The sequence below is a fragment of the Mobula hypostoma genome, chromosome 19 (assembly GCF_963921235.1).
Source record: "Mobula hypostoma chromosome 19, sMobHyp1.1, whole genome shotgun sequence".
Lineage (NCBI taxonomy): Eukaryota > Metazoa > Chordata > Chondrichthyes > Myliobatiformes > Myliobatidae > Mobula > Mobula hypostoma.
In genome coordinates this window covers 55,887,382-56,031,560 of record NC_086115.1, presented here as the reverse complement: position 1 = coordinate 56,031,560, position 144,179 = coordinate 55,887,382, and the positions used below count along the sequence as shown (strand labels likewise).

Sequence of the window (144,179 nt, the reverse complement as noted above, 5' to 3'; positions counted from 1 at the left end):
TTTAATACTTGTATTCATTTTTTCCTATTATGGATCATATTGTACTTCTACCACAAAGACAACAAATTTCTCGACATATTCTGGTGATATGAAACCAGATTCTGGTTCTGCTCTGAACCTGATTCTTGAGCCTCAGTGACAAGCAATATTCGATCCTGCCATTGCACTTATCCACCACCGGGTGGGGTTTGTAAAACTCAAGAAAGCTGTTTCGTCATCACTAAAGTAATGTGCTTTCCATTTTAATTTCTAAACTGCAAAAGATTTGCATCTGTGTAAATTAAGCTGAGAGCCCTGTTTGTTGAGGGACCAGCTTGGTTCTCAAAATTGGAGGTTCTAAATAGATTAAGCTGCTTCTTTATTAATTTTGACTGATGTGACATTTGGTGATTTTTGCAACTTTACATGAGCAAATTATATGACGAAAACAAACTTCAGAATATCAGAATGAATCAGTTCTGTGCATGATATTCTGAAAGCTGTTTTTCCTCTTTTCTGCACGGCATGAAGTCACTTGGTTCAACAGAGGGCGCTGTGATTGGGCTTTTAAGGTGGTGTTGAACTTCCGTGCCTCACTCTGGGAGCAGTGGTAGTGTGGTTCAACTGGAAGAAAATCAATTCCATAAATCGGAACTACATTGGGAGGTTGGAAACTAAGTGGTGAGAATGTTGATGTTTATTGTCCATCTCTAGTTGCATCTGAGCTGAAAGTATTTAAGAGCCAAAGACATTCTGTTTGAAGTCACATATACAATGAGCCATGTTGGGTAAGGACTGTACATTTCCATCCACTAAATAAGTGTATGCTGATTTCATGGCTGATGTTACAGAACCTATATATTTCTTTAAATCTGTTAATTTACTTAAATGGTTAAATTTACATTTCTGAGTTACCATCATAGGATTCTAGCTCATCTCTGGATTAATATATCAGTATTCCTGCTGCTAGTCCAGCAACTTAAGAGCACTACAGCGCAGAAGCAAGCCTTTTGGCCCATCTAGTCCATGCTGAACTGTTATTCTGCCTAGTTCCATCATCTGACACGTGGACAATAGCCCTCCACATCCCTCTTACTTGTTGTGGCTATCCAAACCTCCCTTAAATGTTGTAATTCAGCCCTCATCCATCATTTGCGCTGGCAGCTCATTCCACACTGTCACCACCCTCTGAGTGAAGGAGTTCTTCCCGCCCCCCCCCCCAACCCCAGGTTCCCCTTAATTATTTCACCCTTCACCCTTAATCTATGACCTCTAGTTCTCGTCTCATCCAACATCAACCCAGCCTTGATGTTCTCATGGTGAATTGCTGGGACAAAAATCAGGGTGAATGATGGCAAAAACTTATTCCTAAATAACAAAGAAAATGTGGTGATGAAGTCCAAGAGAGAGTTAAAATTAATGCCAAGCTATGCTGTATTTCCAGACTTGGTTCCAATGATAACTACTGACACAGTCACATCAATGAAGATGCATTTATCAATAGCTTAACATATTATACAAATTGAATGGAAAAAAAAATTTGAAGAATATAAAATATTTGAAAAAAATAGCTGAAGAGCAAGAGATAATAATTATATCTATAAATATAAATAAATATGATAAATTACTAAGGAACTATATACTTCATTGTCGCCAAAAAATTGATACATGTGGTTAACTTTACTCTTTCTCCTCAAGCATCTGAACATGGTTTGATCTGAAACCAAGAAATGCCTGAACAAAAAGAAATCAATATTGCACACGTCAGCCTTTAATTAACACTTTTCATTGTAAGTCACTAAACCACAGATGAGAAATGATGAGGGTAGCATGGGGCTCCCTTTATTATCGATTATGATTCTATTAATGCCTTTTCACCTCTGTCCAAAAATCCCTTCCAGACCAATGCAACTAAAGTCTGGGGTAGAAAATCATCTCTTGCTGTGAGCACTATAAAGTGCACAAACATTGATTTCCTTTTGTAATGCCCACTTCATTCCAAGTTTCCATGCTGACAGTATCCAGCACTCAAGCACCCATCTAGGAATAGTGGCCAAAGATAAATTTCACTGAAATTTTTTTAGGCTTAAGTTAAATCCATCTGATACAAGTTTTAGTATTTTCATCCACTTTCCTGGAACTTATGGATTAAAGTGATCCATAACAGGGGAAAAAAAACAGCTTTTAAAATGCATTAATGTGACTATTAGAGATAGATAAGCAGTGAAAATCACTTTTTGGTATACTCAGCAAAATATCAGATTTTTTTGATAACTTGTAAGTGAACAAGGAAATCACTATAGGGCAAATATAATATCTATGACTGACTCTTAGTGCGGTGAGACAGATGCTCTAATTATTATCAGTTTTCATTCTCAAAGTCTTGTATACAGTTGTTCTCAGCAGATTGTCCATCTTTTAACTGAGATTAGTTGTTAGTCTTGGACCCCCAGTACAAACTGGACTAGTGTATAAATGAAGACAAAGCATTTTGACTAACAAAATAAAAAGTTGTTTTTATTCACTAACATTTACGACAGCCTGAGTATGTGCTGATAATGGATTGAGTAAAAATGCTCTTTGACGTTTTCAATGTATCATACGTCCAGCTATCTCATCCCCTGCTTCCTGAAGCATCACAGTTAGGTCTCATCTAGCCCTGGGTGTTATGCATACCAAGACATTGAACACCTTTATTTATTTATTGAGATACAGTGAATAAGTCCTTTGAGCAATGCTGCCCATAAATCCCTCAATTTAATCCTAGCCTAATCACTGGACAATGTACAATAAACAATTTATTTGTACCTACCAGCCAATACATCTTTGTATTGTGGGAGGAAACCTGAGCACCCAGAGGAAACCCGAGCACCCGGAGGAAACCCACATGGTCACAGAGAGAACATGAAAACTTCTTGCAGGCAATGGAGAGAACTGAACCCTGGTCACATGCACAGTGCTTTACAGTACTAGCCATTACGCTACCACCATCTGTCTTAACACCGGCATGCTTCACACAATTAACGTACCCCTGAACTCATGATCCATTCATGTCCTGCTCCTTCCTAAATATATTTAGGATCTGCTCGACATCCCCTTTCCTTTCCACACAAAGCCCCTCCACACTCAGGGCCTTGTTACTGAAGCTGGAGTCACCTAAAGGGCACAGCTCAAAGTCACGTGTAGACTTGGACAGTGGTAGGTGCCAGCAAATTCTTCAAAAGCAGCAAAAAACCAATCCCCTGTTTTATCAATTAACAGGGGGGTTGGGGTTGGTTCTGAGATTGTCCGAGGAAATTCTCAGTTCGTGAGTTGTGTTCAGGACTAACAAAGCAAAGTGGGTGATGTTGAGGCTCTATAAGGTATTCGTGAGAACACACTTGGAGTATTGTGTGCAATTTTGGGCTCCTTATTTTAGAAAGGATATACTGACATTGGAGAGGGTTCAGAGAAGATTCACGAGAATGATTCCAGGAATGAAAGGGTTACTGTATGAAGAACATCTGGCAGCTCTTGGGCTGTATTCCCTGGAGTTCAGGAGAATGAGGGGGGAATCTCATAGAAACATTCCAAATGTTAAAAGGCCTGGGCAGATTAGATATGGCAAAGTTATTTCCTGTGGTAGATGAGTCTAGGACAAGAGGGCACTACTTCAGAATTGAAGGATGTCCATTTAGAACAGAACTGTGGAGAAATTTCCATAGTCAGAGGGTGGTAAATCTGTGGAATTTGTTGCTAGAAGTGGCTGTGGAGACCAAATCATTGGGTGCATTTAAGGCAGAGATAGATAGGTTCTTGATTAGCCAGGGCATCAAAGGGTATGGGGAGAAGGCAGGGGAGTTGGGATGACTGGAAGGATTGGATCAGCCCATGATTGAATAGCAGAGCAGACTCAATGGACCGAATGGCCTACTTCTGCTCCTATATCTTATGGTCTATGGAAAGGCAGCTGCCGCAGTGGAAATACACGAATAGATTTTGTAGCGAGGAGGACAGGCCCCAGGGTCCGAACAATCCCTTTGGTAGGTTACTCTAAATATCTATATACATAATATTCACATTTTCTATATTCTCACAGCTCTCAGTATGAAAATGCTTCTCCTACTGTCTATACTAAATCTATTAAATTCCTTTTTTATATGGTGAATTAATTTATCCACTGGTTATTAAAAGGCTCTTCCGGAGGTTATTATCTGAACTGGTTGATTCAAAACAAACAACTTAATGACCATCATTATTTCCTAGAGCATAAACTTATCTGTAAACACAGCCAGTTCCTAGACCAGGGGTTTCCAACCTGGCTGGTCTCAGTGAACTGAGGAAGTAGTTCCATTATATTGAGGAAGCCGTCACTTCCTCAAGGACAACTACTGCACAAGCCTAATAAATCAGTGCTGTCTGACTTACTGACTATTCCCATCATCGTATATGTGAAACAAATATTGATCTTGTACCGACGCCTATCAGAATTACAATTATTATCACTGACCTTTCTGATATGAAATTTGTTGTTTTGCAGTGACAGTATAGTAGAAAGTCATAAAACTGCTATAACTTGTAAATATAAATTAATAATGCAAAAAAGGATTGACGCATGGACCATTCAAAAATCAGAATGCGGAGGGGAAGGACCCGTTTTTGAATCATTTCATGTGAGTCCTGACACTCCTGTACCTCCTCCCAGATGGCAGAAATAAGAAGAGGGCATGGGCTAGATGGTGATGGTTGTTAGTGATGGGTGCTATCTCCTAGAGAAATTCCCTCTTGAAGATGTCCACAATGTGTGTGTAGAATAGTACGTGTGATGGAACCAACTGGATCTATAACCCTCTATAGCCCCTTGAGATCTTGTGCAATGAAGCCTCCATAGCAGACTACAATGCAACCAGTCAGAATGCTCTCTACCATACATCTATAGAAATAGTTAGTCTTTGGTGATGTATTCCTCAAACTCTGAGTGAAACAGAGCCACTGGAATGCCTTCTTCAATGTGTCAGGCCTAGGATAGACCCTCTGAAATTCTGACGCCCAGGAACCTGCAACTTTTCACCTTTTCCACCATAGACTCCACAATGAGGACTGGTGTTTGTTCTTCTGACTTCAGCTTCCTGATGTCCCCAGTCAATTCCTTGGTCTTGCTGATGTTGAGCGCAAGGTTGCTGTTATAGCCCCTATGCTATAAGTGAATAAACTGAAAGGAACAGAATACATTGCCCCTCTGTAAGATAACAGTTAGTGGATTGACTGGAGGTTCCCTGTAATTGCATTTAGGTATTAAACATGGTGACACATTGTAAATATTTTATACTTATATTGGTTTGAACAAAAATCTTGGGGTAACTTGTAGTTCTACTTAACTAGGTAACTGAGTGAGGTTACCCAGGGTTCTATTGTCCTTTAATATAGGTTATAAAAAAGTAAAGTTCCTCCCCGTTCCTTGCTTGGCGCGTTGGGCGGCAACCTTGCCATTTCTTTACTGCTTGTCTGTTTTACGAGGCTGAGTTGCTAGCTTAATGCTCAATCCAGCATAGAAAGTGTACAAGGAGCCGGCTGGATTTGAACCCAGTTCTCCTTGTTCTGAGGTCCAGGTGTGGGTACCACTGCACCACTGGCACAGACTTACTATGGGTTAATACCCTGTTATTCTGCATTTCCAGGACTGATCATGTGCATGCATGATCAAGAACCTTTTTATAAATATTTTTCTTTTTTCTTGGAAGTTCTAGCATCTGATGTTTTTCATTTATCAGATTTGATTTATTTTACCATGCATTTCGTTTTTAAGTTTAGTCTGTTTATCCCCAGATGAGATTCTGACATTTCTGGAGACATGGTAGACCTCATGAATTCTGTGAAATGTTATACTTTTTTTCTTCATCTCAGCCTCCCAAATATAATTCATATTGGATTGGTTCTCATCCACAATTAGATTGGAGGTAAAAGACCCAATCTTTAACACAGGCACCACTTACTCTTGCCCACACTGGATCAGAGTAGGTGGATCCCCAATCAGCCTCTACAGCTGCCTGAGGTCCCACCAACGGTCTACTTCTTAGGACAGGGGTTCCCAAAGTGGGGTCCACAGACCCCTCAGTTAATGGTAAGCCTCCATGGCGTAATAAAGGTTGGGAGCCCCCTGCCCTGATTCGACAGATCGCATTACTATTACTACTGCAGAATCTCAGGTGATTAGATATGAGCTTATGCGAATTTTTAAAATATCCAATTTGTAATTCAAGTAATTAACTTTCTGACAGTAACTTCCCCTCTATGTGGAAAATTACCCTTCTCATTTTTTCTCAAACTTTCATGATATTAAACTTAACAAGCTTTGGCATCTTAAGAGGAGTCACATTTACTGAAAGTGAAAGTCTGGCTTAGAAGACAATGAGTTATTCAGGTTTGGCATGAGATAAGAGAGCAAGTTCTGCAGCAGAATAATATTGGCAGAATTAAGATGATAATGAGCTACCAATCAAAGTATTTCAATGACTACAAGCTCAAAATCTCTCTGGATTGTGATTAGACTTTGTGTACTGGAGGCTTACAGCAGTTCAAGAGGGTAGCTTTACCCCGAATTTCTCAAGGGCGACTAGAATGGGTTATAAAAGAATATAGAATATGCTATGTAGAATAGTGATGTACAGGAACAGGCCCTTCAGCCCGTCTTGACTGTGCCAGCCATGATGCCAAATTAAACAGCCTGCACATGGTCTCTATTCTTCTGTTCCAGCCTATTCATGTTCCTGTTGTATCTGCTTCCAACACTGCACCTGCCAGCATCTTCCAGGAACCCCCCCCCCCCACCGCCCCCATTCTCAGTAGAAAAGAACTTGCCTCACAAATCTCCTTAAAAATTTCCCCCCTCACTCGAAGGCTATTCCCTCCAGTATTTGACTTTCTACCCGGGGAAAAAACCCCTCTTTCCCCTTCTGTTCTGGCTTAGTGGCAATGTCAGCTTCCCAAAAAATGGATACACTTTAAAAATACTTGGAAAGGGAACTTCTGGTCTATTGCCCAGCTACCTGACCTCAACAAATTAATTTTGTAAAAATATACAAAATTATGCAGTTTGTGTATTGTGCAAATATGAATTTGAATAAATGTATTAATACTATTTATAATCATTTTATAATCCTACTCGAGCACTCGCATCTTCTTCTGCTGGTCTCTTAAATTTAAACAATGCCCCTCAAAAGATAATTGGCAGGACAGCATTTATGAACTAAGCTCCTAAACTGTGGAATTCAATAACCGAAACTATAAAGGATGCAGACTCAGATGACACTTTGAAACACCAGCTCAAAGCCTATTTATTTAACCTTGCTTTTAACTAACATCCTTTTTTTATTTCTTGTTTGTACTTGTATTCCATTGTAAATCACTTTGAACCATATCATCTGCATGAAAAGTGCTCCATAAATAAAGTTATCATTATATTTATTTTTTATTAGCTCAAGCTGGTTTTAAAAAAACAGGAGATATGGGCATAGCTAAGCACACTAATTTCTCAGTTGCTAGGAAATTTTGGACTATTTTAGTGGTGTTTAGTATTGTGGCTTTCTGGAGATTTACATAAATATCGCTGTGAAGTGCTGTTGTGTAGTGACTTTGGGATGATACCATTTGTTGATATTACTGTTTAGACAATTATTATTATTAGTTTGAATTTACCGTTGCTAGGTCTTCACATTAGTAAATCACTGATGATTAGTTATAGGCCCATGCAACCAATAAGACTTCCTTTTTTTTCAGTCTTATTAAATTTGAAACTGCAAGAAAAACCCCCCACATAAGGAGAAGCCACAAACCTTCCTTTTTGTTGACAGTTCCCTTTTAGTAGATGTGTCTTAGAATCATTGTTTCTTCCACAACCAAAACTGTGTTTTTACTTTATTTTAGTTAGATTGCAATCCCAAAACTGCTAGATGCAAATTCTGGTCAGCAATCCGAGAAAGGATGGAAATGTTTATCAGGTGAATGACATCAAAGAGTGAAGACATTCGTAATGAGGCCGCACACAAATGGAAGTAAATGTTAGCAGGAAAGGAGTCAAATATTGACGCGATGTTGACAGCCTTGTATACTGGGTTGTCCCATTTAACAAAATAATGGAGAATTTACAGTGCCAACAAAGTTCAAAGTAAATTTATTATCGAAGTGACATACATATACTATATACAACCCTGAGGTTTATTTTCTTGTGGGCATACTCAATAAATCCACATCATAATAATAACCATAACAGAATCAATGAAAGACCGCACCAGTGTGCGAAGGACAGCAAACTGCATAAATACAAAAAGAAAGAATAATAATAAATATCGAGAACATGAGATGAAGAGTCTTTGAAAGTGAATCTATTGGTTGTGGGAACATTTCAATGTTGGGGCAAGTGAACATTTCAATGATGGAGCACGTCCTGGGTGCAGGGGGTTCCTGATGATAGATGCAGAGGTTGTAAAAAGTTATGAGTTTGAAACATAACCAGAGGTCAAATGAGATGATTATCTACCATATAGTTGTTCTGAAAGTTGTGTCTTGACTTGATATTGATGTATATCTGGATCACACGATTTGAGATGTAACATGTGTGGACTACTGCATGATCATTAATCTAGTAAGTTATTCCAATTAATATAAACTGCTTAACACTTAAGATATAAAAGATCTATTCCCTTCAAAAAAAATCAAAGGAGTTTCAGCCAGTACAGAACGTTAGTGGAGTACATGTATAGCGCCCAGTATCATTGGAGGGGTTCCGACAGAGTTTGAGTCACATGTGGCTGAGCAAAGCAAACACAGAATTGGCTAGAAGCTCTGCTCTTGTTCTGATGAGAATCATTCAGCCCAAGTTTCAAAGATTCAAAGTATATTTATTATCAAAGTTGTGTGCAGTATACAACCCTGAGATTCCGTCCTCCCACAGACACCTCTGTCTAATACCAGAGGGCATACATTGAAGGTGAGGGGGGACATGTTCAAAGGGGATGTAAGGGGTAAGTTTTTTACTCAGAGTTGTGGATGACTGGAATGCACTGTGTGGTATGGTGGTAGAGGCAAATACATTAGAGGCTGTTAAGACACGTTTGGTTAGGTATATGGATGTAAGGAAGATGGAGGGATTGGGACATGGTGTGGGCAGGAAGGATTAGTGCTGGGTGTTTTTGATTTGTTTTTTGGCTAGTTCGGACAAACGGCCTGTTCCTGTGCTGTCCTGTTCTATGTTCTATACCTTTAATAAAAAAAAAACCCATGGAAGCTGTTCAAAGAAAAACATCAACTGCCCTTCCTTCACATGCAAAAGAAAAACAAATCACACAAATGACAACAAAAAAAAAGTGAAAACCACAAAATCGAAAGAGTCCAGGCATATCTCAGTTCCCCTCAGTGTTCGTTATCTGCAGGCCACCCCAATCAAAATAGGAACAGAAATAGGAGTGACCAGAAACATACCCCAATGCGAAGTACTGAGTCCAATCCACAAAGTGCAGACCCATTCTCCAACAACATCAAGGGAGAGAGAGACGGTCCGAGCACAGGACCTTCCTGTGAGGGTGGGAGGGGGACTGTCACACGCAGACACCATCCTGTGGCATCAGTGCTTGAGAGGCTAGTGGACGGAGCTAGTACAGAGTTTGAAGGTTTAAAACATTTGAACACGGTGTTAAAAACAAGAATGGCCAGCTAAGGAGTGGCAGCAATATAGTTTCTCACAGAGTGTAAATGACTGCTGTAAAAAAAAATAGAAGGGGGGCTTAAATAACCGTGAGGAATGCATTTTAAATACCAGTTATACCACTGGCGGCAAAGAAAAGTATAAAAGAGCAGTCCCAAAATGGAAGATTTATAAAAGGATATCAGTATAAATATTGACACAGCTGCAGGCTGCTCAAGAAATTTAGGAAGGTGTCATTAGCCATTTTTTGACCCAGGTTCAGAGTGTACTCTAGTGAGAGTTTGGGGGTACCAGGACAAATGGAATATTCAGTGCTTTCTCATGGGATAATGCCTCGTGAATATAGAACGTTGAAATGTTATGTCAATAAACTGGCTCTGCTTGAAAGAGATTGGTTGAAAGAGTTGTGAATAATTAGGAAGATTGGAACCATGTAAGGAGTCAAACACTTTCATGAAAAGACAAATCTCATATATACGTAGAATGCAAGCTGATCTACTCAAAACCCATTACCTCACAGACTGAAAAAGGTCAACGAATTTGTAGCCAAGGCTCTGCTGAGCTTTTCAAATAGTCATTATTGCAATAGTCCATTATATAATGTAGGAGCCATGTATTCTGTATTTATGGTAACTAGTCACATCAGTGGGGGTGTGGTAAAAGCAAAGGGGATAAATTACATATCCATGCTTATTTTATGGCCGTTTGTAGCTTGGGAATGCAGAGGGCATATCTTTGCTGACTGCTGGGATAACACTCAACACAAATACAAAATTCATAAGGATACAAGTAAATAATACGAATCACATTACATTTAAATAACAGTAATATGATCACAGTATCCCATATTCCAAATCAATCATGTAGAAGAAAAAGATTGAATTATGAAATAAAATAAAATAATGCAAACACGATGAAATCTGCAGATGCTGGAATTTCAAGCAACACACACAAAAAATGCTGATGAATGCAGCAGGCCAGGCAGCATCTATAGGAAGAGGTACAGTCGATGTTTCGGGCCAAGACCCAGTCCTGACGAAGGGTACTGGCCCGAAACGTCAACTGTACCTCTTCCTATAGATGCTGCCTGGCCTGCAGCATTCACCAGCAATTTTTATGTAAAATAAAATAATTGTATTTTATTTAAAAACAATCTACCCCCACTACCAAAATGAGCTGGTTGGTTTAAAAAAAAGAGAAGAAAAATACCTTACCATATGATATTATAATATTAATGGTTCAGACCAATACTTTAATAACAATTCAAAGATTATGAAAATAATTCAGAAAGGGTCCCCATAACATTAGAAAATCATGTTTAGAATCAGAAATCGAACAAAGAATCTTCTCTAGATCAAGGCACAACATAACGTCAGATAGCCATTGAACATGAGTGGGTGGGGTGGCCTCCTTCCACTTGAGCAAGGTCGCCCTCCTGGCCATAAGGGACATAAAGGCCAATACCCACAAATTAGATGGCATCAGTTTTGTAGCACTATCCTCAACAATACCAAACAAGGCAGTCAAAGGATTGGGCTTAAAGCTGACATTGAAAAGTACAGAAAAAGTTTGAAATACATCTTTCCAAAATTTTTCAAGGCTCGGACGAGTCCAAAACATATGAATTAGTGTGGCCACTCCATTAGTACATCTATCATAGGAAGGGAAAATATCTGCGTAGAAACAAAACACTCAATAATGCTTAATTCTACTTTTGCTAATTGCTAATAAAGGATCAAAATAGGGAGTTTGACTCTTTGGAGCACTCACTGGAGCTTTGTGAGTGTGTGCCTTCAGGCTTCTGTACCTCCATCCTGATGGCAACAGCATGTCCTGGGTGATGTGGATCCTTAATGGTGGGCACAGCTTTTTTGAGGCATAGTTCCTTGAGGTTGTCCTGGATACTCTCTGTTGTTCTATGACTATCTTCATTTAACAGAATCACTCTTGCAACTTTTCCTCATTGTCTGTCCTTCACAGATGTCACGTACCTTTCAATATGCAGGTCCTGAACATAAGAACATAAGAAATAGGAGCAAGAGTCGGTCATCTGGCTCATCGAGCCTGCTCTGCCATTCAATAAGATCACGGCTGATCTGGCCATGGACTCATCTCCACCTACCTGCCCTTTCTCCATAACCCTTAATTCCCCTACTATGCAAAAATCTATCCAACCTTATCTTAAATATATTTACTGAGATAGCTTCCACTGCTTCATTGGGCAGAGAATTCCACAGATTCATCATCTTCTGGGAAAAGCAGTTCCTCTTCATCTCTGTCCTAAATTTACTCTCCTAAATCTTGAGGCTTTGTACCCCAGTTCCAGTCTCATCTATCAGTGGAAACAACTTTCCTGCCCTTTTCATAATTTTATATATTTCTATAAGATCTCCTCCCATTCTTCTGAATTCTAGTGAGTACAGTCCTAGGTGACTCAATCTCTCCTCATAGTTTAGCCCCTCATCTCTGGAATCAACCTGGTGATCCTCCTCTGCACTGCCTCCAAAGCCAGCATATCCTTCCTCAAGTCAGGAGACCAGAACTGCACACAGTACTCCAGGTGTGGCCTCACCAGTACCCTGTACAGTTGCAGCATACCCTCCCTGCTCTTAAATTCAATCCCTCTAGCAACGAAGGACAACATTCCATTTGCCTTCTTGATAGCCTACTGTACCTGAAAACCAGCCTTTTGTGATTCATGCACAAGCACTCCCAAGTCCCTCTGCACAACAGCATGCTGCAACTTCTTACCATTCAAATAATAATCTGCTCTTTCATTTTCCTTTCCAAAGTGGATGACTTCGCATTTACCAACCTTGTACTCCATCTGCCAGACCCTTGTCCACTCACTTAACCTATCTATATCTCTCTGCAGACTCTCTGTATCTTCTGCACAATTTGCTTTTCCACTCAATTTAGTATCATCAGCAAACTTAGATACACTACACTCTGTCCTCTCTTCCAGATTGTTAATGTATTTCATGAACAGTTGTGGGCCCAGCACCGACCCCTGCGGCACCCCACTCACCACTGATTGCCAACCCGAGTAACACCATGTATCCCAACTCTCTGCTTTCTATTAGTTATCCAATCCTCTATTCACACTAGTACATCACTCCCAATTCTATACATCCTTATCTGATGGATAAGTCTTCTTATGCAGCACCTTATCGAACGCCTTCTGGAAATCCAAATAAATAACATCCATCTGTTCCCTCTATCCACTTCGTTCCTTATATCCTCTAAGAACTCAAACAGGAGCTGCCTTTGCTGAATCCATGTTGTGTTTGCCTGATTGATCCATTTCTTTCCAGATGCCTTGTTATTCCTTCTTTAATGATAGTTTCAAGCATTTTCCCAACTACTGATGTTAAACTAACTGGCCTGTAGTTACATGCCTTTTGCCTATACCCTTTTTGAATAGTGGCGTGACATTCGCCATTTTCCAATCTGCCGGGACCTGCCCAGAGTCCAGAGAATTTTGGTAAATTATCACCAAAGCCTTGACTACAACTTCTGCCATTCTGATCAAAGTCATCCTGCAGTTATATCTCTGTGATATTCATTGAGTCATAATAATTTACTCCTGTTACCCTCTCGATACATTTGAAACACAAACTAAGAATTAAGGGACACCCTTTTATTCTCTGACCATAAGATTATCAGATATAGGAGCAGACTTAGACCTTTTGTCCCATCGAGCCTGCTCTGCCATTTCATCATGGCTGATCCATTTTCCCTTTCAGCCCAATCTCCTGCCTTCTCCCTGTCCCTGTATCCTTCGTGCTTTGACCAATCAAGAATCAATCAACCTTTGCCTTAAATGTACCCAATGACTTGGCCTCCGCGGCTGCCTTCCACAGATTCACCACTCTGAAATCTAAGATGAGGAGGAATTATGTCAGATAGAGGAAAATTGGAATATTGGATTACTATTGTCACACGCAGTATGTTTTGCGTACCGACCCATATAGATTATTTCATTGCAACAGTGTATTGAGGTAGTACAAGCTTGAACAATAGCAGAATGAAGACTAAAGTGTTTCAGTTACAGGGGAAATGCAGTGCAGGTCGACAATATGGGGTAAGGCCATAGCAAGGTAAATTGTGAGGACAAGATATTCTACTATCATTTGCTAGTCTCAGAATAGTGGGATGGAGGCTGTCCTTCAGCCTGGTGGGACATGCTTTCAGGCTTCAGTATCCTTTGCCTGATGGGAGGTGTGAAGGGGGGGGGAAGAAAAGAATGCCCAGGATGGGTGGGGTCTTTGATTATGTTTGACAGATTACTGAGGCAGCGAGGAGTGTAGGCAGAGTCCATGCAGAGGAGGCTGTTTTCTGTGATGTGCTGAGCTTATTCCATAACTCTGCGGTAAGTTTGTGGAATTTTTTTTGTTGCCACTGGAAGCCAAGTCATTGGATGTATTTACGACAAAGATTAGCAGATTTTTGATTGGTAATGTGGTTAAGGGCTATAGGGAGAAGGCAGGAGAATGGGGTTAAAAAGAAATCAGCCACGATCGAATGGTGGAACAGATTCAATGGGCCAAATGGCCTAATACTGCTCCTATATATAACGTTCTTATTAACTTGTTTTGAATGTTACAGGCATTCAGATGCAAAGCCTTTTTGTGTGTTTTTTGTCCTATATTTTGTAACCTCTAGTCTTATTTACTGAACTCCATGCAGAACATTTAAAAGGCCTTCAGTAAGGCCACATAAGAAGATATTAAACAAATTTTGAGCATATTCAGTTGGGAAAGAATTGGGGTTTTGTAAATTACTGTCATTACTGTTGATAACTGGTTAAGAAATGGAAAACGGAGAGTTAGATTAAACAAACACTTTTCGGGTGTGGCCTCCAAGAGGCCACAACCTTGTCATGGTTTGGAGGCTTGTTTGTCTCCAAGACCCGGACAGCTATGTTGGCTGGCATCAGGGCCTTTTGCTTCGGCTCTTGGTAGGGTCGCTCATGCCAAACAGGTCAAAGGGTAGAGGCCAGACTAAGAGTGATCCACCAGTCCTCCAGATTCAGGGGTTCAGCTCAGAGCTAACAACCCTGACTGGTAAAACAAAACTGTTATGGAAACAGCAATGAAGAATCCTTCTACAACTGAGTGTGACAGTATTCCTGAGTCTCCACCCAGGAATGCATGACCGACAGTAGTGAAAACTGACAGGAAGCTACTGACATGATGAAGAAAGCCCAGAACACCATTAGAGATGCAGGACCTTCATAGCTGCCCTAAAAGCCAGCAGCATAATGGGCAGTAGGTAAGTTTCAGGCATGGAGGCTGGAACTATTCGGGTGCTGCAAGATCAGTGTGGGACGCCAGCTCTTCATGATCTGTACCAATAATTTCGATGAGAGAATCAAGAGTCCTAAATCCAAGTTTGCTTATAATAAAAACCTGAGTGATAAGTTTTAAGGAGGATGCAAAGAGACTTCAAGGAAATGCAGATACGTATAAAGGCTCCATGAACGTGCTGCTACAGGGCAGGTGGAAAATAATGCATTTAGCTATTTTGGTAGCAAAAAATAGAAAAGTAGTTTTTTTAAACTGATACACAATAGCGTTAGAGCAGGGGTTCCCAAACTGGAGTCCATGGGCCCCTTAATGGTATTGGTTCATGACATAGAAAGGGTGGGACCGTGGTGTTAGAGGGACCCAAATACCTATACACCGCCCCTCCCATTGTTGACAATGAGCTTGCAAGTACCACATTTCAGAAGGAAACATGCACAAGAGATCATGGTTTTGAGGGAAGTGAGTTAACAGTGAAGGCTGGTTAACAAATAAGAAACAGAGTCAAAATATTGGTTCTGTTTCAAAGTTCAAAGTAAGTTTATTATCAAAGTTCATATATGTCACCATATACAACCCTGGGAGTCATTTTCTTGTGGACATAAATCTAAGGACCATAGACTAGAAACTTGTAACTAGTGGAACGAGTGACCAAGAAATGGTTTCACCCAATTTTACTTTGTTGCTGGAAATAGCATGAAATATTTCTCAATACTAAATTCGATACTCTGAATTAAATAATAAAAAACTACCAGAGCTGTAACTTAATAGGGTCATAATTGGGTGTACTTGGAAGGAGTTTCAGTACTGACATAGTTAATTTAGATTTAACATTCAATCTCCATAATACACAAAGCCTATTATAGTTATGATCTCCGACCCATACATCTCGAAACAAAAGTGCAAGTTAACAACTTGTTGTAGGCCTACTAAAAGAATGGTGTCTTTAATAGATCATTTTTCAATTAGAAGCAATGTATGTTGACAGATATTTTTGAAATCCCAAAGCACTAGATGTTATTTTCTGAGGGTCTTGCATAAACCTTATGCTGATAAAATCAGATGAGGAAAGCGGCCAGTGAGTGAGTGGGCCAGTGAAGGAGTGGAGCTTTGAGGCTTTGACTCGAGAGGCTTGGACGAGAAGAGGTGGAGGACGAGCTTGTTCCCAGTTAGGCTTTACAATACTTCCTGAGACGGTGATGTGCCTCTCATGTGAGATGTGGCAGTCTTGGGGGAAATCCCCTCTCCCGCAGAGTCACATCTGCCAGAAGTGCATGCGGCTGGGCGATCTGGAAGACTATGTAAGGAATATGGAGCAGCAGCTGGATGACCTTCGACTCATAAGGGAGAATGAGGCAGTCATAGATGAGAGCTACAGGGAGGTAGTCACACTGAGGCTGCCAGAAGCAGGTCGTTGGGTAACAGTCAGAGGGGGGAAAGCGAAGGTGAGCAGACAGGTAGTGCAGAGCACCCCTGTAGCCATTCCCCTGAATAATAAGTTTACCACCCTGGATACTGTTGGTGGGGACAAGCGACCAGGTGTGAGCCACGGTGGCAGGGCCTCTGGCACTGAGTCTGACCCGGTGGTGCAGAGGTGTGGGACGGAGAAGAGGAGAGCTGTCGTCACTGGAGACTCTATAGTCAGAGGAGCAGACAGGAGATTTTGTGGACGTGAGAAGGACACCCGCATGGTTTGTTGCTTCCCAGGTGCCAGGGTCCGGGATGTCTCTGAGCGGGTGCACAACATCCTGGTACGAGCGGGAAGCAACCAGAAGTCGTGATACATGTTGGCACCAACGACATGGGCAGGAAGAGGGATGAGGTCCTGAAGTGTGAGTTTCGGGAACTAGGCAGAAGGCTGAAGAACAGGACCTCAAGGGTGGCGTTCTCAGGATTGCTGCCAGTGCTATGTGATGGTGATGGTAAGAATTGGAGAAGATGGCAGTTGAATGCGTGGCTGAGGAGTTGGTGCAGGGAGCAGGGATTTAGATTTTTGGATCATTGGGATCTCTTCTGGGGAAGGTGGGACCTGTACAGATTGGATGGGTTGCACCTGAACTCGAAGGGGAGCAATATCCTTGCAGGTAGGTTTGCTAGCATGGTTCAGGAGGGTTTAAACTAATTTGCAAGGGGGATGGGACCCAGAGCGAGAGAGCAGTGAAAGAAGTGCATGGAGTAAAGCCAGATCTAACATATAGAGAGGCTTTGAGGAAAGAGAAGCAGAATAAAGGGTGTAAAGGTAGAAGGGTGAAGTGTGTGTACCTCAATGCAAGAAGCATCAAGAACAAAGGTGATGAACTGAGAGCTTGGATACATACATGGAATAACGACATAGTGGCCATTACAGAGACTTGGCTGGCACCAGGGCAGGAATGGATTCTCAATATTCCTGGATTTCAGTGCTTTAAAAGGGATAGAGAGGGGGAAAAAGGGGAGGAGGTGTGGGATTACTGGTCAGGGATACTATTACAGCTACAGAAAGGGTAGGTAATGTAGCAGGATCCTCTTTTGAGTCAGTATGGTTGGAAGTCAGGAACAGGAAGGGAGCAGTTACTCTACTGGGGGTATTCTATAGGCCCCCTGGTAGCAGCAGAGATACCGAGGAGCAGATTGGGAGGCAGATTTTGGAAAGGTGCAAAAATAACAGGGTTGTTATCATGGGTGACTTTAACTTCCCTAATATTGATTGGCACCTGATTAGTTCCAAGGGTTTGGACGGGGCAGAGTGTTGTTAAGTGTGTCCAGGACGGATTCCTGTCACAGTATGTTGACAGGCCGACTAGGGGGAATGCCATACTAGATCTAGTATTAGGTAATGAACCGGGTCAGGTCACAGATCTCTCAGTGAGTGAGCATCTGTGGGACAGTGACAACCACTCCCTGGCCTTCAGTATTATCATGGAAAAGGATAGAATCAGAGAGGACAGGAAAATTTTTAATTGGGGAAGGGCAAATTATGAGGCTATAAGGCTAGAACTTGCGGGTGTGAATTGGGATGATGTTTTTGCAGGGAAATGTGCTATGGACATGTAGTTGATGTTTAGAGATCTCTTGCAGGATGTTAGGGATAAATATGTCCCAGTGAGGAAGATAAAGAATGGTAGGGTGAAGGAACCATGGGTGACAAGTGAGGTGGAAAATCTGGTCAGGTGGAAGAAGGCAGCATACATGAGGTTTAGGAAGCAAGGATCAGGTGGGTCTATTGAGGAATATAGGGTAGCAAGAAAGGAACTTAAGAAGGGGCTGAGAAGAGCAAGAAGGGGGCATGAGAAGGCCTTGGTGAGTAGGGTAAAGGTAAACCCCAAGGCATTCTTCAATTATGTGAAGAACAAAATGATAACAGGAGTGAAGGTAGGACCGATTAGAGATAAAGGTGGGAAGATGTGTCTGGAGGCTGTGGAAGTAAGCGAGGTCCTCAATGAATACTTTTCGATATTCACCAATGAGAGGGAACTTGATGACGGTGAGGACAATATGAGTGAGGTTGATGTTCTGAAGCATGTTGATATTAAGGGAGAGGAGGTGTTGGAGTTGTTAAAATATATTAGGACGGATAAGTCCCCAGGGCCTGACGGAATATTCCCCAGGCTGCTCCACGAGGCGAGGGAAGAGATTGCTGAGCCTCTGGCGAGGATCCTTATGTCCTCGTCTATAGGAATGGTACCGGAGGATTGGAGGGAGATGAATGTTGTCCCCTTGTTCAAAAAAGTTAGTAGGGATAATCCGGGTAATTATAGACCAGTGAGCCTTGTGACTGTGGTGGGAAAGCTGTTGGAAAAGATTCTTAGAGATAGGATCTATGGGCATTTAGAGAATCATGGTCTGATCAAGGACAGTCAGCATGGCTTTGTGAAGGGCAGATCGTGTCTAACAAGCTTGACAGAGTTCTTTGAGGAGGTGACCAGGCATATAGATGAGGGTAGTGCAGTGGATGTGATCTGTATGGATTTTAGTAAGGCATTTGACAAGGTTCCACATGGTAGGCTTATTCAGAAAGTTAGAAGGTATGGGATCCAGGGAAGTTTGGCCAGATGGATTCAGAATTGGCTTGCCTGCAGAAGGCAGAGGGTGGTGGTGGAGGGAGTACATTCGGATTGGAGGATTGTGACTAGTGGTGTCCCACAAGGATCTGTTCTGGGACCTCTACTTTTCGTGATTTTTATTAATGACCTGGATGTGGGGGTGGAAGGGTGGGTTGGCAAGTTTGCGGACGACACAAAGGTTGGTGGTGTTGTAGACAGTGTAGAGGATTGTCAAAGATTGCAGAGAGACATTGATAGGATGCAGAAGCGGGCTGAGAAGTGGCAGATGGAGTTCATCCCGGCGAAGTGTGAGGTGATACACTTTGAAAGGACAAACTCCAAGACAGAGTACAAAGTAAATGGCAGGATACTTGGTAGTGTGGAGGAGCAGAGGGATCTGGGAGGTACATGTCCACAGATCCCTGAAAGTTGCCTCACAGGTAGATAGGGTAGTTAAGAAAGCTTATGGGGTGTTAGCTTTCATAAGTCGAGGGATAGAGTTTAAGAGACGTGATGTAATGATGCAGCTCTAAAAAACTCTGGTTAGGCCACACTTGGAGTACTGTGTCCAGTTCTGGTCACCTCACTATAGGAAGGATGTGGAAGCATTGGAAAGGGTACAGAGGAGATTTACTAGGATGCTGCCTGGTTTAGAGAGTATGCATTATGATCAGAGATTAAGGGAGCTAAGGCTTTACTCTTTGGAGAGAAGGAGGATGAGAGGAGACATGATAGAGGTGTACAAGATAATAAGAGGAATAGATAGAGTGGATAGCCAGCCCCTCTTCCCCAGGGCACCACTGCTCAATACAAGAGGACATGGCTTTAAGGTATGGGGTGGGAAGTTCAAGGGGAATATTAGAGGAAAGTTTTTTACTCAGAGATTGGTTGGTGTGTGGAATGCACTGCCTGAGTCAGTGGTGGAGGCAGATACACTAGTGAAGTTTAAGAGACTACTAGACAGGTATATGGAGGAATTTAAGGTGGGGGGGTTATATAGGAGGCAGGGTTTGAAGGTCAGCACAACATTGTGGGCTGAAGGGCCTGTACTGTGCTGTACTGTTCTATTCTAGTTTTTATTGAGGTTGGAAGCTGTTTAGAAGGTAAATATCAAGCTTCTGTGAAACAAGTTTAAACACCTTCATTAAATTAATCCATAAGACCTGAGTGTCACTGGCATAGTCAACAGCATTTCCATGCCTGGTATCCATGGTAACAAGCCAATTTATCAAATCGTGGACTGATCTAACCCAATACTTCATAAAGCAGTAATGAAAGTGGGACATAACGTAAATAGGAAGTAAGGGTGACTGGTATCCTTCCTCAAAACAGAGTAACAAGTACCTCTGGTAGATGGTGCTGTTTAAGCACACAATTATATTAAAAGTTTTAAGCGATATATTTTACATCCTATTGCAACTCAACTCTGTGCCACGTAGCAGTACAGCTTTGTTACTGGTTATTAAGGAAATATATTCAGTGAGCATTCACTTGCAGATGTCGAGAAAGAAGCTAAAAGACAGCTCATGCTTTGTTAATGTAATCCAAAGAACATTCATATCCTGTCCCACAAAAATTATTTGAAATATAGTTCATGCTCCGTCTAGTAAAATGATTCATGTGCTATTACACCAAATTAGTCTGTGATGTGGTTTGGTCTCTTTCTGCTGAGGCAGCCTGAAACATGACTACCATTTTGTTTTCTCAAAGTGGATTAAAGCATACTGAGCATTTTCACACACCAGTGGACCAAAGACACACAATGGCTTGAGAAGACCCTCCATTTGTCGGGTTCCACCATGAATGTCGTGTCCTAGCTGTCTACATGTTATACGAGCCAGGGCAGTACGACATGGAGAGCAAGCGGTTGCCAATGTATCAGGCTTGGCCTCTCTACCCAGCTAATCAATCCAAGGGAAGGGTGGAGACTGATAGAGTTTGGCACCAGTAGCATTGCAGGAGATGCCGGTCGGTGTTGAACTCGACATTGGCCTGTCTGAGGCACTCCAAATTTTCCCTCGGGGTTATTTCCAAGGTCTTTCCCATGAATGCAAGGCAGTGGAGGTTGAGATCAGAGTTTTCCTTCTCCTAAATGACCTGTTATCCACAGCTAACCAGCTTCATTTGCAAACAGCGACTGGTTTTAAGGCGCCAGTCTAACTTTGCCCCTTCTCCTGTCAGTAAAAATGCTTCCACTGGCATTAGTAGCTAAGCCACAAATGAAGACCCAGAGCTGGACTTGGTTGTCAGAGCATTTGAGATGCATGCTATTGGGAGCATATAATTGGTCATGGGAGCTTGTCCCCATTACCTCATCCCGCTGTAACAACCTTAAGGAACCACAAATAACTTAGCGTAAGTTTAATAAATATATTTCAATTTGGCATGCTGTCCCAAAAAAATGAAATGTCTAATTAGGGTTATGTGGTAAATGGCATACATTGGAATTACCAAAAAAACCATTGGGCACCTTTCTTAAAATAATGTACACATACATTTGTGTTATAGAATTGCAGAAGTCTAGGGTGCTGAGGAAAACCAGTTGCAGATATAGGTGGTGAAAGATTGGATGGAGTTTAACCTGGCCAAATGACAAGTGATGCCCTTTGGGAGATCAAATGTAGAGGGGCAGTTTGTTCGCTCACTCTGTGCCGTGTTGTAGGCGATCATGATTTTTCTATGACCATGATTGTTCTAGGCAAATATTTCTACAGAACTGGTTTACCATTGCCTTCCTCTGTGCAGAGTCTTTACAAGACAGGTAACCCCATCCATTATCAATACTCTTCAGACATTGTCTGCCTGGTGTCAGTGGTCACATAACCAGGACCTGTTATATGCACCAGCTGCTCATACGACCATCCACTGCCTGCTTCAATGGCTTCACGTGACGCTGATCAAGTGGCTAAACAGGTACTACAGCTCGCAGTCACAGGGAGAACAAGCAATCTCCATAGAGACAGTGGCAGGAACCGAACCCGGGCCGCTGGTACCATCAAGCTTTGTACTAACCACTATGCTACCGCATGCATGTTGGTTGATCATGCAAACGACATGTGATAAATATGAGGGGTGATTGATAAGTTCGCGGCCTAAGGTAGAAGGAGTCAATTTTAGAAAACCTACCACATTTATTTTTCAACATAGTCCCCTCCTACATGTACACACTTAGTCGAGCGGTCGTGGAGTATACGGATCTTGGACCTCCAGAAAATGTCCACAGCAGGGGTGATTGATAAGTTTGTGGCCTAGCGTAGAAGGAGATGAGTTATTAACTTCAAACTTTCTGCGTAATCACTCAAAGAGTTGAACTGCATGTGCATGTAACGAGAGCTGTATAACTCATCTCCTTCTACCTTAGGCTACGAAGGGTCTCGGCCTGAAACGTCAACTGTACCTCTTCCTAGAGATGCTGCCTGGCCTGCTGCGTTCACCAGCAACTATGATGTGTGTTGCAAGAAACCATAGCCCATTGGCTTGGGTAGAAGGGTTGAGATACTGTGAATGCCCGCATGAAAATGAATCTTAGGGTAACATATGGTGGCGTATACATACTTCAGGGGTGGCAGGGTGGAGATAGATCTCCACCAAAGGAGGTGTAAGGGGCTCCTTCCCTCCGCCAGCCTGCAGGCCTCCCTTGGGCAAGGTGTAGCATCTGTTTAGCCTTCCCCCACCCCACCAGATCAGCGTCTTGTGAAGCCATGGGAGCAGGTGGTGGATGGTCATATGAGCAGCTGGTACATACCACAATTTAGGAACACAGAAACATAGAAAACCTACAGCACAATACAGGACCTTCGGCCCACAATGCTGTGCCGAACATGTACTTACTTTAGAAATTACCTAGAGTTACCCATAGTCCTCCTCAATTTGAATAAGAATTGCTAACAAATAATTTAAAACATTCAAATAAAGTTTAATAGCGCCAGTAATGCAATCGCTGATGCCAGGCTGACAATCTCTGAAAATTATTGATAATGGCTGGGGTCACCCTTCTTGTAAAGACACTGCCCAGTAGAAGGCAATGACAAACCGCTTCTGTAGAAAAATTTGCCAAGAACAATCATGGTGATGGACAGACCACGACTGCCCACATCAGACGACACGGCTCATAATGATGATGAGGACACCACCGGCCGTGGTCTTTCAACAATTAACACCGAAATGGATCAACTTATCTAAAGGAAACCCAAGTGAAAATTTATTCTTGTCTATTATTTGTGGGATCTTGCTGTGTGCACGGTGACGGCTGCATTTGCCTCAGTAACATCAATTATCACATTTGAAAGCACTTAGTTGCCTGTTAGGCATTTTGAGACATTTGGAGATTAGTTATAAAAACCTCCATAACTGCAATTTTTTCAAGCTTAGATGCTTGGCTATAGATAGCCGTGTTTGAGAACATCCCTATAATTTCAGTTCTTTCCCTAATTGGGATTGTGACTCACAATCCAATCAGTTACAATGACTACATTTTACAAGCAAGTTGCACCTACCTAATTTACTTATTAATGAGCAGGGTTCATTGTATCTTTTAATGAAGCAGTTGACAAACTGGCAGCATTCCCAAAGTGTGTGTTTAAAATTCCCTGCAAGCTGTAATGGATAAATATTCAATTATACCAGATGAGGGAAGGAGTAAGAAAAAGCAAAATTTGTGTCTGAAATCTTTATCATTGTCAATTATGTCTTACATATAAGGCAATAACATCTGTAAAAATGAAATCTGAACCTTATTTAAGTAAAATATCAGTTTCAGCTTCTGAAGCGGGTTTTGCAGGACTGTGCAAACACAGACAGTTGGCACAGGCACTTCATTCTGCACCATATCTTCAATGAAAGACAGCTTCTGGCTTGAGCTCAAAACCTTCCACCGTTACATAGTTGGAAAGTTTTCCCCGGTGCTTAACAAAGACCCAGACAAGAATTCTAAACACAACTGTCTGCAAACTTGAAGTTAAGATGGGGAGCTTTTATTCAGTCATGTAAAACCTTGATTACAATTATTAACACAGGAGCAACTCGAGAAATAGTCCAAATAACTTAAAATTCATGAAAGATGAGAAAGAAAATTAGGAACTTTTGGTATTTTTGTTTATTTATTTAATTAATTGAGATACAATGTCCTTTCCAGTCCGTCAAGCTGCGCCACCCAGCAACACCCAAATTAATCCTAGCCTAATCACAGACAATTTACAATGGCCAATTAACCTAACAACCAGCAGGTCCTCAGACTGTGGGAGTAAACAGAAGCACCCAAAGGAAACCCACATTGTCACAGTGAGAACGTACAAACTCCTTACAGCCAGTGGCAGGAATTGAAGCCACATCGCCTGTACTGCAGAGTGTTGTACTAACCACTATGCTGCAGTATGCTAGGCACTGAGAGATGTCTGAAGTTATAAGGAGACAAATTGATTTGTTAATGTCATAGACATCAGTCTAATTATTGCTCATCCTCTTCAATGAACAAACCTTGTAAATGTCTGTGGGGTTAAATTAGATCATTTGTAAAGAGGCATAAATATATTGATTCATAATTAACACATGCCTGTTCCAATGTTGGGAGCACGTTCTGCTTCCTCGCTAATTGTGTGATCATTATGTGCAGCCACTTAAAGCTAGTCTATACTTTTAAAGAGAATTACTCTTCCTTTGTACTTCTTTATCTTTTGGACGTGCTAGAACATTAACAGAGATTGGTATGAAGCAAATGTAAGAAAGGAGAGTCAGAGAGAGCGAAAGTATAGATTATTTTCTCATTCATAGTACTACAGGTAGAGTACCCCTTATCTGAAATGCTTGGTGCTGGAAGTATTTTGGATTTTTTTCAGAATTTGGAATATATAATGAGGCAGTTTGGAACCGCCATCATTTCTGACTCTGAATTTATGTGCTACTGGTAAGCAGTATTTGGCTTACACTTGTTCATCACACATATATACTTAACAGTAAAAAATATTACATACCATTAATAAAATGAAAATAGGATGTGTGCAGGGTAACAGAGGCACAGCAGCATCGGGAGAATACCTGAATCAGCCGTTGAACAACGACAAACAACATCAGGCCTTCAGTCTCCACATAAGGTGCTGTGTTTTGATTAAAAGGCTACAGTGCACTGTATTTGTATTTTACTTTTTTTTAGGTCTTATGTAAGGTATAAAAACAAACAGCATCATGGACTTGTTCTGGCTGCTAGATTTTCGTGATCAGCAGACATCTTAAAAAATTAATGCTGTGCTTGTTCTTAATTTTCTGCAATCGGCTTGCTGAGGATTCACAATTACCTTCAATTTTCAGTTTGTGTGAGATAGGTCTTTGCTTGTTTCATGATCAGCATACTGTTAAGCGGCATATGTTCACTCTGAGACTGACAATTCATGATCAAGATCTTCATTTTTCGTTTTATGCAGTTTTTCTATTGTTATTAACTTCTGTTCATTACATATGTGACGTCACTTCTCAGAACTCTCCGCGATACACAGAGACCTGAGCATTTGCCTGGGAACCTTCTGGAATTTTTCATTTGTGATGTCATGTCAGCGCTTAAAGAGTTTGTATTTCGGTAGGTTTTGGATTTTGGAATTTTGATTAAGGGATACTCAGCCTATAGTTCAAATTCTGGAATTCCACTTAAAAGTTATTATTATGACTGGTCAAGTCAATATGAATTTATGAAAGTGAAATCATCTTTGAGAAATCTTTTAGGTTTAACTATCAGAACCAATTAAAGTGATGTATTACATTTTTTTTGAAGTTTTGCTATAGGTGTCACAGAAAAGGTTATTAAACAAAATTAAACACGAAGTATAGGGAGTGAGCTACCAGCTTGCACTAACGACTGGATAGTTGTCAGAAATGGTTCATTTTCAACTTGGGAGGCATTGGCAAGTGTAGATACTGCCTCTCCGTTGCTCTACAATCTGTATGAATGATTTGAATGAGGGGTCAAATATAACACTGGACAACACATTTTTTCAGAAGTGTTGCTTCCACAGATTTTTTTTCTTGGCTTATGATAGACTGCTTGAAGCTGAACATAAATATAATTTCAGACTACTTGTATTACGTAGGAATTTGGAGAAACAAGAAATTAACTTTTATTGAATATAATGCATTTAATTGCATAATGGCGCTGACACTTCACAGTAGTTCAACTAAGCTAGTAATATTTTGTTAATGATTTTTGTTTTTACTCAGTGTCTGGGGCTTTTCAATTAAGTGTCCAACAATAATAAGCCAGCTTAATAGATTCCAGTTGCCCTGAAACTATTTCTCCATGATCGCAATGTCCTGGTGAAACCTTTCCACATGTTCGCCAGTCACAGTCACAAGATTTTTAAGGAAGTCTAAGTGGGAATGCGGAAAATGAATCTTTAGTAACATGCTGCATTTCATAGTTTTGTATGCTTGAAGCATGTTGTCAACCAGCTGCAAGTAGATTGGAGCTTTGTAGTAACCAAGAAAATTTTCAACAACTTCCTTGACGCAACACACATCAAAGTTGCTGGTGAATGTAGCAGGCCAGGCAGCATCTCTAGGAAGAGGTACAGTCGACGTTTCAGGCCGAGACCCTTCGTCAGGACTTCCTTGACAAGTTCCTTGAATGCCTTTCATGCAATTTTCTCCAGTCTCATTAGAAGTTCTTGAAATTGCATGTCATTGATGACCTGTTTGATTTGTGGACCAACAAAAATACCTTCCTTAATCTTGGCATCAGTTATTCTGACTAGAATTATGAATTGAAATAACAAATATAGGTGATTTTTTTTAAAAGTGTTGCATGATAGGGAAATTTCACGGTGATTTTCATGATCAACAGTCCAAAATCCATAAGATACATCCAAAAGTATTCCAGAAGCAAAATCTTTCTTGTCTAATGTAAAGTACCGTTTGTTGATGATACAAAGCCATGTAGATTTGAAGAAGATGCAGGCAATTTAAATAACCTTTTGTGAAGGGAGAGCACGAGGCAGATGGAATATAATACATAAAAATATGAGGTCATCCATTTTAACAGAATATATTATGGCGAGAGATTGAAAAGTGTTGGCAGTCACAAATGAAGAGATCATCCATTGATCAGAGTGATGGAAAGAAATTTCTTCAGCCAAAGGGAAGAGAATCTTTGGAATTATTTATTTAAGAAGATTGAGGAGGCTCAGTTGCTAAGTATGTTCAATATAGGGATCAATAGATTAAGATAATATAAGGGAAATTAGTGAATGCAGGGAACAACTTTGACACTGAACATTGGAGCTGACATAAGGGTATAATTAGTCCACTCTAACCCATACCACGTTCTTACACAGGATGCCAGGGCATTCAGTGCTCGGTCGTAGTATCATGTCCTGCAACTGAGGGCCTGTTTGAAATTCTAGAGATGGGTTGGATCAAGTATCAAAAACTTATGGGTCCTGAGGGCACGGGTTGGATCTGCGAGTACAGTCACTGTGCTTGATTCCGGTGGGGATCTGTGTCCTTAGGGATCAACTGTCTCTGGGATTACAGTCACTGTGTTTGATTCCGGTGGGGATCTGTATCCTTAGAGATTGGATTGTGTCTGGGATTACGAAGACTGTGTTTGATTCTAGTGAGGATCTGTGTCCTTAGGGATCGGGTTGTGTCTAGGATTATGGTGACTGTGCTTGATTCTGGTGGGAATTTTGTATTCATGTTGAACCATTTTCCACTATGCACTGCATTGCCAATGGTCCCATACCAGCAATAACTTGAAGGAAAAGAATCACATTCCTTGGCAATGCATCACAAATGTGATTTGGTGACCTCACCATGTCAGTGGCTCTCATTGCACCATGAAAATCCTTAGTGAATTGTTCCAGCACTTTGACTACTGCTTGCTGGCAAGAGGGAATAAATATAATTGGCTTCATATGAATCATTAAAATGGCAAATGGAAATTTTCTTAATACTTTATAACTTCCACTGTAAGAACCTATAGGAAAATGGGAATACGCACAGGGAGTTTGACAACCGCTGCCACTGTAGTCGTTGACGTTCTCAAATATCCCATTTGGCAGCTTTCAATGGGACCATCTTTACTTCCATTCACAAGTCTCATAGTTCAGAGGGGGATACTGCCCCCTGCGTGACTTGTGAATAATGCCTCTATAAGATGTTGTAAAGATTTGTAGCTTGGGTTGAGGATGTTGTTGTTGAGAGGCTGGCCAAGCTGGTTTGTTAGCTTGCAGATGTTTTATGACGATGTTGCCTAGCTGGGTAACGGAACGCCTGCAAGCTAACAAGCCAGCTCGGCGAGCCGCTCAACAGCAATAATGCCTCCTGTTGAGAGTTTTGTTCTTCTTCCCTGATCCAGCAGCTTAGATCTCCTCGCTTTATTAGACCATAAGACCATATGACAAAGGAGCAGAAGTAGGCCATTCGGCCCATCGAGTCTGCTCCGCCATTTTATCATGAGCTAATCCATTTTATCCTATTTAGTCCCACTGCCCCGCCTTCTCACCATAACCTTTGATGCCCTGGCTACTCAGATACCTATCAATCTCTGCCTTAAATACACCCAATGACTTGGCCTCCACTGCTGCCCGAGGCAACAAATTCCATAGATTCACCACCCACTGATTAAAAAAATTTCTTCGCATTTCTGTTCTGAAAGGGCGCCCTTCAATCCTTAAGTCATGCCCTCTCGTACTAGACTCCCCCATCATGGGAAACAACTTTGCCACATCCACTCTGTCCATGCTTTTTCTGTGAGGTCTTCCCTCATTCTTCTAAACTCCAAGGAATACAGTCCAAGAGTGGACAAACGTTCCTCATATGTTAACCCTCTCATTCCCAGAATCATTTTAGTGAATCTTCTCTGTACCCTCTCCAACGTCAGCACATCCTTTCTTAAATAAGGAGACCAAAACAGCCCACAGTACTCCAAGTGAGGTCTCACCAGCGCCTTATAGAGCCTCAACATCACATCCCTGCTCCTATACTCTATTCCTCTAGAAATGAATGCCAACATTGCATTCGCCTTCTTCACTGCTGACTCAACCTGGAGGTTAACTTTAAGGGTATCCTGTATGAGGACTCCCAAGTCCCGTTGCATCTCAGAACTTTGAGTTCTTTCCCCATTTAAATAATAGTCTGCCCGTTTATTTTTTCTGCCAAAGTGCATAACCATACACTTTCCAACATTGTACTTCATTTGCCACTTCTCTGCCCATTCTTCCAATCTATCCAAGTCTCTCTGCAGACTCTCCGTTTCCTCAGCACTACCGGCCCCTCCACCTATCTTCGTATCGTCAGCAAACTTAGCCACAAAGCCATCTATTCCATAATCCAAATCATTGATGTATAATGTAAAAAGAAGCGGCCCCAACACTGACCCCTGTGGAACACCACTGGTAACCGGCAGCCAACCAGAATAGGATCCCTTTATTCCCACTCTCTGTTTCCTGCCAATCAGCCAACGCTCTATCCACGTATGTAACTTTCCTGTAATTCCATGGGCTCTTATCTTGTTAAGTAGCCTCATGTGTGGCACCTTGTCAAAGGCCTTCTGAAAATCCAAATATACAACATCCACTGCATCTCACTTGTCTAGCCTACTGGTAATTTCCTGAAAAAATTGTAATAGGTTTGTCAGGCAGGATTTTCCTTTAAGGAATCCATGCCGAGTTCTGCCTGTCTTTTCATATGCCTCCAGGTACTCTGTAACCTCATCCTTAACAATCGACTCCAACAACTTCCCAACCACCGACGTCAAGCTAACAGGTCTATAATTTCCTTTTTGCTTCCTTGCCCCCTTCTTAAATATCGGAGTGGCATTTGCAATCTTCCAGTCTTCCAGAACCATGCCAGAATCTATCAACTTTTGAAAAATCATCACTAATGCCTCCGCAATCTCCACAGCTACTTCCTTCAGAACACGAGGGTGCATTCCATCTGGTCCAGGAGATTTATCTACCTTTAGACTATTCAGCTTCCTGAGTACTTTCTCTGTCATAATTGTGACTGCGCACACTTCTCGTCCCTGCCACCCTTGGTGTCCGGTATACTGCTGATGTCTTCCTCAGTGAAGACTGATGCAAAATACTCGTTCAGTTCCTCTGCCATCTCATCTTCCATTACAATTTCTCCAGCATCATTTTCTATCGGTCCTATATCTACTCTCACCTGCCTTTTACTCTTTATATACTTGAAAAAGCTTTTAGTATCCTCTTTGATATTATTTGCTAGCTTCCCTTCATAGTTAATCTTTTCTCTCTTAATGACCTTCTTGGTTACCTTTTGCAAGGTTTTAAAAACTTCCCAATCCTCTGTCTTCCCACTAATTTTTGCTTCCTTGTATGCCCTCTCCTTTGCTTTAACTTTGGCTTTGACTTCTCTTGTCAACCATGGTTGCATCCTTTTTCATCTCAAAAATTTCTTCTTTTTTGGAATATACCTGTCTTGCACATTCCTCATTTCTCGCATAAACTCCAGCCACTGCTGCTTTGCTGTTTTTCCCGCCAGTGTCTCTTTCCAGTCAACTTTGACCAGTTCCTCTCTCATGCCACTGTAATTTCCTTTACTCCACTTAAATACCAACACATCAGATTTCGGCTTCTCTTTTTCTAATTTCACAGTGAACTCAATCATGTTATGATCACTACCTCCTAAGGGTTCCTTCACCTCAATCTCTCCAATCACCTCCGGTTCATTACACAATACCCAATCCAGTACAGCCGATCCCCTAGTGGGCTCAACAACAAGCTGTTCTAAAAAGCCATCTCGCAGACATTCTACAAATTCTCTCTCTTGAGATCCAGTGCCGACCTGATTTTTCCAATCTACTCGCATGTTAAAATCCCCCACAATTATCATAACACTGCCCTTCTGACAAGCCTTTTCTATTTCCAGTTGTAGTTTGTAGTCCACATCCCTGCAGCTGTTTGGAGGCCTATAAATAACTGCCATCAGTGTCCTTTTAACCCTGCAACTTCTTAGCTCAACCCATAAAGATTCTGCACCTTCCGATCCTATATCACCTCTTTCTAATGATTTAATATCATTTCTTACCAATAAAGCCACGCCTCCCCCTCTGCCTACCTTCCTATCCTTCCGATACACCGTGCATCCTTGGATGTTCAGCTCCCAGAGACATGCATCCTTTAGCCAGGTCTCAGTGATGGCCACAATATCATACCTGCCAATCTGTAGCTGTACAACAAGATCATCCACCTTATTCCTTATGCTGCGTGCATTTAAGTACAACACCTTAAGATCAGTATTTGATACTTTTTGATTTGATTTCACTGCAACTTTATTGCACTGCAACTCATCCCAATGGCTACAAATTTGCCCCATCACCTGCCTGTCTTTCCTGACATCTTTACTGCTCACTATCTTAAATTTATTTCTGTTTTCCCCTTCCTCCGCTCTATCATTCCAGTTCCCATCCCCTTGCCAAATTAGTTTAAACCCTCCCTAACATCTCTATTAAACTTTCCCGCCAGGATATTGGTCCCCTTCGGGTTCAGGTGTAACCTGTCCTTTTTGAACAGGTCATACTTCCCCCAGAAGAGATCCCAATTATCCAAGAATCTGAAGCCCTGCCCCCTACACCAGTCTCTCAGCCACGCATTCATCTGCCTGATCCGACTACTCTTGCCCTCGCTAGCACGTGGCACAGGTAGCAATCCCGAGATTACTACCCTGGAGGTCCTGCTTCTCAGCTTCCTTCTTAACTCCTGGAAATCTCTCTTCAGGACCTCCTCCTTTGTCCTATCTATGTCATTGGTACCAACATGTACCAAGACAACTGGCTGCTCACCCTCCCCCTTTAGAATATTCAGGACCCGATCGGAGACATCCCGTACCCTGGCACCTGGGAGGCAACACACCATGCGGGTATCTCTGTCAGGCTCACAGAATCTCCTGTCTTGTGCTCCCCCTTTCCTTCAGGAGCAATTTCCACCAACACACCCATTCTCCAGAGTGACTGCTTTGATCAGAAGCCTTTAAGTCAGGTCAGAATTCCCTTGCATTGCAAATCTCTGAATCGGTAATCTTCAGCAGCTTTAAATTTCATGTTCTCAAAATACTTGCACACTCATTTAACAGATAGTTATTGCATCACGGCTTCTAGTAAGATGGCGGTGCCTTTGGACGCAGTGGCTTCTACTGGAGCAAGCAAAGGTGTTATTTTTTTAAATATAGGTTTTACGATTGCAAGACCTTGCTGTACATTAAAAACATGAAAGTAGTGCAGGTCTACCCCATCAGTGAGCTGGCAGAGAAACTGAAGGAGCTGGACTTGGTTCCGATCGTGCTGCTGCCTGCGTCAGAGGGGAGTCAGTGCACAACGGCCGTGTGTAGTGGAGTAGTGAGGATCATCTGAGCAGTCTTTCGAAGCTACAGAAGGTCATACAGCCCCCCACCCCCGCCGCTCACCAATGCTGCAAGTCTGATTCACTGACTTATGAGTGAACGGCGGGGGCGGGTGGTGGGTGAGCTGCGTGGCCTCACGCCACAGTGTTGCCTGTTTGTAGCTGCCTAAGGAGGAAGTGTTGGAGCCAGTGCACTCCACCAGAGGTGGTGTGGGATGGCATCCACGCTGGTGTCGGTGCTGCCTTCCAGTGTTCGCTTGGCAGAAGACAAGATGAATTGTGTTCATCCGCAGACTGTTGCAACGTTCACGGACTCTGGGACTTGGACTATATTTTTTGTGTGCGACTGTGTTTTACTGTTGTCTTATATGTGCTATGTGTGCTTTGTGCTGTGTATGAATGTTGGTATTGTGTTTTGCATCTTGGCCATGGAATAACGCTGTTCCGTTTGGCTGTGTTCATGTATGGCTGAATGAAAATTAAACCTGAACTTGATTCAGAGTGTGAAAGTGACAGAAGGAATGAATGCTTAGTTAATGAGCTGTCAGTATTTTGCTCTACATACATCCTGTCACCACTTTTATCAGAGTTCCTTGATGCCAATTTTATGTCAAGGGCATTCTCTCTCACTTCATCTCTGGAACTCAGCTATTTGGTTTGAATGCTCCTGCCATAATCTAAGTATGGTGTTTGTGAATAGGAGTAAATGTAAGTTGATTGCACTGTGAACAATATCTTCTACACTTTACTGATGTTTAAGAAGAAATTAATTAGACCATACAACTATAAGACATTGGAGCAGAATTAGGCCATTCAGCCCATCAAGTTTGTTCTACCATTCCACCATGTCTGTTCTCAGATCCCACTCAAAACCATACACCTGCCTTTCTGGGAAAAATAAGGAAGGTGCAGGACATATGTATCCCAAAAATGAAGAAATACTCAAATGGAAAAAAGAGTACAACCATGGCTAACAAGGGCATACAACAAAGCAAAAATTAGTGGGAAGATAGAGGATTGGGAAGTTTTTAAAAACCTACAGAGAGCAACTAAAAAAATCATGGGAAGGGAAAAGATGAAATATGAAAGCAAGCTAGCAAATAATATCAAGTATGTTAAAAGTAAAAGAGAAATGAGAGTGAATATGGGACCACTGGAAAAAAAGGCAGAAGCAAAAACAGGGGACAAGGAGATGCCTGGTGCACTAAATGAGTATTTTGCGTCACTCTTCACTGTGGAAGACACTAGCATTGTGTGAAGGAAGAGAAGTAGGTGCAGTTAGTATTATAAGAGAGAAGGTGCTCAAAAAGCTGAAAGACCTAAAGGTACATCAGAATCAGGTTTATTACCACCAAAATGTGATGTGTAATTTGTTAATTTAGCAGCAGCAGTTCAATGCCGTACATAATCTAGCAGAGGGAGAAGAAAATAATAATAATAACAGCAAATAAAATAGGTCACCCAGCCAGATGAACTGTACCCTAGGGTTCTGAAAGTGGTAGCGCTAGAGATTGTGGTGGCATTATAAACTATCTTTCAAAAATCATTGAACTCTGGCATGGTGCCAGAGGACCGGAAAATTGCAGATGTCACTCCATTCTTTAAGAAAGGAGGAAGGCAGCAGAAAGGAAATTATAGACCGGTTAGCCTGACCTCAGTGGTTGGGAAGATGATGGAGTCAGTTGTTAAGGATGAGGTGATGGAGTACTTGGTGATATAGGATAAGATAGTACAAAGTCAGCATGGATTCCTTCAGGGAAAATCCTGCCTGACGAATCTGTTGGAATTCTTTGAGGAGATTACCAGTAGGTTAGATAAAGGGGATGCAGTGGATGTTGTATATTTGGACTTTCAGAAGGCCTTTGACAAAGTGCCACATATGAGGCTGCTTATCAAGTTAAGAGCCCATGCTATTACAGGAAAGTTACTAACATGGTTAGAGCATTGGCTGATTGGTAGGAGGCAGTGAATGGGAGTAAAAGGGTCCTATTCTGGTTGGCTGCCAGTGACTAGTGAGGTTCCGCAGCGGTCGGTGTTGGGACAGCTTCTTTTTATACTGTATATAAATGATTTAGATGGCTTTGTTGCCAAGTTTGCAGATGATACGAAGGAGGGGAAGGCAGTGTTGAGGAACAGGTAGGATGCAGAAGAACTTAGAGAGATTAGAAGAATCCATCTGCGTGAGATGACGGGACTTTCGAGAAACTTAGAGAATTTTTTTTCCGTGCCCATGGTCTGATCTTTATCAAATTATGGTATTGCTTTGCAATGTTGTAACTATGTTATAGTTATGTGGTTTTTGTCAGATTGCCTAATTCTGCTCCTATGTCCTATGGTCTAAGTACCCTGAAATTTCATCCTTAATAATAGACTCCAACACTTTCCTGACCACTGAGGTTAGACTAACTGGCCTATAATTTCCTTTCTTTTGCCTTCCTCCCTTCCTAAAGAGTGGAGTGACATTTGCAATCTTTCATTCCTCTGGGACCATGCCAGAATCAAGTGATTCTTGAAAGATCATAATCAATCCATCTGTCATCTCTTCAGCAACCTCTCCCAGGACTCTGGGATGTAGTCCATCTGGTCCAGGTGACTTATCCACCTTAAGACCTTTGATTTTGCCCTGCACTCTTTCCTTTGTAATAGCAATGGCACTCATTCCTACTCCCTAACACTCACGGACCTCTGGCACACTGCTAGTGTCTTCCACTGTGAAGACAGATGCAATGTACTCATTAAGTTCATCTGCCATTTCTTTGTCCCTCATTACCACCTCACCAACATCATTTTCCAATGATCCAATATCAACTCAACTCCCTTTTACTCTTCATATAACTGAAAAAAATCGTATTCTGCCTTTATATTATTGGCTAATCTGCCTTCATATTTCATCTTATAACTTTTTTAGTTGCCTTTTGTTGGATCTTAGAAGCTTCCCAATCATCCAACTTCCTATTCACTTTTGCTACCTTATATGCCCTTTCCTGGGCTTTTATACACTCCTTAACTTCCCTTGTCAGCCAGTTGCCTACCCCTGCCATTTGAGAACTACTTCTGAGGGACATACCTATCCTGCACCTTGTGAACTATTCCCAGAAACTTCGGCCATCTCTGCTCTGCCGTTACCCCCCTAGTATCCTCCTCCAATCCACCTGGGCAAAATCCTATTTCATGCCTCTGTAATTCCCTTTATTCCATTGTGTTACTGTTACATGTGACTTATGCTTCTCCCTTTCAAGTTACAGTATGAATTCAATCATATTATGATCTCTCTCTACTAAGGGTTCCTTTACATTAAGCTCCCTAATGAGATCTGGGTTATTACACAACATTCAATCTAAGATAGCCTTTCCCTAAGTAGGCTCAAGCATATTCTATTCTAAAAAGCCAGCTCGTAGGGATTCAACAAACTCCCTCTCTTATGATCTGACTTAGCGACACCCCCCCCTCCCCGATCAGGGTCACGTGAAGCACGGGAGCAGGTGGTGGATGGTTGTATGAGCAGCTGTTGCATATCACAAATCCTGGTTACGTGACCACTGACACAAGTCAGACAATCTCTGAAGAGTATTGATAATGGCTGGGATCACCCATCTTGTAAAGACGCGGCCTAGAAGAAGGTGATGGTAAACCACTTCCTGCAGAAAAATTTGCCAAGAACAACCATGGTCAAAAACCATGATCGCCTACGTCATACGACACAGCATATAATGACGGTGATCATGACCTTGCCTCTGCCATTGTTGATAACGGGGACACTATGAGCCTTCTCCTCTTTTTAGGTGTTTAATTGTCCAATCACCATTTACTAAAAGATCTGGTAGAACTATGGAGCTTTGACAAGAACAGTCAGAATAAGGAACAGCTTAGGCCATTGGGCTTCTGAACTCCCTGCCGCATCGTATTCGCAGTGTCACCGGTTAAGTTGTTCTGTACCCTATAATATTTAATTTATGCACTTTACTTTGTTTATCTATGCATAATTAATTTGTAGATTTAATTCTTACTTTCCACGTTGTTGTGTGTTATGTGTACTACTGTGCTTTACACCCTAGTCTGGAGAAACATTGCCTCATTTGGTGTTATTCAGGTACATGTCTATAGTTAAATGTCAATAAACTTGACTTGATCTGATAAAGTACTTACTAACATATAATTTCATTGTCTAGTTTTATTGGCAAAGCAAAAAAACAGTCTGTAAAGCTACGCACCCACACAGCAGACTAGTGCATTTCCTTTAAACCAAATACATTATATTGTGTACATCCATTTTCAGACTATCATTATCTTCAAGATGGAAAAAGAAACTTCCAAACTCACTCTATGTGGATGTAATTAGGCACTTCCATTTATCCAAATATAAACATAATTTTCATCAGCAAAGTAAAATTGAATACCCAAATAAAACAATACAAGACTTATATACAAATTAGTCACACAACTGGCAAATATCAATGTAAACACAGTATCAAAACACGTTCAATTTAACACAAAATAATCTATTTTTTAAAGACCTCCTGAATTCAGTTTTTGAAAATCTTATGCTAATATCAAGCAACAAGCAGGAGTTGACACACACTTTTATTTGCTGAACTATTCCCGAAGCTGCAGTTGTGGTAAGTCGATAAAAAATATATTTGGAAACTTATCTGTAAAGCCTAGCGGTAAAGTTAAGTCACCACCAAACTGTATGCCATTTAATGGTTGGTGTAGGTTTATACTTACAGTTCTTGCAGACTGAGATCCTGATCTCAGCCAGGACTATCAAGTCTAAAATAGGCACTTCTGAAGAGATCTGAGGATGAATTGATCACTGGGTGCATCACCCAGCAGTTCAGTAGAAAGTGACGTTGATAAATGCCCAATGACAAAGTGACTACCTACTCCCTCAATGGGGAGTTGGCCATGGAGCACCAGCTTACAGAGCAAATTCTCGGCTTTTTATTAAGAATTCATTACCTAAATCTGAATGCCTCTTGTCCTGGTTGGCAAAAGGAAACTTCGCAGTAATGAATTCTAAGTCAACAAATTAGCAATAAGAGCATCTTAACATCCATTTAAAACCGACTGTTGGATCTTCTCAGAATAAATAAGCTAGCTACGTATTCCCAGAAGTCTTTATGAATGCCGAACATGATGATAATGTTAACTCTTTCAGAATGGCAGCATTTCCTATTTCTACCACACACCAATATATATATTGGGCATTGGGTTTCATGTATCTGCTACCTTCCTGGAATTAACCCACTGGAATTGTTTTATGCACCATTTTATGGGTCTATATGAAAGCTCTCAAAGTAGTTCTCAGTGTTTTATGTCAGTGGAGTTTGGGTGTTGTTACTGAAAGCATTCCAAAGTACTGAGCAGGTAATATCGGCTGTTTCTCTACAGCCTGTTAACAATGAATACTGAAACAGAATATTCTGCACTAAAGTTGCAGCAGAGGCAAACATAATTGGTATTGAGGCAATGCTGAATCAACCATGTAAACATCTGAGGATTATTCCCAAAATAAATACTTCAACCTCCTTGAACTCACCAAAAAGGAACAAGATGACATCAATAGTTCATAAATAAGCCAAAGCAAATCTTGATAACTGCTACACAGCAGTAACGGACATTATCATTGTTGTTTAAGTTGGAGTGCAACTATTCACAAAGCAACTAATATTTTCTAAGTGCAGAGCCTGGCAGAAATGCAGCAGAAAGCAAAGGAAGGCTTCTTTGAAAGCCTTGACCACTGATGATTATTTATGATAAGAACACAGATGAATTTTCAATACTCATTTTAGCCTTGCTGTAAGCATCACTGGAAAACACAAGCATATACTATATGTGACCTGAGAATTTTATTATTTTTCCACTGAGATTGGTGAAATAGCTGTTGTTTCAGTGGATAGTGGTGGTATCCAGAAGTTATTTTAAATATTCTAACTCTTAGAAAAAGATTTTTTGCTCCATTCTTTTGATGTATGAAATTAGTTTGTTTGGGAAACTGCACAGAAAGGAGGATGTTCAGACCAGGAATCCATTTCAGCTCCTAGTGGAGAAAAGTGCCATTGTCCTATAAACTTGTGCTTTCGGTGATTTTACTTGCATTAGCAAAGGATGCTTCATTCTAACACCAATATCAAAGGTAGGCATAGAACTGTGAATGGAAAGCAGATCTCTCAAGATTTTATCATCTAAGAAAGTACTTTATATATCAATTCAAGGCCACAAAGTTGCAGTGTTTTCAGTATTGTGCTAAAGTTTTAGGTATATATATATATAATATAAAACTAGGGTGCCCAACACTTTTGCACAGTACTGTAGTAATTTTATGTATTGCACTGTATTGCTGCCACAAAAAAAAACAAATTTCGTAACATATGCAAGTGATGATATCAGGTCTCTGCTGTGGACTGAGATGGGAAGGAAGCAGGGAGAGGGGAATCACAGTTGGGGAAAGGGAAAGGAAGAGGGGAGGGAGCGGGAAGCACCAGAGAGACATTCTGTAGTGATCAATAAACCAATTATTCAGAATCAAATGACTTTGCCTGGTGTCTCAGGGCTGGGTGTGTCTGCACCCGTGCCAACCCCGTCCCTGGCACTCCTTCTCTGCCACCTGTCCCACACCCCTCCCGTGGCACTCCACCCTAACCATCCTCAACATCCTTTGCTCCAATGTCCCTTACAAACTTGCTCCCTGCTCCATGTTGGGAAATACAGTACTGTGCTAAAGGTTAGGCACCCTAGTTATGCCTCAGACTTTTGCCCGCTACTGTATGTCAATTCACCATTTCCGCACACTTGAAGATCTGGGTCCCCAGCATTCATGATTTTTAGTAATACTTTGGAGTACATAAAATGCAGTACTGCAGGGGATGGATTATGGCACAATCACACAGAAGTCATATTTATGAATAGATATAATTTTGTCAGCCTTTTATGCAGTTACTAATCTTACAAAGCCCATTAAACAAGTTCAAAGTAAGAATCAAAGGCAGGGAGTTCATTGACTACACCAGGTGACCATTTAGTTCCTTACGGGCAACTAAAATAAATCATTCTCTCTGTAATTAGAATGCATACAAAAAAAGGGAAATAAAATTGCAAGATAATTACTCGAATATCAACACCCAGAGTTCACAGTAAAATAACAGACCAAGAAAGTTAATGAAGATTTAACAGATTTCCAAGGAAATGTTGTGCTTTGATGTTGCCCTGCATTACTGGCTTGGTTAGATATGCAAGGATACTAAATGTAATCTTCACAATGATTACTGTAAAATACAGCCTGTCCTCATTGGTAAACTCAACTCTCAATTGTATCTTTTAATCATAAATCTCCTCTTTTTGTGCTCTACTTCTTTATAGAAACTCCAAGAGGACCACAGGCTTGTCGATAGGTTTGGAGGCTTGTGTGCCTCAATGACTCGGAGAGCTCTGTTGGCTGGAGTCAGGGCTTTAAGCTTTGGCACTTGGTGGGTCACCCATACCAAACAAGCCAGACTGAGAGAGGTCCAGTGGTCCTCCAGGTTCGAAGGTTCAGCTCAGGACTAACAACCATGACTGGGAAAAGAAAATAGTTACGGAAACAGCAGTGTAGGGTCCTTCTACGTCTTATTATGACGGCATTCCTGGGATTTGTGTGACCAACAGTAGTGAAAACTGTGAGGAAGCTATTGACACGATGAAGGAATCCCTGAACACCGCCAGAAAGGGAGGACCTTCATTGCTGCCCTAAATGCCAACGGCGTACTGGGCAGCAAGCTCATTCTATATAGAAAGTGACAAAAGCATACACCTTGTCATAACAAGCACTGAAATAAAGGTATGGCGCACTTCCAATGGAAGTGCTAAACACCAATAGACAGGAAGGTACCAGTAGTGTATGCATTTATAATTAATATTGTGTGTTTGGCTCACAGCCTACCATGCTGTCCAGTTTAATACAGGGCCTGCTGATTGAAGAACACAAACAAATTGCAAACAGTACAGATTTTCTGAATTACTTTTTGTTTTAAGTAGTTCCCAATTCAAAAATGTGTAACGGACTAAATTAATAATTAAAACTATTATCTTCATTTGTAATACTCAAACTTAAATGGATTCCAGCAAGAGACGGGAACAACAGTGTAAGGCAGGTGGAAATCATGGCCTATTATACAGCAAATTAAAATCACAATAGTCGGCTTTTCTCATCAGTGAGGTTGTGGGAAAATGTCCGCTCACCCATCCCAAAGCTGTAATGTAAATGTCATTGTTATCAGCTCTGGTTCTGAAGTTGTGTTGGCTTGCATCCCGGCCGAGAATACTCAACCCCATCAGAAACAGACCAAACGCATCCCCTTCTTCAGCGCAGCCAACTTCTAGCTAAATGGGCATCATTACGGTCCATTAGCGAATAAAGCAAAGAAAGCACACAGTTGCCATGGAGCTATTCCGGATTTTCTGTTATCGGTTGTAAATCCTGGATGCTCTTTTCGGGACTGATTCATCAGCCTCTGAAGAGTTCATTTGACTTTCTTCTTGCAGCTTCATTTGTTGACATAAGTCAGATTTTAGGAAACGATTATAACTGTCATACTTCATGAGAGTAAATATCTGAAAGACAAAACATACAGTACATCAATCAATGTGATTATCAAGCAGGACTCAATCTCCTATGTCAGAGATTCCCAACCTGGGGTCCACGGACCCTTCGGTTAATGGTAGGGGTCCATGACATAAAAAGGTTGGGAACCCCTGTCCTATGGTATTGTCTTACTAAATTGAAAACTGCTAAGAAAAGCTCATTTTAAATTATAAAACAATAATTATTCCAGAATCCTTTTAATCAAAGCACTATAAACAATTTTAGAAAAAAAATTAGAACCATATTTGTTTCTAAGATCCATACCCTGGACATGCCCTCTTCTCATTGCTACCATCAAGGAGGAGATACAGAAGCCTGAAGACGCACACTCAGTGATTCAGGAACAGCTTCTTCCCCTCCGCCATCAGATTTCTGAATGGACATTGAACCCATGAACACAACCTCAGTATTTTTCCTCTCTCTTTCCACTACTTCTTTAATTATATAATTTATTTATATTTACTGTAATTTATAGTTTTTATTATGTATTGCTGCTGCAGAACAACAAATTTCACAACATATGCCTGATTCTGATCCTCTACACAAAACTAGAGCAGAAGCAAAAATAAAAAGTAGTCTAAATTTTGTTTTGACTCAGTAGTTTCCCAAGATTCAGGGAATATAACACATAACAAATAAATTCACATAAATCTGAGCTTTTTGCATAATAAGGCTTCTCACTCCAAAGATAATACTTAGCTTATGTTCATTCCTTCTACTCAACAGAAAACAGTCAATCTACACTTTTGTTTCCTATTTGCACTTAATATTCAAACAATTCTAGACAAGTACAGTATTAGACCAGAAAAAATTTACACAATTCCTTTATGTTAAAAGGCAAACTCCACAGGATTTTTTTTTTTTACACATTTGGATCTCTAGTTCTTAAATAATGATGGTAAAAAGTACATAGCTTCAAAATCCAGTAAGATTTTGTTTGCTACAGAACAGCCAAAGTAGAATGGTGTAAAGCAAAGATTCAAAGGTGATGCATTGTCTCTACTCTCAGGCCTGTTCGGGCTGAATATTCTGGTCTTTATTTTGATTTGTTTCCAGGATCTATGTTGTATTTTTTAAAATTTATTGGTGCTTGGCAAAATGGTTGAATTCAATCAACGTGATGTGCTAACTGTTGGTGTTCATGAAATAACAACTGTCATGGGCTGATATGATGTCTGTGCACCAGTAATGCAAACTTCATGGTGAAACTGGTTCATGAATTGAGGTTTAAAAACAGAAAGGGATGGAACACTCAGCAGATCAGTTAATCTTTTAGTTTAAAGGATCCCACCCTGGGGCCACAGACTCCCTTCCTTAATGGTATTGATCCATGGCATAAAAATGGTTGGGAAGCCTTGTTTTGGGTGAAGGGTCCTTTATCAGACTCATTCTGGAGCTGAAACATCACTTGTTTCTCTTTCCACAGATGCTGACGGATGTACTAAATTTTCCAGCATTTTCTGCTTTTATTTCAGATTTACAGTATCTCCATTTTTTAAATATATATTTTTTTTCTGCTATGTTGGGGTATTCGTATAAGGGACCCCTTCCATTTCTTAGACTTGCTTAAAAAGTTTAGCAACTCTGTTCTTTTATTCAAAGTTGCATGGTCATTGAAGTCTGCCAGGAAGTGACTGTAGCACTGACAGTGATCCATAATACCTCATTTATTTGTTTTCACTAAATCAGCTAGCTCTGTGGTTGAACATAGGAGACAATTTACGGAACTTCTGCTATGTGTCAAAGCCACTGTAAGAAAACCGTTCTCACTGAGGTAAATTGACATTTTCTTTCATGTGATCATGTACAGTGTGGTTTTTATCTTGTTCCAGTTCCACCCATGCTGTTCTTCCTCTAAGATTCTCCTCTCTACCTTCACCTCAGTAAGCAATGCATTCCATGTACAAATGATAAGTAATTAAATGTGCATTTTGAAAGCCATGCAAATATTTCTAAAAGAAAAATGTTAGAATTAGTTTACTTTCCATTTTCTATCAGTAGTAATTAATACAAAAAATACCTTTTTCCCAGATTTGGCTGTTGGGTTTAACCAGTTGTCAAATAAATTCAAACCAAGAAGTACTTTTCATTTTAGTGTTCCAAGTGTCATGTAGCAGTAGTGGAGCTAACTGGAAAAACATGATTCAAGCATTTGGAAATTTCCGATAAACATGTTTTAAGTTCCAAAGTATGCTTGGCTCTGACTAGTCTACAGTTATGTTGCCGTATTTATGTTCTATATTTTGGGATGCATAGTATATATAAAAGTAACTACTAGCTTTAAAAATTTGACTTAGATACTTATCTTTCCTCTGGTGATTTCAGGATATCTCTCTCTAGCTTGCAGTGAAAGAAGTAATTTATGTATCAGAACTGATAAATGCTAGAAATGCAGAACTCAATTTATACTCAGTAAGGTCCTGTCACTAACAATGCAAAGGGCAGATCATCTGATTTTTAAGTATTACAAAAATATCAGCCAGTATGTCAGGACAACAACTCCATTATTGTTATAAAAAGGGCCTTTTTGGGCCTCTTATCCAAAAAAGGATATGCTGGCATTGGAGAGGGTCTAGAGGAGGTTCACAAGAATAATTCCAGGAATTAAAGGGTTAACATAAAAGGAGTGTTTGATGGCTCTGGGCCTTTACTCACTGGAGTTTAGAAAAATGAGTGGCCGGTCTCACTGAAACCTATCGGATATTGGAAGGCCTAGATAGAGTGGATGTGGAGAGGATGTTTCCTATAGTGGGGAGAGTCACAGGGAGTCACAGAGAGACCACAGGGCACAGCCTCAGAATAGAGGGCTGTCCATTTAAAACAGAGATGAGAAAGAATTTCTTAAGGCAGAGAGGGAATCTGTGGAGTTCATTGCCACAGGCAGTTTTGAGGGCTAAATCATTGGGAATATTTAAAGCAGAGGTTGATAGATTCTTGATTAGTCAGGTTACAGGGAGAAGGCATGTGAAATGAGTTGACTGGGATAATAAATCAACCATGTTGGAATGGCAGAGAAGACTCCATGGGCCAACTGGCACAATTATCTTCCTAAGCCTTATGGTCTTATAGGAACTCTAAAGAGAGAGCAGAAGTATCAGATTAATATCTTGTTGAAAGGGTTACCACAGTGATTAGTGAAGGATTCCATCAGTTTTTCACTAAGGTAAAAGCTTAACACATGTTCATGCCTCTTGTGAGATGTTATTCCAGCCTTCTGATATTAAAGACAAACAATCAAAAGATTATTAATTCCATAATCATGAATTATAAATAAAATCCTTGAAGAATTCCCCATACCACAATAGTTCTGCCTCCACCTTAAATTTCTCCAGTGGTCTAGATTCTGCTAACTTGTCCCTGGTTGAAATTCTCCCACAAGCGAAAACCTCTCAATGTCTAGCCTCCCTCTCAAGCCTCCTCAGGATCTTATGTGTTTCAATATGTGGCTTCTCATAGTTCTAACTCCAAAGAGCACAGAGTCAAACACTTTAGCCTCTCTTGATAGCAGAACTCTCCCAAACCAGGAGTTAGCCTGGCGAATTTCCCTTTGACTACCTGCAATGTCCTTTTTCTAGATAACAGGATCAAAATTGGCCACAATACTCCAGACATGGCCTCACCAACACCCTGTATAATTCTAACAAAACCTCCCTATTTTACCATTACTCTCAGTAAGTATTAAGATTTTTTTTAAAACACAAAAGAAACATACAAAAGCTGGAAATCAAAAGGAAATGCTAGAAATACCCAGCAGGTCAGTCAGCATCTGTGAGGAGAGAAAGAAAGTCAAGAAACACAGTAAACAGGTTGAGGGCCGTCAATTTGAAATATTAATTCTGTTTTATATTTTTCTCCCTCTCCACAGATGTTATCTGACTTGAAATTTCAGCCTTTTTTGTTTGCTTGCTTCGTAGTCTCCTCCAAGCCTACAGCACAGAAACTTTTGCAGTCTGTAAAATAATTTAGTGAAAGAGAATTACAGAATTTTTCTATCCATTTTTATCTTGTTTTAGAGGTGCTTGCTGAGGGAAATAAAATATAACATTGAAGTGGAGGCATGAACACTCAACATAAAATGTAGTACATTGTTTGCACGGAATTAAGATGTGTGTATTTTTCAGCTGAGTGCAGTAAAAAGAGAAATTCATTTAAAATCATTGGCATCTATCTATATTGTGACCAAACTATAACTTTAGATTGATGTTTATGCTGAACTCTAGGAGCAAAACTTGGACGTCTATATAAAGATAGGCACCTAAGATTCAAGATGGCTCTGAGGAACCACAATGGCATGTTGCGGGCAGCTCAAAAAACTTCTAAATATACTTCTGAGTTATTCTCACTGCAATCTGAAACCTGTAATTTGCTTTAAGCATCGAACTTTTGAACTGTCTTCATGATCGGGCAATTTTACGATCTTCTGAAGGACTCTGCAGACCTAACTCTTAAGCGTGCAAATAAAGCATGTTTAAGCAGACAACGGTACATCACCGTGGCTTGAAGAGAAGGAGGAGGGGAGGAATTTAAGCCAGGCAGTAACAGCAAATAATGGAAGTTCCTCTACCCAACATTTTGTTGGCAAATGTACAGCCGCTGGAGAACAAGTCTGAGGACCAAAGGGCAAGATTGCTGTATCAGAGGGAAATGAAGAATTGCTGCATTCTGTGTTTCACAGAAACATGGCTCACTCTGGACATGCTGGATACACTGATGAAACCCGAAGGCTCTGTGTTTCACATTTAGAATCTCTATGGTGCTCAGATGAGGCAATTTTGTTGCACTCTTCTTCCCCTGACCTGGAACATCTGATGAGTAAGTGCTGACCATTCTACTTACCAAGAGACTTCTCCTCCATGATCCTGACCACACATACTGCCAAAAGCCAATGTTAATTAGGCACTCAAAATATTGAATGCTGCCGTCACCAAACAAGAAACAGTCTACCCCGACACATTTCAAATCATAGTTGAGGACCTCAATCGGTTTTGAAGAAATCTCTGCACAAATATCATCAGCATATAACCTGCAGCATCAGGGGTCCCAACACACTCAACCTCTGCTGTGATATGATAATGATGCCTACCATTCAACGTCGTCTAAGCATGTCAGGAAATCTGATCATTTAGCTGTCCTTCTCCTACCTGCATACGGGTAGAGGCTAAAGAACAGGGCTCCAGAGATGTTCCCTTTTGCATATTGTGCGTGTGTGTTTTGTAAATTCTATTGTATTCCTTTGTTTGTGTGTTCCTGCATAAAGATGAAACTTTGATACTAATTTTGATAATAAATTTGAACTTTGAAACAGACAAATCATCTTTGTGCTTTTTCTATTTGCAAATTGTTGACATTGATCAAATTTAGAAGTGTTTACAGGCTGCATGACTGATCCTCTTCAAATGACAAACAAATAACTGAAAGGGTTAATGCTGATCTATAAATTATCTACAGCTGTAGATATCTTGTCTTCATTTCTAACACTAACTACATTGGTCTCTAAAAATGCCTTCAATGCAACAGAAACTGGGAAACAATCAGCCATTGAGAAAAATAAACATCATAACTTACCTGTTCTTGTAGTTTCTGAAACATGAAGGGATGAGGATGTGCAAGCATACTCTCGGTGAGACGAGATTGACCCTCCACATTTACCTGTGTTGCTGCCTTACTGCACAGAAAGGTTTTATAGATCTGCTGTGCCTTGCCATGAAGCTTCAATAAACAAATAAAAAAGCATTTGAGGAATTCATTTATGAATATTATACTTGAATTAATTTATAAATATTACACAATGTTCAAATTGATGGGTGAATATTATGGAGTACAATGTTTTAAATATTGGCGATATTAATGCATGATACCAATTTTATGGTAATTGCAACAAAGCTTATATCTTTGTTCTGGTTCTATATATGCAGCTTTGTCAAATATACAGTAGTACTGAGCAAAAATCTTAGGCACATACAGTGCTTATAAAAAGTATTCACCTCCCCTTGGAAGTTTTCATGTTTTATTGTTTTACAACGTTGAATCGCGATGGGTTTAATTTGGCTTTCTTGACACTGATTAACAGAAAAAGACTCTTTCTTGTCAAAGTGATCTAAATTAATTGCAAATATAAAACTCAAAATAATTCCATAAGTATACACCCCCCCTTTAATATGACACACCAAGTCATCACTGGTGCAGCCAATTGGTTTTAGAAGTCACAGAATTAGTTAAATGGACATCTGTTTTTGGAGACTTGTGTGCAGTCAAGGTGTTTCAATTGATTGTAATAAAAATACATCTGTATCTGGAAGGTCCAACTGCCGGTGAGTCAGTATCCTGGCAAGAAACTACACCATGAAGATAAAAGAACACTCCAAGCAACTCCGCGAAAAAGTTATTGAAAAGCGTAACACAGGAGATGGATACAAAAAAATTTCCAAGTCACTGAATATCCCTCGGGGTACTGTTAAGTCAATCATCAAAAATGGAAAGAATATGGCACAGCTGTAAATCTGCCTAGAGCTGGACAGCCTCAAAAACGGGAGTGACTGTGCAAGAAGGGGATTATTAAGGGAGGCCACCAAGAGACCCATGACAACTCTGGAGGAGCTACAAGCTTCAGCAGCAGAGATGGGAAAGATTCGCATACAGCAACTGTTGCCCGGGTGCTTCACCAGTCACAGCTTTATGGGAGAGTGGCAAAGAGAAAGCCACTGTTGAAAAAATTCACATGAAATCTCACCTAGAGTTTGCCAGAAAGCATGTGGGAGACTCTGAAGTCAGCTAGAAGGTACTATGGTCTGATGAAACCAAAATTGAGCTTTTTGACCGTCAGACTAGATCCTGCAGCACTACAGCAGGCCCTGGAAGGTTTGTGAAGGTAGAGAGTAAAATTAGTGCAGCAAAATACAAGGATATCCTGGAAGAAAACCTGATGCAGTCTGCAAGAGAACTGTGACTTGGGAGAAGATTTGTTTTCCAGCAAGACAATGACCCCAAGCATAAATCCAAAGCTACATAGGAATGGCTTAAAAACAACAAAGTTAATGCCTTGGAGTGGCCAAGTCAGAGTCCAGACATCAATCTAATTGTGAATTTGTGGCAACTTGAAAAAGGCTGTTCACTCATGATCCCCATGCAATCTGACAGAGCTTGAGCAGTTTTGTAAAGAGGAATGGGGAAAAATTGCAGTGTCCAGAAGTGCAAATCTGATAGAGACCTATCCACACAGACTCAAGGCTGTAATTGCTGCCAAAGGTGTGTCTACTAAATACTGACTTGAAGGAGGGTGAATAGTTATGGAATCAATTATTTTATGTTTTATATTTGTAATTAATTTAGATCACTTTGTAGAGATCTGTTTTCACTTTGACACGAAAGAGCCTTTTTCTGTTGATCAGTGTCAAAAAAAGACAACTTAAATTCAATGTGATTTAATGTTGTAAAACAATAAAACATGAAAACTTCCGGGGGGGGGGGGGGGAGAAGGTGAATACTTTTTATAGGCACTGTATATATAGCTAGGATGCCTAAGACTTGCACAATACTATATATGTCTTTCCAGTTACCAAATAACACTTAATACCACTGAGCTAATACAAAGCTAAGTACTCTTATTTCTGTTTCCTGTCTTAACCAACATACAGTACAATGCAAAAGTTTTAGACACCCTAGCTATACGTATATGTGCCTAAGACTTTTGCACAGTACTGTATTTGTCAACGTGAAGCAGAGAGCGAGTTTGTAAATCTGGCAGGAGCAAAGGATGTTGGGAACGGTGAGGATGGAGCCCTCCAGGAGGGGTGTGGGAAAGGTGACAGAGAAGGAGTGTCGAGGGTTGGGGTGGGATACACACAGCCCTGAGACACCAGGCAAGGTCATTTGATTCCAAACAATTGGTTTATTGATCATGTCTCTCTGGTGTTTCCCATTCCTTTCCCTTTTCCCAACCACGATTCCCCTCTACCTGCCACTCTCAGTCCACAATAGAAACCCAGATCAGAATCAGATTTATCATCACTCACATATGTCATGAAATCTGTTTTATTGTGTGGTAGCAATACAGTGCAATATCACATTACTGTGCAAAAGTCTTGGGTACATATATTTAGCTAGGGTGTCTGAGACTTTTGCACTGTACTGTATGTTGGTTAAAATAGGAAGGTGGTTGGGAAACAGAAATAAGAGTACTTAGCAACATACATCAAAGTATTCAGCATCTGCAGAATTCCTGTTGTTAAGAGTACTTGGCTTTGTATTAGCTCAGTGGTATTAGGTGTTACTTGGTAACTGGAAAGACATATATAGTATTGCGCACAAGTCTTAGGCATTCTAGTTACATACGGGACCTTTTCAGAATGGCAGGCGGTGACTAGTGGGGTACCGCAAGGCTCAGTGCTGGGATCCCAGTTGTTTACAATATATATTAATGACTTGGATGAGGGAATTAAATGCAGCATCTCCAAGTTTGCGGATGACACGAAGCTGGGTGGCAGTGTTAGCAGTGAAGAAGATGCTAAGAGGATGCAGGGTGACTTGGATAGGTTGGGTGAGTGGGCAAACTCACGGCAGATGCAATTTAATGTGGATAAATGTGAAGTTATCCACTTTGGTGGCAAAAATAGGAAAACAGATTATTATCTGAATGGTGGCCGATTAGGAAAAGGGGAGGTGCAACGAGACCTGGGTGTCATTATACACCAGTCATTGAAAGTGGGCATGCAGGTACAGCAGGCGGTGAAAAAGGCGAATGGTATGCTGGCATTTATAGCAAGAGGATTCGAGTACAGGAGCAGGGAGGTACTACTGCAGTTGTACAAGGCCTTGGTGAGACCACACCTGGAGTATTGTGTGCAGTTTTGGTCCCCTAATCTGAGGAAAGACATCTTTGCCATAGAGGGAATACAAAGAAGGTTCACCAGATTGATTCCTGGGATGGCAGGACTTTCATATGAAGAGAGACTGGATGAACTGGGCTTGTACTCGTTGGAATTTAGAAGATTGAGGGGGGATCTGATTGAAACGTATAAGATCCTAAAGGGATTGGACAGGCTAGATGCAGGAAGATTATTCCCGATGTTGGGGAAGTCCAGAACGAGGGGTCACAGTTTGAGGATAGAGGGGAAGCCTTTTGGGACCGAGATTAGGAAAAACTTCTTCACACAGAGAGTGGTGAATCTGTGGAATTCTCTGCCACAGCAAACTGTTGAGGCCGGTTCATTGGCTATGTTTAAGAGGGAGTTAGATATGGCCCTTGTGGCTACAGGGGTCAGGGGGTATGGAGGGAAGGCTGGGGCGGGGTTCTGAGTTGGATGATCAGCCATGATCATAATAAATGGCGGTGCAGGCTCGAAGGGCCGAATGGCCTACTCCTGCACTTATTTTCTATGTTTCTATGTTTCTATATTATCTGTGCCCGAGACATTTGCACAGGGCTACTGTATCAAATTCAGTACAAGACAGTACAAATGTAATAATTCAGTCTCCAATACCAAAGTACATAAACTTTGAGTTGAACCACTGATGCCTAATAATTATTTTAGAATTACTAAATGAATTAAGTTGAAGGAAAAAGCTATATGATAAGAAGCTTATGTAAAAACACAAATATCTCGAAATTGAGCCAATTTGGGCATCTTTTATGTGCTGATGGCAGGCAAAAGACATCTTGCATTTATCACCTCTTGCTAATAATTACTTCTGGGTTGATCAGTACCTATTGGCAAATTGGACTAGATGTTTCTGGGTATGATTCACCCTAGCACACTGATTTCAGCGCAGCCTCAACCACATAGCTAATCATCCCATTGGACACAGTTACATATCCTCCACTTTCAGCAAAAACTTGAACTTCTGGGGGAGATACAGAACATCTAAAAAACAGGAGCATGTTGTCACGGACTTGGACAATACTCAGAAGTCCTGCACTATCATATCAATGTCCCACATATAGCATAGCCCAGTTCCCAACTAAATGTTAGCTGATTCACTGGGTTCCCTTCCCCAGATGCAATCTTTTAAAAAAAAAAATGAAACCTGTGACCTGCATGCAGCATAGTTAATGCATTGATCAGTTCAGAGTTTGCAATGCTCACGACAAAGGTTTTGGCATTGTTGTGGACAGCGAGCAAGGTTGTTCAAGGCTATAGAAAGGAATAGATAGTAAATTGGCAGAGTTCCAGCAGACAGAATTTAATCCTATCAAGCGCAAAGTGATGCAGTTTGGGAACTCAAATAGGGATAGGACATATGCAGTAAGCACATGCAGGGAGGGTTCAAAGGAATGTTAATGACTTGCGGACCATGTGGTTCAAGCTCGTAGATCCCTGATCGTGTCAATTCAAGAAGAAGGAAAGATTCAAGACATTGAATGTTATTTCCAGTACACAAGTGTAAAAGAGAACAAAATAATTGTTACTCCAGATCCGATGCAGCACAAATATTAACATTAAGATAAAGAACACAACTGTTTGTTCATTATGAGCCGTGTCGTATGACGTGGACAATCATTATCTTTCAATGACACAATTGTCCTGGGCAAATTTTTCACAGGAAGCGGCTTGCCATTGCCTTCTTCTGAGCAGTGTCATTACAAGACGGGTGACCCCAGCCATTATCAATACCCTTCAGAGGGTGTCTGCCTGGCATCAGTGGTCGCATAACCAGGACTTGTGATATGCACCAGCCGCTCATACAACCATCCACCACCTGCTCCCATCACTTGACCCTGATTAGGGGGCTAAGCAGGTGCTACACCTTGCCCAAGGGAGACCTTCAGGCTAGTGGAGGGAAGGAGCACCTTACACTTCCCTTGCGAGAGATGCAACTTCATCCCTCTACCCAAAAGAACACAATACTAAAGGAAAAAAACACAATAAATATAAATACATAAGATAGCTTAAGTACATAGATTATTTGCATGTCCATAAAGTGAAGCTACACACAGGAGTGTCTGTATATAACGTGACTCTGACAGGAAATGATAAAGCAATGGTGGTTGGGGGTGTGGACTGTGGGTTAATGGGTGGAGGTTTTCATCAGCCTTACTGCTGGTGGAATTAACTGTTTTTGAGCCTGGTGGTCCTGGTGTAGCTACTACACCAATCAATACAGCTACATAGGATGTTGAAGAGGATAAATGGAATACTTGCCTTCATAGGCTGGGGTATAGAATATAAAAGTTGGGGAGTCATATCGTAACTTTACAAAACACTAATTAAGCTACATGAGTATTGTGTAGTTGTGGACACCTCGTTGAAGGTTGTGATTGCGTTGGACGGGTTTTAGAGAAGGTTCACCGAGACGTTGCCTGTATTGGAAGACTTCTGTTATAGTGAGAGATTGGATGGGCCAGGTTTGTACTCTCTGGAGCAGAGGAGGCCACGGGATAACCTAAAAGAGATGTATAAAATTGTGAGAGGCTTAGACAGCATGGACAGTCAGGATCTTTTTCTCATGGTAGAGGTGTCAAAAACAAAAGAACATGGGTTTAAGGTGAGAGGAAAGCATTTTCAAGGGGATCTGAAGATTTTTTTTTAGATACACAGGGCGCACTGGCCTCCAGCGATGCATTGTGTCTTGTATGCAGTTTGTTTTGTAAGAACATCACTTCCTGTGTGTAAGCTGTTCACTTACATCATTTCCTGTGGGTTAATTTGGATTCAATTTGAAGCACATGGTGGAAAGACATCTATCTCCATACTCTCTTTATTTGCCCTTAAAGCAGCAATATCTGTAAGTTTTTGTTAAACATAGAAACATACAGCACAGTACAGGCCCTTCAGCCCACAACACTGTGCTGAACATGTACTTACTTTAGAAATTACCTACGGTTACCCATAGCCCTCTATTTTCCTAAGCTCCATGTACCTATCCGGGAGTCTCTTAAAAGAACCTATTGTACCAATTAATATTGGTAAATATTTAATAGATACATATTGAAAGAAATATTATGTTTATCATTATTAAGTATCATTGCACCATGAGTTTATTCTTGTTGACATGTCACGTTTGTGGAATGTTGGCGTGTGTATTAACTTGGTTAACACGGATCGTGAAAATCATCAGAAGTATTAGTATATTCAGGCAAGTGCCAATTCTGTATTGAATTTAGTATGTATTATACTTAACTCTCTGCAGTTTCACTCATTAAAGACCTTGAAAGTAGCTTCCGTCTCAGGTGATTTTTGAGAAGGCGTTTAACTCACTGCATAGCTTTGTACATACACACTGTGAGGGCAGTAAACAGGGATTTGGTGGTATTTGGATTGCACTGCCATAGGAGCTGATGGAATATGGCACAATCACACCACTTAAGAGGCATTTAGTCAGTCACTTGAATAGGCAAGGACTAGAACAGGGGTTCCCAACTTCTTTTATGCCATGGACCAATACCATTATGCAAGGGGTCCATAGGCCCCAGGTTGGGAACCCCTGGGATAGAAGGGTACAGACATCGTGGGCAAATGAGACTGGCAGAAAGGTCAGCGTGGATGTGTTGTACATCTCTATGACCACTCACAACACACATATTGAGAAGCAAGGGTCCACCTGACACATTGAAGAACATGTATTCTCCTCTCCTACAGCACAACACCTTCCTTTGGCTATTTTGTGCTTACCCTGAAGAGAATTTGTTAAGTGATGACTCACTTCCCTCTGGTCAGCCTCATGATGACTTGAGAGATGCAACCTCTGAATAGAAATGCTAACAGGAACTGCTATTATCCCATTTTGGTGATGTATATGTGTGTGCTTGACAGACCCAAGCAGACTGTCAAAGTCATTTGGCAGAATGCCACATCATCATAACTCACAAAGCGGCACCAAGACCTCACGTGACTGGTGGCTGGAAGACCACCCACCATAACGCGCCTCCCCCGATCAGATCCTTCAGTAAGTCCCAGCACATACACAGTATAATGTGTAGCACATGTTCAGCACATCAGCAGGGTGTAAACTCCAACGTCTAGGCAGATTGTTTCGAAAGACATGTTCAAGCATTCAAATGTAAATTTAGAATTGCCAGATAAGCAGTTGGAATTGGATCACACGCTTTAATATCAGGAAAACAACAGGAGGCATTGCATTTTTTTGGTGGAGTGGTTTGTTATTCAGATGACCTAACGAGTGAAAGTTGTGACATATTTTAAATTAATTACAATAGAATGATCAACAGGACAGCCGTCTGATTCAGGAATGCAATACATGGATTAGGTCAAAACTAGTAAAATAAAATTAGATGTCATGAAGTTCTTCACATATAAAATCATCTGTACTATACTTTATCTTAGATAGACACATGTATGAAAGGAAAATGGAGGGAAGGTTTAGACTGATGGTGGAGTAGGTTAAAATGGGGGCCAAAGCGTCTCCATTGTGCTACACCACTCTCTGTTCTATGTTTCACGCACTGCTGCTGCAAAGCAACAGATTTCACATCACACAAGTTAGTGATAATAAATCTGTTTTTGATCAACTCATAACCCTGGCTTCTAGAAGATAAAATAAAAGAAAATACTAGGACTAATTTCAAATCTTTATGCACAAGTCTAGGAATAAGTGGTAAAACACCCCAAATCATCTTCTATTCCCAATCTTAACATTATTATTTGCAATAATTGAAGCTTAGAATCCTCTTCTGGTCTTACTAAACCTTTCAACGATATAATCATTTTGAGCAAGTAAAGTGCAAGCAGTAAGTATGAAGAGGCATGCTTCAATTTAATCAGCATCAACATTAAGCATTCTCAAATTTTGTAAAGGATGACCAATTTTGTATGGAATTGTACGACTAAGAGTCATTATTATTCTCTTCCTATGATAATTCCTAATTCCATCTTAAACATTGGGTGGCGGGGTGGAGATACGTCGCCACCAAAGGATGTGTAAGGTGCTTCTTCCTGCCACTAGCCTGCAGGTCACCCTTGGGCAAGATGTAGCACCTGCTTTACCCCACCACCCCTGATCAGGGTCACGTGAAGTCATGAGAGCAGGTGGCGGATGGTCGTACAAGCAGCTGGTGCATATCACAAGTCCTGGTTATGTAACCACTGACACCAGACAGACAATCTCTGAAGAGTATTGATAATGGCTGGGGTCACCTGTCTTGTAAAGACACTGCCCAGAGGAAGGCAATGGCAAACTGCTTCTGTGGAAAAGTTTGCCAAAAACAGTCATGGTCATGAGACCACGATCGCCCACGTCATACGACACGGTACATAATGATGACGATCATAATCAATAGAACAGCAGGTACATAATCTACCATTAGCACAATCAAGGGCTAAATACTTACCAGCTTCTCATCTTGAATTTTCTTGAATTCTTCACATGCTAACCAGAACAAAACATTTTCTTCACTAAATTCTCGTCTTAGAAAATCCTATGAATAAAAGAAGAAAGATAACTCTCACACTAATCAGAGGCAATACAGTGTTAACATTAGGAATTTGCTATTAATGAATTTGTATCTGTGCCCCCCGGTCCTGGCGTTTCAGTCATTAGAACCCTGTTTTATAAACTACATTTAAAGCCTTCATGTTTCCAAACACTATTAGAGGATATTTCTAAATTCCTTCTCAGTTAAGAAGAAAACAATATAATTTTTCTCCAAGTAGGTAAAAATATCATTTCCCTAACACTGAAATAAACCTCCCTGTTTGTGCTCCAAAGCCCTGGCTGCATCTTTAAGGGCAGCCAAGGTCAACGTTGAGTTCATCAAGTACTTCAGAATCAGAATCAGGTTTATCATCACCAGCATGTGTCGTGAAATTTTTTAACTTAGCAGCAGCAGTTCAATGCAATACATAACAGAAGAAAAAAATAATTATTATTAATAATTAAGTAAATCAATTACAGTATATTATACCAAATAGATCGATAATCATGCAAAAAACAGAAATAATATATATTTAAAAAGTAAGGTATTGTTCAAGGGTTCAACGTCCATCCAGGAATCCAGGTACGCAACATTCACAAGAATAAAATAAATAAAGCGAAATTATAGAAGTACCACAATTCTTATGTTTGTTTATTCAGGTTTTTTTTATACAAGGAATTTCTTTAGCCAGAGAGTGGTGAATCTGTGGAATTCATTGCCACAGGTGGCTGTGAGGCCAAGTCATTTGGTATACTTAAGGCAGAGGTAGATAGATTCTTGATTAGTCAGGGCGTAAAGGGATACAGAGAGAAGGCAGGAGATTGGAGCTGAGAGGGAAAGTGGATCAGCCATGATGAAATAGCAGAGCAGACTCGATGGGCCAAATGGCCTAATTCTGGCCCTATAATCTTATATTTATTTATTTACTGAGATACAGGACAGAATGGGCCCTTCTGGCCCCTTGAGCCACGCCACCCAGCAATCCCCCGATTTAATCCTAGCCTAATCAAAAGTCAATTTACAATGACCAATTAATCTCCCAACCCGTACATCTTTGAACTGTGGGAGGAAACCGGAGCACCAGGAGGAAACCCACATAGTCACAGGGAAAGCGTACAAACTCCTTACAAGCAGCGGTGGGAATTGAACCCGGGTCACTGGTACTATATTGCGTTGTGCTAACCACTACACTATGTAACTGATGACCAATCACCATTGCCCATCAGGGTTTGCTATGCCAAACTGGGGCAAGTTAAATCAAGAAGTTTCTTTTATTAAAACACCTTGCTTATAGAAGGAATCAACAATTTGCTGTAGGGATTGCTTTTCTGTATATTCAGGAATATGCCAATGTTTCTGGCATAGGAAAGGATTGCATACTAATATAGTCAGTTGACTATCAGCCATCCCACAGCAGTTAGGAGGTTATAGGTGGTTATACCATTTGTACAAAATACAGTATGTTTCAATTTCACTCTGATTGTTTCATACTGATGGTGGTCCAGCTGTTTCTGAATATGTACTCTACGTCTCATTCATCTGGTGTAGTTGCATCGGCTGTTGGTCGATTATAGTACGAATCCAACAGGAAGTACATATATTTAGCTAAGGTGCTTAAGACGGTCGTACTAGGCTGAGAGCTGTAGCACTTGTCGAGCGTGCTCTGAATTGGACTACTGCTAAGTGATAATTCTTTCTATATAATAATTTTGGTATAACTTGACCACATTGGGCACCAGCTGTGATGGTATTGGGCTGGCTGACTTTGAAGTTCTAGTCTCAAATGAAGACCTTAAGCACCATCTGATATAGATAGCTACAGGCATCCTCACTAAAGGAAGGTTATACTGTAATATCCAATGTTCAAAGACTAGTTCTCTTCTCTGTTTATCCTTCACTGTGAGTTTAACTGCCAATACCTACTATTCAAGTGGTGGGTCCCCTCTCCCTACCAAAGAGGAGATACTTCCAGCTAACAAAGTAGGTTAAACACAGTTCATTTATTTTCAGTGATATACATTTAAACCCAAACAACATTCTTAACACACAATTAAAACTCAGAGGACTTCTATCTTATAAAAGACTTCTGAATAGCAAACCATTCCTAAAACACAAAGGACTCCAAAATTAAAACACAGGTACAATTCCTATACGCTAAAAAGACATACCCACGAGCCGCAAACAATCAAGTCATCTGAATGGATTCCAATTCATCCTGTGTTTCTGTCATTCTTCTTGACATTCCTGGACCATTCCTAAAAAGCCTGAACTGCCCTCTAAATTTATACTATCTTTTTGCCATTTGGATGACTTCACATACATGATATTTTTTTCAGTTACCTTTCAACACAAGAGACCTAAAAGATTCTGGAGACAGCGTTCCCAGCTACCCACAATGAATGCAGTTAAGCTGACTCCCTGATCAGCTAAATAACCGATAGTCAAGCCATATTGTGTTCTGCTAAAGACTGCTGCAACATTCATGGGCTCAGGAATTTGGACTATATTTTTATGAGTGTATTTTACTATCTTAACTTATATGTGCTATACGTTTCTTGTGCTGTGTATGACTGTTGGTTCTATGTTTTTGTATCTTGGCCTCTGAGTAATGCTGTTTCATCTATGGCTGAATGACAATTGAACTTGAAATGATGGGCTGCCTGCTTCCTTGAACTAAACATCTTAGCCAGCATTGCTTATTTTGAAACAATCCAAATTAAATAAACCATTTTGTTGTACTGCATCTTCTGAACAGTTAGACCAGGTACAGTGGTGCTAGCAAGGCTGTTATAGACTGTACTTGTTTGCCAAGCTGCCTTCTCAATTTCAAGCTGATGACATTAATGTTAAGAACTGAAGACTGAAAATGGGAGAAGGAAGGAGGGATAATAATATCAAATATCTGAGGAAGAATGGACAATAATGTGGAGGTATCAATGGAAGTGTATCAGTTCACAGAAATGGAGGGAGCTAGGGCTTTTCTCTTTGGAGAGAAGGAGGATGAGAGGAGACATGACAGAGGTGTACAAGATATTAAGAGGAATAGATAGAGTGGATAGCCAGCGCCTCTTCCCCAGGGCACCACTGCTCAATACAAGAGGACATGGCTTTAAGATAAGGGGTGGGAAGTTCAAGGGGGATATTAGAGGAAAGTTTTTTACTCAGAGAGTGGTTGGTGTGTGGAATGCACTGACTGAGTCAGTGGTGGAGGCAGATACACTAGTGAAATTTAAGAGACTACTAGACAGATATATGGAGGAATTTAAGGTGGGGGTTTATATGGGAGGCAGGGTTTGAAGGTCAGCACAACATTGTGGGCCGAAGGGCCTGTAATGTGCTATACTATTCTATATTCTATGAGTTCAGGTGGAAAAACTTGATAAGATATTTTATTACACCCTCTCAGAAATCCCATTATGATAGTAACCTCCCTGTTTTATTGGAGAAATTGTGGAAATCAAAATGCAAACTATTATCATATTTTCTGGGAATGCTCTGTTATCAAAGACAATTGGAGTGGGATACACAATGCCCTACAAGACATCTTTAAATGTGAAATACCCTTAGAAAGTAAGACCATATATTTTGGGTATATACCTCAAGAACAGTTGAAAAGAGATAAATATTTAATGAATATACTGCTGGTGGCTGGTAAAAAGACCCTTACCAGGAAATGGTTATCACAGAAGAGCCCAACTTTAAATGTATGGATGAAAATTACAATGGACATTTACAAAATGGAGAAGATAACAGAATCTGTTAATCATAAGTTGGAACAATTTGATTCATACTGGGAAAGATGGTTTAACTACATAACACCTCATAGGCCTGATTTCATTCTCACAAGTCAGTGAATATGTTGTAAAAAAAAATCACTTCCTACTTTGTACATAGTTTTCTTCTTTTGATTGTTCTTTCTTTCCTCCCCTTTAGTGTATACCTCAGATAAATATTAAATGGAGATTTGTGACAAATATGACTATATAATATATATGTACAGTATCTGAAATACATCTAATGGAAAGTTTTGTTTGATGATGAACTTCAATAAAAAAATTACAAAAAGAAAACCGAAGACTGGCTCCCGTTTATGACAAGAAGTGAAACAATGAATAGGAGTTGGAAATTGAACTTATTCAAAAACAACTGTTTGATCTTTACAAGTGTCATCTGCTGTGTTTAGAAAGCAGAGCTTAGCAAAAAAAAAAGACTCCTGGCCCAAAGACAGCGAATATCCATCTCAACGGATGTACCTAATTAAGTGGCCACTGAGTGTACATGCAGAAAATCTCTGGATTCACTTTACTGGTGGCCGCGTTCTCATTCTAATACTGCAAATTTAGCCTCACTCCCTTCCTTTATCACTTCTCCCTATTTACATATTCATCCTGATTCTTCCACATTGGGATAATATCTGACACTAATCCTTTTTACCTGCATTGCACCTCTCTGAAAGTGTTTCTGCATCTGGCAATTGACAATGGGTGAATCCATACCAATGCATTTGTAAAACTGTTGCAACTTTTGAGATCCAATGATAGAATGTGGTCCCAACATTCTACCCCAAACCTGAGAGAAACAAGATTCAACAGAAGCTTACAGTCTTCTCTTAGATTAGAAACATAGAAAACATACAGCACAGTACAGGCCCTTCGGCCCACAATGCTGTGCCGAACATGTCCTTACCTTAGAAATTACCTAGGGTTACCCATAGCCCTCTGTTTTTTTGAGCTCCATGTACCTGTCTAGGAGTCTCTTAAAAGACCCTATCGTATCCGCCTCCACCACTGTCGCTGGCAGCCCATTCCACGCACTCACCACACTCTGCATAAAAAAACTTACCCCTAACATCTCCTCTGTACCTACTTCCAAGCACCTTAAAACTGTGTCCTCTCGTGCTAGCCAATTCAGCCCTGGGAAAAAGCCTCTGACTATCCACATGATCAATGCCTCCCAACATCTTATACACCTCTATCAAGCCACCTCTCATCCTCCATCACTCCAAGGAAAAAAGGCCGATTCACTCAACCTATTCTCAATAAGGCATGCTCCCCAATCCAGGCAACATCCTTGTAAATCTCCTCTGCACCCTTTCTATGGTTTCCATATCCTTCCTGTAGTGAGGCGACCAGAAATGAGCACAGTACTCCAAGTGGGGTCTCACTAGGGTCCTATATAGCTGCAACATCACCTCTCGGCTCTTAAACTCAATCCCACGATTGATGAAGGCCAATGCACTGTATGCCTTCTTAACCACAGAGTCAACCTGCACAGCTGCTTTGAGTGTGCTATGGACTCGGACCCCAAGATCCCTCTGATCCTTCACACTGCCAAGAGTCTTACCATAAATACTATATTCTGACATCATATTTGATCTACCAAAATGAACCACCTCACACTTATCTGGGTTGAACTCCATCTGCCACTTCTCAGCCCAGTTTTGCATCCTATCAATGTCCCACTCAAACCTCTGACAGCCCTCCACACTATCCACACCTCCAACCTTTGTGTCATCAGCAAACTTACTAACCCATCCCTCTAACTCCTCAACCAGGTCATTTATAAAAATCATGAAGAGTACGGTTCCCAGAACAGATCCCTGAGGCACACCACTGGTCACCAACCTCCATGCAGAATATGACCCATCTAAAACCACCCTTTGCCTTCTGTGGACAAGCGAGTTCTGGATCCACAAAGCAATGTTCCCTTGGATCCCATGCCTCCTCACTTTCTCAATAAGCCTTGCATGGGGTATCTTGTCAAATGTCTTGCTGAAATCCATATATACTACATCTACTGCTCTACCTTCATCAATGGGTTTAGTCACGTCTTCAAAAAATTCATTCAAGCTCCTAAGGCACAACCTGCCTTTGACAAAGCCATGCTGACTATTCCTAATCAAATTAATGCCTCTCCAAATGTTCATAAATCCTGCCTCTCAGGATCTTCTCCATCAACTTACCAACCACGGAAATAAACCATTTAACTTGAATTACCAGATTCTAATTTATTTAACTTGAATTACTAGATATTGAGATTTTTTTTAAACTAAGAAGTGCCCACTTCCTCATTTCAATGTTATATTTGCAATTTTTGGTTGCTTCAGTAATAATAACAAATTTCAGATATGGTTCATATCAATTTTATTCTAAACTGTTGGTAATTTGGGTTTGCAAAGTTCTTGACAGATTTATGAGGGGTGTAGACAGGGTAAATGCAAGCAGGCTTTTTCCATTGAGGTTGTATTGGACTACAACTAGAGGCCATGGGTAAAGGGTGAAGGAGTATGAAGAAAGGTCAGCTCCAATATTTATCGGGAGGGAAAACAGAGACGTAGACTAGTACCATGAGAAAACAGGCCTCTTGGCCCAAATCATCCATGCCAACCACAAAACCCACCAGATTAGTCCTATTTGCCTGCATTTGGTCCTCATATCTCCCTAACTTCTTCTAACCATCTACTTACCTAAATGTCTTTTCAATCTTATTAATGCACCTGCCCTAACCACTTTTTTTCTGGCAGCTCTTTCTATATAGACAACAGCCTCCGCATAAAAATAACTTTTCCCTCAGGTGCCTTTTAAATCTTAAACACATGCCCTCCAGTTTCTAGTTCCCCTTCCTTGGGACAAAGACTATGCACCTATGGCGGGGTGGAGATACGGCCCTCCTTCCTTCCACTAGCCTGCAGGTCACCCTTGGGGAAGGTGTAGCACCTGCCTAGCCCCCCAATCAGGGTCACGTGAAGCCATCGGAGCAGACAGTGGATGGCCGTTTGAGCAGCTGGCGCATATCACAAGTCCTGCTTATACAAACACTGACGCATAACAATCAGGCAGGCAATCTCTGAGGTGATTGATAATGGCTGGGGTCATGCATCTTGTAAAGACACGGCCCAGAAGAAGGCAATGACAGACCACTTCTATAGAAAAATTTGCCAAGAACAATCATGGTCATGGAAAGACCACGATCGCCCATGTCATATGACACGGCTCATAACAAACAAACGATCAATGCAGCACCCTATTATTGTCCCCCATGATTTTTATTACCCTCTCAATATCCTCCCCCTGTTCCACAGCACTCCCCTGGGCCCAACCAGGTGCTCAAGTTCCGGCAGCATCTTCGTAAAGTTTCTCTGGACTGTTTTCAGTTTAATGATGTCTGTCCTCTAACAGGGCGACCATAATTACCCCTCATGAGTTAGGCCAGTATTCCAACTGCAGCCTCACCAACGTCTTGTACAGCTACAACAGCAGGCCCCAAATCCTATACTTCACGCCCTGACAGAAGAAGGCCAGCGTGCCAATGCTTTCTTCAGCAGAATAAGCAGAAGGACAGGATGCACCCTGTCCTTGAGCTGAGGTGTGGCTAGCTGCATTTGTGTATAAAGAAGTGACTATGTTGTCAGTTTTTGGAGGCTATTACCAAGGCTTGTGCAGTCTTCCTTGCTGCAAGTAAAATAAATGTGTTTATGATTGATCCATTCTGAGTTAATTGTTGTTTATTATAAAATGTAGCAAAAAGGTGCTTGACACGGCTACCTGTGACATCATGTTCAGCAAATTATATAGTTGAACTCCTAAGTGACATGACCATTCACTGCAATAGTCTACCATGATTTGGCTTCCCAAAATGCACCTTGCACTTATTGGAAGCCATATGCCAGTCTTCAGCCTACTTGCCTGGCTGATCTAAGGCTGAATGATCTGACAAGGCAAAGGCGCATTCTGCAAAACTCCATTTTTTAAAATTCATTTCCCACTGAAGGGGCCATAATTGGGGATGTAAAAGCTTTTCGTGAAAGCCGAGGCAAAAGCCTTTGCTCCTTCCAGCTCACAAAGCAAGTATCTTGTGGAGCTGCTCGCTCCCACTAGCTTTTCATTGCCAAGTTTCTTGTCTTTTGTAATGAAATTTCACTAATCCTGCATTGGTTTAAATGAGGGTGCCAAGGTATCTGGCATAAAAATCATAAAAACCACAGCAAGCCATTGTCAGTTGGGCTAGGATCTCATTCCACGCAATTTGATCTCCAAACTTCCCAGCCCCAACGGGTAAATACTAAGACTAAACCGACTAAAAGCCAACAATCTTTAAGACTTACCCTTCAGACTTCTATAATTTGTAAATCGGAAGCATAGATAATTTAATTATAAATACAGGAACCAAAGAATCATATCTGCGCAAAATTATATATCAGAATCAGAATCCTTTATTATCACCAAGTATGTGGACACACACAGGGAATTTGACGCCGGTTTCCCTGAGCTCTCGCTGTACAGAATCAAAAAACAAACAAAACAATAGTGCAAATAATTGTGAACTATGTACAATGAGGTATACTTGTATGTGTACAGGTGGACTTGGTTTATAATAGACTAAAATTCAAGTGTTCATAAGACTGATGGCATATGGAAAGAAACTGTTCTTGTACCTACTTGTCCTGGCATACAGTGATCTAAAGCGCCCACCAGAGGGAAGGAGTTGGAACAGGTGATGTCCAGGGTGTGATGGGTCTACAATGATGCTGCCTGCTCGCTTCCTGACTCTAGATGAATATAAGTCCCGGATCGAGGGCAGCTTCACACCAATAATCCTTTCCGGAGCCCGGACAGTTCTTTGGAGTCTATTCTTGTCTTGTTTGGTAGCTGATCCAAACCAGACAGTGATGGACAAATAGAGAACAGACTGGATTATTCCTGAATAGAATTGAATCAACAGATCCTGAGGCAGGTTGTACTTCCTGAGTTGACGTAGGAAATACAACCTACTATTTTAGAACAAAGAACATTGCAGCATAGTACAGGCCCTTCAGCCAGACTTTTCACCTACTCTTAGATTAATCTAATCCTTCTCCCCTACATAGCCCTCCATTGTTCTATCATCCCTGTGTCTATTGAAAAGTTTCTTAAATGCCCCTAATGTATCTACCTCTACCACCACCCCTGGCTGGGTGTTCCACATACCCACCACTCTGTAAAAATAACTTAGCTCTGACATCATCCCAACACTTTCATCCAATCACCTTATATATTTCCCTTCCTATTAGCTATTTCTGCCCTGAGAATGTCCTGCTACACACTCAATCTATGTCTCTCATCATCTTATACAACTCTATCAAGTTATCTCTATCCTCCTTGGCTCCAAAGAGAAAAGCCCTAGTTCTCCTCTGCACCTTCTCTAAAGCTTCCACATCCTTCCTACAATGAGGTGACCAGAAATGAACACAATATTCCAAGTGTGGTACTGCCAGAGTTTATAGAGCCGCAACACTACCTCATGGCTCTTGAACTCAATCTCCTAACTAAAGGCGGCCAACACACCATGTGCCTTATCAACATGAAATGCAACTTTGAGGGATCTATGGATGTGAACCTCATGATCTCTCGGTTTATCCACACTGCTAAGAATGCCATTAACCTTGTATTCCGCCTTCAAATTCAATGATCCAAATTGAAACACTTCACAGTTTTCTAGGTTGAACTCCATCTGCCACTTCTCAGCCCAGCTGTGCATCCTGTCAACGTTCCTTAAAATTAATGATAATTTTGAGGAACATGTAAGAGATAAGGTCAAAGCTTAAAGTACATTCATTATCAAAGTATGGGTGCCTTCAAAACAGCCCTGAAATTCATCTTCTCCACAGACGGTCATGAAACAAAGAAGAATCATGGAACTAACCCGTTCAAAGAAAAACTTCAAACATCAAACCCCACCACTCCCCCACATGCAAATGACAACAAAAAAATAAGCAAAAAAAAAGCATAAAATACAAAAGGCATATTTCAGTATGGTTCAATGTTCATTATCTGCAGGCTACTGCAATTCAAAAAAAAATCCCCCAGAAGTAGTAACAAAAAGGAGTGACCGTAACTAGAACACATCATAAAAACTGAATTAGAGTCCAAGTCTACAACCTGTGTCAATTAAGCCTTAGTACAGCCTCATCCAGCGAAAGCATCAATCAAAGGAGAAAGAAATCACTCGAATGCAAGGACTTTCCAATGTCAAGTAGGTACATTTACGCATTGGAACATGAAAATGCCATTAAAATATACCAAGACAAATAACTGATGACACTTAGTCACTATCTAAATGACTGCAGAAAGTGAAGCAGTGACTCATGCACTTGATGTAACGCTAAGAACAAGTAACAGCCACAGGAGTGGTTGTAGTACCACAGATTTGCTTCATTTTGTTAACTTCCTGACGCCTCAGTATGTTGGCCTACTGCGCGCTCAGAAAGAAGCATTCTTTTTCTTGTGTGTGAAATGCAGGATTTATTTTTGTGGACTAGCTGCAACAGGATATAAAAAGGCACAGGGGCTGACAGGAGAAAAGTTCTTGTTATGCTACTTTGTTCACCGCAAGCATCAGTTGTGTTTCACACATGCCAACGTAGTCATGTTGAGTTTTCATTTCAAGTGAAAGGAAATATTTCTTAAGCAAAATTCCCATTCATCAGATCAACGTGCAACAACTGAAAGGATTATCCATGCAGAGCAAGATCCTCATTAACTGTGTTCAACATTAATCCATAACTCTTTGAAGGTGGATATATTAGAATCTGAGAAACAATTGTGCTTTTCGCCCATAGTTTTCAAAATTACTGCCCTCAGGAATTGTCTGCTATTATAAAACACAGCCCCAAAAAGAGCTCCATTTATACCCTAACTTGTAAAATAAAAAGAAGTCACATGCTTTTGGGAGAATTCTGTGGCCAGTGTCAAATATAGAGTACAACAGTGGAGATTAATTAGGCAAACAACTTATGCAAACAGCAAGTTATGAATAAAAATAGCATGGCAGCGGCTATATCTCATTAGGAGTTTGAGGAGATTCAGTACATCACCAAAAACACCGGAAAATTTCTACAGATGTACTATGAAGAGCATTCTAACTAGCTGCATCACCATCTGGTATGGGAGGGGTCACACACAGGATCAAACTAAGCTGCAGAGAGTTGTAAACTTAGTCAGCACCATCATGGGAACTAGCCTCTGTAGTATCCAGGACATCTTCAAGGAGCGATGCCTCAAAAAGGCGGCATCCATCATTAAGAACCACCATCACACAAGACATGCCCTCTTCTCATTGCTACCATCAGGAAGGAGGTACAGAAGCCTGAAGGTACACACTCAACGATTCAGATACAGCTTCTTCACCTCAACTATCCAATTTCTGAATGGACATTGAACCCATAAACGCCACCTCAGTAGTTTATTTATTTCTAATTTTACACTACTTATTTAATTTAACTATTTAATATATATATCTTTACTGTAATTCTAGATTTTCAGCATCTGCAGATTTTCTGGTACTGTAATTCGTGTTTTTTTCTCTGTTATTATGTATTGTGTTTTGCTGCTGCCACAAAGTCAGCAAATTTCACGACCTATCTGCCAGTGATACGAAACCTGATTCTGACAACTGGCATGTACATAAGGCTTCTCATGCTTCAGATCACTGAATCAAATTAAGTACTGTAGATGCATCTTCACTGGAGAAATGCAGCAAATGAAGCAACCATTTTGTGCTCAGCAAGCCCGCGTGAGCACCAACATTTTAATAATCAGTTTATCGGTGTACTTGAAATGTTAATTGAGGGATAAATATGAAGTAGTAGTCTGGATACCTCCTCATACCGTTTGCAGTGGTATCTTCCTGAGATGGCAGAGAGTCTATTCAAACTAGCAATTGACACCAGCATAGCATTTACAGTACTTTACTGAAATATCAGTAACATTTGCACACAAGGCTTTGGAGCGGGACTATAATCTCCAAACTCAGAGGGAAAATATGATCAACTTGGGCTTTACAATCTGGGATAAAGGCTCACTTAAGCAAACTTTACACTAATACACAGTTTTTCCCCACTAGTGAAAAAGGTCAATTCTATCATCATCCTATTTGCTGCTGACACTTCCTGCACCAGATTCCTCAGTTAGATCAATGGTACCACTCTACAATAATTGTTATAAATAATCATCTAATAATCCACTAGAAAACAGTTTGAAAATCTAAATTTTAAAAAAACTCAATGACTAAAGTTAATCTCAGTAAAAAGTGATTATGAAGTTGCCAAACTGGTGCAGAGTCCAACTGGTCCAATTTGGAAAGGAAATTTGCTCTTCCTGTCTGGTAGAACTCACTTAACTCCAATTCATAACAACTCTTCATTACCCTTTAAAGTTGTAATAAACTTCTTAGGCCAAGAGAAACGCACAATAAAAACTAGTTTAATCCACAAATAGAAAAACAACAGAAATTTGGCTAAACTAATTCTGAATCCAAACTACCGAATCACTATGCATCCCATGCATCTTAATCATTTGTGTTGAACTACCATGAAAGGCTTTTGTCAAATGCCTCACTAAACGATTCAGGAACAGCTTCTTCCCTTCTGCCATCTAATTTCTGAATGAACATTGAACCCATAAACACCACCTCACTACTTTTTTATTTCTATTTTATATTTTGCACTACTTATTTAATTTAACTAGTATATATACACACACACACACTTAAAAGTCATGCTTTTTCCTCTATTACCATGTATTGCATTGTAATAGAGAAACAAATTTCACATTATATGCTGGTGATATTAAAAATCAAAAGGACTGTTGAGACAGGCAACATCCTGTGAACTCCTATTATCTGCTTAATTGTTGTTCATTTTACTTTAGGGACACCTGAAATTTTCAATATAAATTCAGCATTTTTCTCCAGGTTCATTGAACGTTAAATTCATATGAACATTCATAAATCAATGTTTTCAGTATCGGAGTTGAGATATTAAGTTGAAGTTGGATGAGATGTGGGTGAGGCCATATTTGGAGTACTGTATACAATGCTGATCACCTACCTACCCGAAAAATATCAATACAATTGAAAGACTACAGATAAAATATACAAGGATGTTGCCGGGACGTGAGTTATAGGGAAAGGCTGAATAGGTGAAGACTTTTTTCCCCCCTGGAGCGAAAGGAAAATGAGGGGAAATTTGATAGTGGTATATAAAATTATGAGGCGTATAGATAGGGCAAATGCAAGCAGGCTTTTGCTACTGACGTTGGAGGTTATAGGTTAAGGGAGAAAGGCAAAATATTTTAGAGGAACCTAAAGGAGAACCTCACGCAGAGGGTGGTGAGAATGTGGAATGAACTGCCAGTGGAATTGGTGGACGCAAGTTCACTTTCAAAACTTGAGAGGTTTGGATGGGAGGGTTACGAGGGCTATGACCCAGGTGCAAGTCAATGGCACTAGGAAGAATAACGATTTGGTTTGCACTAGACAGGTCAGGGGCCTGTTTCTGTGCTGTAGTGCTCCATGACTCTAAATTTATAACTTGGCATAATACCAGAAGCTTGTTCACAACCATGTTAAATTGCAATTCTGTACAATTTGAAGAAACAATTCTCTATTAATCACCAAAATATTCTGCAAGTGCACTACAAAGAACAGAAATGTGCCCATGGTCACATCAAGCTTAAACTTCCAATCCTGAGTACATCAGAAAGACCAGCAAACCATGAAGAGAAAGGACAGAAAGGAAAATAAAGCAAAGATACTGAAAAACAGGGAAATGAAAGGAATAAAATGGAAATATAATACAAGCACATAAAAAAACACATTTTTGCATAGGATTTAATCCTATCGAAAGCATTCATTGATTCAGTACAAATTAAAAACAACCTTAACAGATCAATTTAACAAATGTAAAACAGACAAACCCTAAAAAGTTTTACTCCTTCTGGATCTTCAAGGAGATTCTCTAGAGAAATAGCCCATTTTGAGAATCCAGATGTATTCGGCTGGCTACAACCAGCAGGGACATCATTATCATGTATTTCTGTAAAACAAAAGAACACAAAGCTGTACAATGAATATTACTATGGCAAAATACTGAGAAATTATGTCCTTATTTTTGTATTTGCACAGTTTGTTGTCTTTTGCACTCTGGTTGAACGCCCAAATTTGTGCAGTTCTTCATTTATTCTATTATGGTTATCATTCTATTATAGACTTATTGAGTATGCCCACAAGAAAATGAATCCCTGGGTTATATATGGTGATATTTATGTACTTTGATAATAGTCATAGTCATAGTTTATTGATCCTGGGGGAAATTGGTCTTTGTTACAGTTGCACCATAAATAATTAAATAGTAATAAAACCATAAATAATTAAATATCAATATGTAAACTATGCCAGGAAATAAGTCCAGGACCAGCCTATTGGCTCAGGGTGTCTGACCCTCCAAGGGAGGAGTTGTAAAGTTTGATGGCCACAGGCAGGAATGACTTCCTATGACGCTCAGTGTTGCATCTCGGTGGAATGAGTCTCTGGCTGAATGTACTCCTGTGCCCAACCAGTACATTATGTAGTGGATGGGACACATTGTCCAAGATGGCATGCAACTTGGACAGCATCCTCTTTTCAGACACCACCGTCAGAGAGTCACTTTGAACTTTTGACGTGCTAAAATAATGAATTAACTTTGAACTTTTAACGTGCTAAAATTATCATGGTAACACCCATCTAGAGCCAGGGTACATCCCGTCTCCAGGGGAAAAGTGCTTGGGAGAGATCTGAAGGGGAAAAATCCTAATATAACATCCGTCTTCCTTATCATCTGGTCCTTCTCATGTGCCTATCCCAAGCAGATCAGTACAGCTCTCTTGATCACTTCTGTCATAATGTCATAGAAAAGTACAGCACAGAAACAGGCCATTTGGTCCATCCAGGCCATGCTAACCCATTTTAACTGCCTACTCCCATCCACCTGCATCCGGACCATAGCCCTCCATACCCCTACCATCCGTCCTCCAGACCTGAAAACATCCTTGTAAATTTTCCTCTGTACTCCTTCAACCTTATTTATATCTTTTCTGTAGGTAGGTGACTAAAACTGCAAATGATACTCCAAATTAGGCCTCACCAATGTTTTATACAACTCCAATGTCTTATAAATCTTGTTAGATACTGGCAGAGAGTGCTTCACCCATGGTTAGATGTGATGATCCATTTATTTCTTACAAGGTTCAGCTGGGGGGTCATACTGCAGCCAACCTTCCCCATTCTTTCAGACACAGTGGATCTTGAGACCAAGGGTTTAAGCTAAAATAATCGTGCTCTAGTGGATTTTGCAGGGGGTTGAGGTTGCAGCTGAAAGTGAATCCAGGTGCAAGGAGGGAGGGAAAAAGCTTACAGCAGGACTCAATTCTTACAGATACAAGGGTTTTCAATAATACAGCTGGATCTGCCCGAAAGCACTTGGGTCTGCTGCTCAGACCCCATGTGAATACATCCACACCTGCCCCAAGTACTACACCTGAACTACCACTCCCCACCATCCCGCGGCAATCTAATGTCTGAAGCCTGTACAAAAGACTGAGTTGGCAAATCTAGTACACGGAGTTCCGCTCTGTGTGTGAGGTCATACAGTTCCTAAGGACTACGAAAGACAGGAGACCTTTCAACTGAAATGGAACAGAAAAAGCAAAAAAATTTGATTGTATATAATTATACTATACCCACACAAATGTCAGCTGGATTAAATTAGCCGTAGATAGATTTAGTGTTGGTAAGTTATTAACATTTTCGGGGCTACTTTACATTAAGAAAATGTAAGTAATTAGAACTTGTGGTTACATAATGTCTCTAACATCCTCAGGATATTGTTTCACTGACAATGAAATACATTTGAAATTGTCAGCAAATAAGGAAGCCAATACATGCACAACATTGTCGTACAAACACATACACACAAAAATTAATAACCAATTAAGCCTCATGGGCGCCACGGTAGCGCGGCAGTGAGTGCGACTCGATTACAGCTCGGGGGCGTCGGAGTTCGGAATTCATTTCCGGAGCCCTCTGTAAGGAATTTGTACGTCCTCCACGTGGGTCCACCCAGTTTTCTCCGGGTGCTCTGGTTTCCCCCCCACAGTCCAAAGGCGTACTGGTTAGTAGGTTAATTGGTCATAGTAAATTGTCCCCTGGTTAAGCTAGGGTTAAATCAGTGGGTTGCTGGATGGTGCGGCTTGAAGACCCCAAAGGGCCTATATCACACTATATTTCTAGGTAAATACAGTACTGTTCAAAGCTGTCAGGCACAAATATATATAACTAGAGTGCCCAATACCTTTGCACAGTACTATAGTGATTCTATGTATTGCACTGTACTGTTGCTGCAAAAAAGAAACTAATTTCAGGACATATGTGAGTGATGATAAACCTGATTCAGATATGGGTCTGTATTGTGGACTGAGAGTGGGAGGAGGCAAGGAGAGGGGAACCATGGTTGAGAAAGAGGAAGGGAGAGGGGAGGGAGAAGAAAGCAACAGAGGGACATTCTGTACTGTTTAATAAACCAATTGTTTGGAATCAAATGACCTTGCCTGGTGTATCAGAGCTGGGTGTACCAGCACCCACGTCACTCCTCACCCCTGGCATTCAGAATCTACCACCTGTCCCACACCCTTCCCGCATCACTCCACCCTCACCATTCCCAACATCCTTTGCTCCCACCAGATTTACAAACTCGCTCAAAAACTTGACAAGCTTGACAAAAACAGTATTGTGAAAAAGTCTTAGGCACCGTAGCTATACACAGTATACATGCCTAAGACTTTTGCACAGTACTGTAAGTAAATAAATAACCCTTCTTTTGGTCAGAATGCAGATCTCATGCTCTTTCATGTATAATTACATGTGAGCAATGAGTTGGGGCCTCAGTTCAATATCTCATCTGAAACAACAACGGAGAAGAGCATCCTTCATACTGCTTCTTCCAAATGCAAAAGCATCTGAAATCACTTTTCTCACCTTCTTCAATGAGCTTTTCAGCACTTTGCCACTAAGACTTAGAGCACTGTCTCAGCTGTCACTCCCATTTCCTTCTCTTTCTACAGGCCATCATATCATACATCCCTTAAAAGTTTCTTTCCCCACAGACCAAGCACTGGGCCCACATCTTTTCTTATTCCTGTAACTGGCCTCACCCTCTCTCTGAATTCAAAACTGTCTGTGATATGCACCCCTGCTCTTATGACTCATTCCCAGCAAACTATTGGCCCTTCTAATCCTGACCCAGTCCTTGCTCAGCCACTTTCACATCATTAAATGTGCATCCTTCCTTAAAAATGAAACTCTGGCTACCTATCTTGCAAACAAAGTCCATTTGCCAAACTTCCTTCCCTTCTCATTTTTTCTGTGTGGCCAATTGCCAATCTTTCTTGAAAATCAAGCTTTAAGACATACCCAGTCAGAATTCAGGGTTCACACCACCAGGTTCAGGAACAGTTGTTACCCCTCAACTATCAACCCCTTGAACCAGTGGGAAAAGTCCACTTGCCCCATCACTGAACTGTTCCTACAACCTATGGACTCACTTTCAAGGATTCTTGATCCCATCCTCCCATCCGGTAGGCGCTACAGGAGCCTCCGCTCCCGCACCAGCAGGCACAGGAAGAGCTTCTTCCCTGAGGCTGTGACCCTGCTGAACCTCACATCACAGCGCTAAGCAGTATTGCACCCACATTGTACTGTCTCAGTACTTTTATATTTGTGTGCTGTAGCACTTTATTTATTAGCAGTTATTTTGTAAGTAACACTATTCTTTGCATTTCTGGTCAGACGCTAAATGCATTTCATTGGCTTTGTATCTGTACTCGGCACAATGACAATAAAATTGAATCTAATCTAATCTAATCTAATGCTCTCGATGTTTATTGCTTATTTATTTACTATTTTTTGTATTTGCACAGTTTGTTGCTTTTGCACATTGGTCGTCCGTCCACCCTGCTGGGTGTGGTCTTTCATTGATTCTATCATGGTTCTTCAGGCATGTTAGCATGGTGCTCAGCATGACACTTTATAGTACAGGCGACCCAGGTTCAATTCCTGACACTGCATGTATGGAGTTTGTATGTTCTCCCTGTGACCACATGGGGTTTCTCCAGGAGCTCCAATTTCCTCCCAGTCCAAAGACATTCCAGTTGTTAGGCTAACTGGTCACTGTAAATTGTCCTGTGATTAGGATAGGGGTAATCAGGTTTGTGAGGTTGCTGGGGTGGCATGGCTCAAAGGGCTCGAAGGGCCTACACCACACTTCAATAAAATTAAAAATAAATAAAATATCTATAGCCGCCTGGTTTCCAAAACCTTTGAGTTACCCTCCCAAAACTTCTCGGTTTCTCTTTCCTCCTTTAAGGCACACTTTAAAATGTATTAGATTTAGTCATGCATCCCAATATCTCATGTTAATTCTCAAATTTTGCTCAATATCAGGATTTCTAAGTCGGGGGCATTGCCATATGCGGAAGCACATGTGTGCATGCAATAGACATAATGAAAATCTTGCATGCAACAGCATCCCAGGCAACTGGCATAAAGTTAAACGTAAATTACACACATTTTTACAAGAAAGTACATATTTAGAAGAAAAACAAAGTCCAATTCAGTACTAAATGATGGAGGTGTCAATAGTGTGACTAAATTGTAGTAACTGGGGCTAAACTGGGGCTATTCAAAAACCGAATGTTGAGGAAAGTCTCTTCAGAATCAGAATCAGATTTAATATCACCGGCATGTGTCGTGAAATTTGTTAACTTAGTAGCAGCAGTTCAATGCAATACATAATATAGAAGAAAGAAAATAGTAAATAATTAAGTAAATCAATAATCTATGCATATTGAATAGATTAAAAATCGTGCAAAAACAGAAATAATACATACTTTTAAAAATTGAGGTAGTTTTCACAGGTTCAAAGTCCATTTAGGAATCAAATGGCAGAGGGGAAGAAGCTGTTCCTGAATCGCTGAGTGTGTGCCTTCAGGTTTCTGTATCTCCTACCTGATGGTAACAGTGAGAAAAGGGCATGCCCTGGGTGCTGGAGGTCCTTAATAATGGACGCTGCCTTTCTGAGACACTGCTCCCTGAAGATGTCCTGGGTACTTTGTAGGTTGGTACTCAAGGTGGAGCTGACTATATTTACAACCCAGGACAAGACATAGAAGACGTCCTGGTCATCCACTGCGCCTAGTCCCATCTCCAGCCGTCTCGACTCTGTCTTGCCACTGGATCCAGATGGGAGTTGGGAAGAGAGAGTGAGGCTGACGCTGCACAACTCTCCCTCACTTAAATCCAAATCACGCGCTAGTCTCGACACCATCATAATAGTGTCGAGGTCCTCTTCGACGTCAACAATGGACGAACAACAACAACAACAACCCTCTGCAGCTTCTTTCTGTCCTGTGCAGTAGCACTTCCCCCCGCCCCCCCCATACCGGACAGTGATGCAGCCTGTCAGAATGCTCTCCACAATACAACAATAGAAGTCTTTGAGTGTTTTTGTTGACATACCAAATCTCTTCAAACTCCTAATGAAGTATAATCACTGTTTTCTTTATAGTTGCATCAATATGTTGGGACCAGGTTAGATCCTCAGATTTCTTAACACCCGGAATCTTGAAGCTGCTCACTCTCTCCACTTCTAATCCCTCTATGAGGATTGGTATGTGTTCCTTCGTCTTACTCTTCCTGAAGACAACAATCAGATCTTTCGTCTTACTGACGTTGAGTACAAGGTTGCTGCTGCAACACCACTCCACTAGTTGGCATATCTCGCTCCTGTACGCACTCTCGTCTCCACCTGAGATCCTACCTACAAATGGTTGTATCATCAGCAAATTTATAAATGGTACTTGAGCTATGCTTAGCCACACAGTCATGGGTATAGAGAGAGTAGAACAGTGGGTAAGCACACACCCCTGAGGACAGAGGGGGAGATATTATCACCAATCCGCACAGACTGTGGTCTTCCAGTTAGAAAGTCAAGGATCCAATTGCAGAAGGAGGTACAGGGGCCCAGGTTTTGCAACTTATCAATCAGGATTGTGGGAATGACGGTATTAAATGCTGAGCTATAGTCTATGAACAGCATCCTGACATAGGTGCTTGTGTTGTCCAGGTAGTCTAAGGCCATGTAAAGGGCCATTGAAATTGCATCTGCCATAGACCTATTGTGGCGATAGGCGAAGTGCAGTGGGTCCAGGTCCTTGCTGAAGCAGGAGTTCAGTCTAGTCATGACCAACCTCTCAAAGCATTTCATCACTGTAGATTTCAGTGCTACCGGGTGATAATAATCATGAAGGCAGCTCAAATTATTCTTCTTAGGTACTGTTATATTTGTTGCCTTTTTGAAGCAAGTGGGAACTTCCACCTATAGCAGTGAGAGAGGTTGAAAATGTCCCTGAATACTCCTGCCAGTTGGTTAGCACAAGTTTTCAGAACCTTACCAGATACTCCATCGGGACTTTCCACCTTGGGAGGGTTCGCTCTCTTTAAAGACAGCCTAACATTGGCCTCAGAGGTAGAGATCACAGGGTCTGCGGGTACAGTAAGGACCTTAACAGCTGTAGTTGTATTCTCCCTTTCAAAGTGGGCATAGAAGGCGTTGAATTCATTTGGTAGTGAAACATCACTGCCATTCATGCTATTGGGTTTTGTTTTGTAGGAAGTAATGCCTTGCAAATCCTGCCAGAGTTGTCGTACACCCAATATCGCCTCCAGCCTTGTTCGAAATTGTCTCTTCGTCCTTGAAATAGCCCTCCACAAGTCATACCTGGTTTTCTGGTACAGACCTGGGTTGTCAGCCTTGAATACCATAGACCTAGCCTTCAGCAGACGACGTACCTCCTGGTTCATCCACGGCTTTTGGTTTGGGAATGTATAGCAAGTCTTTGTCGGCACACACTCATCCACACAGGTTTTAATGAAGCTGGTAATAATTGCAGAATACTCATCCACATTCGAAGATGAATCCCTGAATACGGTCCAGACCACCGATTCAAAGCAGTCCGGTAAGCGCTCCTGTGCTTCCTTTGTCATTTTGTGAACCTGGTGGTGTGGGACTTCACACTTCTGTGCCTCCTATCCAATGGTAGCCGTGAGAAAATCATATGGCCTGGGAAAGTGCCTTGGGTTGTCTAATAACCATAAAGATGCTGTATAAATTTAAACTTCATAAGCATGAGACAATGCGGAGAGATTGCAGCTTCAGATTTCTTTCTTCCCTAGAATATGAGTTGATTGTGTGAAAACTACCTATCAGACCATGTAATGAGTCAGCATTCTTGAAAGAGGAAGGAAGGCCATCTTAATAAAAACAGCTCACAAAACTACCACATCCCATCTGAGCACAACCACAAAAAATATCTTTCCTTATACTTTTCAAAAGAATTTATTGCCTTTTCAATGGAAGACTTTGTGAACACATCTATTTTGAAGATTCTATATTTAATTGCACGTACTGTGTTCAATAATTCTATGTCTGCTCTACATAAGCTGAAAACGTACCAGCATCTTTCTTTTTGCATCTTCGCCCAGCTGAAATCAAGGCTATTGCACCATCCCCAATCTAACTCTTTTTTTCCACTTCCAGCAAGAATCACATCTTCTTCTGCTTTTAATTTTTCCCCTTCTTTTTCAAGTCTAAAGCCATCATGAATAAAAGAGCTTGGGACTTTTTGATTTACTTTGTCTACTCCCCTCATCTTTCCAGCTCTGTCCAGATTACCGCAACTTAGAAGACTCATGCACATTGACACTTTTTGGGTCTTTTGCTTGCTAGCCACAGCTGAAAAAGCACGAGGCAGGAAATACCACAAAGAATAGACAGGATGAACTGAAATTAATGAAAATCAAATGAATTTTTTGTAATTATAGAACATAAATTTGATGGGAAGAATTTGTTTCAAAACAATTATGAGATCATATTTAACAAGCCTAATATTTGAGATGGGGTGACAGGTTGGAGATGTGCCTCTACCAAAGGAGGCGTAAGGCGCTCCTTCCCTCCATTAGCCTGCAGGGCACCAATGGACAAAGTGTGGCACCGGCTTAGCAACAACCCCCCACCGGATCAGGGTCACGTGAAGCCATGGGAGCAGCTGGTGCATCTCACAAGTCCTGGTTATACTACCACTGATGCCAGGCAGACAATCTCCGGAGTATATTGATAATAGTTGGGACACCTATCTTTTAAAGAAGAAGGCCACTTCTGTCGAAAAATTTGCCGAGAACAATCACCATCACTGAAAGGCAATGATCGCCCATTGAATATGACACGGCACGTAATGTTGATAATGATAATGTTGATGAATATTAGAGAAAATTGGTGACATTAAGATAGTCAAATGATTTCAATCCAAGCAACACACACAAAATGCTGGAGGAGCTCAACAGCATCAGGACTGATGAAGGGTTTCGGCTCGAAACGTCTACTGTTTACTCTTTTCCATAGATGCTGCCTGGCCTGAAGAGTTCCTCCAGCATTTTGTGTGTGTTACATTATAAACATATTAATAGGCACCCCTGCAAATGTGCTGAATATGTTGCACTAAATTCACCCCTACTTTCTGTTTGCTTTTATATCAAGTACAGAGCACTGGCACACATATTTCCTCAAGACACTTGGCACTGGATTAGCAGATGCATCACATAATGGCTCATCTGTTTTGACTAGAGTCTTCCAAATGACTTATCTCAAAGTCATCATTCTGTTTTGTGAAGATGATTTCGGTGTTCCATTATGCCCTCTAAGAATTATAAATTTACCACTCCAAATTGCCGACAGTCCAAATTCAAATACACAAACAGAGGCATAGGTTTATAGATAGTCATTGAAACAGAGACTGCTTAAGAACTGAACGTAACTGTGTACTACAGTCTGGCTCATTGTAAACAGTTAGTGATATACTTGCCAATCCCTTGGAGACTGTTAACAGAATGTGGAACTTAAGTAAATATTCCACCATAAATCAGTCAATCAAGTATGAAAATATTTCTAAAGGAAATCTTATAACCTTCTTATCTATCTTTGTTCAATACTCAGTATTGTTTCAACAATCGGGTACATTAAGAAGTGAAGTTTCCATGACATCTTCAAGGAGCAATGCCTCAAAAAGGTGGTGTCTATTATTAAAGGCCTCTATCACCCAAAACATACTCTCTTCTCGTTGTTACCATCAGGAAGGAGGTGCAGAAGCCTGAAGACACAACACTCAATGATACAGGAATGCCTTCTTCCCCTCTGACATCCAATTTCCAAAAAGGATATTGACCACTACCTCACTACTTTTATTTCTATTTTTGCACTACTTGTTTAAGTTAGCTATTTAATATACAGTATATATACTTACTGTAATTCAGTTTTTTCTTTATTATCATGTATTAAACCATAAAATATAGGAATAGAATTAGGCCATTCGGCCCATTAAGTCTGCTCCAGCATTTCATCATGGCTGATCCATTTTCCCTCTCAGCCCCAATCTCCTCACTTCTCTCCATACCACTTCATGCCCTGACCAATCAAGAATCTACCGACCTCTGCCTTAAATATACATAGAAACTTGGCCTCCGCAGCTGCCTGTGACTAGAGAAATTACTCAACTCCATTCTAAAAGGGCGCCCCTCTATTCAGATGTTGTGTCCCCTGGTCTTAGACTCTCTCACCATAGGAAACATCCTCTCCACATCCACACTATCAAGGCCTTTCACCATTCGATAGGTTTCAATGAGGTCACCCCCATTCTTTTGAATTACAATGAATGCAGATCCAGAGCCATCAAACACTATTCATATGACAAGCCACTCATAGCTGGAATCATTTTTGTGAACCTCCTTTAAACGGTCTCCAGTTTCCTTTCTAAGATAGGGAACCCAAAACTGCTCCCAATACTCCAGGTGAGGCCTCACCAGTGCTTTATAAAGTCTCAACATTACATCCTTGCTTTTATATTCTAGTCCTCTTGAAATGAATGCTAACGTCGCTTTTGCCTTCCTCAAGGCAGACTCAACCTGCAAGTTAATCTTCAGGGAATCCCGCACAAGCACTCCCAAAGCCTTTTGCAACTTAGTTTTTTTGTATTTTCTCTCCATTTAGAAAATAGTCAGCCCTTTCATTTCTCTTCAGCCATCTCTTTCAGAACCCTGGGGTGTACACCACTTAGTCCAGGTGACTTATCTACCTTCAGACCTTTCAGTTTCCCAAGAGCCTTCTCTCCAGTAATGGTAACTTCACATACTTCATGTCCCCTGACACCTGGTACTTCCACCATAACGCTAGTGTTTTCCAGAAAGAAGACTGATCCAAAATACTTATTTAGTTCATCCGACATTTCCTTGTCCCACCATTACTACCTCTCCAGCATCGTTTTCCAGTGGTCCGATATCCACTCTCACTTCTCTTTTACACTTTATGTATCTGAAGAAACTTTTGGTATCCTCTTTAATATTATTGGCTAGCTTACTTTCAATTCCACCTTTACCTTCTTAATGACCACTTTGTTGCCTTCTGTTGATATTTGAAAGCTTCCCAATCCTCTAACTTCCCTCTCATCTTTGCTCTATTATATGCCCTCACTTTAGCTTTTATGTTGATGTTGAATTCTCTTGTTGGCCACGGTTGTGTCATCTTGCCTTTAGACTACTTCTTCCTCATTGGAAAGTGTATATCTTGTGCCTTTCAAATTACTTCCAGAAATTCCAGCCATTGATGCTCTGCCATCATCTCTGCCAGTGTTCTTTTCCAATCAATTCTGGCCAACTCCTCTCTCATGCCTCTGTAATTCCCTTTACTTCGCTGTCATACTGATACATCTGACTTCAGCTTCTTCTTCTCAAATTTCAGGGTGAATTCAATCATATTATGATCATTTTCCCCTAGGGTTCTTTTACCTTAAACTCTCTAATCAATTCCAGTTCATTGCACAACACCCAATCCAGAATAGCTGACCCCCTTGTGGGTTCAACCACGAGCTGCTCTAAAAAGCCATCTCATGTGCATTCTAGAAATTCTCCCTCCTGGAGCCCAGCACTAACCTGATTTTCCCAATCTACCTGCATATTGAAATTCCCCATGACTTTTGTAACATTGCCCTGTTGGCATTTATTTTCCATCTCCTTTTGTAATTTGTAGTCCACATCCTTACTACTGTTTGGGGGTCTGTATATAACTCCTATCAAGGTTTTTTTAACCTTGCATTTCCTTAGCTCCATCCACAATTCAACAGCTTCCGATCCTACGTCACCTCTTTCCAATGATTTAATTTCATTTTTACCACCCTCTCTGCCTTCTTGTCTGTCATCTTCTTTCAGCCATGACTCAGTAATGTCTACAACATCATACCTGCCAATCTGCAACTGTGCTACAAGTTCATCCACCTTATTCCATTTACTGCGCACATTCAAACGTAACACCTTTAGTCCTGTATTCGCCTTTTTCGATTTTGTCCACCTTTTACATTGCAACTCAGCCCTGTTGACTGTAATTTTGCCCTATCAACAGCCTTACCTTGCTAGGAGACTCACTACACATTGCCTCTGTTCCTCTGTTTGTAAACCAACTACCTCATCTTCAGCACTATCACTCCAGTTCCCATCACTCTGCTAAATTAGTTTAAACCCACCCAATTAACTCTAGCCGACCTGCCCACAAGGATGTTGGACTCCCTTGGGTTCGGGTAGAACCCATCCTTTTTGTACAGGTCATACCTTCCCCAGAAGAGATCCCAATGATCCATAAATCTGAACCCCTGCCCCCCGCACCAGTTCCTCAGCCATGTAGTCACCTGCCAAATCATCCTATTCCTACCCTCACTGGCACGTGGCACAAGCAGCAATCCAGAGATTACTACCCTGGAGGTCCTGTTCCTCAGTTTTCTACCTAGTACCCTAAAGTGTCTCTTCGGGACCTCCTCACCTAGTCTACCTTCGTCTTTGGTGTCAATATGCACCAAGGCTCTGGCTGCTCACCTCACCCCTGAGAATGCCCTGGACACAATCCGAGACATCCCTGATCCTGGCAACGTACTATCTGGGTGTCTCTATCGCACCCACAGAACATCGCCTCTGTCCCTCTGACTAAGGAATCTTCTCTCAGTACTGTCCTCTTCACCTCTCTGCTTTTCTGAGCCACAGCGCCAGACTCAATCACTGTGCCAGAGACCCAGTCACTGTGGCTCCTCCCTGGTAGGCCGTCCCACTCAATAGTATCTGAAGTTACATACTAATTATTGAGGGGAAAGGCCACAGGCGTACTCTGCACTGGCTGTGCATTTCCCCTCGTTCGAATGACAGTCACCCAGTTACTGTCTCCTGCAACCTAGGGGTAACTACATCCCTGTAGTTCCTATCTCTCGCCTCCTCATTCTCCCGTATGAGTCGAAGGTCATCGAGCTGCAGTTCCTTAATGCATTCTCTCAGGAGCTGCAACTCTCACCTAATGCAGATGTGTTTATCTGAAGACTGGATGCGTCCCAGATCTCTCACATCCCACACACAGAACAAAACACTGCCCCCAGAACCATTCTCACTAATCTACTGTACCCTAACAGATGAGGAACGAACAAATAAGGACAGAGGGTCACTGACAAGACAGTGTACCTCACCCAAACCTGATCTCGTCTAAGCCTGATGAGCCAAGCCACTCTAAAGTCTGGTACACTCCAAATGAATGGCTCTTCCGCTTGCACATGAATGATTCTGTACAATACTATTCTATTGCAACACTGTACAAAGCGCAGGATTTCTTAAATCAGGAATCTTTGTATACATTATACTGTTCACTAATAGTCCCATACATGACTTAGGGTGTAGAGGTACGGGGAAATACATACAAAACAAATACAAACTCAATTTTTGTACTCCAAAAGAAAGTCATACAAATTATAAATAAGACAAATTATTATGAGCCAACCAATCCACTATTTATTCAACTAAACACTTTAAAATTCAGAGATTTCATAGATTTTATAATACAGTAATACAAATTATGTATGAAGTAAAAAATAGACAGCTACCACAAAGTATCCAAAGGTTGTTTAAAATGAGAGAAAGGCAACATGATTTGAGAGGAACATGTATATTTCAAAAACAAAGGATAAGAACAAATGTCAAAAATCATTGTATTTCAGTCAGAGGGGTTAATCTATGGAACAGTTGTAGTGAGAATTTAAAAACATGCACCACACTTAACAAGTTAAAAATTTGTTTAAAAATAATTTAACGAACAAATATAAAATACATGATTGAAAATGAATGGGAGTAATGTAAATAAATGATACTTGGAATTGGATTTTGTGTTAAAAGATTAAGAAATTTTTTGTTTTGATGTGAAGATTGACGCCAAATATGTTGTTGTATAAGTGAGAGGGGTAGGGGTAATAAGCTGTAGCTTCAGCCGACACCCTTTCGGTCTGTTTTAAAGAATATCTATGTTTTTTTGTTGTAATTTTGTCCTATGAAATCATCACTGAAAATGATGCTTTTTGTTATGTTTCTACTAACCGAAATACATTTCATTCATTCTTATTGGCCCTTTCTAATGAACCCCTCTTGCTGATTGGTCGCTCCTCAACCCGGAAAAACTGCTGCGAAACTCTGCCTTCAAAATCTCAATCGCCACCCTGATTAAAAAGTAACTCCTTTCACGCACCCCTGGCGTGGTTTGTCCAACTACTGCTGGACTGCTGCAGCAAAGTCAGCTAATTTCACAACATACGCCAATAATATTAAACCCGATTCTGAAATCAAAAACCACATTACAAGAAGAACTTCAAAAACTAAGCAAATTATGCAAAATTGCAGAAAATGAATGGTAATTTTCAATGAAATGCAGTCAGTTACAAAAGGCAGATGGCGCTGAAATGCGTGACAACACTTACAGGCTGCCCCCAGTTTGCTAACACAAACAACACATTTCACTTTATGTTTCAATGTACATGTAAGAAATCCGAATCTGAACTTGTTTCCATGAGGAGAAATAAGCTGAACTACATAACATTTTATACCTGCTAATATTTTTGACAAATGAGTTTTTTTTGCTTCAAAATGGAATTTTGGTCTAAGGTTAGCAATTGTTAATGTATTCACTTGCAAAAGAAAATATAAGCATTAACCATTTTAATGTCTTCTTTGATCATCTACAAACCATCATATTAACAAAGGACATAGAAACACTATCATGCAGACAAAATTATGAAAAGACTAGAAGATATTATGGGATTTCAGCTAGTCCCACCACACCAGCAAACAGGTTAAGAAAAGGGGAAGGAAAAAAGTGAAACAAAATTTTATAACATGTAAAATGATAACAACTTCCATTTACATTCAGTGGCTACTCTATTAGGTACACCTGTACACCTGCTCTTTAATGCAAATATCTAATCAGCCAAACGTCTGGCAGTAACTCAATGCATTACAGCAAGCAGACACGGTCAAAAGGTTCATTTGTAGATCAGACCAAATATCAGAATGGGGAAGAAATATGATCTCAGTGATTTTGACCAGAAATTGACTGTTGCTGCCAGATGGGGTCATTTGAGTGTCTCAGAAACCACTGTTCTCCTGGGATTTTCACCCACGAGTCTCTAGAGTTTACAGAGAACAGTGTAATAATTTAAAAAAATACAGCGGGTGAAAATACCTTATCAATAAGAGAGATCAGAGAAGAAAGGCTAGACTGGTTCAAGCTGAAAGGAAAGCAACAGTAGCTCAAATAACCAGGTGTTACAACAGTGGTGTGCAGAAGAACATCTCTGAATGCGCAACACATCAAACTGTGAAGTAGATGGGCCACAGCAGCAGAAAACCCTGAATGCAGGAGGCATCTAATAAAAGTGGCCACTGAGTGTATATTTAAATTATTTCCTTCTAGATGCTACAGTTTCGAGAGAATCATGCAAAAAAGCAGCCTGTGAACAACAGATCTGAGAGTGAAAATGCCGTATTAATGAAAGCAGTCAGTGGAGAATGGTCAGACAGGTTCAAACTGACAGGAAGATACTGTAACTGTAACTCACCTAACCACATGTTACAACAGCGATGTGCAGAAGAGCATCGAACATCGAATGCACACACATCGAACCTTGAAGTGGTTGAGTTACCGCAGCAAGAGACGATGAGCATGCACTCTGTGGCCACAGGAGGTACATAATTAAGTAACCACTAAGTGTGCTGTCTGTAGCAACCGTTAACCCAAAAGTGTCTTTCACTGTTTGGCAGGAGTGCTATCAAACATGCCAAGTCATATTAGGGCAGGTGACAAGAGACATGGTAAAAGAGACTGATTTTAAAATGCAGCTTCAAATGAGGGCAGGAGAGGTTTTGTGAGGAAATTCCAGAGCTTAGGGCCTTGACAGAGAAGACAGAAGTGTGTGATAAATTTTGAGGACTAGAAAATCCTGAATTAAAAGAGTATGTTATCTTGGATGCTCATGGGCTGGAGGAGAGAGAGCGGCAAGATCACTGAGTGAATTGGAAACACAGATGAGCATTTTAAGATCAAGGCATTGCTTTTTAAAGAGTGCGCGAAGCAGGGTTTTTAGGTGAATAGGACTCTTTATGGTAGCGAAGTTTTAGAATGCCTCGATTTTGTGAAAAATAAACATGGGAGGCCAGCCAGGAACACATTGCAATACTCCAGTCTGATTAATGACAATACATGACTGAGGAAATTAACAGCAATGTTTCTCACCCTCTGCGTGCCACCTTGGCTGAACAGAGGAGCAATTTCAGTAATAGACTAAGATAACTGCGCTGCTCCAAAGAGCAATATGAGGTCATCCTTACCCTCGGCCATTAGACTCGATAATGAGTCAACCTATAGCCGGGGAACTGATGAGCCCTTCCTGTTAGCATGTTTGTGGTAACTTATTTTTTCTTTCTACTTCTCTTCTAATATTTATATCTGTGCACTTGTAATACTACTGTGCCATTGTAAGTTCCCTTAGGATCAACAAAGTATCTATCTATCTATCTATCTATCTGTCTATCTATCTAGCAGTTGCAACAAGTCCAAAGCTGCTTTGCATTGTGGCTGTGCAGAGAAGACAAATCTCAGGGTCGTATACTGTATGTATACTTTTATAATAAATGTACTTTGAACTATGAGGAGATGAAATGACAGCTTCAGTCTTCCCAATATTTAACTGCAGGAAATCTACGCTCATCCCGTTCTGACAGTCAGACGAAGAGTTACTCCATTTAAATATAGTAGAGAGCTGGTAGGGTAGAACTAGGTGCCACTTAAATTAGTGTTGCATTTTTGAATGAGACTTGAAGAACAGCAGTCAGATGAGAAATAGGAGGGGATGAAGGGTCTACCCTAATGGAACATCTCTGAGGATCGTCACTTTGTTGTGGCGGAGAGACTTGTGACTTCCTGAGACCCTGAGACTCATGGTGTCTGGAAGGGTCACCCACTGAGGCAAGGTCAAGAGGAGGATTCCAGACAAAGAGCAATCCAACCAAAACCTCCACAGCGGAGCTGGTGGAAGATGATGACACATCCCAAAGGCAGTGAAGGTAGAGGAAGGCTGAAGAGGTGAGGTGTCCTCCATCATCTTTCATTCCTTGCCACTGGGCACTAATCTGTCAAGGACTATGTGATGGCTGCCCATGTATCAGCCTCCCCACGTTAAGCTAAGTCAGTCATAGGCATTCTCCATTAAGGGAACATCACATCTGACTCAAGTGATCACAAGACAGCTACCTTATGGAACACCAGAAGGAACAGTGTGGGTACTGGAAGAAATGACCAGCATGGAAAGAAACTGCAGAAAGTTGTGACTCAGTCAGTGCCATCATGGGCACTAGCCTCTGTAGCATCAAAGACATCTTTAAGGAGCAATCCCTCAAAAAGGTAGCATCCATCATTAAGGACCCCCATCACCCAAGATATGCCCTCTTCTCTTTACTACCATCAGGAAGGAGGTACATGAGCCTGAAGTTACACATTCAACAATTCAAGAACAGCTTCTAGCCCTCTTCCCTCAGATTTCTGAATGGACATTGAACACATGAACACCACCTCACTACTTTTTTTGCTCTGCTTATTTAATTTAACTATTACAAGTTAAATTACACAATAAAAACTGTATAATAAAATATATTTACTGCAATTCACATCTTTATTATGTATTGCATTGTACTGCTGCCGCAAAAACAACAAATTTCACAACATATGCCAGTGATATTAAACCTGATTCTAATTCTAATTCTGATTCACTATTGACAATTCTCTTGGTACAACAATATATTTGGAACACAACCATAATTGTGCAGTCCTAACTAGAAGGACAATAATAGAGAAATATTGATGGAGGTTGGTGTGGTCAGTCTTCTCAAATGCTGAAGAACAGTTAAGAATGAGACAAAAGGTTACATTATCTTTGTCACAATCATGTACGGTAGAATTGTATTTAATGTCTTTGATCCAAGTTGTTTATATACTGAAGCAAAGTTAAAGCCTGACTGGAAGATTCAAATTAAATGTTCCAGGTAAGAATGCAACTGAATTGGAAATCATAACACATTTAAGAACTCTGGGGAGAAAAGCAGGTTGGAGATAATGCATGGATAGGAGATTCAAAGGCTGGTTGTTTTTTTGTGAGACAAGTGCTGGCAGCGGATTTGGAGAAGAGAGGGCAGTATTTGTGGAGAGAAGTTTATTTCTTCTCTCCCCTTTGTGTTACATTTTATTTGTTTCTTCCTACCTGCACCACCTCCAGACATAATTATAGCACACACTTCAGCCAGCATCATCACCCCGCGAGTCCTTCACTGTCTCCAGATCTCCTATATACTCTAATCCTTCCCTTCTGTTCTCCCCAATTCTTCCCCCTTTCACTGCAATAGTTCAGAAGAAAGATTACTGAACTGACATATTGACCCTGTTTCTCTTTCTAGGACAACGGTCCCCAACTATTTTTTATGCCATGGACCAATACTATTAAGCAAGAGGTACATGGACCTCAGGTTAGGAACCCCTGGTCTAGGATGCTGCCTCATTGACAGATCATTTCCAGAATTTTCTCTTATCTGTACTACCCTACATTTGGATCTGCAGAGAGAGAACTTTTATCAATATCGGCTAAAGCAGGATGAGAACTTGGAGAGGACTACATTTTTTTTCTGGGGTATATAAGAAACTCTGCCACGGAACCACTCAACCACTCTACAGTTGGCCCTCCTTATCCGCGGGTTCCGCATGCGCGGATTCAACCAACCGCAGATTGGGAAAACCCAGAACTTCTCTCTCCAGCACTCATTGTTTGAGGATGTACAGACTTTTTTCTTGTCATTATTCCCTAAGCAATACAGTATAACAACTATTTACATAGCATTTACTTTGTATTAGGTATTATAAGTAATCTAGAGATGATTTAAAGTATACAGGAGGATGTGCGTAGGTTACCGCAGATCGGGATCGAAGATAAAACCCTGAAATTCTCTCTCCAGCAAACATTATATTTTACCTTCCTATGCATAATGAACACTTAAGAAACATATGTATTTCAATAATTAAACCACTGCGTTGCTTAGTAATAATTGTAGCTTTCATCGGGGCAGGGCCTTTCACATGCTCCATCACTTTATCCTTTAAATTTGTTCCGATCGTTGACCGACTGTAGCCTAACGCTTTTCCAATGACCAATGGCGTTTCACCTCTTTCCAATTGCTTTATTATTCCCACTTTATTTTCAATCGCGATCGTTTTCCGTCAACGGAACAGAAACACTGCGGATTCAGCAGCAGCCGCGGGCGGCAGGTCCTGAGCTCCCCCGGGTCCTAAAGTCCACCTGCACTGAGACAGGTTAAATAAGGGACTTGAGCATCCGCCTTTTTTTGGTATCCACGGGGGTCCCGGAACCAATCCCCCGTGGATAAGGAGGGCTGACTGTACTAGGTTTATTAGCCTAAGTGAACCAGAACAGATAAAAGAAATAAGAATAGAGAAACTTCAATGATGGATTTAAGATAATGTCCGTCAAATACATAAAACTGTAAGACCATAAGACATAGGGGCAGAATTACACCATTCAACCTATCAAGTCTGCTCCACCATTCAACTATGGCTGATATATTTTTCCTCTCAACCCCATTCTCCTGCCTTTCTCTGCAATCTAGTAATTAACATTTTAACAATCAGCTCAAGAGATAGAAGTTTCATTTCAGGCAAGTCAAATAACTTCCTTGGCCTATCATGTCCATCCTGGCTCCCAGATTAAGAGCTAATAAGGCTAACAGTGCCTTCCAAAATCTTAGTACATGGTCCTAGAATGTAAGATACTTCAAGTTCTTAAACTAGCAATTTTTAACTTTGTTCTCTCTCTAGAACTAGTTCTGACTAGAACTAGTCAACCTGAAACATGACCTGTTTCTCTTTCCACAGATGCTAACTGCATCTTCAGTTTTCAATATCATCATGATGCTATTTTCAAAAATCTCTTACTCATGAATGCACAGGCCTTGTCTTTTTCTTAAGTATTTGGTGGGTAACTAAAGGGGAAGTAACACAACTCCATGCATTAGCATTGTTTAGGCAGAAATGATTAAATTTAGGCCTTGGCCAATCCTGTGCATATCAGTTAGCAGGGCTATTTCCAAACACTTTTAAACTCTCCCCTTCTACTCCATTCTGGAGGTTCGCACTTGCTTTAAGAAGAGCACTATTATGCCGACACCTCAGAAATGACGACTGCCTAGTGGGTCTGACATCCAGCATCATGAAGAACTTTGCAAGGCTGGTCACAGCATGCACTAACTCCAGCTTCAGCAAATTCAGCTCAGTGCGATTCACCTCCTGCCAAAACAGATCCAGGCTAGACGCCATCGCCCTGGCCTCATACTCATCCCTGGAGCAGTTACACTTACTATTTATTGACATCTTCAGAGTCAGGAGTTTAGCACTGCCTGATGCCCTGATTAACAGACTGTGAGCAGTACAATCAATAGTAGCAACACCACGGCCACAGTTACTCTCAGCACTGGAACCCACAAGGCTTCATCCTCGGTCTCTAGTTTACTCTCTATACACTCAAGAGTGCATGGCCGGATTCTGCTCCAGCTCCATTTACAGGTTTGTAGATGACTTTGCCATGGTGGGCTGATAATGAATCAACGTACAGGAAGGAGATAAAGAGCCCAGTGACACAGCGTCATGACAACAACGTTTCTCTCAATGTCATCAGAAGAAAATAACTGGTCACGGACTTCAGAAAGGAAGGGGGGGGCGGTGCGGTGGGGGGGGACGGTGCACACACTCTTGCTTACATCAATGGCGATGATGTCAAGAGGGCTCCAAATTCCTAGGAGTGAATATCACCAAGAGCCTGTACTGGTCGAACCTCATGATCACCAGGGTCAAGAATGCACAGCAATGTCTCCACTTCCTTGGGAGGTTAAAGAAATTTGGCATGTTCCCTTTGACACTCACTAATTTTCATGGATGCATCATAGCTTGTTAGGGCAAATGCAGAGAGTTGTAGACACAGCTCAACGCATCACGAAAATCAGCCTCCCCTCCATGGGATCTCTCTACACTTCCCCCTGCATTAAGCAATCAGCCAACATTATCAAAGTCCCCACCTTCCCCTGGACATCATTTCCTCTCCCCCTCCCACTGGGCAGACCATACAAAAGCCTGAGAGTACATTCCACCAGGCCCAAGGACATCTAGCCCACTATTCAGCAGTCTCCTAGTACGATAAAGATGGCCTCTTGACTTCACAAAATCTACCTCATTATGGCTTTGTACCTTGTTATCTGCCTGGACCTCACACTTCCCATAACTGCAACATTCTTCTATATCCCGTTATTGCTTTCCCTTCATAGTACCTCAGTGTGCCATTCTGATGAAATCCACCGACAAATGAAATGATCTGCATTTATGGATGACGTGCAAAAGCTGTCCCACTGTACTTCTGACAATAATAGATCAAGTTGCAACTGTGGGGACCAGAAGTCACTATCTGATTGCCTACCGATAACACTGAGTACCACTAGCCTCACTGTTAGCCTCAATGCAAACTCTTGGCCAAAATAAATGTGTTATTGTCTCCGTATCTGCCAGGAATATGGACATGAAATTTGTAAGAAGGAAGAAAAATGAGTTAGAAGGGTGGAGATAATGGATAAATGATTGAAGTTTATTGAAGGATACAAACCAGTCTTATGGCACTAATCGAAATGCTGTAAGACCGGTGAACGTCAAATAAAATTCCACTATTTCTAAATGGAACAAGTAACTGCCCCTGAGCAACTATAGTTAACTTGACATTTCTGCCAGAAAAGATGAAAGAACAACAATGAAAGATTTGAAAAATGAAGGTCATTCTTGGCCAACAATATTTAATTCTCTGAAGTAGAAACAGAAAGAGCAGAAAAGGGAAACACAGTAATGCAAAACATTTTGATCTTCAAAAAGGCTTCAGTTAGGTCCTTAGGCTCATGGCAAGGATCACAGCATGTGAAGTCAGGAGGCGCGGAACAGAATAAAGGTACTGTTGAAGGGTCTTGGAGTGAAATGGACTGTTAAGTCCTCTCCATGGATGCTGCCTGACCTGCTGAGCTCCTCCAGCATTCTGTGTGCATTGCTGTCTGTCACAGGCAGCATCACGGCCTTCACCCAGTCCAGCTCCTTCAGTTTCTCTGCCAACGAGCAACTGGTGGTGGAGTAGACCCGCAGGGCTTAGTTCTTAATGTCCAGCAGGTTCTTGCAATCATAAAAATTACATTTAAAAAAAAGACAGTGGTAATTGTCCAACAGTGGTCATTATTGCTATCTCCCGCAAGGAAAATCATCAAGGGCCTCCCCAATCACCACTCCCATAGCTAAAGGAAGAAGTTTCCAACGTACTAATGTGGAGTTATCTAAAGCTTCTTGGCGTTATCTTCACTGGGTGATAAACTGAGAAATGCAAGGAGCTGTAGCATCCATTATATATTACCTTTCTTAACCTCACTAAAGATTTTTTTCTGTGTCAACCAGGAATGAATGTGGAGCTTCTCAAGTTCAATTTCCCGCAGAAATTCTTCTCCATTTTATGATTGCTTCATGTTGACAGAGAAGCCATGGTCCCAAACAATGTGTCCACATTTTTATGAGTCTTCTCATTGGAATGCTGCACCTTGCCTCCATGATCCTTCCTAGGAACATGATCCAGATGTAATGGGAAACTTTTCAACTACAGTGCCAGCACTCTAAACAAATATCACCCCAATCTCAGAAACTGAGCTACTGGATACAAGCAATGCTTGCATATGTGCAGATATATATGTGAGACCAAGCTCCAAATCATGATCAATTTCTTCACTGAAGCATTCAATATCTGCAAGACAATGTGCTCCATCTATCTGTCCCTGCTGTACAAAACTGCTCTTCGATATTAACAGACTTGCAGCAGAACTCTTGAAAATGAGGACAACTCCTCACAGCTTAAGAGTTATCTCTCTCAGTGGCGGCAATCATCAATGTTACAATTCACCATCGCCTTCCATGCATTCACATAGCCTTTGGATGACCGAAGAAAAGTGTTTTTAAAGATCAAGATCTCAAACCTGCAATACAATGCATGGACTATCAATCAGCAGTGATATCTGGCTTTCTACATGCCTCTAAAACTGGGACTACCTACAGCAGGCGCCTCAAGATACCATATAGGTTGTTTCTGCAAATCTTCCAAATCTACTGGAAATGCAAGTGAAACAATGTCAAGTTGTTCTCCCATGCCAACATGCCCAACATTGGACCACTCACTTAGCTGCACTGAGTGGACCACATTGTTTACATGCCCTACATCTGGCCCCAAAACGGAATCTCTATTCTAAGTTCTGTCAGGAATTATTAGCAATATTTTTTTACAGCTGTGTAGACCAAGCATTGCTCCAAGCAGGAAATGTTTACACAGCCTTAAAACTGCGCAGCCTTTAAATGATTTTTTTTTTGTAATATGCACATCAAACAAACATAAACCACAACTCACAACACAAGTAAACATCGGGCAGCAAAACAACTCACAGGCACAATGGCAAAAGTAAAATGTTTTGACTAGATGGTGTCGGCATTCAGTGGGCCAGTGATTTATTAACAATAAACTACCAACTTCCATTCTGTGTTTATTATTACAATTTGTAACAGTGTTGTAACTTGAAACACTGACAATGGAAATATGTTGAAGCTTTAAAATATTTTAAAGTAAAAGTTATGGTACATCCATTATTTAGAAAATTTATAGATTGTATTCATTAACACATAACTAATGGTATGGTATTTCACAATAATATTAACATAGATTTCAAAACTATATTAACATTATATAAAAGAAAATATCCAGCTGCACAGCAACAAAGGGTACATGCACAAGAGCATTTCAGTTACTATGTGGTCGCACATCCAAGCAGCTTAGATTGAACAGTGGTTATCAGGCAGAGAGACGAAAAGATTCAGGAATGTTCTCCTTGAAAATTTGCAACATTCCCACTGGTTGCTGGAAATACCCATCCCATTCATTCTCTCTTCCCTATCCCCCATCTGACAGAAGACACAAAAGCCTGAAAGCACATACCCCCAATCTCAAGGACGGCTTCTATTCTACTATTATTAGATTATTGAACAGTCATATGATGGACTCTAGACTTCACAATCTACTTCATTGTAGCCTTGCACCTTATTGACTGCCTGCGTTGCACTTTCTGTGTAACTGTAATACTTTATTCTGCATTTTGTTAATGTTTTATTTTATACTGTCTTGCAATCTTGTAATGAAATGATTTGTATGGAAGACATGCAAAACAGGTTTTCACTGTACCTTGGTACATATGACACCAATAAGCAATTTATCAATGTAATTTTTTCATGACTACTATAAATGGGGAGAGGGCATTCACAATGGCAGTGAAAAGTCTTGAATATTTGGCACCAATTTGCCCTGACCCCTTTGTTACACATTCACTTGCCTGCAGTTTTTTTTAGGATTTTTGCTTAGCACAATGTACTTATTTAATTTAACAATACACAGTGCAGAATAGACCCTTCTGGCCCTCCAAGCCGTACTGCCCAGCAGTGCCCAACAACTTCGACTTAACCTTACCTAATAGTGGGACAATTTACAATGACCAATTAACCTACCCGGTACGTTGTTGGACTGTGGGAGGAACCCAGGGCACCCGGAGAAAACCCACGCATTCCACTAGGAGGACGTACAGTGACTCTGTACAGAGGATGCTGGGATTGAACTCTGAACTAGGATGGCATTGCACTAACTGCTATACCTCCATGGTGCCCATTCCCCTCTCCGTGGACAAAGTTGCCTCCCCTGCTTACCCAATTCTGAGCTGCCCTGTAGAGGAAGCTGTGCTTATTTGATAGTTCAAAGTAAAGCCCTTAAAAAAGTGAATAGATGTAGTGAAGGGAGCTAAACATATGTTACTTTTGCAATTGCACCTGTACAATGCTCTCCATTATCTCAGCATCTTCAAAAGTGTTATGAAGCCAGTTAAATACTTTTAATGTGTAGTTCTGATGGCAAGTTGCAAAATGCAACTGCTAACATACACAGCAAGCTTCCACGAACACCCTGATGATAACCTTGAACATTTTTATTAAGTTATGATAAGCAAATGAAGGTCTTGACCTGAAATATCAACAAATGAGTTCACTCCACAGATACCTGCCTGATCCACCGGGTTCCTCCAGCATTTTGTTTGTTCTTTGTGGTAAACTTGAGTGATATTTGTTAAGGGATAACTCCCCTTCCAGAACATGTTACAGATTTGTTCACAAACCACCGAAAAAGCAGGCAAGGACTCAGCTTAACACATGAAAGTCAAAGCACAGACAGTGCAGCACACCTTCAGGACTGCACTGGAATGGTAACCAGACACTCCCTCAAGACTGCACTGGAATGGTAACCAACCACTCCTTCAGCACTACTCTGGAATGGTAACCAGACACTCCTTCAGCACTGCTCTGGAATGGTAATCAAGAATTGTGCATTCACGTCTCTATAATAGGACCTGAACTCCTGCTTCTGGCTACACAGGGCAGAAATAATTGAAAACTTCCCAGGCAACTTTTTTTTAAATTGTGAAATATTGAAACTCAAATAAGTTCTTTTTAAACAAGGCCACTTTTATAACTATTTTATTAAACTATAAATGTTTCATACAAAAAAGGACATTTAGCAGTAAAAGCAATATTTGGCAACTTTTCATAAGTCTACCAAATCAATCTCTGGAATATAATTGTAATTAGCATACGAGTCACAGGAACTAATGAATGACACAGTTTACTTGGACCCTGTGGTGGTAGTGTCTGTCTGGGTTCACAGCAGAGTGAATGCAAATGCAACAACAACCCTATCTTATAATTCAGTGAAATTTTATATTCGTATTGGTATTCTAAAACAAGAATAAGGAAAAAAATACTGCTACTAGTTACTGTTTTCATCTTTGTGGAAAGTTAGCAACCAATAACTCAGGCACTTAGACATGCATTGATATGTTGTAAATACATACTAACACCCCCTTCTGTCCTGGATGGATACTTGGTGGACAAAAAAGAACTGAAGAACTACAGGACAAGAGTTAAGGACAAGAACCCAAAATTAAATTGGACTTGCAGAGAGCTAGCACTCTCTTCAGGAGCTCAATGCTGTGCTTCTGAGTTACCGTGATTCTCTGGTTCCAATGCCGTACTACAATCTCACAGCCAGTCTCCTCTAATCAAGCTATTCTACACACAGCAGCCTAGGTAACAAACACCATGATCTTTCAAGCATAGGGGCATCACAGGTAACTGATACAAGAGCTGTATCTGTTACCTACAATGAAATGCCTCTGCAAAAGATAAGGATTTAGACCCTTCTGCTCTCTAATTGAAAAACATAAGTTTGTTTCAATATTGCACTCAAATCAGTAAGACCAAAGAACTGGTTGTGGACTTCAGAAAGGGGAAGATGAGGGAACACACACCAGTCCTCATAGAAGGATCAGAAGTGGAAAGAGTGAGCAATTTCAAGTCGCTGCGTGTCAATATATCTGAGGATCTAACTTGCACCCAATGTATTGACGCAGCTACAAAGAAGGCACAGCAGCAGCTGTATTTCACTTGGAGTTTGAGGAGATTTAGTAAATCACCAAAAACACTCACAAATTTCTATAGATGTACCATGGGGTGCATGCTAGCTGGCTGCATCACTGTCTGGTATTGGCGGTGGGGGGGGTGTACTACTGCACAGGATCGAAATAAGATATAAACTTGTAAATTTAGTCAGCTCCATCAAGGGCACTAGCTTCCGTAATATCCAGGACATCAAGGAGCAATGACTCAAAAAGGCAGCGTCCATCACCCAGGTCAGGTCTTGTTCTCATTGTTACCATCAGGAAGGAGGTACAGGAGCCCTGAAGCCACGCATTCAATGATTCAGGAACAGCTTCTTCCCTTCTGCCATCCGATTACTGTTTGGACATTAAACCCATGAACACTACCTCACTACGTTTTTATTTCTATTTTTGCACTACTTATTACACACCTGCTGTGAGAGGACAAGACCTTACTTCAGAATATGCAGCAAGTGACATAACTTATTTTGTTTAAACTGCAATGGAATGAGAGACCGAAATCAAAAATTACAAAGTGCCAACAATTTCTAGCCACTAGCTACCTTTACATTTAACAGTGAATCTTATAACACACTCTAAGATGTCATTCTATTTTTAACATTTTAGTATTGATATGGAATTATTTTGAAATAGCACCACTGAAATCTAATGTAATACATTATGCTTTTCTCACATCAATAGCCGTCTCTGTTTTGGATAGCAAGTTAAAATTAAAGGCTTCAGTCTTGATTGAATAAATTTAAAGAGGAAGATGTGTTACTGTTTCCTTCAAAGTAACAGATTTTTAAAAACCACTTCAAATGATTAAATGCAAATTGTATAGATACCTGTTTCTATTCCTATGAAATAACAAGAAAAATATTCTCATTACACACTCAAAATGCTGGAGGAACTCGGCAAGCCAGGAACATCTATGGAAAGCTGATATTTCAGGCTGGGACCCTTCATCAGGACTGGAGAAAAAAAGATGAGGTCAGAGTAAAAAGGTGGGGGGAGGGGATGAAGAAATACCAGGTAGTAGGTGAAACCAGGAGAAGTCGGGGAGGCGGGGGGGGGGGAAGTAAAGGGAAGTCAAGGTGAATGAAATAAAGGGCTAGAGAAGGGGGAATCTGATAGGAGAAGACAGAAGTCCATGGAAGAAAGGGAAGGGGGAGGAGCACCAGAGGGAGGTAATGTGCAGGTAAGGAGATAAGGTGAGAGAGGGAAATGGGAATGGGGAATGGTAAATATGGGGGGGGGTGGGACATTACTGGAAGTTCGAGAAATTGATGTTCATGCCATCAGGTTGGAGGCTACCCAGATAGAATATAAGGGGTTGCTCCTCCAACCTGAGTGTGGACTCATCGAGGCAGTGGAGGAGGCCATAGATTGACATATCAGAATGGAAATGGGAAGTGGAATTAAAATGGGTTGTCAGTGGGAGATCCTGCTTTTTCTGGTGGACGGAGTCTAGGTGCTTGGCAAAGCGGTCTCCCAATCTAAGTCGGGTCTCACTGATATACAGGAGGCCACACCAGAAGTACCGGATGCAGTAGATGACCCCAACAGACTGGCAGGTGAAGTGTGGCCTCACCTTGAAGGAATGTTTGGGGCCCTGAATGGTAGTGAGGTTTTACCTCATCCCTCCCCATCTCCCAGGTTCACCTATCATCTACTACCTGGTATTTCTTCCCCCCCCCCCCACCTGTTTACTCTGACCTCATCTTTTTCTCTGCAGTTCCGAGGAAGGGTCTTGGCCCGAAACGTTGACTGTTTACTCTTTTCCATAGAAGCTGCCTGGCTTGCTGTGTTCCTCCAGCATTTTGTGTGAGTTGCTTGGGTTTCCAGCATCTGCAGATTTTCCCTTGTTTGACATTCTGATGGACAGCAAGAAAGACTATCATGGTTTACAGTGGGATCTGGACCAGCTAGAAAATGGACTGAAAATTGGCAGATGGAATTTAATACAGACTAGTGTGAGGTTTTGCACTGAGGAGCGTGGTGGAACAAATGGACCTGGGAATATAGGTCCATAATTCATTGAAAGTGGTGTCACAGGTAGATAGCATCTTAAAGCTTTTGGCTCATCAGCCTTCATAAATAAAAATATTGAGTACAGAAGATGGGATGTTATGTAGAAGTTGAATAAGATGTTGGTGAGACTTAATTTAGAGTATTGTGTACAGTTTTGGTCACCTACCTACAGGAAAGATGTAAATAAGGTTAGAAGAGTACAGAGAAAATTTATAAGGATGTTTTCAGGTCTGGAGGACCCGAGTTATAAGGAAAGATTGAATAGGTTAGGACTTTACTTCTTGGAATGTAGAAGATTGAAGGGAGATTTGATAAAGTTATACAAAATTATGAGAGGCATAGATAGGGTAAATGCAAGCAGGCTTTTGCCACTGAGAAGGGTGGGACTACAACTAGAGGTCATGAGTTAAGGTTAAGAGGTGAAGATTTAAGGAGAACATGAGAGGAAACTTCTTCACTCAGAGGGTTGTGAGAGTGTGGAACAAGCTGCCAGCACAAGTTGTGCATATGACTTGTCCCTTGTATGTGCTGGAAAGACTTTAGGTTATCAGAAGTTGAGCAACTCAGTATGGTATCTGATCTTGTGGACATTGTATGTACATGGCTGGTCCAGCTGAGTTTCTGGTCAGAGTTGGAAGTAAATTTAGTATCAAAGTTCATATATGTCACCATACACTTTGATCAATGTTGATACATGGCATGCTGATGGTGGGAAACCTGGCAACGGCAAAGACACTAAATGCCCAGGATCTCTCCTGTCTTTGCTCATTGATCACTGCCCCGACACTCCTGTGGCATAAATGTTTTCTCATACCTTCTTACAACAGAAGGCCATTCAGCCCAGTTAGTCTATGCCAACTCTCACAGCATTCCAATCAGGCCTAATTCGACCACTCATTTCTTCATAATTTGCTGTAAGCATTTCAATGTTTTGATGTACATGTGAGAAATGAAGCTAATCTGAGCTATTCTCTCTCACATGCCCATCAGCTAACTCTAAATTCCCCTGGTACCCAACCATACTGTAGGTAATATTACAGTGGCTAATTACCCTTGCAGCTCAGTTTTGTCGTGTGGGAAACTGGAGCAACCAAGGGAAACAAATGCACTGCAAGCTCCACGCTGACTGCTCCCAAGATCAGGAACTGTGCAGCAGTTCCATTAATTGTGGTGTTGCTCATGACACTGGCTACATAGCGGCCTATCTTTCAGTGTTGTCTTGCTCTAGCTGCACGCAATTCTGGCCTGCTTTATTTGCTGAACTGAGAATGGAATTAAACATTGTGTAATCAGCAGCAAACATACCTGTCTCTGAATCTGCAATACATGAAAAATATAGGAAACCAAACGAAGGTGGTTAGACCTGGAGCACTGCCTTGACAAACTTCTGAAATGATTAACGTCCCAAATTATACCATCTTTCTTTGTGGTGTTGTATTGAGAACAAAGTCACTGGACAGACACTGAATCTACTGGATACAGAAGTGTTTTATTCAACAAAATGAGATACTCTTGGAGGAAAGGGCTTCTCAACCCAATATTACACAGCATTTTATATGCTAAAAATCAAAGATAACCTCAGGAAAATTCTATCATCACAACGTATCTGCAATGCTTCCTTTGAATGACATACAGTCTCAGATACTTCCTTCTTCGCACCCAGACTCCAGACACCCAAAATTAACGTTAATCAGCATTGTCTGGTTTGCAATCAGCTCTAGTCCAAGGCTCCAGAAAAATCATTGTTCAGCGCTTTTACAATTCATGTTCATGTCTGAAGATTGCTTGCTGGTGAAGTAAATATTTGCTATATACCCTAACTCCAGAATGTGCCCCAACAGTAGATGATTAAGGTTTCTCCAGTGGTTAGAATCAGTCTTTTTCCTGCTGCCCACTGACAATGTCACTAGGGCTGTTTAATACTATTCTCAGTCAAGTGTTGCCTTGAAGTGAAAGCATTCACCTCTTGACTTCAGATCAGTTTGGATCAGGACTGTGATGAAGCAAAGTCATCACCATTAGCATGCGCCGTGTCGTATGATGTGAGCGATCAAGGTCTATGGCCATGAATGTTCTTGGCAAATTTCTCTACAGAATTGGTTTGCCATTGCCTTCTTCTGGGCAGTGTCTTTACAAGACGGGTAACCCCAGCCATTATCAATGTTCTTCAGAGATTGTCTGCCTGGCATCACTGGTCGCATAACCAGGACTTGTGATATGCACCAGCTGCTCATATGACCATCCACCACCTGCTCGCATGGCTTCAGATGACCTTAATCCGGGGGGGGGGGGGTGGTAGGGACTAAACGGGTGCTACACCTTGCCCAAGGGTGACCTGCAGGCTAGTGGGGAGAAGGAGTGTTTTACACCTCCACCTCACCAACCCAAGTAGACAAGTATTCCTGTCAAAACCCAGTGAGCTGATTATTGGTAAGTTCAGGGTGATATCATTCTCAACTACATCTTCCATCGCTTTGCTGATGATACAGAATACATGGATTGGGGAATAAATAATGGGATTGTCCTGATTTAATGAACAAGACATACCTGGACAATTTTCAACCTTGTTAGGTACTGCCAGTGTTGTAACTGTACAAAAATGAGCTTTGCCAGATGCTCAACTTGCTCTGGAGAGCTGACTTTTAACTAAATAGTTGCAATTATACAATACTGTGAATTCCGGTTATTTGGGCAATCAGCTAATCAGGGCAATTATTTATTTGAGACAACTCTTAAAGAACAAAAATTAATTGAGAAAATAGCCCAGATTCCCTTCATTTATTTGGACTCTATTCTGCTTATTGACTTGGCTAGTGGCGTAGTGGAATCAGTGCTGGACTTTGGGACGAAAGGTCCCAAGTTCGAATCCAGCCAGCTCCCCTGCACACTTTCCATCCATGCTGGGTTACGAGCTGGTGATCCCTTTGGAAACTCACCCGGCAGAAGGCAATGGCAAACCACTACTGTAACTTGCCTCGTATGCGGTTCCCCACTACATCAGAGAAATCGTCCGCTAACCGGAGAAACTCCGGATGTGAAGTACCTTTCCTTTCCATTCGCTTATTGGGACAAGAGACTGTTGCCAAGCAGTTTCTAACTAGCATTAGTCACATGCACTTACTACATCGTGCTTACAGCATTCAGTTTTTAAATAGCATCAGTTGCGTGTCCTGGAGTTCAGAAGCAGTGATTTTTGTCACTGATAGTTGGCGAGAAATAAGCAGTAAGACAACTCCGAATTGCTTTGCTCACTGTGGTTTCAAGCTTTCAGGCTTGGAGGTGCCTGAAACAGCCGGGAGTAAAAATGAAACGATTTTACTACTTCAACAAGTTAATCATGATGGAATGTTACAATGAAAATGAAGATTTGGAGAATGCATTCATCAGCTGTGCTTTTTTCCATAGATGCTGTCTGGCCTTCCAAGTTCTTCCAGCATTTTTTGTGTGTTACACAGTTTTATAGTACTGTAGAGGTATTGGTACTGTCCCAGTCTGTTCTGTATTTCATTTAATTACATAAATTGTTACTCAGTTAAAGGGTAGTTTGTCTTTTTCTTATACTTTTTAACTATTTCCATGAAACTTCAACTAATTGGGGCAACCACTTAATTGGGCCAAAATGTGTCCCCATGTGTCCCAATTAACCGGAATCCATTGTATACACTTATAGTTACAGTACTACATAACTCTGTTACTAAGCATTCGTCTACAGTTTTTTACTGTTGCCACCGTAGCACAATTTCAAAACTTCCTGTGAACTAATGAACCATAGTCAATTTACTGACTCCCTTTCATTACTGAAATTATGTCTCGTAATTATGCCAAGTTAAAGTTTTGTAACACAAAGTGCAAAATGTGAAGGGGCAAGGAGCAATCTGAGAGTAGAAGTGTAATAAATTAAATTCAATGAAAGAAATGTGGTGGTATATAAATATTAAAACATTATTGTGTAATTATTCCAAGTAATCACAAGATTATATTAGTAATAATTTAATTTTGTGTAGAATTGTTTTGTTTCTGTTTAGATTCCCATTCCAGAGCAGAACCCAACCAAACTGGTATTCCTAATTCTCTTCAGCTAACACGTTTTGTTATTGCCTACAGCACCAAGGAATATTCTAGCCCCAAAATATAAAGACATACAAGCAAAAGAAGATGGCAAGCAGACAATAAAACTATTTTCTTCATTAAGTTTTCCATGGTACATTTTCTTATGTGCATTATATGTAGCAAAATTTCTAAAGTGAAGTGAAGTTTAATGAAAAAAATTGAAATAAACAGGTTTTCATCTTTTTCACTCCATATGGCGCATGAAGGCATCTAATGTTCATATAATCGATAGGATACTCAGTGCAGAGTGGTTAAGTAAAGATTCAAGGTATATTTAGTATCTAAGTACCTATGCAGTATACATCTCTAAGACTTGTCTTCTCCAGACAGCCACAAAACAAAGAAACAGTATGGAAAACATTCAAAGAAAAACATCAAACCCCCCCCCCATGCACTAAAAACAAATCGTGCAAACAACAACAGGAACATCAAACCCCAAACCATCCCCTCCGTCCGCGCAACCAAATTACTGGATTAGTCAGGGCGTGAAAGGTTATGGGAAGAAGGCAGAAGAACGGATTGAGAGGGAAATGGATCAACCATGATTCTATGGCAGAGCAGGCCCAATAGGCTGAATGGCCTAATTCCGCTCTATGTCTTATAGTCAAAGAGGTGCCAGTGGTCTGCAACTTTAAATGAGGAGCCCGAGACTGAAACCCCACTCTGATAGCTGGGAAATTTAAATTCAACTGATTAACTAGATAAGCATGTTCAGTGTGCTGATAACTTTGGGTATTGTGTCTAATTAGTTTAAGATACCACGAATTTTAATTTGACACCGTGTAATGATTGTACCTGAGACTTTAATACATTCAAGGTAAGCAGAACATTATTTATTAAGTGTATTCAGGGATTCAGATTCTACACTTGCTCCTTTGAGTTTCATGTTCTGTTACACTAGTCCGTTCATTAAGCACACTGAGCATTAATTATAAGACCATTAGACCATAATTATGGAAAATTATGTTAAAATGTGCAAAAACTATACTGGCAAACTATAGTTTAAAACAACTCAAATACACTTGGACATCTGAATTAACATAAAAATCATGCAAAACAACACTGTGTTAAGAATTCAAATATAAAATTAAACTGTAAAAACAATTAGACATCTAATTGTAAATCCCATTGACGATAAACATGAAATGGAACAAGGGCTCATTGGTGAGAATTACATACTGTATCCCATCACCTTTTATTTTGCTCTCCTGAATTATTAGTGCTTAGGAATAATTAGACTCATAAGATCCAAGTCTTGTAGTTTTTCTTTTCTCATAAAAGTATTCGTTTCCTTAAAAATTAAAAATACGGTATTAGGCAAGTTAAACATTTGGACTAACACAATTAGAAAGTGAGCATCTTCCATCTATATTTAGCCTTCATTTCTAAATATATTAGCAGTTAGGTGTAATGATGAGGTGCTACTGAATCTGGCTCTGCCTAATTGATTGTTTGATCTTTAGTCACATCAAAACAACAATAATCAGTAGTTATCCATTAGTTAAATAATCTTTGATAAGAGCCCTGCTCAATTGTATTCCTGCAATGCCAAGCCTTTATTACAAATGGGCTGGATCATGTAATCCAGTGAAGTGGCAATCATAGAAAAAGAACTTTAAGAAGGGCTTGTCCATTTGATCCTTTCAGTCTGCTCCACCATTCAACATATGGTTCCTATGTACTTCAGTACTCTAACTTCCCCCATACCTCTAGATCCAATTATCAAAGAAATGCAATACTCTGCAAAAGTCTTAGGCACATATATACATATCTAGTGAGGGTGTCCAAGACGTTATTTGTCAATGTGGAGCGGAGAATCTGGTGGGAGCAAAGGACGTTGGGAACAGTGAGGGTGGAGCACCACGGGATGCTGTGGAACAGGTGGCACTGAAGTACTGTCAGGGGTGGGGGGGGGTGGCACAGGTGCAGACACACCCAGCCCCAAGACACCAGGTAAGGTCATATGATTTCAAACAACTGGTTTATTGATCATTACAGAATGTCTCACCAGTGCTTCCCACTCTCTTCCCTCTCCCTTCCCTTTTTCCCAACCATGATTCCCCTCTCCCTGCCCCCTTCTCACTCTCAATCCACAAAAGAGACCCGTATCAGAATCAGGTTAATCATCACTCACATAAAATTTGTTTTTTGCTATAATACTACATAAAATTACTACAGTACTGTGCAAAAGTGTTAGGCACCCTAGTTATATATAAGTGACTAAGACTTTTGCACAGTTCTGTATGTCTGCCTCCTTCATGAATATAATTAATGACATGACCTTCATTTACTGCCATCTGAGTTAAGAAATTTCTTGTGATCTTGGTTCTAAATGAGATATCCCATATTCTGAAACTGTAATCTCCATTTAAGGGCTCTCTAGTCATTGGAAGTATTGCCCTCATTTTACACACAGACTCTGCATGGGGGTCTCATCAAGGATTTACACAGCTGCAGCAAGGATTTCCTGATCCTATACTCAAATCTTCTTAAAATGAAGGCATTAGAAAGTGAGCAAGAAGTCATACGCTCCCTACTGCTCACTGCACTAGCTTACTAGATTTTCCTCATCTAGACTTTTCAGATGATGATCTACCTTTCTCTTAATAAAGTCAATAATTTCACATTCAGCAGTCATCATTTACATCTGCCATGCATTTGATTGCTCATCCATCTTCTCTGAATCACATTGGAGATTCTTCAAATCCTCCTTACAGCTCATACCCCTCTCATCCACAGACTCCAGCAAATTATTCAGAAATGTTGTAAATATCTAGGGTCTAAGTACTGGTTTACTGGTTGCCACTCAATAAACAGACCCATTATTGCTTCTGTCTGTTTCCTGTCAAATAATTTACAAACAATGCCAGTATATCACCCCCCAATCCAATGTGCTTTAATTTTGCACACTAATCTCTTATGACGGGGTCTTCTGAAAATACAAGCACAACATATCCATGAGTTCTTTTTTTATTCTATTAATAACATTCTCAAAACAAAAACTCCAGAAGATTTGATAAGCGAGGGCTGGCTGGTGGCGCAACAACATCGGCGCTGGACCCGGGAGCGGAGGTTCCCGGGTTCGAAACCAGTCGGGTCCGCTCCCGAGTACGCTTTCCATCCGTGCCAGGTTGAGCGTCGAGATCGCAACTTGACCTCGTAAAATAAAGGGAAAATACCGCAAAAATGTGCGTGAGGAGTGGCGCGCCACACAGCCTCTCTCACTCTCGTTCCGCGCCTTATAAAAAGCCATGAAAAAGACATCATACCGGACGCATGCACACACAGATGCGCACGCAGACGTGCATGCACATACTTGCATGCACGCAGGCACACGCCAAAAAAAAAGGAAGATTTGATAAGTGTCATTCAGAAGGCCAATAGAAAGTCAACACCATTCCTTCTTCAAGGGTCTCTGGGCCATTACCAGACTATCTGGCTTCTCTTTTTATTGACCTAAATAACCTAATACAATTATATTTTTAAAAAAGTATAACTCTACATAGGCAGCAGCTTGTTCTCTATATTATACTGCCTGCCTTGCGTATCATGTAGATAGCTGGAACACAACATCCATGTGTTAGGGAATATTCTGGAGTTAGGTTATATAGCAAAATATTAACTTTGCAATGCTCTTCAGCAACCAATCTTTAGAACTGAGTATGGACTGTAGATTAAATTGAAAATGCAGCCCTGGACAATAGGCTGCTAGAGCTGTGGACTATTGAAAAACCTGACAATGCTGATTAACATTCATTTTGGGTGTCTGGAGTGTGGGTGCGAAGAAGGAGATGTGAAAATTATATGCAATTCAAAGGAAGCATTGTAGATACATTGTAAATATGAAATCGTCCTTTGATCTTCAACATATGAAATGTCATGGGTTGAACTGGCCTCTTCCTCCAGACAGTGTCTCATTTTGTCAAATAAAAGACTACTTTTAACACGTTTCAATAGGTACATTTAATGTCGGAGAAACGTATACAATATACATCCAGAAATTCTTTTTCTTCGCAAACGTCCACGAAAACAGAATGCCCCAAAGAATGAATGACAGTTAAATGTTAGAACCCCAAAGACACCACTGCTCCCCCCCCATACACAAGCAGCAGAAAGGCAATGATGCCCCTCCCACCAGCAAGAATGCATCAGTGCCCCCCCCCCCCACTAAGCACTCAAGCATGCAGCAAAGCATCAATACTTTATATCTACCAACTGTTTCTTTCAGGTGACTTTGTTCACATTACTACATCTATGGTCAACCCTGACCAAACAGAGGGGCCTCATTACTCTACTGCAGTTGTATCTGACTTGCCAGCAATTCAGCTACAATTTATGGAGTACATCCTGAAAGTTAAGTAAGGCCTTAACTTTAATGCATTAGAAACAAAAGGCTTTGGAATTTCTATATTTGTGCTTTGCTAATTAAAAACAAATTACTTCAGAAGAGGGAACTTCATTTCATCTTCCTGGAACATATGATGATTTACTACCATAATTAAATATCACCCTAGTTAAATATGTAGTTTAATATTTGAAACATTTTCTAAAATAAGCTCAGTATTTTTTCAGCTTGTGCACCAACACAGATGATGAGATTTGATCTTCATCTCAATTGCATGTTTTGTTGAATGGAATAGGAAAAACCAACATGTTCTCTTTAACAGATAGCACTGTTAACCTCTGAACTACCAACTATTTTTCACAGTGATTACCGCAGTCAACGGGACAAAGTATTTGCAGTGATGATGGAATAAATAGCTTTGCTTATCACCTCTGTTAATTATATTATCATGGTACAAGATGCAAAGGTGGACTTGGTAATTTATCAGTTTAAACACCGAGCAATATTTTAAAGATATACATAATCTCTATACAGATGGTGACAACTGAATTAAAACACTATATATCTCCTTAAAATATATGACATTTAAAGCCTACAACATAATTAAGCATAGAGGAATATGGATTCTTATACCAGAGGTTCCCAATCTGGGGTTCATGAACCACTTGCTTAATGGCAAATGGTCCAAGGGATAAAAGAGATTGGAAACCCCTGCCTTTACACTATGGAGACATAAAAGACTGCATATGCTGGAACATGGAACAGAAAACAATCCGCTGAAGAAACTTACGGAGTCAGGCAACATCTGTGGAGGGTAACAGACTGTTGTCCATTTGCAGTCAAAATGCTGTGAAAATTTGCAATTCAGATGAAGTGTCTCATCATGAAATGTTAACAGTCCATTTCCCTCCACAGATGCTGCCTAAACCACTTAATTCCTCCAGCAGAATGTTTTGAGCTTTCACAATAACCTGCAAAAATAATTTAGAAACATGTGGTGTCTTCTCCTTTGCATACTTGAGTAATGGGAAAGCGTTTACGCAATCAAATTAAGGATCAACTTTATTCTCATATATTTGCCCAGTCCATCACAGGAAAAGCTTTCCCAAACACTGAGCACATCTACATGAAACACTGTTGCAGGAAAGCAGCATCCATCACCAGGTACCCCCACCATCCAGGTCATGTTCTCTTCTCGCCGCTGCCATCAGGAAGGAGATACAGGAGCCTCCGGATCCACACCACTAGGTTCAGGAACAGTTATTACCCCTCAACCATCAGGCTCTTGAACCAAAGGGGATAACTTCACTCAACTTCTCTTGCCCCATCATTGAAATGTTCCCACAACCTATGGATTCTTCATCTCATGTTCTCAATATTTGTCATTTATTTATTTATTTATTGCTATTTCTTCTTTTGGTATTTGCACAGTTTATTGTCTTCCGCACTCTGGTTGAGCACCGCAGTTGGAAGGTCTTTCATTGATTCTGTTATGGTTATTATTCTATAGGTTTATTGAGGCTGTCCACACAAAGATTCCCGGGTTTGAATCTGGCTTTCCATCCATGCTGGGTTGAGCATTGAGCTAGCAACTCGGGCTCATAAAAAGCAGACAACTGCTAAAGAAACGGCAAGGTTGCTATCCAATGCGCCACAAGGCACGGAGGGGAACAACAACAACCTGCAGAAAATGAATCTCAGGGTTGCATTTGGTGAGATAAACGTACTTTGACAATACATTTACTTTGAACTTTACTTTGAAGAAATTAGGAATTTGTTGCGGTGTGCTGGCACAACATGCAACAAAAACAACATTCAACATTTACAAGAATAAAGAATTGTAGGCAGCATAATAGCATAGTAGTTAGCACAACACTTTCCAGTACCCTACAACCCAGGGTCAATTCCTGCTGCTGCTTGTAAGGTGTTTGTACTTTCTCCCCATTAACGCGTGGGTTTCCTCCAGGTGCTCTGGTTTCCTCTCACAGTCCAAATATGTACCGGTTGGTATGTTAATTGGTCATTGTAAATTGTCCCATGATTAGGCTAGGATTAAATCGGGGTATTGCTGGGTGGCACAGTTGGAAGGGCCTCACTATATTCCAATAAATAAATAAACTTAGAAGTTAAAATACTGATATGAAAGTGCTTAAGCAATTTGGGATGAAGCAATGTGCTAATTAATTGATCTCCATTATTAAATAGTATAATCATTAAAGGCTTGTGGTTAGTGATCATGAAGCTAGTTAGAGGAAAAGACAGCTCCAACATCTGCAGGTCTGTCGTGTCTCAGTCTGATTGCCTATTTCACTCTACAGCTACAACGTGGACAGCTGCAATTTGGTTCTCAACACAGCGCAAGCTTTTTTGAAGGAAATACTTTCATCACCCCTGCTCTGCGTGAGTCAACCAATCAAGTCAGCTTAAAATGGCTGTTCTCTAAGTGTTGTCAGTTCACAAGGTGAGACAAGTTTAGATGCAATCTCACACGCAGAGCAAATAGTCTGAAGCAACACAACTCTTGGCGATTAACACGACATACTTTACTTCCCAAATCTGTATTGTCCCAAAAGAAAAATTCTTCTCACAGAGATTTGTTTAAAAGGGATAGCAAGCTCTCCCTCTGCATTCAGTTCCTCATTCTTCGAGCTTTGGAAACTGTCCCTTGCTTTTAAAATAAGATCTTGTGCGATATCGGGAGTCAGCAATCTTGCCGGCACCGTGGATGTCACGGAGCAGGAGACGGAATGTGTAAGCAGACTGTGGAGCCCATTTAGTGTTGAGAGGAAGTTTGCAGCCAGCTGCTTTACAGGCTGCACCTTCCCCTTTCACTCGTGCCGAGCTATGGCGCGCCAGGCTTTTGCCCCAATGCACTAGGCGCCTCTGGATACCAGGGACCACCGGCAGGATGGGCGGGGGCGCAAGCAGAGAGGGGAGAAGACTGGGGGGGGGGTGGAGAGCGGGAGAGGGCAGGGGACGGAGGGGGTGAGGGAGAGGGCAGGGGACGGAGGGGGTGAGGGAGAGGGCAGGGGACGGAGGGGGTGGGGGAGAGGGCAGGGGACGGAGGGGGTGGGGGAGAGGGCAGGGGACGGAGGAGATGACTCCGGAGGGCGCGAGTGTGTAAAGGAGGGAGGGGAAGAGGGCGCGATGAAGTAGAGTGGGCGCGGGAAGGGGGGACGGGGAACTGGAGGGAGAGGCTGAGCGAGGGCAAGGTAACGGGGGGAAAGAGGGTAAATTGAGCGTGCGACGGGGCGGGAGATGGAAAAAGAGGGGGGAGTGAGAGCAATCGGGCGCCAGTTAGGGCAGCGTGCGCTCTTGGGCGCACAACGGGGTTGGTGGTGAATGGGAGTAGGGGGAATACCGGTCCGGGCTGGGCCCTGGAGGGGCACGGGGCGATCGGCGGGCAGGAGGTGGAGGCCGAGCCCGGGATGTTGGCGGCGCTGAGGCGAGGGGCATTAGGGGCTGGAAGCTGCACCTACCTGAAGGTGGCCGCTTGCGACTGAGCCGGCTGACAGCCTTCGACATGAACATGATCCCGTCCGGGACTGTTGCTGGGGAAGAGCAAAGCTCCTACCCTCCGACAAACCTTCAGGCTTTTTCTCTTTCCCTCTCTCTCTCAAATCTGCGACTGAGTCACTGACGCGCAAAAGTGTGCATCTTCCTCCTCCCTTCCTTAACAAGTGACAGGGGCTTCCTGTAGTTGCACTAACTCACAACGCATCACAAGTTCAGCCCTCGCGATTCATTGACACCCGGCTGCTTCTAAAAGAACAGGAAGAGAGAGGTAGATCAAAGAAAGGCAATGTGAAACTGTGTCGTTAGCCTCAGTGCATGAAAGCATGTCCATTCTCTGTCCTCTAGTTGGGCACGCAGCCTTCTACTATCTGCCGGTTTCTTCCAGAAGATCTGGTCTGGGGTTGGAGGGACTTGCCTTGCCTTCCCTAAGATAAAATGCATACTTGAATTAAACTCTAGCAGGGTGTGGTAAAGAAATCAGACACTGTCCTAGAAATTAACCGATGGGTAGTTAGGAATATTTAACTGCTAAGTATCATTCTTTGTGATTCTGCAGCAAAGAACCATTCGGCCCTCAGTCAATCAGGGAACAAATGGTTTTGCCAGACTTCCTCATCTGCCCTTACCAAGATAGATTGAAGTGGTTCCACATGACTTAACATCAAGGGGAATTCGGACGGGCAATCGAATGCCAGTAAACCCACTTCCCGAGAAATAAGTAAAGCTTGCTTTCTATTGACTTTTCTGTCATGTGCCCATATATTTCCCCCATATATGTATCTGTACTGTTCACTTCATCAACTTCCCGCCCTAAAACGTTTCATGTATTCATAACTGGTGAGTAAACAAGTTTATTCTGAACTCCCTTTGTGCTTTCTTGGTAATTATGCTGTACAGCTGGCCTCAAATTTGATATTCCTACCCATGGAAACAGTCTGAAAATGAGTCTTAGCCTTTATCACCAGAGTACAAGGAGGGGAAATTATCAAATTATTCTTTCTTTTTCTCAGCTCAACACCAAGACCACAACTGTGATAATACAATATTGTTCCTATTTAAGAAAGTATAGAAACATATAAGATTATGAAAGGGATAGATAAGATAGAGGCAGGAAAGTTGTTTCCACTAGTAAGTGAGACTAGAACTAAGGGACACAGCCTCAAAAATTGGAGATGTAGGTTTAGGATGGAGATGAGGAGAAACTGCTTTTCCCAAAAAGTGGTGAATCTGTGGAATTCTCTGCCCAATGAAGCAGTGGAGGCTACCTCAGTAAATATATTTAAGACAAGGGTGGATAGATTTTTGCATAGGAAGAGAGTTGAGGATTTGGGGGAAAAGGCAGGAGATGAGTCCATAGCCAGATCAGGCATGGTCTTAGTGAATGGTGGAGCAGGTTCAACTGGCCAGATGGCCTACTCCTGCTCCTACTTCTTATGTTCCTATATCTGCCTTTGGGTGGGGATACGTCTTTACCAAAGGAGATGTGAGGCACTCCTTTCCTCTGCTAGCCTGCAGGTCACCCACAGGGAAGGCATGGCAGCAGCTCCCCCCAGTCAGGGTCTTGTGAAGCCACGGGAGCAGGTGGTGGATATCACAAGTCCTGGTTATGCGACCACAGATGCCAGGCAGACAGTCTCTGATGAGTATTGATAATGGCCGGGGTCACCCATCTCGTAAAGACGCTGCCCAGAAGAAACTGATGTCAAATCACTTATGTAGATAAATTTTCCAAGAACAATCATGACTCCACGATCACCTACTTTACACGGCATGACACATAATGATGATGATTATATCTGCCTTGGAGTAATAAAATGTATGAAGGTTTTATGAGGAAAGGTTGAAATAACCTATAATTTCTGGAGCTTAGAGGAATGAGAAATGATTTCTTTGAAATATGATCCTGAGATGGTTTGACAGCATAAATACCAAGCGATTGCTTCTTCTGGTGATAATGTTTTCAAGATAAGGGACCATCGACGGAAAAACGTTTTTTCAGAGAGTTGTGAATTTTCAGATTTCTTTATGATAAAGAGCTCGAGTTTTGAGTTGTAGAGTACGTTCTAGAATTAAGTAGATCTTTATACTTTAGGGAAATTAAGGGTAATGGGAACTAGGAAGGACGGTGGAAATGAAGACAACCACGTTCTAATTGAATGGTGGAGCAAGTTTGAAGAACAGTTTGGTGTATTTCTGCCAAAGTACTCTGAACCTAATCAATGAAACTCCTTCAAAGTTGTAAGCTCTCTATTAAGTCACCTCAGCCTTCTGTTTTCAAAGGATAAGAGTCCAAGATGTGTTCACACATTCCTGACAAGCAAGAATTCTGGTACTATCTTTGTAAATAATTTTTATACTTTCTCCCATGCCCCTATTTCCTTTACAATGTAGGACCCCAAGTGTTCTAAATAAAAGTAATAAAAGTTTATACCTTTTAATTTTATCCCTATGCCTGATTGCACCTATTGCACACTATACGAGTGCTTTGTATTATCCCAATAATAGCCACTTAGCCTATTACTATAACCTGCTTCAGTTAAAACACTTGGATTATAAAGTTTGTAGTTCAAAGATTATAATGTCTGTAGTTCAATCCTGTGGTCATTCCATTCTGAACTTGTCAGTCATTTGCTTGTACTTGTGTGCTAAAATATTAGTGACTATTGCGGTAGGAGCCCTGTTTCTGATCCCTCTTTTCTGGTGATATAACCCTTCCCGACGTGTGTTCAGAAGAACAAAAATAACTTGCTTTTATATGGTGGTTTTCATATCCCTATTAAGAATGCTTTACAGCCATTTAATTACTTCTGAAAAGTCATTTCTAAGCAATGTTCAAGCAATATGAACAAATAGATGCCTGATAGTAATTTTTGAGGCGCCTTTGGGGTAATTTAAATTAGCCAGCACATTGGCCTATCTCAATCCTGATCATTGTTAAAAAGTGGAATCATTTAAGTAGTAGACCCTCAGTTTAACATTATATTTTTAAAGAATTACCTATTCGCATAGTCTGCACTTGGTAAAAAGAAACAAATAACTGACGGCTGGTCATTCAATACCAAAGGCGTTAATTGTTGTTACGACTAAAAGTGATTAAAAAAGTGTAACACTCATCAAAGTTGCTGGTGAACGCAGCAGGCCAGGCAGCATCTCTAGGAAGAGGTACAGTCGACGTTTCAGGCCAAGATCCTTTGTCAGGACTAACTGAAGGAAGAGTTAGTAAGAGATTTGAAAGTGGGAGGGGGAGGGGGAGATCCAAAATGACAGGAGAAGACAGGAGGGGGAGGGATGGAGCCAAGAGCTGGACAGGTGATTGGCAAAGGGGATACGAGAGGCTCATGGGACGGGAGGCCCAGGGAGAAGGAAAAGGCGGAGGGGGGGAAAAGCCCAGAGGATGGGCAAGGGGTATAGTCAGAGGGACAGAGGGAGAAAAAGGAGAGCGAGAGAAAGAATGTGTGTATAAAAATAAATAGCAGATGAGGTACGGGGGGGTGGGGAGGTGGGGCATTAGCGGAAGTTAGAGAAGTCAATGTTCATGCCATCAGGTTGGAGGCTACCCAGACGGAATATAAGGTGTTGTTCCTCCACCCTGAGTGTGGCTTCATCTTTACAGTAGAGGAGGCCGTGGATAGACATGTCAGAATGGGAATGGGATGTGAAATTAAAATGTGTGGCCACTGGGAGATCCTGCTTTCTCTGGCAGACAGAGCGTAGGTGTTCAGCAAAACGGTCTCCCAGCCTGCATCGGGTCTTGCCAATATATAGAAGGCCACATCGGGAGCACCGGATGCAGTATATCATCCCAGCCGACTCACAGGTGAGCAGACAGGTAGTGCAGAGCACCCCTGTAGCCATTCCCCTGAATAATAAGTTTACCATCCTGGATACTGTTGGCGGGGACGACTGACCAGGTGTGAGCCACGGTGGCAGGGCCTCCGGCACTGAGTCTGACCCGGTGGTGCAGAAGTGTGGGACGGAGAAGAGGAGAGCTGTCATCATTGGAGACTCTATAGTCAGGGGAGCAGACAGGAGATTTTGTGGACGTGAGAAGGACACCCGCATGGTTTGTTGCCTCCCGGGTGCCAGGGTCCGGGATGTCTCTGACTGGGTGCGTGACATCCTGGTACAAGAGGGAAAGCAACCAGAAGTCGTGATAATGTTGGGACCAACGACATAGGCAGGAAGAGGGATGAGGTCCTGAAGTGTGAGTTTCGGGAACTAGGCAGAAGGCTGAAGAACAGGACCTCAAGGGTGGCGTTCTCAGGATTGCTGCCAGTGCTATGTGCTGGTGATGGTAAGAATTGGAGGAGAAGGCAGTTGAATGCGTGGCTGAGGAGTTGGTGCAGGGAGCAGGGATTTAGATTTTTGGACCATTGGGATCTCTTTTGAGGAAGGTGGGACCTGTACAGATTGGATGGGTTGCACCTGAACTCGAGGGGGAGCAATATCCTTGCAGGTAGGTTTGTTAGCATGGTTCAGGAGGGTTTAAACTAATTTGCAAGGGGGATGGGACCCAGAGTGATAGAGCAGTGAAAGAAGTGAGTAAAGCCAGATCTAACATATAGAGAGGCTTTGAGGAAAGAGAAGTCCTTATGGTGTAAAGACAGTAAGGTAGAAGAGCTGAACTGTGTGTACCTCAATGCAAGAAGCATCAGGGACAAAGGTGATGAACTGAGAGCTTGGATACATACATGGAATTATGATATAGTGGCCATTACAGAGACTTGGCTGACACCAGGGCAGGAATGGATTCTCAATATTCCTGGATTTCAGTGCTTTAAAAGGGATAGAGAGGGCGGACAAAGGGGAGGAGGGGTGGCATTGCTGGTCAGGGATATTATTACAGCTACAGAAAGGGTGGGTAATGTAGCAGGATCCTCTTTTGAGTCAATATGGGTCGAAGTCAGGAACAGGAGGGGAGCAGTTACTCTACTGGGGGTATTCTATAGGCCCCCTGGTAGCAGCAGAGATACAGAGGAGCAGATTGGTAAGCAGATTTTGGAAAGGTGCAAAAATAACAGGGTTGTTATCATGGGTGACGTTAACTTCCCTAATATTGATTGGCACCTGATTAGTTCCAAGGGTTTAGATGGGGCAGAGTTTGTTAAGTGTGTCCAGGACGGATTCCTGTCACAGTATGTGGACAGGCCGACTAGGGGGAATGCCATACTAGATCTAGTACTAGGTAATGAACCGGGTCAGGTCACAGAACTCTCAGTGGGTGAGCATCTGGGGGACAGTGACCATTGCTCCCTGGCCTTTAGCATTATCATGGAAAAGGATAGAATCAGAGAGGACAGGAAAATTTTTAATTGGGGAAGTGCAAATTATGAGGCTATAAGGCTAGAACTTGCGGGTGTGAATTGGGATGATGTTTTTGCAGGAAAATGTACTATGGATATATGATCGATGTTTAGAGATCTCTTGCAGGATGTTAGGGATAAATTTGCCCCGGTGAGGAAGATAAAGAATGGTAGGGTGTAGGAACCATGGGTGACAAGTGAGGTGGAAGAAGGCAGGCATACATGAGGTTTAGGAAGCAAGGATCAGATGGGTCTATTGAGGAATATAGGGATGCAAGAAAGGAGCTTAAGAAGGGGCTGAGAAGAGCAAGAAGGGGGCATGAGAAGGCCTTGGTGAGTAGGGAAAGGAAAACCCCAAGGCATTCTTCAATTATGTGAAGAAAAAAAGGATGACAGGAGTGAAGGTAGGACCGATTAGAGATAAAGGTGGGAAGATGTGCCTGGAGGCTGTGGAAGTGAGCGAGGTCCTCAATGAATACTTCTCTTCGGTATTCACCAATGAGAGGGAACTTGATGATGGTGAGGACAATATGAGTGAGGTAGATGTTCTGGAGCATGTTGATATTAAGGGAGAGGAGGTGTTGGAGTTGTTAAAATACATTAGGATGGATAACTCCCCCGGGCCTGACGGAATATTCCCCAGGCTGCTCCACGAGGCAAGGGAAGAGATTGCTGAGCCTCTGACTAGGATCTTTATGTCCTCGTTGTCCACGGGAATGGTACCAGAGGATTGGAGGGAGGCGAATATTGTCCCCTTGTTCAAAAAAGGTAGTAGGGATAGTCCGGGTAATTATAGACCAGTGAGCCTTACGTCTGTGGCGGGAAAGCTGTTGGAAAAGATCCTTAGAGATAGGATCTATGGGCATTTAGAGAATCATGGTCTGAACAGGGAGAGTCAGCATGGCTTTGTGAAGGGCAGATCGTATCTAACAAGCCTGATAGAGTTCTTTGAGGAGGTGACCAGGCATATAGATGAGGGTAGTGCAGTGGATGTGATCTATATGGATTTTAGTAAGGCATTTGACAAGGTTCCACACGGTAGGCTTATTCAGAAAGTCAGAAGGCATGGGATCCAGGGAAGTTTGGCCAGGTGGATTCAGAATTGGCTTGCCTGCAGAAGGTAGAGGGTCGTGGTGGAGGGAGTACATTCAGATTGGAGGATTGTGACTAGTGGTGTCCCACAAGGATTTGTTCTGGGACCTCTATTTTTCGTGATTTTTATTTAACGGCCTGGATGTGAGGGTAGAAGGGTGGGTTGGCAAGTTTGCAGACGACACAAAGGTTGGTGGTGTTGTAGATAGTATAGGGGATTGTCGAAAATTGCAGAGAGACATTGATAGGATGCAGAAGTGGGCTGAGAAGTGGCAGATAGAGTTCAATCCCGAGAAGTGTGAGGTGGTACACTTTGGAATGACAAACTCCAAGGCAGAGTACAAAGTAAATGGCAGGATACTTGGTAGTGTGGAGGAGCAGAGGGATCTGGGGGTACATGTCCAAAGATCCCTGTAAGTTGCTTCACAGGTGGATAGGGTAGTTAAGAAAGCTTATGGGGTGTTACCTTTCATAAGTCGAGGGATAGAGTTTAGGAGTCGCGATGTAATGATGCAACTCTATAAAACTCTGGTTAGGCCACACTTGGAGTACTGTGTCCAGTTCTGGTCGCCTCACTATAGGAAGGATGTGGAAGCATTGGAAAGGGTGCAGAGGAGATTTACCAGGATGCTGCCTGGTTTAGAGTGTATGCATTATGATCAGAGATTAAGGGAGCTAGGGCTTTACTCTTTGGAGAGAAGGAGGATGAGAGGAGACATGATAGAGGTGTACAAGATAATAAGAGGAATAGATAGAGTGAATGGCCAGCGCCTCTTCCCCAGGGCACCACTACTCAATACAAGAGGACATGGCTTTAAGGTAAGGGGTGGGAAGTTCAAGAGGGATATTAGAGGAAGGTTTTTCACTCAGAGAGTGGTTGGTGCATGGAATGCACTGCCTGAGTCAGTGTGGAGGCAGATACACTAGTGCAGTTTAAGAGACTACTAGACAGGTATATGGAGGAATTTAAGGTGGGGGCTTATATGGGAGGCAGGGTTTGAGGGTCTGTACAACATTGTGGGCCGAAGGGCTTGTACTGTGCTGTGCTATTCTATCTTCTATGTTAAATGGGCTCCAATAATCAGTTTAAAGTTTAAAAGATGGCTTTGCAAACAAGCACTGCCTATACAACAGACTTGCTGGCTTCACAGCACCAGATCTAATCGCAATGAGACAATGGGTTGTTTCAAACTAGACAACGCTGGCTAAGTTATTTAGTTCAAGGAAGCTTGCTGACTAGATGCATATATCACTTAGACATCCCACCCTGCAAAAACTCATTTCAGGGAGGTAGCACCATCAATTTGCAGGAGACTCCCGGAACTTCCGGGAGAGGTGGGATGTCAGCAATAGAGTAGCTCCTTAGCAGCTAGCCAGCTAGTTTAAATAACGTTAGCTATGCTAATGAACGAATGACACCTGTTAAACTCAACTCAGCATATCTTTTACAGTCTTAACCCACCATGGGCAATAGAAAAGTCACTGTTGCAAACAGTGCAGCGAGCAACACTGTCATTATTTTTGACCCCTATTGGCAGGGGTACACTTTAGTGTAGTCTGGGGTGACGTACGTTTTATATTTTCTTTTTTTTTTGGAACACTGTGCCACTCTGACCTTTTTTGGAACTCTCTCACTCTTGCTCTCTCTCTCGCGCTTGCTTTCTTGCTCTTACTCTCGCTCTCTCTCACTCGCTTTCTTGCTCTCGCTCTCTCTCTCTCGCTTGCTTTCTTGCTCTCGCTGTCTCTCTCACTCGTGCTCGCTCTCGCGCTTGCGTTCTTGCTCTTGCACTCGCTCTCTCTCGCTTGCTTTCTCACTCTCGCTGTCTCTCTCACTCATGCTCGCTCTCGCGCTTGCTTTCTTGCTCTTGCACTCGCTCTCTCTCACTCGCTTTCTTGCTCTCGCTCTCTCTCGCTTGCTTTCTCGCTCTCGCTGTCTCTCTCGTGCTCGCTCTCATGCTTGCGTTCTTGCTCTTGCACTCGCTCTCTCACGCGCTCTCTCTCAAAAACATTGATTTCCGTGATATTGTATATAATTTGCGGGCATCAGGGAGCCGCTATTAATATGCGGGAGACTCCTGGAACTTCCAGGAGAGGTGGGATGTCTGGCATATTAAATAACTGATCTGTTAATAGTTGTAAGATTTGGGTACTCTTGGTGTCAACCTTACTTCATTAATTGCGGGTACCTGGGAACTTAGTCTACAGAAGTTTTTGACCACTTGTGTTAAAAGGTATCTAAAAGAATATCATATGTGAAGTCATCCAAGTGGCATTGAGATAGTACAAATGTAGACAGCAGTTTAAGCTTATTAGGAATAGTCCAGGAACATTAAGAAGCATGACAAAAACATGGGATGAACTAGAAACCATGCCTTTGATTTTAGTGATGGGCGATTCATTTGTGTGCATCATTAGTATGTCTTTTAGGCTTATAGAAATTGTTCTTGTGTTTTGGAAATTCCTTGTGTTTTAGAAATGGTTTATAATTTGGAAGTCTTTTACGAGATAGAAATCCTCTGTGAGTTTTTAATGTGTTTTAAGAATCTTTTAAAAATTTAAACATATATCACTAAAAATAAATGAACTGTGTTTAAGCGACTTCATTAGCCAGAAGTGTCTTCTCCTTGGTGATGAGAGGGATCCCAACGGTCAAATAGTGGGTACTGGCTGCTAAACGTACCATAGAAGGTAAACAGAGAAGTGAGCAAGTCTTTGGAGTTTGGGTGGCTACTGTATAACCTTCCTTTAGTGAGGGTACCTGTACCTATCTATATCAGGCAGGGCTTAAGGCCTTCATTTAAGTTTAGAACTTCATGATCATCAAACCCAATTTCATCACAACAGTTAAGAGTTCAAAGTACATTTATTGTCAAAGTATATATACATTATACAACCTTGAGGTACATCTCCTTACAGGCAGCCACAAAGCAAAGAAACAAAAGGATCCATTAAAAAAGGAAGACTGTCAAACACACAATGAGCAGAGAAAATAACTGTGCAAACAATAAAAGTAAGCAAATAGCATTCAGAACAAAAGTGAGTCCATAGACATGAAGCCGGGAGCAGCTGGAGCAGGGTATAGCCTCAGCCTTAGTTCAGCTCAGAGCTAGCTGGCTGCTCAGTTGTGAGGAGTTGAAAATCTGGAGTTGTTTCTTAAGACTGATAATAGAAGTAAAAAATCATTAAAGTAAGTATTTAATTTGTATTATTTACATTGTTTATACATATTCCGTTATGAGTTTCAAAATCTATCTAGAGCATCACCTACAACGTTTTTAAGAGAGCACAGGCTGAAAAAGAAAAATTACTGAAAATATTGGCAGAGAGCTAACTTGTTAGAGTTGGGCTTTTGTAAAATTATATCATGCAAGATTGTATTCATGAATGATTGCAGGTTACTTATCTAAAATATTATACATTTAACAAAATACCTATAAAAATGATAAATGATCTTGGTGGAAATCTCACTGCAGTCGATGGAGATACGATCTGGTTTAAGGGAGAGAACATAGAGTACATTCCCTTAGGGAAATGTATAATGGTGCAGTTTGAGTTACAGCGCTTGAATCGCTCTTGAATGTTTCTTGCAATATACACACTGACACCAAACTTACCACATATCCCCACAAGGCTGGACTAGCTCTTGAGAAGTTCAGACCTGTTAGCAACAGATTCTGCTGGGGCCAATATCCTCACAAGCAAGTTTGGCAATGCTGTGGGGGAAAAGTTTAAACTGGCTTTAGAAGGGGATGAAAAACTGAAGGAACAAGAAATGGCAAGCAGAAAATTAATGACTTTCATAAGCAGAGTATATGAAGATTACATAATACTTAAGTTGCTGGTTAGCTTCTGGGTCTAGCCCACTGATTCAAAAACATGTGTTTGAATCTCACTTTGGCATCTGCAATTTTTTAAATTCAACAACTATCTTGCTAAAGGTAAAACCCATCCGGTTTACCAATTTCTTCTGGGAAAAACATTTGTCATATCTTTACCCACGTTGGCCCATGTGTGTTTCTCCAGATCTATCAATGTAGGTAACTATATATGTATATAGATAGATATAATATCAATGAAGCGTTGCCTTAGGAGGTGCAAGAATGCTAGGAAAGGAAGGAAGTGGTAAAGTTGGTTACAGAATCAGTCACAGATGTGAAAAGAGGTGCTATGTTAGAAGGATAATGAGACACCCATGGTGTTCTGTATTTGGCTCTGGTTGCACGTCTCCATTGAACAATCTCCCAGACAGTGGTCAGAAAACTGTTTATAAAGTGCATTCACCTCAGGGGTTATCTGACCTACCCGCTTGGGGCAGGCACTCTGAGTCAGTGAGTTATAATTATAGCACGAGAACAGGTCCTTTCCTCGAGGAGGACCACAAGCTTGTCGTGGTTTGGAGGCTTGCGTCCCTCAGTGACCCATAGAGCCATGTTGGCTGGAGCCAGGGCCTTGCGATTTGGCTTTTGGTCAGGTCAGCCATGCCAAACAGGTGAAAGGGTAGAAGCCAGACTAAGAGTGGTCCATTGATACTCCAGGTCTGGGAGGGGAGCTCAGCTCAGGGCAGACAAATCTGGCCGGTAAAAACAAAACTGTTATGGAAACAGCGATGAGGGATCCTTCTGCATCTGAGCGCAGCAGTATTCCTGAGTCTCCACCAGAACTTGCATGACTGACAGTAGTGAAAACAGAGAGGAAGCAGCTGACATGATGAGGGAAGTCCTGAACACTGCCAGAGATGGAGACCTTCATTGCTGCCCTAAACACCAGCAGGGTAACGGGCAGTGAGTAAGAACAGGTCCTTTGTGGACTGAGTCCATGCTGAACATTAAGCACCCATTTACAGGAATTCTACATTATTCTTGTTACTCTTTCCACATCCTCATCAACTTCCTCTCCCCACCCACAAACACCACAAGATCTACCTTCCAGCTAGTCGCTAGGGTAACTTACAGAGGCCTCAGAACGTGACAGTAATAAGCCAATACCACTACCAACGTAAGTGAAAATTTGACTCAAATCATAGATTTATGATATAAATTTTCACTGATGCTATGAATGAATATTGATATGCAAAATGCTCAGAGTTAGTAAAGCAGATGCTAGATCTATATTGATGAATAACAGACTTTTCTGATTTTCTAGGGCACGGTTGATCTACTGAAGCTCAAATAAGCACAGGTCCTGCACTCGTGCTAAACTGACAGCCACAAAGAAACCCTAGTCTGCTTTACAGAAGATTGCAGGCAAGCTGCACAAAACAAGGTGTGCGCTTCCTCAAAGGCTTGAAGATATTGTGGATGCACTGTGGCTTCAAGTATTGGCTTAATATTTGATTTCTCCCCACGTCTGCAAGAAAGGTACCTGCTTCTTACACTGACCTTGTTCAAAAGTCTGTGTAGTTTACTGGCACACATTGACAAGCATGTCACCACCAATAACTATGATTATAAACATTACATAATTTCATTGTATTTCTTCAAAGACATACACCTACACAAATATATTTAAAATTAAATTTCCATGCTTATATGGTTAAATGTGCTGCAAGAAATCTTAATAGGAAAGTGATTTGTGTACATATATTTTAACCACATTATTGACACTTCTGTCTTCAATTTAATTTTTCCCCATTTTCTTGAAAACTGTTGATCAAGTTTATGTTTAATCATGATTATTTTTGAGGACTTTGTAAGCTTCTGACTCATAGTGAGTTGTGACTAATGCAGGAGATGATGGACGTTGATTTATTAAGAAGATACTTATTGTGTTTATATCTGTAAAGCCAAGCACCGTAAAGAAAAAATGCTGGCAGCATTTTCATTGGTACGCTAACTGAATAAACTGAGACGCATAAACAGAATCCAGTCATTAAAATGGCCCTTTTTTGCCAAAAATTCTGTCAATTAAATATTCAAAAGATTGGCTCAAAATAACATGGAAATAAAGTAAATACATTATTATATATTTTGTCTGATATTGAGCTAACTTAACTGAATGGAAACCAACTTATATCCTTGCACTTTTTTTTGATCAAACTGTTATTCAATATTTTGACCACATTTTGTCTCATGTTCTTTCATCCAAGCTAGTTCTCCATTTCAGTTTCAGACTTTCCCTTCCAAGACACAAGCACTCACAACTTCTTTATTGTTCTGCTACTTACAGTTCATGTTTGTAATGCAGGACCGGTCTTTACAAAGAGTTTTGGCACTTCAAAAATGTAAGTTCACCAACAGTTCAGTAAGAATGAGCTGCTTCTCAATGTCAAAAGTAAAGATATATCAACTCTAATGTCAGCATATAAAGGTCTGAGTCAATGGACCACTTGGCTTTCTATTGCTATGGGTAGGAATATTAAAAGTATCTTCTTTAGAGAGCAGAAATAATTTCTGTAGTCTCATTATTCCATTTTCAAACTAAATTTTGATATTCTGATAACATTGGAAACATAAAGGTCAAGTGAAATATTTTCCTTTGCTCTTTGAGAAACAAATTTAAAAATCATAAATTCAGAATTTTTATCCCCACATAACATAGCAGAGTGCCTCACCCCTTCTGATTTGTATCAGAACCTTCTTTATACCAGCTTTGTAACTGACTTGCATTTAAGCTGGCTATAACTCTGAAATCACCAGAAAAAAAGGAAATCACATGTCAATGAACCTGTTACAATTGTTTTTAATTCCTGGTTAATAACTGATTACCCTATTTACCAATGCTTTTGTATAATCAAATCTAGTTTCTCTGACTTACTTTACCAAGTAATTTATTCGGTTTATTGAATTTTAGGATTTTGTTTGGCTGTGAGGGATTTTGGTTATTTTATCAATGGAAATAGCTTTTACCCGGGATTATTCTGATGAATATTTCTAAATTAAAGCACATTTGTGAAGTTAACATGGAATTAGAGAACTGCACCCACATGATTTCACTGCTGGAGTTCACTTCCCCTTTCAAGCAAAAACTTGCCTTGGAACTCAGAGCACTTGATAGTTTCTGCAAAATTTCCTTCAGTTTTGTGGCTTAATTGAGCTGTGTTGATTGGTTTGTACATTTTAAACAATTATCCAGAGCTCCTGGTGTTCTATAATCAAATTGTATACCTAAAATAAATTACTCACCCCCTAAATATGTCTTATAATGTTTAATTCAACACATTTTTAAAAAAACATTGTTAATGTGCCGTCATGGAAAATTCTGATGATCTGGTGCTTTGAAACTTTTCAAGGTATTTTGTAGTTTCGCTGACTAGTTCAGACTTGCTCTGCTCATAGAACAATGACACAAGTTAGAGCATTGAGCAGCTGTTAAGTCTTTTCAAAAGTTTTTTTTTCTCATGGCTCTATAAAGACCTATTTTTAACATCTGTAACAACATATCAGCACGTTGCCCATAACAGATTGATTTCATTTTCCCTCAATACTAATTGTATAATTGTATTTCCTGTTTATCTATTTTTCTCACAAAACATCCTTGAGTGAGAACTAAATGAATCAGTTCTCTTTAAAGCCTCAAAAATGCTCAAAATCATGAACTAGGGCAAATATTATGCTTTGTATCCTCCACAAGAGTTTCTTTGCATATTTTTATAATGAAGCAGTAATGCAGAGCGGATGTGATTTATATCACAATTGAACTTGTCCAAATTCATAAAAACTTGTACTAAGTGTTTAAGTGGAATTCTTATAATGATATTACTAAGCCACACAGATAGATGGTAGGGTTATGATAAATAGGGTAATTCCAACCATCATTTTGGAGTTCCATGGATGTAGTGTGAAGAATCAGCCATTGCCTTATTTACTGATGGTTATTAATAATAGTACAAATTCATTATATATATAGCCAATATTCACAAATACACTCTATGCTCTTTAATACAAATATCTAAATAGCTAACCATGACGCAGCAACTCATTGTATAAAAGCATGTAAACATGGTCACTTTATTAGGTACACCTGTAAAGTAAAGGCATCCGTTAGTCTTGCGAGACCATGGATCTGCGCCTGGAAAGTCTTCACTCTCCAGGGCCCAGGCCTGGGCAAGGTTGTATGGAAGACCAGCAGTTGCCCATGTTGCAAGTCTCCCCTCTCCACGACACCAATGTTGTCCAAGGGAAGGGCATTAGGACCCATACAGCTTGGCACCAGTGTCATCGCAGAGCAATGTGTGATTAAGTGCCTTGCTCAAGGACACAACACGTTCCTTTGGCTGGGGCTCGAACTCACGACCTTCAGGTCACTAGTCCAATGCCTTAACCACTTGGCCACGTGCCCACACCTGTACACCTGCTCATTAATGCAAATATCCAATCACCCAATCATGTGACAGCAACTCAATGCATAAAAGCATGCAGACATGGTCAGGAGATTCAGTGGTTGTTCAGATCAAATATCAGAATGAGGAGGAAATCTGATCTAAGTGCCTTTGATCATGGAACAATTATTGTCATAGTCATAGTCAAACTTGACTGATCCCGGGGGAAATTGGTTTTCATTACAGTTGCACCATAAATAATAAATAGTAATAAAACCATAAATAGTTAAATAGTAATATGTAAATTATGCCAGGAAATAAGTCCAGGACCAGCCTGTTGGCTCAGGGTGTCTGACGCTCATTGCTGCATCTCGGTGGAATGAGTCTCTGGCTGAATGTACTCCTGTGCCCACCGAGTACATTATGCAGTGGATGGGAGACATTGACCAAGATGGCATGCAACTTGGACAGCATCCTCTTTTCAGACACCACCGTCAGAGAGTCCAGTTCCATCCCCACAACATCACTGGCCTTACAAATGAGTTTGTTGATTCTGTTGGTGTCTGCTATCCTCAGCCTGCTGCCCCAGCACACAACAGCAAACATGATAGCACTGGCCACCACAGACTCGTAGAACATCCTCAGCATCATCCGGCAGGCATTAAAGGATCTCAGTCTCTTCAGGAAATAGAGACGGCTCTGACCCTTCTTGTAGACAGCCTCAGTGTTCTTTGACCAGTCCAGTTTATTGTCAATTTGTATCCCCAGGTATTTGTAATCCTCCACCATGTCCACACTGACCCCCTGGATGGAAACAGGGGTCACCGTTCCCTTAGCTCGCCTCAGGTCTAACACCAGCTCCTTAGTCTTTTTCACATTAAGCTTCAGATAATTCTGCTTACACCATGTGACAAAGTTTCCTACCATAGCCCTGTACTCAGCCTCATCTCCCTTGCTGATGCATCCAACTATGGCAGAGTCATCCGAAAACTTCTGAAGATGACAAGACATTGGTTCCAGATGGTGTGGTTTTGAGTATCTCAGCAACTGCCGAGCTCCTGGGATTTTCACACACAACCGTCTCTAGAGGTTACAGAGAATGGTGCAAAAATTAAAAGAAGCATCCGGTGAGCATCAGTTCTGTGGGCAAAAATGCCTTGTTAACGAGAAAGGTCAAAGGAGAATGGCCACACTGGTTCAAACTGACAGGAAGGTGACAGTAACTCAAATAACCACGTGTTACAACAGTTGTGTGCAGAAGAGCATCTCTGAATGCATAATACATTGAATCTTGAAGTACATATATCATTATCATAGTACCAGATCAAAACAATTGAATACAACATACAACCATTAAACAGTTGCAGGGTACTTAAACATCCACAATCTTTACTAAAAACAAACTGATCAAAGACCTATTATGATTCCATGACTGTAATATCACAAATGGGCTCAAGAAAAGGAAAAGTAAATGTTAAATAAAAACTGACCAGTTGAAGCATACATTCAAAGATTGCAACTTCGTAGCACCATTCTACTTAATTTAATGTTCAAAATTATAAATCATGCCTTCTTTGTAACTGCATCGATACGTTGGGGCCCAGGATAGATCCTCAGACATGTTGACACCCAGGAACTTGAAATTGCTCACCCTTTCCACTTCTGATCCATCGATGAGGACTGGAGTGTGTTCTCCCATCTTACCCTTTCTGAAGGCTCCATCATTCAGATGACAAAGTTAAACAAAAGACTTTTTCCACATTTTAACTGATTTATCTTTGGATTACTGATTGATTTTTTATTGGTTAATTTACTAACATTGTATGGCCACTGGGAGATCCTGCTTCCTCTAGCAGACAGAGCATAGGTGTTCAGCAAAACGGTCTCCCAGCCTGCGTCGGGTCTCACCAATATATGGAAGGCCACACCAGGAGCACCGGACACAGTATATCAAACCAGCAGACTCACAGGTGAAGTGTTGCCTCACCTGGAAGGACTGACTCCTCACCCCACACAGATTGGGAGACCATTTCGCCGAACACCTACGCTCTCTCCACCAGAGGAAGCAGGATCTCCCAGTGGCCACACATTTTAATTTCACATCCCAATCCCATTCTGATATGTCAATCCATGGCTTCCTCTACTGTTGAGATGAAGCCACACTCAGGTTGGAGGAACAACACCTTATATTCCGTCTGGGTAGCCTCCAACCTGATGGCATGAACATTGACTTCTCTAACTTACGTTAATGCCTCTCCTCCCCTTCTTACCGCATCCCTCATTTATTATTTTTTTTCTCTCTCTCTCTCTTTCCCTCTCACAATAACTCCTTGCCTGTTCTCCATCTTCCTCTGGTGCTCCCCTCCCCCTTTCTTTCTTCCAAGGCCTTCCGTCCCATGATACTCCCCCTTCTCCAGCCTTGTATCGCTTTTGCCAATCTACTTCCCAGCTCTTGGATTCATCCCTCCCTCTCCTGTCTTCTCCTATCATTTCGGGTCTCCCCCTCCCCCTCCCACTTTCAAATCTCTTACTATCTCTTTTTTCCATCAGTCCTGATGAAGGATCTCGACCCAAAACATCGACTGTACTTCTTCCTATAAATGCTGCCTGGCCTGCTACATTCCACCATCATTTTGTGTGTGTTGCTTGAATTTCCAGCATCTGCAGATTTTCTCGTGTTTGAGTTCTTAATAGAGTTTGTTTTGTCGTGACTCACTCACCCTTTTCCTCTAACATTGTTGCATTTGCTTTGCTGTTCTGGATCACTTCCTTGTGCTTTATGTAATCTCCCTTGTATCGAGTGTTCCAAGCAAGCGAAACTAGAAGACTTAAAGATAAGAAAGATTAAGTTTTCTGTTAATGCACAAACTCCAAAGAAAATGGAATTTAACCTGGAAACATGGGAACTCTGTAATAAATGAGGGAAAAATGTACATTACAATATGACAGAGAGTTCATCAGTGTTGAGTTTGTGACAACAATTTTTGAGAAGTAGATGCACAGTGATGAAAATACTACAAATATTGGTGAAATTCCTTATTAATTAAATGGTCATAGGCATTTAGAATGTTAATTTTTTTTTAAAAATCCACAAAAACAGCTTCTTCAGACTTAAACAGTGAAGGATCAGATTTTAGAAATAGAATCATCATGTGATAGTGTTGAGTGTGTCAAAATCTGCAGCCAGCTCCCAAGGGAACAATAAATTCTTCCCATTCTAATCAGCCAACAACTGCAGTAACAAATTATGTTTTAAGTCAGTCATTATGTTTATATTTGTTAATTTTGTCATATAAGTTGTGCATGATTTATGTTGATTTAAGTTAATGTTTGTTATAAGCCATAGGAGCAGAATTAGGACTGCTCTGCTATTCAATCATGGCTGATCCTCTTATCCCCTCCTCAGCCCCACTTGATTGGACACGGCATCAAAGGTTAAGGTGAGAAGGCACTCCCCAGCCTTCTCACCTTAACCTTTGATGCCGTGTCCAATCAAGATCTGAACACTCTACTTTAAATATACCCAATGACCTGGCCTCCACAGTTGCCTGTGGTAATAAATTCCACAAATTCACCACCCTCTGGTTAAAGAAATGTCTCCGTATCTCTGTTTTAAATGGACGCCCCTCTATCCTGAGGCTGTGCCCTCTTGTCCTCGGCTCCCCCCCACCACGGGAAACATCCTTTCCACATCTACTCTGTCTAGGCTTTTCGACATTAGATTAGATTAGATGAGATTCAACTTTATTGTCATTGTGCCAACTACAGATACAAAGCCATTGAAATGTAATTAGCATCTGACCAGAAGTGCAAAGAATAGTATTATTTACAAAATAACTGCGAATAAAAAGTAAGTGCTACAGCACACAAATATAAAAGTACTGAGACAGTACAATATGGGTACAATACTGTTTAGCGCTGTGATGTGAGGTTCAGCAGGGTCACAGCCTCAGGGAAGAAGCTTTTCCTGTGCCTGCTGGTGCGGGAGCGGAGGCTCCTGTAGCGCCTACCGGATGGGAGGAGAATAAAAAGTCCATGGTTAGGGTGAGGTGCATCCTTGATAATGCTTTTCACCCTGCCCAGGCAGCATTTATGGTAGATGTTCTCAATGGTGGGCAATTGGGTGCCGATAATCCGCTGAGCAGTTTTCACCACACGCTGGAGTGCTTTGCGGTCCGATATGGGACAATTGCCATACCACACTGAGATGCAGTTGGTGAGTATGCTCTCAATGGTACAGCAGTTTCAATAAGATTCCCCCCCGCCCCGCATCCTTCTAAAATCCAGCAAGTACGGACCCAAAGCCATCAAAAGTTCTTCATGTGATAACCCTTTAATTCCCAGAATCATCCTTGTGAACATCCTCTGAACACTCTCCAATGCCAGCATATCTTTTCTTAGATGAGGAGTCCAAAACTATTCACAATACTCTAGGTGAGGCCTCACCAGTGCTTTATAGTCTCAACATCATATCTCTGCTCTTGTATTCTAGACCTCTTGAAATGAATGGTAACACAGCATTTGCCTTCCTCACCACCGACTCTACCTGCAAGTTAACTTTTAGGGTGTCCTGCACTCCCAAGTCCCTTTGCATCTCAGATTTTTGGATCTTCTCCCCATTTAGAATATAGTCTGCACATTTATTTCTTCTACCAAAGTGCATGAAAATGCATTTTCCAACATTGTATTTCATTTGCCATTCCCTTGCCCATTCTTGTAATCGGTCTAAGTCCTTCAGCAGCCTACCTGTGTCCTCAGCACTACCTGCCCCTGCACCAATCATTCTATCATCTGCAAACTTGGCAACAAAGCCATCTATTCCATCATCAATATCATTTATATACAGCATAAGAAGAAGCGGTGCCAACACTGACCCCTGTGAAACACCACTAGTCACTGGCAGCCAACAAGAAAAGGATCCTTTTATTCCCACTCACTGCCTCCTACCAATCAGCCAATGCTCTAACCATGTTAGTAACTTTCCTGTAGTGCCATGGACTTGGTAACCAGCCTCATGTGTGGTGCCTTGTCAAAGGCCTTTTGAAAGTCAAAATATACAACATCCACTGCATCCCCTTTATCTATCCTACTTGTAGCCTCCTCAAAGAATTCCAACTGGTTCATCAGGCAAGATTTTCCCTGAAGGAAACCATGCTGACTTTGTCCTTTCTTGTCCTGTGTCACCAAGTACTCCATAAACTCATCCTTAAAGATTGACTCCAACATCTTCCCAAACACTGAGGGCAGGCTAACTAGTCTATAATTTCCTTTCTGCTACCTTCCTTCTTTCTTAAAGAGTGGAGTAACATTGGCAATCTTTCCACCCACTAACCTACACCTCCACACCCCCAAACATCACTACTTTATCATTTCCTGTCAATCACCTTATTTACAGACACTCCTGTACCTAGTGTCACTTTATGGACATACAATTGACCTATGTAAACAAGCTATCTTACATAGATAGGTTGATTGTATGTCCACAAAGTTCAAAGTAAAATTTATTATCAGAGTACATACATGTCACCACATACAACCCTGAGATGCTTTTTCCTGCGGGCATACTTAGCAAGTCTACAGAACAGTAACTGTAAACTGTAAATAAATTGTGCAAATGCAGATATAAATAAATAGCAATAAATAATGAGCATGAAATAACAATTTAACAGAGTTCTTAAATGTGTGTAGTTATTCTCTTTTGTTGACGAGCCTGATGGTTGAGGGGTAGTACCTTTTCTTGAACCTGGTGGTGTGAGTCCTGAGGCACCTGTACCTTCTACTTGAACATGGCCTGAGAATCTTTGATGATGGATGATGCCACTTTTCTATGGCAATGTTTCATGTAGATGTGCTCAATGGTCAGGAGGGTTTTACCTATGACGTACTGGGTTGAATCCACTACCTTTTGTAGGATTTTCTACTGAAAGGCATTGCTGTTCCCGTACCAGGACATAATGCAGCCAGTCCGCACACTTTCCACCACACATTTAAAGAAGTTTGCTAAGGTTTTTGATGACCTGCTGAATCTCCACACACACACCTGAGGAAGTAGAGGTGCCATTGTGCTGTCTTTGCAGTAGTATTTATATGATGGGTCCAAGACAGATCCTCGGAGATAGTGGACACAAGAATTTAAAGTTATTGACCCTCTCCACCTCTGATCCTTTGATGATTACTGGCTTATGGAGCTCTGGTTTCCTTCTCTTGGTTCCTTGGTCTTATTGATACTGAATGACAGGTTTTCATTATCACACCACTCAGCCAAGTTTTCAATCTCCCTCCTGTATGCTGATTCATCACCCCCTTTGATACAGCCCACAACAGTGGTGAGATCAGCAAACATGTATATAGTGTTGGAGCTGTACTTAGACACACAGTCATAGATGTAAAGCAAATAGAGCAGGGGGCTAAGTACACATATACGTATGATAAAAGCCTTGAACTTGAGTTTGAATAAAGTCATACATCAGACAAACATGCCTTTAGACTCATCATTATCATGCAAACCACCAAGATCACAATGAAACGCGCCTGGAGGTTTATGGCAGGGAGAGTTTCTCCCTTTTGCCGCCTGCTATCGGGACTATCAGGAGTTGATCGGAACTTTGAGACTTTTTTTTACAGTGCCCATGGTCTGCTCTTTATCAAATTATGGTATTGCTTTGCACTGCTGTAACTATATGTTATAATTATATGGTTCTGTCAGTGTTAGACTTTGGTTTGTCCTGTCTTTTTCATGATATCACTCTGGAGGAACATTGTATCATTTCTTAATGCATGCATTTCTAAATGACAATAAACGAGGACTGAGTGTCCCCATAATTTAAAAAAATACTGAGTTCAAAAACCTATTCACCAAATCTTCATCTCCACAAAAAAAATTGACTTTTCGATAAAAATATAAGCTACAAGGAAGTGGGTAAAGTGACTTACATTAATGAAAAACTTAATTATCAAATGATGTGCACTGTCCCTATTTTGTTTCATTTTAAACGATAATTTTCTCTTGCTTTTTAGTTTACTTTATCAGCACTAGATGATGAGTTTTCTGTGAGGAATGACACACCTATGGACAATGCTTGCCTGAAGAAATGAACTTCAACAATATTCAAGAATTTTGACATTAACCAGGTCATTTTCCTTGATGTCGGATCCACTGCCCTGAACATTAATTCTGGTGCGCCAGAGCTGCAGTATATCATCTGCTGAATATACTGCACTCATTCAGTAGCAGCAGCCAACTAACCATGGAACAAGAAATGGTTAAATCAAAAAGTGAAAGACACATATCACTACATCACCTTCTCTGTCACCAAAAATAATCTCATTATTCATTAAATGATTTAGTGATTTAGCAGAAAGAGCCCATTCCCTACATAGTCATAGTCATACTTTATTGATCCCAGGGGAAATTTGGTTTCATTACAGTTGCACCAACCAAGAACAGAGTTTATAGCCATATAAAACCATAAATAATTAAATAATAATATGTGAATTATGCCAGGAAATAAGCCTATTGGCTCAGGGTGTCTGACCCTCCAAGGGAGGAGTTGTAAAGTTTGATGGCCACAGGCAGGAATGACTTCCTATGACGCTCAGTGTTGCATCTCAGTGGAATGAGTCTCTGGCTAAATGTACTCCTGTGCCCAACCAGTACATTATGTAGTGGATGGGAGACATTGTCCAGGATGGCATGCAACTTGGACAGCATCCTCTTTTCAAACAGCACCGTCAGAGAGTCCAGTTCCATCCCCACAACATCACTGGCCTTACAAATGAGTTTGTTGATTCTGTTGGTGTCTGCTACCCTCAGCCTGCTGCCCCAGCACATTCCTCAGTCTCCTTAGGAAATAGAGACGGCTCTGACCCTTCTTGTAGACAGCCTCAGTGTTCTTTGACCAGTCCAGTTTATTGTCAATTCGTATCCCCAGGTATTTGTAATCCTCCACCATGTCCACACTGACCCCCTGGATGGAAACCGAGGTCACCGGTGCTTTAGCTCTCCTCAGGTTCACCACCAGCTCCTTAGTCTTTTTCACATTAAGCTGCAGATAATTCTGCTCACACCATGTGACAAAGTTTTCTACTGTAGCCCTGTACTCATCCTCATCTCCCTTGCTAATGCATCCAACTATGGCAGAGTCATCAGAAAACTTCTGAAGATGGCAAGACTCTGTGCAGTAGTTGAAGTCCGAGGTGTAAATGGTGAAGAGAAAGGGAGACAAGACAGTCCCCTGTGGAGCCCCAGTGCTGCTGATCACTCTGTCTGACACACAGTGTTGCAAGCACACGTACTGTGGTCTGCCAGTCAGGTAATCAATAATCCATGACACCAGGAAAGCATCCACCTGCATTGCTGTCAGCTTCTCCCCCAGCAGAGCAGGGCGGATGGTGTTGAACGCACTGGAGAAGTCAAAAAACATGACCCCCACAGTGCTTGCTGGCTTGTCCAGGTGGGCGCAGACACGGTTCAGCAGGTAGACGATGGCATCCTCAACTCCTAGTCGGGGCTGGTAGGTGAACTGGAGGGGAATCTAAGTGTGGCCTGACCATAGGCCGGAGCAGCTCCAGAACAAGTCTCTCCAGGGTCTTCATGATGTGGGATGTCAATGCCACTGGTCTGTAGTCAGTGAGGCCACTGGGGCACAGCGTCTTCAGCACAGAGACGAGGCAGGACGTCTTCCACAGCACAGGAACATCAAATGGAAATTGTGATTTAATTTGATGGAACTATTTCATTAGTTTCACACCCTTCTTCTTGGCACCGTTTGTTTGTAAATTTAATTCCTGTTTGAAACCTATGATATCAACCAACAGCACTCACTCAATAATTATTTAACTCTCATTGCCTCACATCTTTTGCCAGATACTTTTAATGGAGTCCTCGCCTTGTTACAGGAAACAGCCTCCTCTTGTTTACACAAATAACTCTTGTGTCACCTTAGATACCTCAATCAAATCTCCTCTTAACTTTTGCTCTAAGATGAACAAACTCAAGTTTGTATAGTTATTCCGGTTAATTCTTCAAACATTTCCCACGTGCTTTCTACTATTATTTTCAATCATTGTTATTACACCTTCTAAGCTTTTTAAATACGTACCATCCAGCACACAGATAAACTTTTAGAACAGATGATTGGTTTTTATTCTATGAAACAGCATCAAACTGTCTCCCACTGCTGTGTGTATGGAATTTGCACGTTCTCCCTGTGAGGTGCGTGGGTTTCCTCTGGGTGGTCCAGGTTCCTCCCACAGTCCAAAAGATGTACCAGTTAGTAGGTTAATAGGTCTTTGTAAATTGTCCTGTGATTAGGCTAGGGGTGAATTAAGGGTTGCTAGCCGGTGTAGCTCAAAGAGCCTATTTCATGCTGTATCTCAATAAATAAATAAGTATTTTTCAATTCTTTGACATAGCCTCCTTTCCTGACTCTCCTCCCCTGATAATCACCTATATTTAATACTGTAATATTTTATACTTTATTGTCGCCAAACAATTGATACTAGAACGTACAATCATCACAGCAATATTTGATTGTGCGCTTCCCGCTCCCTGGATTACAAATATTAAATATTAAAAACATTAAAAATTAGTGAATATTAAAGTTTTAAATTGTAAATCATAAACAGAAAATTGAAAAATGGAAAGTAAGGTAGTGCAAAAAAACCGAGAGACAGGTCCGGATATTTGGAGGGTACAACCCAGATCCGGGTCAGGATCCGTTCAGCAGTCTTATCACAGTTGGAAAGAAGCTGTTCCCAAATCTGGCCATACAAGTCTTCAAGCTCCTGAGCCTTCTCCCGGAGGGAAGAGGGACGAAAAGTGTGTTGGCTGGGTGGGTCATGTCCTTGATTATCCTGGCAGCACTGCTCTGACAGTGTGCAGTGTAAAGTGAGTCCAAGGACGGAAGATTGGTTTATGTGATGTGCTGCGCCGTGTTCACGATCTTCTGCTGCTTCTTTTGGTCTCGGACAGGACAACTCCCATACCAGGTTGTGATACACCCTAGAAGAATGCTTTCTACGGTGCTAAACTATCTAATCTATCACATTACTAGCATATAAAATTATGGAAAGGATTGATAAGAGGCAGGAAAGTTGTTTCCACTGGTAGGTGAGACTAGAACTAGGGGATGTAGCCTCAAGATTTGGGGGAGTAAATTTAGGTCAGAGATGAGGAGGAACTGCTTTTCTCAAAGAGTGGCGAATCTGTGGAATTCTCTGCCCAGTGAAGCAATGGAGGCTACCTCAAAGTTTCAAAGGTTCAATTTGATGTCAGAGAAATGTATACAATATACATCCTGAAATGCTTTTTCTTTACAAAGCAGCCAGTAAATATATTTAAGACTTCTCCGTGGATTGTCAACTTGTCGTGGTGGAGAAGCTTGTGTGGTCCTGTGATCCCGAGAGCAATGCCGTCTGGAGCTATGCTCCTGGTAGGGTCACCCATGGCGGTAAGGTCGAGGGTGAGGTCCCTGACAAAGAACAATCCAACCAAGACCTCAACGGTGGAACAGGCGGACGAAGTTACTTCGAATTCAACGGCTGTGAAGGCGGATGAAGGCTGCAACAAATCCATCAGCTCCACTCGTCGTGGTTTCCATGCCATTGGCATCAGTTGGATGATTTGTGAAGTATCGTGTGCTTCTTGGAGTGCAACATCAAGTACACGTTAAACAAATACACGCACAGGCATCTTCACTCTGTGGGCCACTTCTTCAGAACGAAGACCATCATCCTCGACCTCGAGGGATAGCCACGACGATATTTAAGACAAGGTTGGTTAGATTTTTGCATAATAGGGGAATTAAGTGTTATGGTGAAAAGACAGGTAGGTGGAGATGAGTCCATGGTCAGGTCAGCCATGATCTTATTGAATGGCAGAGCAGGCTCGACAGGCCTGATGGCCGACTGCTGCTCCTATTTCTTATGTAAATAACAAGCAGCAATGAATCTCTTGATATCCACTTTATTTGTCTCCATGAAGAACTTTAGGAATTCTGTCCCCTTTTCTCTTTTATTGACCCTGTCCCACTTGAGAAATGGATAACTGAAATATTCTTAATCAATAATACAATTTGCATTGTTCCTTTTAACCTGACAGTGCTTTCCCCTTCTGCTTTCCTTCCAGTTTGGGGGTTTATTTTATTTTCTATCACTGTTCTGTTAGTGTCCAAACTCCAGATGAACAGTCAGTGCTATATTCAGAGGGAGCTGTGCCCTTAGTGGCTCCCCTTTTTGGTTGAGACAACAACCCAAGGCCATGACTGCCCTGCAATGGTAGCTACACAGAAAATGCTGGAGGAACTCAGCAGGCCGAGAGTCCCTGATGAAGCGTCTCAGCCCAAAATGTCAACTGTTTATTCTTTTCCATAGATGAGACTCCTTACAAAACAATGCTAGGAATCAACTCCAAAGTCCTGAGCTGTAATAGCATCATGCTAACCACTACACTTAAAGGCACAAACAAATTTCCATATAATAAGGGAAGTTGAAGTACATAACAGACTTCAACTTCCTTTATTACATGAAAAGTTGTTTGTGCCTTGAAGTTCACCATGATTTTTAATCCAATATCTAAAATATCCTCTGCCTTCAGCTACAAGTGAGAAGGATCCTGCAGTTGAATGCATATACAAACAAGGTGCTGGAAATCCAAGCAACGCACATACAAAATGCTGAAGGAACTCAGCAGGCCAGGCAGCATCTATAGAAAAGAGTACCGTTAACATTTCGAGCCTGCCAAAGGGTTTCAGCCCAAAATGTTGACTGTACTCTTTTCCATAGATGCTGCCTGGCCTGCTGAGTTCCTCCAGCATTTTGTGTGTGTTACTTTGATTTCCAGCATCTGCAGATTTTATCTTGTTTGTAATCATAGCTGTTGTGTATTTAATATTTCAATAATATTTGAGTGATCTTGTATATACTGTATACTGATTGAACTAAGCATTCCTGTTCATTTAAATAATTCATTATGTGTTATATGTATAAATACATGAATTGTATGTGTCATAGCGCTACCAGGTGATAACTGTGCACCTTGCTTAATGTAAACTCAAAGTTAGACCCCCATTTTGGCCTCCCATGTCTTCATTTAAATTAGCTTAATCTTCTGAAGTTACTAAACATGGCAGTAACCAATAGATCCTATAAAACTATTTTGAACCTTTGAGCCTATTGGATTGTAGTCTCTCATAGCCTTGTTTCTAGTCATAAAAACATCCTATTAAAATTCAGTCAAAGTATATCTTTTGTCCACAGTTGCCTTCTCCAAAGATTCTAGAACCATACATCTTAAGTCCTCTTCTGCCCAAAATCTCACACTTTCTCTGCTCCCACTTTCTTCAGTTTCCTGGTCTTTTCTTACCTCTTCTCAAAATCATGTAGCTAACAATCTCAAATCCACCACGAGTGGAACTTCCGGATGGCCAAACATTTTAATTCTGATTCCCATTCCCGTTCCGACATGTTGGTCCGTGGCCTCCTCTTGTGCCAAGATGAGGCCACCCTCAGGGTGGAGGAGCAGCACCTGAAGTCCCATTTGGGTAGCCTCTGAATGAATATCGATTTCACCTTTCATTAAAAAAATCTCCTCTTCCCACCCCCCCTCTTCCTGTATTCCCCACCCCACCTCTGTTCCTTTCTCCTACAGTCCCTCTCCTCTTCTATTAGATTCCTTCTTCTCCAGCCCTTGACCTTTCCCATCCACTTGGCTTTACCTATCCCCTGCCAGCTAGCCTCTTTCCCATCCCCCCACCTTTCCCCCTTTCTTCTCAGTCCTGAAGAAGGATCTCAGTCTGAAATGTCAACTGTTTATTCATTTCCATAGATGCTGCCTGATCTGCAGAGTTCCTCCAGCATTTTGTGTCTTTTGCCAAACTTGACAATTTTCCTTTCAGCTATGACTCTCTGCTAAGTACCATACTTGATTATTGGAAGCTGTTTCTTCATTCATGAAAGCCTCAATGTTTATAACGTTCTTCCTATCACTCTTCTTGCTACTTCTCCACTCCCTTCCTAGGTCTCCACAGGAATATTCTCTTCAACTCAATTTCAATATCTCCATCCTCTCCCTTCTCCAGCCTTGTATCCCTTTTGCCAATCAACTTTCCTGCTCTTAGCTTCATCCCTCCCCCTCCTGTCTTCTCCTATCATTTCGGATCTCCCTCTCCCCCTCCCACTTTCAAATCTCTTACTATCTCTTCTTTTAGTTAGTCCTGACGAAGGGCCTCGGCCCAAAATGTCAACTGTATCTCTTCCTAGAGATGCTGCCTGGCCTGCTGCACTCACCAGCACTTTTTGTGTGTGTTGCTTCAATATTTACCTTCATTTTTCTAATCTCCTGTTTAGCCATTTTACTTAATTGTCAATTGCTCTAAGGTTGGATGGTCCACAAGTGTTACATTTGTAGTAGATCTGCTGAACTGAAAAAGCACTAATAAAATACAGATCCTCCGAACTCCTAACCACCATTTAAATATCATGCAATATGTAATCTTTACTTCTTCTATTGCCTTCTAATTTTTACCATCAGCCAAAATTCATCTTTTTAATGCTACTATCATTGTGTTGGAACATGAACAAGGTCACTGGAGAGATGCATCTGGTGGATATAAAGTGGCCTTTTATTTGGGACACACACACACACACAAGCTGACAGCCTTTGCAGTCACATTCTTTAGTGGGAGAGTGAACAGCCAGAAGTCGTGGTCCATGTAGGTACCAATGATACGGATAAGACAAGTGACGAGGTTCTGCATAGGGAGTTCAGAGAGTTAGGTGCTAAGATAAAAGGCAGGACCTCCAGGGTTGTGATCTCAGGATTGCTACCCGTGCCGCATGCTAGAACTAGAAGATAATACAGTTTAATACGTGGCTAAGGAGTTGGTGTAGCAGGGAGGGCATAAGATTTTTGGATCATTGGGCTCTCTTCCAGGGAAAATAGGACCTGTACAGGAGTGACTGTTTGCACCTAAACTGGAGGGGGACTAATATCCTAGCAGGAAGGTTTGTCAATGCCTCACAGTGGGGTTCAATCTGGAGTTGCAGGGGAACCAGAGTGCCAGAACAATTAGTAGAGAGGTTGAGGAGGTAGATGTTGGTAAGACCTCAGACAAAGTCAGGATCTAAAGGTTGAGCATGGTGCGACTAGTGATCTGAGCTGCCAATATTTCAATGCAAGAAGTATTGTAGGAAAGGCGGATGAGCTCAGGGCATAGATTAACACCTGGAATTATGGCATTGTAGGCATTAGTAAGACATGGTTGCAGGAGGGACAGGACTGACTGCTCAATATTATGGGGTTCCAGCGTTTTAGACATGACAGAGTGGGAGGGATTAAAGGAGAAGGGGTAGCATCAGGGAAAAATATCACGGCAGTGCTCCATCAGGACAGACCGGAGAACTCGGCTAGTGAGGTGTTATGGGTGGAACTGAGAAATAAGAAAAGTATGACCTCATTAATGGGGCTATATTACAGACCACCCAACAGCCTGAGGGATTTAGAAGAACAGATTTGTGAAGAGGTCGCAGATTGGTGCAAGAAATATAAGGTTGTTATAGTAGGTGATTTTAACTTTCCACATATTGACTGGGAATCCCATACTGTAAAATGGCAGGATGGGATAGAGTTTGTCATATGTGCTCAGGGAAGTTTCCTTCATCCACAACACTCACAACACGCTGGAGGAACTCAGCAGGTCGGGCAGCATCAGTGGAAACGATGAGTCAACGTTTCGGGCCGGAACCCTTCATCAGGACTGTAGAGGGAAGGGGCAGAGGCCCTAGTTTCCTTCATCAATACATAAAAGTCCCAATGAGAGAGCATGCAATACTGGATCTGCCATTAGGGAATGAGACAGGGAAGATGACAGAAGTTTGTTTGGTGAACACTTTGCATCGAGTGACCACAATGACTTTAGTTTCAAAGAAAAGATCCACGGGTTGAGATTCTAAATTGGAGAAAAGCCTATTTTGATGGTACCAGAAATGATCTGGCAAGTGTAGATTGGGACAGGCTATTTTCTGGCAAAGGTGTACTTGGAAAGTGGGAGGCCTTCAAAAGTGAAATTTTGGGAGTACAAAGCTTGTATGTGCCTGTCGGAATAAAAGGCAAAGATAATGAGTGTAGGGAACCTTGGTTGAGCAAGAAATCAGGAAGGCTAAAAGAAGGCATGAAGTTACTCTAACAGACAAGGTGAAGGAGAATCCTAAGGGATTCTGTAGTTATATTGAGAGCAAAGGATTGCTAGGGACAAAATTGGTCCTCTGGAAGACCAGAATGGTAATCCATGTGTGGAGCCAGAGCAGATGGCAGAGATCTTAAATTTTGTTTTGCATCTAAATTTACTCAGGGGACAGTCACAGAGTCTACAGAAGTGAGGCAAAGCAGCATCAACTTCATCAAACCTATACAGATCACAGAGGAGATGTTTGTCACACTCAGGCAAATCAGGATGGATAAATCCCCAGGGCCTGACAAGGTATTCTCTCAGACCCTACAGGAGGCAAGTGCAGAAATTGCCAGGGCTCTAGCAGAGATATTTAAAACAGCCTTAGCAACAGGAGAAGTACCAGAGGACTGGAGGATAGCCAATATTGTTCTGCTGTTTAAAAAAGGGTCAAAGAAGAAACCAGGAAATTATAGGCTATTGAGTCTGACATCAGTTGTGGGATCAGTGCTGGGTCCTTTATTGTTTGTCATCTGTGTCAATGGTCTGGATGATAATATGGTTACATTTGTGGATGACATTAAGATTGGGGGTTTGCTGGACAGTAAGGAAGGCTATCAAGGCTTGCAGAGGGATCTGCATCAGCTGGAAAAATGGGCTGAAAAATGGCAGATGGAATTTAATGCAGACAAGTGCAAGGTTTTGCACTTCAGTCGGATCAACCAGGGTAGATCTTACACAGTGAACAGTAGGGTACTGAGGAGTGCGGTAGAACAAAGGGATCTGGGAACATAGGTACATAATTCATTGAAAGTGGCGACACAGGTAGATAGGGTCGTAAGAAAGCTTTTGGCACATTGGCCTTCATAAATCAATGTATTGAGTACAGAAGATTAGATGTTATGTTGAAGTTGTATAACACCTTGGTGAGGCCTAATTTGGAGTTTTGATCACAGGAAAGATGTAAACAAGTTTGAAAGAGTGCAGAAAAAACTTACATGGATGTTGCTGGGTCTGGAGGACCTGAGTTATAAGGGAAGATTGAATAGGTTAGAACTGTATTCTATAGGATACAGAAGATTAAGAGGAGATTTGATAGAGGCATACAAAATTACGAAGGGTATAGATAGGGTAAATGCCGTACTTCTCTATGACGTTATATGCAGACATATATCAGTTACATGGGTAAACAACAGGAATTCTGCAGATGCTGGAAATTCAAGCAACACACATCAAAGTTGCTGGTGAACGCAGCAGGCCAAGCAGCATCTATAGGAAGAGGCGCAGTCGACGTTTCAGGCCGAGACCCTTCATCAGGACTAACTGAAGGAAGAGTGAGTAAGGGATTTGAAAGCTGGAGGGGGAGGGGGAGATGCAAAATGATAGGAGAAGACAAGAGGGGGAGGGATAGAGCCGAGAGCTGGACAGGTGATAGGCAAAAGGGGATACGAGAGGATCATGGGACAGGAGGTCCGGGAAGAAAGACGGGGGGGGGGGTTGACCCAGAGGATGGGCAAGAGGTATATTCAGAGGGACAGAGGGAGAAAAAGGAGAGTGAGAGAAAGAATGTGTGCATAAAAATGAGTTACGAGGGGGAGGTGGGGCCTAGCGGAAGCTAGAGAAGTCAATGTTCATGCCATCAGGTTGGAGGCTACCCAGACAGAATATAAGGTGTTGTTCCTCCAACCTGAGTGTGGCCCCATCTCTACAGTAGAGGAGGCTGTGGATAGACACGTCAGAATGGGAATGGGATGTGGAATTAAAATGTGTGGCCACTGGGAGATCCTGCCCTCTCTGGCGGACAGAGCGTAGATGTTCAGCAAAGCGGTCTCCCAGTCTGCGTCGGGTCTCACCAATATATAAAAGGCCACATCGGGAGCACCGGACGCAGTATATCACCCCAGTCGACTCACAGCTGAAGTGATGCCTCACCTGGAAGGACTGTTTGGGGCCCTGAATGGTGGTAAGGGAGGAAGTGTAAGGGCATGTGTAGCACTTGTTCCGCTTACACGGATAAGTGCCAGGAGGGAGATCAGTGGGGAGGGATGGGGGGGACGAATGGACAAGGGAGTTGCGTAGGGAGCGATCCCTGCGGAATGCAGAGAGAGGGGGGGAGGGAAAGATGTGCTTAGTGGTGGGATCCCGTTGGAGGTGGCGGAAGTTACGGATGGGTGTTTCCTGGCCTGCAATTTACTGTTCTGAACAGCATTTTGAATTCAATCCACAGTGCATATTCAAGTCAGGAAGGGGAAAGAGGTTAAGGAACCAGTGCATATTACCCCTGTAGCCACCCTCTTCAACAACAGGTAGATCACTTTGGATGCTGTTGATTGTATAACCTAACAGAGGAAAGTCACAGTGGTTGGGTCTCGGGCACTGTCTGCCTCTGTGACTCAGAAGGGTAGGGTAGGAGAAAGAGGAGGCGCGCTGTGTGATAGGGGATTCGATAGTTATGGGAACGGGCAGGAGGTTCTGTGGGCGAGAATGAGATTCACAGATGGTATGTTGCCTCCCCCTCCAGGCGCCAAGGTCCTGGACAAGTGGGATCAAGTCCTCAGCATTTATAAGTGGGAGAGGAACAGCCAGAAGTCATGGTCCATGTAAGTACCAATGAAATGGGTAGGATGAGTGATAAGGTTCTGCATAGGAATTTCAGGAACATAGGTGCTAAATTAAAGGGCAGGATCTCCAGGGTTGTGATCTCAGGATTGCTACCCATGCCCAGTGCTAGTGAGGCCACAACTAGGAAGATTAAACAGTTTAATACATGGCTAAGGAGTTGGCGTAGGAAGGAGGGCATAAGATTTTTGGATCACTGGGCTCTCTTCCAGGGAAGGTGGGACCTGTACAGAAGGGATTGTTTGCACTTGAACTAGAGAGGGGCTAATATCCTGTCAGGAAGGGTTGTTAATGCTGCACGGTGGGGTTTAAACATGAGTTGCAAGGGGATAGAAGCCAGAGTGCTAGAACAGTTAGTGGAGAGGTTGTGGAGGCAGATGCTGGTAAGACCTCAGACAAAGTCTGTAATCAAAAGGTTGAGCATAGTGCAACAAAATCGAAAAAGGTAAATAGAGGACTGAAGGTGTTGTTTCTGAATGCACACAATGTATGAATAAGATAGATGAACTTGCAGCGCAGTTGCAGATTGGCAGGCATGATCATGTAGGCATCACAGAATCATGGCTGAAAGATTATAACTGGGAGCTTAATGTCCAAGGATGCAGATTGTATCAAAGGGACAGGCAGGAAGACAGAGGGGGCGGCGTTGCTCTGTTGATAAAAAATGAAATCAAGTCATTCGAAAGAGGTGACATAGGGTCATAAGGTTTTGAATTATTGTGGATAGAGCTAAGGAACTGCAAGGATAAAAAAACACCTTGATGGGTGTTGTATACAGACCTCTAAACAGTAGAAAGGATGTGGCCTACAAATTACAACAGGAGATAGAAAATCCATGCCAAAAGAGCAATGTTACAATAGTAATGGGGGTCTTCAATATGCAGGTAGATTGGCAAATCAAGCTGGTGCTGGATTACAGGAGGGGGAGTTTCGAGAATGCCTACAAGATGGCTTTTTAGAGCAGCTTGTATTTGAGACCACTCGAGGATCAGCTGTTCCGGACTAGGTGTTGAGCAATGAGCCAGAATTAATTAGGGACATTAAGGTAAAAGAACCCATAGGGGCAAGTGATCATAATATTATCAAAATCACCCTGAAATTTGAGAAGGAGAAACTAAAGTCAGTATTACAGTGGAATAAACTGAATTACAGAGGCGTGAGAGGGGAGTTGGCCAGAACTGATTGGAAAAGAACACTGGTGTGGATGGCGACAGAGCAGCAATGGCTGGAGTTTCTGGAAGCAATTCCGAAGGTGCAGGATATATACATCCCAAAGAGGAAGAAGTATTCTAAAGGAAAGATTATACAAATATGGCTAACATAAAAGCCAAAGAGAAGGCATATAATAGAGCAAAGGTTAATGGGAAGTTAGAGGATTGGGATGTTTTTAAAATCCAACAGAAGGCAACAAAAAAAAATCATTAAGATGGTAAAGATGGAATATGAAAATAAGCTAGCCAATAATATTAAAGAGGATACCAAAAGTTTCTTCAGATACAATAAGTGTACAAGAGAAGTGAGAGTGGCTTTTGGACTGCTGGAAAATATTGCTGGAGATGTAGTAATAGGGGACAATGAAATAGCAGATGAACTGAATAAGTATTTTGCATCAGTCATCACTGTGGAAGACACTAGCAGTATGGTGGAAGTTCCAGGTGTCAGAGGTCATGAAGTGTGTGAAGTTACCATAACTAGAGAGAAGGTTCTTGGGAAACTGAAAGTTCTGAAGGTAGATAAGTCACCTGGACCAGATAGTGTACACTCCGGGGTTCTGAAAGGGGTAGCTGAAGAAACTGTAGAGGTTTTAGTAATGATCTTTCAAGAATCACCAGATTATGGAATGGTTCTGGAAGACAGGAAAATTGCAAAAGTCACTCCATTCTACAAGAAGGGAGAGAAGCAGGGGCAAGGAAGCTTTAGGCCAGGTAGTCTGATCTCAGTCGCGGGTAAGATATTGGAGTCAATTATTAGGGATGAGGTTTCGGGGGTACTCGGAGACACATGATAAAATAGGCCGTAGTCAGCATGGTTTCCTCAGGAGAAAACCTGATGGAATTCTTTGAATAAATAACAAGCAGGATAGACAAAGGAGAATGGGTTGATGTTGTGTACTTGGATTTTCAGAAGGCCTTTGACAAGGTGTCACACATGAGGCTGCTTAACAAGATATGAGCCCATGGTATTACAGGATAGATTCTAGCATGGATAAAGCAGTGGCTGATCGGCAGGAGGTAAAGAGTAGAAATAAAGGGAGCCTTTTCTGACTGGCTGCCAGTGACTAGTGGTGTTCCACAGGGGTCTGTGTTGAGACCGATTCTTTTAACGTTATATGTCACTGATTTGGATGATGGAAATGATGGTGTTGTTTCAAAGTTTGCAGAAATTACGAAGATAGGTAGTGTGGCAGGTAGTTCTGAGGAAGCAGAAAGGCTCCAGAAGGACTTAGAGTAGGAGAATGGACAAAG

General features: G+C 41.4%; 1 protein-coding gene across 1 annotated transcript; it reads right to left on the bottom strand.

Moving 5' to 3' along the window:
• Positions 1–36,491: 36,491 nt before the first annotated feature.
• LOC134358749 (regulator of G-protein signaling 10-like) lies at positions 36,492–109,499 on the bottom strand. The gene is made up of 5 exons (XM_063071216.1): positions 109,240–109,499; positions 69,054–69,172; positions 55,237–55,323; positions 46,518–46,661; positions 36,492–40,921 (listed from the first exon to the last, which is right to left on the bottom strand). The coding sequence occupies exons 1-5, from the start codon at positions 109,289–109,291 to the stop codon at positions 40,772–40,774; spliced, it is 552 nt and encodes a 183-aa protein (XP_062927286.1). The 5' UTR covers positions 109,292–109,499; the 3' UTR covers positions 36,492–40,771.
• Positions 109,500–144,179: the final 34,680 nt, after the last annotated feature.

What these genes read in the sequence shown, in the direction of transcription:
- LOC134358749 (XM_063071216.1), bottom strand. Translation starts at nt 109,291, where the DNA reads ATGTTCATGTCGAAGGCTGTCAGCCGGCTCAGTCGCAAGCGGCCACCT. An exon ending in AAGGAGTAAAACTTTTTAGG is followed by an intron (nt 55,324 to 69,053) that starts GTTTGTCTGTTT and finishes TTTTATTCATAG; the next exon opens with GATTTTCTAAGACGAGAATT. An exon ending in AAATTCAAGATGAGAAGCTG is followed by an intron (nt 46,662 to 55,236) that starts GTAAGTATTTAG and finishes TGTTTATTGAAG; the next exon opens with CTTCATGGCAAGGCACAGCA.